General features: G+C 39.6%; 8 protein-coding genes across 12 annotated transcripts; 1 reads left to right on the plus strand and 7 right to left on the minus strand.

Moving 5' to 3' along the window:
• Positions 1-1,031: 1,031 nt before the first annotated feature.
• fhl5 (four and a half LIM domains 5) lies at positions 1,032-3,655 on the minus strand. Its single transcript, XM_062440054.1, has 5 exons — positions 3,494-3,655; positions 3,132-3,306; positions 1,728-1,897; positions 1,365-1,551; positions 1,032-1,183 (listed from the first exon to the last, which is right to left on the minus strand). The coding sequence occupies exons 1-5, from the start codon at positions 3,653-3,655 to the stop codon at positions 1,032-1,034; spliced, it is 846 nt and encodes a 281-aa protein (XP_062296038.1).
• An 8,273-nt stretch (positions 3,656-11,928) lies between these two features.
• On the minus strand, positions 11,929-16,463 carry fut9a (fucosyltransferase 9a). 3 transcript variants are annotated; one of them, XM_062440064.1, is made up of 3 exons: positions 16,268-16,463; positions 14,166-14,279; positions 11,929-13,727 (listed from the first exon to the last, which is right to left on the minus strand). In XM_062440064.1, the coding sequence occupies exons 1-3, from the start codon at positions 16,423-16,425 to the stop codon at positions 12,752-12,754; spliced, it is 1,248 nt and encodes a 415-aa protein (XP_062296048.1). In that variant the 5' UTR covers positions 16,426-16,463; the 3' UTR covers positions 11,929-12,751. The 3 variants fall into 3 exon arrangements, with proteins under 3 accessions (XP_062296048.1, XP_062296050.1, XP_062296049.1); XM_062440066.1 differs by lacking the exon at positions 14,166-14,279 and having other exon boundaries at positions 11,929-13,842; positions 16,268-16,277; XM_062440065.1 differs by lacking the exon at positions 16,268-16,463 and having other exon boundaries at positions 11,929-13,842; positions 14,166-14,314.
• A 1,891-nt stretch (positions 16,464-18,354) lies between these two features.
• manea (mannosidase, endo-alpha) lies at positions 18,355-22,947 on the minus strand. The gene is made up of 5 exons (XM_062440063.1): positions 22,670-22,947; positions 21,856-22,490; positions 20,322-20,431; positions 19,453-19,529; positions 18,355-19,361 (listed from the first exon to the last, which is right to left on the minus strand). Exons 2-5 carry the CDS (start codon positions 22,373-22,375, stop codon positions 18,728-18,730), a joined length of 1,341 nt encoding a protein of 446 aa, XP_062296047.1. The 5' UTR covers positions 22,376-22,490; positions 22,670-22,947; the 3' UTR covers positions 18,355-18,727.
• Positions 22,948-26,046: 3,099 nt separating this feature from the next.
• Positions 26,047-41,861, minus strand: LOC134000612 (serine/threonine-protein phosphatase PP1-beta catalytic subunit-like). The gene is made up of 8 exons (XM_062440003.1): positions 41,804-41,861; positions 36,229-36,360; positions 30,256-30,486; positions 30,048-30,152; positions 29,823-29,894; positions 29,016-29,167; positions 28,282-28,416; positions 26,047-28,156 (listed from the first exon to the last, which is right to left on the minus strand). The coding sequence occupies exons 1-8, from the start codon at positions 41,853-41,855 to the stop codon at positions 28,052-28,054; spliced, it is 984 nt and encodes a 327-aa protein (XP_062295987.1). The 5' UTR covers positions 41,856-41,861; the 3' UTR covers positions 26,047-28,051.
• A 1,669-nt stretch (positions 41,862-43,530) lies between these two features.
• On the minus strand, positions 43,531-56,318 carry LOC134001190 (phospholipase B1, membrane-associated-like). Its single transcript, XM_062440758.1, has 41 exons — positions 56,258-56,318; positions 55,094-55,157; positions 54,925-54,959; positions 54,082-54,148; positions 53,891-53,939; positions 52,968-53,033; positions 52,789-52,854; positions 52,642-52,697; positions 52,380-52,452; positions 52,168-52,275; positions 52,033-52,086; positions 51,547-51,615; positions 51,264-51,350; positions 51,127-51,187; positions 50,982-51,040; positions 50,577-50,650; positions 50,443-50,486; positions 49,772-49,880; positions 49,560-49,611; positions 49,364-49,444; positions 49,092-49,157; positions 48,862-48,962; positions 48,693-48,774; positions 48,405-48,509; positions 48,200-48,295; positions 48,022-48,093; positions 47,835-47,912; positions 47,646-47,706; positions 47,502-47,560; positions 47,177-47,244; positions 47,043-47,086; positions 46,804-46,903; positions 46,649-46,700; positions 46,414-46,494; positions 45,460-45,525; positions 45,222-45,316; positions 44,876-44,957; positions 44,648-44,752; positions 44,155-44,250; positions 43,935-44,009; positions 43,531-43,812 (listed from the first exon to the last, which is right to left on the minus strand). The coding sequence occupies exons 1-41, from the start codon at positions 56,316-56,318 to the stop codon at positions 43,531-43,533; spliced, it is 3,201 nt and encodes a 1,066-aa protein (XP_062296742.1).
• Positions 56,319-59,009: 2,691 nt separating this feature from the next.
• On the plus strand, positions 59,010-62,533 carry LOC134000816 (protein yippee-like 5). The gene is made up of 3 exons (XM_062440303.1): positions 59,010-59,228; positions 60,043-60,194; positions 60,314-62,533. The coding sequence occupies exons 2-3, from the start codon at positions 60,054-60,056 to the stop codon at positions 60,536-60,538; spliced, it is 366 nt and encodes a 121-aa protein (XP_062296287.1). The 5' UTR covers positions 59,010-59,228; positions 60,043-60,053; the 3' UTR covers positions 60,539-62,533.
• On the minus strand, positions 60,457-99,801 carry lbh (LBH regulator of WNT signaling pathway). 2 transcript variants are annotated; one of them, XR_009927445.1, is made up of 4 exons: positions 99,600-99,801; positions 94,164-94,266; positions 88,365-89,708; positions 60,457-60,472 (listed from the first exon to the last, which is right to left on the minus strand). XR_009927445.1 is itself a non-coding variant. In XM_062440304.1 (3 exons), the coding sequence occupies exons 1-3, from the start codon at positions 99,626-99,628 to the stop codon at positions 89,481-89,483; spliced, it is 360 nt and encodes a 119-aa protein (XP_062296288.1). In that variant the 5' UTR covers positions 99,629-99,801; the 3' UTR covers positions 87,755-89,480. The 2 variants fall into 2 exon arrangements, 1 of the variants encoding a protein (XP_062296288.1); XM_062440304.1 differs by lacking the exon at positions 60,457-60,472 and having other exon boundaries at positions 87,755-89,708.
• lclat1 (lysocardiolipin acyltransferase 1) lies at positions 65,021-81,419 on the minus strand. 2 transcript variants are annotated; one of them, XM_062440517.1, is made up of 6 exons: positions 81,365-81,419; positions 71,667-71,834; positions 71,035-71,233; positions 70,512-70,658; positions 68,533-68,649; positions 65,021-67,489 (listed from the first exon to the last, which is right to left on the minus strand). In XM_062440517.1, exons 2-6 carry the CDS (start codon positions 71,832-71,834, stop codon positions 66,963-66,965), a joined length of 1,158 nt encoding a protein of 385 aa, XP_062296501.1. In that variant the 5' UTR covers positions 81,365-81,419; the 3' UTR covers positions 65,021-66,962. The 2 variants fall into 2 exon arrangements, with proteins under 2 accessions (XP_062296501.1, XP_062296500.1); XM_062440516.1 differs by having other exon boundaries at positions 81,094-81,414.
• Positions 99,802-109,481: the final 9,680 nt, after the last annotated feature.

Below are 109,481 nucleotides of genomic sequence, written 5' to 3' on the forward strand. Positions count from 1 at the left end.
GTACAGTCATAAAAATGAACTGCTTTTCAAACCTACCATCACAGCTATATTTGTCACACTGAACTTTGTGTCTGCTCTCCTCATCAGGGAATTTTATATGAAATTACTTATGCAGACTCTTCTTCTGGATGGAGCAGAATAATAAGGATGAGCAACAGCAGGCCTAGAATGAGGTAATATGCACTTCCATTTTAGCAACTTCTTTATTGGAGCAACCTTAAGCGTGTAAAGTATTTCACATGTGAAAATAATAATAATAATAATATATAAATCATGCACCATCTCTTGTTTCCTCAGTAGGAACACATTTTTCATTTAGGTAATCATAACCAACATAGATGCATTCAGGAGAAATATATTTAAAGTCAAACCTGTATTTGAGGGAAATGTGTTTAGGGCTGATTAGTTTCATAATTTATTACTCTCATGGTTATTCTTATATAGCATGTCAGAAAATAGACAAAAAGAAAAGTATACACTCCTAAGAATCTGGAGCTAGTGAATGTTTAGGATTTTGATGACTGAAATGATAATTCAATCATCAAAATAGTTTTAGATTAATTTCCTGTCGACTGACTGATTGATTCATTTACTATAACTCTAATATGTTTACTACTTAAGTTTAGCATTGTCAAAAGTGAAAAGTGTTTGTGATGAGAAAATTACATTATGCATAAAGCTTTAAAGAAAAGAAAACATCTTTATAGAAACATCACAGGTTTTGTGTGTGTGTGTGTGTGTGAGAGAGAGAGAGAGAGAGAGAGAGAGAGAGAGACAGAGAGAGAGAGAGAGAGAGAGAGAGAGAGAGAGAGAGAGAGAGAGAGAGAGAGAGAGAGAGAGAGAGAGAGAGAGAGAGAGAGAGATATCATTTATAACCCCAAAATAAGCATTTGACATTCAAAATGTAAATGTAAAATTTGTTTATGCATCAGCCATGCTGGGAAAAAAAGATTCATGAATCCTCAATATCTGTATCAGAATATGATGTCTTGATGTTATGAGGATGAAGCTGTGACTGCTTGGTGGAAAGGTCACTTCTCCCTCCCACAGTCGGTGCACAAGATGTTGTCGCGCTGGGTGAGGAAGCCGCGTCCCACCAGTGACATAGCGCAATGCATGCAGGTGAAACACTCGCTGTGCCACTGGCGCTCCTCAAAGGAGATGTACTTGGCCCCTGCCAGACCTGAACACATCAAACAAAGATCCATGTGTTTACATAATATGCAGGCTAATGTGAGATCTTCACCTTTCTGTTTGTCTGACAGTTCCTACACAAGTGCAAAGAATGGCCTTAAAAATTAGCTGCATGAGCTGCATAGGCGGTGCCAGAATGAATGAAAGCGTGAGTGCAGCCAGTGACTCACTGGTGATGGGCTTTGTGCAACCCACGCACTTCTTTGCATACAGGTTGCTGAAGCATTCGAGGCAGTAGGGGTAGTTCTCCTTGGAGGTGAAACGCTGACCCGACAGCTGCTTTCTGCAGCCGATGCATAGGAAACACTCACGGTGCCAGGGCTTCTCTTGGTAGGTCACTCCACCTGTTGTGATGGCCTAGAGGTAACAGATACCCAGGCAAGGGTGAAAGAACATACAAACACAAACAAACATTAATCTTTCTAAGCATCCCTTTTTTACACAGCCACGGTGTAAGTAATATTAACTATACCAGAGTCAGGGGGATTTACTGCAGCAGTCAATAAATATACAACAGTCAGCTGTTACCCTACCTTCTTACAAGCACAGCACTGGTAGGCAAACTGCTTCTCAAAGCAGGGCACACAGAAGTAGCCGGAGTCTTTTGGGATGAAGGACTTGGTTCCTATTGGCTGCTGGCAGCGGTGGCACAGGAAGCAGGTCTCATGCCAGCTGTTCCCCTTGTATTCCATTTTGCGGGAACCTGGCACGAGGGACAAGAGCAGCTTAGTCAGCATATGGTACCTTTATGACAGAAACACTGCAGCCCAAAATAGTCTTTTTTTAACTGTTGGGATAGGACAATATTGATAATACTAGAAAGAATTTAGGGAAAGGGAGATATTGCATTATTGCACTAGTGTAATGTTTTATATTGTAAATGTATTTTGTTATGTATGAATGTTAGTCTTCTTCTCTGCATAAATAATAATTAATGACATAATTATTATATTATTTTGAAAATAATTGTTTTTGATGAAAGAATTTATTAGCTGTACTGAAGCTTTTTATCATATAATTGAAATCTCAGTTTTTAAGTTAACATTGAGACAACTGGGCAACTCCATGTGCTGAGGAAGATCATAGGATATGATCGACAGCTCCAGAAGGAATAGACTATGTGGTGAGGGTGCTTTGTCAATCCCGGCTTGTAAAATGTTTTTCCCCCTGCAAAACTCATAATTTATCAATTTGGGCCTAACAATATACCAAATGTATTGAATTACCAGCATTATGAATCTCTTACCAACCTAAATGTACTTATCTATAATAATTATATATAATAATTTTGGGAGATATGTATTCTTACTTTCTTTGCCTAAAAACACATTTCATTGATTCTACCATTTAGATATTTTTAACAAGAGAGATGTAACATGTCAGTGAATGTTAGTGAGTTATAGAAATGCTGGAAGTCAGATTTTGTTTCCACTGGATGGAGCCAGGCTTGCTGTGTCTGCCTGTTTCTAGTCCTTATGCTAAGCCAAGTTAAATGTCTGCTCTTTTATTATACAGATATGAGAGTGGTATTAATCTTTTAATTTAACCCTTAGAAAGAAATACATTTATTAGGACAAACAAATACAAAAAAATAGTTTGTTTAGTAGCTATTGTGGCCTGATGTTTGTATCACTTGATCCTCATAATCAATGAAGTTTGGCCATTTATCTTGGGTTTGTTAATGGTTAAACATCCATTTCTTTCTTTGAACTTTAAAGACTTCAGATCCATGTTGACTAGAAAGTTAATTCGTAACCCTGGTAACCGTAACAGAATGAATGACAGAAAGCTCCAGAACAGCTAAATGGACCTTGTGGTGAGATTGTTTTGTCAACTAATGTTTCCAAAGTAAATAAGACAACGTATCAGCAAATAGATATTAGGTGATATTGTCAAGCCCTATTCATCATCATTACCATCATCCTCACAGCATATACCTGGCATGATGGTTTTCTTGCAGGTGGTACACTTGGCGGAGTAATCAAGGGCGTAGCACTCCGTGCAGAGCAACAGATCATCCTTGGCTGCGAAGGCCTTTTCCACAAGAGAGCGGCTGCACTTGGCACACTCGAAGCACTGCTCATGCCAGTGGTGATCCTTATAGGACAGGTCCTGTCAACATTTAGGATAGTATTTACTGCACTGATATGCACAACTTGGATTGATAGAAGCATGCAAGTTAAACTAGAAATAAAGAGTTCATGTCCATAACACACATAAACATACACAAACACAATTTTCATTCAAACATTACTGACTTCAAAACATTATTCACGGGCCATCATTGTTATCTCCTTACCTTGCAGTTACAGCCAATTGGTGAAGAGCAGCCCTTACAGCAGTTAGCAAACAGGTTCTCATAGCACTTAGTGCAGTACTGCGTGTCCTCTTTCATTATGTACTTCTTTCCCAGCAGGGAGTCTTTGCAGTAATGGCAGTCGAAATGCTCGCTGCTGGACATTGCTGTTTGCTTTTCTTAGCTGCAGGTCAAAGAGAGCAGGAGGAGGAAAATTGGACTATAAAGAAGAATAGGAAAGATGAAAAATGCCCTCTAATAGTCCAGGCAATCTCTACCCCCTCTCAACAACCAAGTTAAGAGGCCACAGAATTGTTTCCCCTTCTTTCAAAAGAATCTGGAAAAAGCAGTGTTGTGTAAAGAAGCAAAAAGTCTCTGTACCTCAGTTGATATGGGACGAAGATGAGGCTGAGCTGGGGCTGCACAAAGCGAGCAGTCCAGGCACAATGATGGGGCCGGGATGAAAAGGGGTAAGGCATGGATTAGGGGTATCCACTTGGGGGGCTCTTCTATAAATACTGGCCTTCTTATTAACAGTAATCTCTGGGGAGAATGGACATGCTCCACTGCATCATCCTGTACCTTTTAAGGGAGCTGATGGTGCGCAGATCACTAAGCCTTTGAACTGACTTAATCAGTGTTGCTTTATCCCAGAAAAGCAAAAAAGCAATATGAAATGCACTTTAGAGAAAGACGATAGACATGATAAACTACTGTGCACTTCATATCAATGCCATGTCATCAAGCCAAAATGAATGATGACCATCAATTTCACATGAATATACATCAAAAAGTGAAAGCCTTTGAGCCTAAAGATGCAAAACCTTTTCTTTATCATGCACTACTATCACTTTGGACATTGCTTCTACAGTAAAGATAGTTTGCCATTTGAATGCTGTGACATTTCTGGACACACTTGTGGCCTTTGTCAGTGCCTGCTACACACACAAGCAGTTGCAGATGGCATATGAGAGGTAGGGGCCAGCAGCTTTGTGGTTGCCAGGTACTGAACTATATTGCCAGGACCTCTCAGTGGCTATTGAGAGCGCCTTGGCAGCACTTCAGAAGGGGGAGGCTGCAGGCCTGTCGATGTTCAATCCATCCATGGCTAAATAAAGGAGGAGCAGCAGAAACAACAGTTTGATGGGGACCATCTTGCTGATAGTGATACTGTTATAAGATCATTAGAAACCCAAGTATGTTTCAGTGGGACAAAAGCTCACAAGATATGGTGTCTCTTGTTTGTATGTGTTGTATTCTTGCCTCAGTCAACTACACCAAGTGAATGCACAGTGGTAGCACGTGAGAAAAACAGCAAAAATGTCTTCAGCATCTGTGATTGACAGTTGACTAATTACATTTCAATCTTGGAACATGTGCTTCATATCATTTTTCAAAAAGGATCAGGGGGCGGACATCTTCATAAAAATAGCCTGGGAAGACCACCAGCCCAGCCCACAGGCCTAATCCTTCGTACACACACACACAGGAAGGTCATTAACGGGGATGAGGCTGAAAAGAATGTCGAGATGAACTCTCTTCCCCTCTGTCTTCTCTCAACATTCGCTTGACTTCTTTTTTGTAAAGAAATGCATCTAGAATTAAACTCTGGTGATAGATAAATGAGATCCATTTGGCCCATAGTGTTGGAACACAAGTCTGTGGTGTACGTTGGTGTTATCTACAGCACACATCTCTGACGAATAATGTAAGGCTATGTTATTTTTGACCTTACAAGATGTATGTTATGTAAGGCTTTCAGCACAAACTAACCATACCATCTAAAGAATTCAGGTGTACGAACTGTTTCTGATTTGAAGTCATGCCAGCCTTCAGGTTCTGCTTATTTCTAAGTAGGTGGATCCACTGGATTACACTAAATTATCTGCCGCTCTGGATTAAATTATTACTGTATTGTGTCCTCTCCCCCTGCTGGTGTCCAGATCAGCGGCTGCGAATTACAAAGCCATGCAGACCTTAAATAAACCCAGAACCAACTGTAGGACAAATATAGTCAATGCCTCTCAAAAGCTTCTAATCTTTGTTACATTGGTGGCTGCTGCACAGTATGTCTGTCATCATGTGACATCAAACCAGGGTGGAGGTGACCTATATTCCACAGCAAACAAAAACTCTCATCTCTTGAGTGTGTTGGCATAATACAAAAGTCACGATAAACACATTGCATGTCAACAGACAGCATGATTCACTGGATGTTAAAGCACAGATTATTGTTCTGTATGTTGTTTTTATATTGCCAGCTTTAATCTGAATTAGTGCATGCAATTTTAACATAAGGGCTTTGATTTGTGTCATATCTGATAGATAACAGGTGCTGGTCTTTGTCTCTTGGATTATTAACTTTTACACCAGACTGTGCCAACACTGTGGAGCAAAAAGCTTGCTGATCTTGCATACTCCTTTGCCTGCTTAATCCTCTGAATTCAACTAGTGAGCAGCTGCCAACAGATTTTGTATGCGGCCAGTCTAGCCCCAATAAATAGGCCTTTATTTGACCTGGCCTTGGGTGTCCTCTTATCTTAATGTATTCAGTCTTTACAATCAGGTGTCAGTGGCTGTTTTTCCCCCTTAATCAAATGATCTCAGAGAAGAAGAGAAGCGTTTACTTTGTTGGCTCCTTTGAGGTGGTGGCTTGTTGTAGACTGAGACAGATCAACGCGACACAGTTGCATTTCTCTGAAGCACAAAAGGCTCACCGCACCAGAGTTGACAGCTGGTTGGCATGGTGATGACAGCATAAGTGGCATCCATTAGGTTGAGATGAGGGGTGGTTCTAGTCGTTAGTGAGAGGACTCACACAAATCTGGCCCTTTGAGCAGGCCTCTGCGCTCTTCGCAAGATTGCTTTCAACGCAGCATTTTGGACTGAACAGGATAGCCACATGGGGGGGGGGGTACAATCTACTAAGTCTACAATCTCACAAAACCTTACACCCCTTCAGGGAGGCCCTGTGAGCATCTGGGTAATGCCTCAACTAACACTGCCCCCCTCCCCTCCCCAGTTCTCACCAAAATGAGTCATGGTATGAGTGGGTGACAAGACCTGTCGCAGAGCTAGACATATGATCTCCAGTGCTAAAGAGGAGAGAAAGTTGTCTCCTCCGAGGAATGTACAGCCCATTAAAATACTCTCCTATCCCTCGTGTGCTCCTAACCCACAGATTTTGTGGCATTTGGATTAACTGTATAGACAAAGCTGCTGATTACCTTTTGGTGACAGTGGCAAGTCAGAGTACAGGTTTGCTATTGAGAACATCATCTAAATAAGGACTTTACAGATAGAATTTTGATCAACTATTCACAGCCTGCATCTGAATTCTAACATGCCTGTTACAGAGAGAAAAAAAAACAGTGTTTAGTATACTTCAGGCAGTTTCAGAACCAACACTTCAGCTTTAAGCCTCAGCTTTGACAAGAACACTTTGCCACTGTTTTCTCAGTGCCTTGTGCTGAAATCTTTGATCTTAAACTTGCGATTACTGTTTTGGTTAACTCTCACTGCTCTCGTAGCACCACTTGCAGCATCAGCTCACTACATGCCCAGCACCAAATGGCAGACAAAGTTAGTGATTATCAGAGCAGCATTGAGAGGCTAAAGGGCCAGATATTTGGTGGAGACCCAAAAAGAGCTAAAAGAAGAGTGAATACTGGACTTATTCACAAAGACACAATTCTGAATTAATGCAAATGCTGTTTATAGGGCTTACACATTCACCATATGAATTGAGTTTCAGTTTGTTTCTGCTGCCCCAAAGTGGCCAAATTATCAGTACAGTTGTCAATTGAAAAACCAAAACAATTTGCTTTAGAAAGCGTCACCATGAGAGACGCATTTCACATTCCACGCATAGTTTGATCCATTGTTATTACTATTGTAGCTGCTTTGAGATACAATAGTTGCAAACTATAGTCATATTTTGTAGTGTTTTTTAACCAAGTATGAAATCCTTCGCTGAGGACAATGCCCTTCTTAGTTGCACTTTCTGGAGTTCTGTAAACTGGAGGCACAATCCCCTCCATGCCACCTGAACTTTCACATTAATCCCCAACTGGCATCGATGGATTATTCACACCACTGATCCTGGCAACACACACTTTTCACACACTTTGACCTGTGGCGTTAATCGCAGGCAGTTGACAAAGATGTGTCATGTCTGTGTGGTGGAGAAGAAGACTGAAAATACCAGAGTGCTAGCGAGGATATGGGGTAACTAACAACAGCTGGAGGATCATGGCGTAACCACCACAACACAGTCTTCTTGCTCTCATCAATCACTTATCAAGGCTTTTGGATTGCTATTTATACATCCTCCTGCATTGCACGGCACTGTATGACAGTGTGGGCAACAACTGTGGAAATTGCATTGGATATAGATGCAAGAAACACTATATTATGTGGCATGATGTAAAATGTGTCCCAAACAACTAACTTTGTCCAACCTGAAACCTCAAACTTTCAAATAGGCTTTATACATGAAGTAAAACAATGGAAATAATTAAATGTATAGGAATAGTTTGACATTTTGGGAGATGCACTTGATTTAGATGAAAAGATTTCTACTACTGTCATATCTGTACGGTACAGCCAGCAGGCAGTTAGCTTTGCTTAGCATAGAGACTGGAAACACATGTGAACCTCATCTGTATTCATTCATTAGCCTGCCAGATGCGACCGTTAGCAAGGTTATTGTGGAATGTAGAAGTTGCTGAAAAAGTAAAGTTGCTTGTTAAAAATTATTTTACAGAAAAAAGAAAGGTTACCATTGAAAACAGGCGTTTAACAATGAGTGGCGTTCATTTTGTCCAAGGGGAAGCACAAGACCTGTATACGTTTGATTTGCAATGAAACAGGGACTATAAAATGTGGAGCATTACATTGTGGGATTGTTAACACTATTTGTTAGATTGTTTTTTCATTACATAGTGGAATATTGATGGGCATAGCAGTTCTTTTCAGTTTACTGACTCATTAAAATCAGTTAATTAAAAAGATTTGTTCACTGAATCGTTCAGTGCTTGATCAAATCTCCGACTGCGTAGTCCCGCTCACTGAACTGAAACGCGGCTGAATGTTCAGGTCAGCTTGCTAACTAGTCAACTGAGAATGGTCCTTCATGAAGGATAAGCCAGTGAGCTGAGAATATAGTTGGATAAGGCACCTTTTGCAAACTGAAAACTGCTATAATAACTCCTGCCCTGTTATGTACAGCACATATATTTTTAAAAATTATTAAATAAATTATTTGGTACTACTTCTTAATTTAAGACTAAGACATGAGAGGAAGGGAGAGGGAGAGGGGCGGGCTTGAGCAACTCAGCAACTGTCTATCATTCGGGGCTCATGTCATGTTCAGTGAACTAATCACTAAACATGCACCATTCCCTCACAGTGAAAGGATCTAAGACAGTTTCAACCATGTGTTTTTTCATATTGCAGGTTTTGCCATGCATTGTAAATGACGAAAGGTGTTTTTTTAATTTCAGGGATTATCAAATGTAATGCCTGACCGATTTATCGGCTGACCGATATTATTGGCTGATATGTGCCTTTCACAGATATATCGGTATCGGCGTCCATGTTTTCCGATATGCGCCGATATAAAAACTTTTTTACAGAACATATAATGCAGAAAATGCTTGGGGTGATTTAAACATGGAGTCATTATGTAGTTTGTCCAGCAGAGCCTGCTTCAACTTAATTTACAATACTGTCAGCTCTGCATGTGGGGCAGAGATAGTATCAGAGCTCAAGGTAGTAAAGACTTGGAGCAAAACGTGTCTCCACAGTAAGTTGCCAACGAGTTTGTGAAAAACATACTATGAAGTTAATAAATAATGACCCCATCATTTTCCCTTTTCGATATAACTAATATAACATTAAGTCCATCCATGACAACATGTCACTCATGCTTTTCACATCTGTTTGCTATGTTAGCCAGCTAGTCTGTCAGTACAGTCAGTAATATTAGCAGGCTGAATGTTAGCAATCAGAGTAGCTTTTCTGCAGCTCAGCAGACGGTGCGGTGGTGGACTGAGTCTGTTTCGTGTTGATTTCCCACAAAGTTGTGGCCTAGTTTATGAGACACAATGCTTGAAAATAAACCTCTTTCCGTTTAACTCTGTGTGACGACTAGCTCATCATACTCGTTGACCACAATAGCTAGCGAGCTAACCACATAGGTAGGCTATAAGTCAGGCTCTAATCAAATGTAATGTAGTTCATTTAAAATTTATTCGAAATCTAATGAGTACAGACACAGTCATTTTGTTTATGCACTCTATGATACTATCTCTACGAACGAATCACGTTAGCTTTCAGCTGAGCTCAGCTGAACTGACTGAAAAATGAAGGGATCGTTTTCAGGAAGTGATTTAGTTCAGTTCATGATTTAAATATAACATTATTTAAAAAAGTAACCAGTCAAATGCTTCATGAAATGTTGCTGTATAATAAAGTGCTGTATGCGTCACTCATGTTTGCTCATTTGTCCATATCTTTATTTTCTTTGACACTATCAGACATCTAGAATTAAAACAACATTTGGCAAAATACAATGATTTGGCAAAAAACTTGTATTGATTGACTCACTGGTAATTTCAGTGAAATAGCTGGCAGAAAATTACCATTTCGGGAGAAATCTTCATGTTCAACCACACTTGAAGATTTCATCCCACTTGTATAGTGTTTTTAAGGGTTTGAGCAATATCAGTGCCAAGTCAGACAGTATCCAGAGACATCCTGATTCACTCTCTGGTGCTGTGACACACTCATAGAATCAGATTAGGGACAGAGAAGCCTCAGCTTCTCATGTTTGTTTTTGTGCAAGAAAAAGAAAAAAAAGAGAGAGAAAGGATGAAAGAGACAGACAACACACAAAAAAAATATCTTTTGTTCCTTCAAGTCACCAACCACATTGGACAAGAAACCTTTGTTTTCATACATGAAATTGGACTGTACAATATGAAACCATGAATGGCAGTTTCATAGTTAATTTGTGGGACAGCCGGGGTCTTGGATGACTGAACTCACAATAGCTCCATCTAAGACAGCCACCAGCACAGTGAGTCACACAACTCCACATGAATAAAAGTGCTATATCTCTGCTGTATTTTGGCACACCGTTTTTCAGTTGGGTCATGCCAAAGGGATTACTGCCTAGTCAAAAAAAATGGAATCTTCTTGGGTGTTAAATTACCCCAGTTGATGAAAACATCCACCTCACAACAGTAAAACCATTGTCTTTGACACCGGTTATCCTTTTCAAGTGTTTGTCCTTTTGCCATGATTCACAGTCTCTTGAAGCACCAACATTACTTACAAAGGTAGCCTGACAACACTTGCATGTTATAAAGAGATTTGAACATTACAAACATATACAGCACATTGTTTCATTGCCCCATAAATGTGAACACTGTTGAACACACTTACAGGAATGATCTGTGTTAGTGGGCTGGTTTGATCCACATGATGATTAATTCCACTACAATGTTTATATACAGGTCTCACTATGGCAATTGGAACCATAATCCATAAGAAAAATAATAATTCAATTCATCCTAATTTACATCAATGGTCCCTTTGACAGTGGAGCAATATCAAAATGATGGTAACCTGAAACATGTTTGTGTACTTTGACCAAGAAGCCGCCGGCTCATCTTGCATAAAATGTTGACATGGTTTTGCACAGTATTATCTGTAACAATGAAACCATCATGTCCATAGCTGCTGAGTGCTGTTGAGATGCATTGCTCAGTGGATTAGCTGTTCTGACAACATTTAAAATTAATGTGATATCTACAGATGAAGAACTGTCTTTTTGTGGTGTGATCTTAAGTGGTGTAGGTTGGCTAGCAAGCCACACAACTGTAAACAGGAGTGTAAACAAAAATCCAGAAAAAAAACATTTTTCACATGCAACGTCTAACTCTCCAAACACAATGTGATGAGTCAAAGACAGAAAAATGAATTATCCTGCAGCGATCCTTTAACTTTTTTTCTAAACAAGTCCCAAACGTGGGCAGATCTCATTTGATCTGATTTCATCCTAATTTACACTCACTTCACCTAGTTGATGTCATGCACTTGAAATAGTTGAAAATATCAGTTTAAGTATTTACGGTCAATTTGTGGGATGAGAATACAGTATACACAGACAACAGCGAAAAGAAACAATCCAGTAATATGTTAATGTTGTGCTCTTTACCATCACTGGATTCAATTATATATTAACAACTTTTGTAGATCAAATTAGAATGCAACATAATGAGGTGTGGGGGAGTATTCATATTGCAGTACAATGGCTCTGTACTGTACTATCATCATCCACACAGGATCCAACTGCACTCTGACACATCACATGTGACAATGAACAATTCACAATATGATTAAAATAGTAACCTCCCTCTCACGGAGCAGAGTCACATCTGCTGTCAGAGACTGCTGGGGCAATGATCACCATATGCCATCTACAACCACATAATACGATGACCGTCTGTCTTACTGTACATTATGTTAAGATAGGTAACGTGTGGATTAGCAGTGCTAATGCAGATTTACAAAAATATGGAAAAAATGACAGCTACATAATCCCAAAATACACAGTATGTACATGACACAATTGAACTACTTTCACATTAGAGTTCAGTAAACACTGCATAGGTGACTGCATCACTAGCACAGATGAGATTGTTTTTATCATATAATGCCTCACTTGAATAAATATTACATAAATATTTTTTCTGTCAGTCTCCCTTTCACAGCGAAACACTACTTCAATGTCCTCTTTGTGCCACTTCAAAAAAATTAACATAAATGTGTGATATTTCAAAGAAAAAAACAACACTCTTGCATTGTAAATGTTGTCCATTGTAGAGGTTCATCCATACAATCAAGCATTCATACTAAAAATACAACAAAATTAGCAGCAAAATAGGTCATGATAAGCAAAACATGGGCTGAAAGAGCAATAAAAAATCTAGTGCATTTGTAATTCTTAAAAAAATTAATTAAAAATTGTAAATGAATAACATAAAAGTAAAGTAAGGCTTAGCAAAATTGGCTTGCAAAAAAAGACATAATAAAAACAAGATGGATGTGTCACTGGACCACTGAACCAATAAAAAAAACATCATTCGGGAGCTCTGGACAGAACAGTAACGAACTTTCATGTTAACCGAAGGACAAAAATCTTAAAGCACTGCCTTCAACAACAAAACAAGCACTGCATAGCCCTTAAAAGCACTATCCACCCCAGTACCACTTGTCAAGGTTATTGAATGCCTTGTACTCCTTGTGCCTACGCAAGTAATCACAAGCCAGGCATGTGTGCTCTGCCCAGAAATAGGCCTTCTTTACTTTAAAGTGCCGCCGCCAGTCAAAGTACCTGAGGTACATTTCCTCATTCTTGTCCAGGAGCAGCAGGTAATCGGCCAGCTCCTTGGGCGAGGTGAAATCATCCACGTGGATGAAGGCGTCTCCCTCAATAAAGTTCTCGTAGTTCTGCCTGGCTGGGCCGAGAACCACTGGCACTGTCCCCACAGAGAGTGGGTTGTACAGTTTTTCAGTAATGTAGTCCTTGTGGATGGAGTTCTCAAATGCCAGGTAAAACTTACAGCTGGCGATGGTGGGGAAGTAGTCTTGATCAGATATATACTCCCCAAAGGCTTGTCCATATGCATGAACCTCAATGTGTTTGTACAGCTCATTGTAGTATTTCACCCGCACATGGTCCTGGTTCCAGTTGCTCACAATCCAGCAGATCAGTTTGTCTTTGCTGGGTGGGACAAAGTCCTCCTCGCCGTCCGCTGCTACAATGGACCCATAAGGCACTTCAATGTCAGCATCCTGACGGTAATTGAGAGTCAGATTGAACAGATTCTCGATCCCAGGCAGCTGGGAGGAGTGCGACGGGGACTCCAAGTTCATCCATATCCACTTCTGGAAGGATGGTCGCTGGAGCGGCGGCAGGTTGGACAGGTCAGTGCAGATGTCTCTGTGATGGATGACAACCCCATCTGACTTGTTATAGAGGTTCCTGTCTGCTGTGATGAAGCAGCCTTCGATGTTGAAGAGAGAGCTGCAGACGCTTAGGTCATAGGTTTGTCCAAAGGGCCAGAGCCAGATCAGCACGGTGGTCACGTTTTTATCACTCTTGGTGGAAAAGAGGCTCTTGACCCGGTCTGGGGATACTGTTGACTCTACAGGACCTGATAACCAGCTGGTGGATGGTTTAAAATACATCAAAAACAGAGTCACAAAGCATCCCAGTATGAAAGTGCCGAGCAGAAGGGGTCGTAGGATTCTGTGAAAAGGTGCAGATGGCATACTCTGTCCTGAAAAAGGCAAACCAAAGAAGAAGCCATGAAAGTCATGATTCAGTTCCACTCAACAGGATGCAGACACATCAGGAAATTGTGTCAATGTCCTGCACGCTAATAACATGTATTTATAATGTCTGTTACATTGGATCAGCGACTCTAAACATCATTTGCGCCTCATTTAAATACAGTTGGCCTGTGAACATCTGCATCTGCACACCATGTTCCTGTTCTTGTTATAATATGAATATACATCCTGCTATTATTGAGGCGGCCAGCGCTTTGGATCACTGATAAAGAAAAATGTGTTACCTCCATGGGAAAATTGTAATACAAACCTTGTGGATTTGACTGAATGCTGAAATCCAAGCAAGAGTAGAGGTTGTGGGAATGGGAGTGAGCAGTTCCTACATTGGGTCGACAGTGGGATCAATCTTCTTTGTGATTCAGTGCTCATAGAAAAAAAACAACTGCAGGTCACAGCTGAGAGATGCTTCTTTGCTCTTACACAGAATAATAATGATCCCTAATGATTTAATGAAGTGTGTTTGATCTTGAATGTACAGGTCTTCTTAATGATGCCTCCTTTACATGAGCAGGGAAAGAGAATCAGAGAGAATCAATTAGGGTAGGGGGCAAGAAACATAACATCACCACAGAAAAACAAATTGCAGCAGCATTTTTGAAGGTTATATGCAATTAAATTGCAGTTTTATATCCACAAACAATTTTTTTAAATGAAGTTGGGACATAAACCGAAAACACTTACATTAATCATAATCAAAATGGCCAGTTAATCATGCATGTTATTTCAAAATTGCCAGTTAAGCACAGACTAAGCTCCCAGCTGTTATTAGTTTTTGTCAAACACTATCTATTGTAAGAGAATGCTGCCATCTTAAGGCTGAGTAGAGTAGAAAGACCCCTGACTCTCCAGCTCATGGGGCTCAACACACCTGTATGTTGCATAAAGAGGCCATACAAGCATAGAACAGATTTAAATCAATAAGAGCAGCTTGTGAACTCATATTGTCCTTACATCATCTGTTCAGTACGCCATATAGAGAATGGTATTTGGCCTTAAGTACGACAGTGCCCCTTCATCGCTTTCATCCATACCATCATCTGTGACTTACGTCCCCAGATCTGCACCTAAAGGCCACATGAACCAGGGTCGGATGAGTGTAACTCCTTTTAAAAGCTTGCGGTATCAATACATTTTCATGTAGGCAAATCCTCTTACACTGCTGAAACACGCTTTATGTCAGCGGCAGCGATAAGCTCTTTGGTTTACAGAGGATGCAGCCCATGCATACCCTCACATGCAGTTTGTGTCAGGGATGTACCTATAGATTCTGAAAGGCTGAACTGTAGTATAGGTATAAAATCAAGCTTATAGGCAGTGTGCAGGTAAAGTTATAGTGTCTCCATGGTGATGGTGCTGAGGTCAGAGTATTTAATATGAGGGGGTAATACAGCATGGCTCACACAATTATTTTCCTCTTCTGTTTCCATTTCTACACCAACAAAGAGAGACCAGAGTGAGACATGCGTGCATCTCAATCATTCATTCAGATTTTAAATAAGATAGCTGGGGTTTTGTCAAATGCATTGTGATGTATTTGGGACCTGAGCACCGCATGGGTGAGTAGTCTGCAGCGGGGCTACCTTTGAAATGAGTAGAGAGAGGCTACAAAAAAACCCTACAAGCACAGATTTTGGTAGCATCACTCACAGAGATGCATTAAATCCCTAATGTGGTTTTAGTAACAGGTAGGCTAAAGGGCAGGAGGACAGCGCTCATATCCCACATTTGTATTATCTTCTTTTTAATGTCCACTTTGATTTATGTGTGTTCTGTCAGGAAGGCCATTGCACTGATTGTAAAAAGGACACTCCATCCCAGGTGAGAATTAATTTCCAGCCACCGAGCACTGAAGGTCATTTTTTAAAACGTGATGCCACAGCCGAGCCGCTGATTTTTAATGGTTGTCTTTCGGCGTGACACTGCATTGAAGTTGACGAGAATATTGGAGAAGCGTTTGGATATTTCATGTGTTGCCAAACACAACACCCCTTTGCGCACCAAAAAAGGGGGGGAAAAACCGCGCATAATATGAATAATAGCGTGGTGTACGGTGCTGAAAATGGACAGTAGACTATTTATCCTGCAAACACATCCAAGAGCGCAATCTAAGGCTTGAAATACAAGTCACATGTGTCGATTGGAGAAAAAGCCTTGATGGTCACATTCAGTGTAAACTATAGTGCGTTAAAAATGTAATGATGCTACGATGGAAAGCACCAGTCAGTGATTTTTGCTGTGACATCTTTCTGTGGGGATCATTTCTAATTAGCTGGCAAGCATTTGCTGTCTAAAGCAGGTACTGCTGCTCAGCAATGGGTGCAGGGGGAAAAAACAGCAATGCATTTCACTCACCATCTCGACAGGCGTGAGTCAAAATAGACCTTTCTTCTCATTTCCCCCAGAGGTCCATTTTCAAAGACACCTTGCAACATATGGAGGATGAGGATGCGGCGCTGGAATAAAAAAAACGTCCGCCGTATTTGCAGGAGTGGATCCGGATGATCCCACATCCATCGTTTTTGATCTGGAAAATGATACCTACTGTAGCAATGTGCGCTGCAATCTTCCCCGCTGATGCACACCGACGCAAAGGATGATGGCTGCGAATAAAAAATGAATAAAATAAAAATAATTTAAATTATAAAAGAAATTGGTGGCTACTCGCTCAGCTTGCACACTAACATCATGGCTCGGTGTGTTGGGACGCCATATATGCTCAGGGATGTGATGCGATGTGGAATAATTCCCTGCTGGCTGCCCATGCGCTACCTTGCTCTGTTTACCGTCACTGCAGCTGCGGACCGTGGCAGAGTCAGAGTGAATGGGATGCTGAGAAATCATCAGCACGTATTGCGGCGTTATAACGTGATAAGTGTCACGTTATAATTCTAAGTATCAGACAGAAAAAGACTTGCCACTTCGTTATAACGTGGGAAGTGTCAGACAGTAAAAGACTTATCACGCCACAATACGTGCTGATTTCTCAGCAACCCGCAGGTAAACAGGGGCGGATTTAGTTATTTTGGGGCCCAAGGCAAACACAGTCATGGGGCCCTCCACATCCTTTGTTCTCCCCCTTTTTTTAACCCTTACCTGATGTAAGTGTCCATAACGTGAAACTTAAAACGTTATAACGTGAGTATCATCTAGAGTAGCTACGACCGATATGGGATTTTTGAAACCGATACCGATTTTAGGGTGGAAAAGTTTACAGATAGCCTAACCGATATGGTGGCCGATAATTCATTTTTGAACTGGAATGAAAATAGATGTTCTATGCAGATGGTTCACTATATGAGGCTGTTTTATTAAACAAGTAGGCTAAATAATGAAGTCTTAACATAAACATTTCTACAAATTAACACTAACAAAATAAAGAAAAAATAACTGTTCCGTATCAGTCATTATTTCAATTGATTGAACTCCAGTCAGAAATGCTTTGTTCCCCTTGTTTATCAATAAATGTCGTGATTTCAAAAATTATGCTGGTAGGCCTGCCCCTTAAAATCAGATTTTAGTGAGCACAGAAAAAAATTCATTAGATTAGTGTGAAAACAGCCTTTCAGTGTCAAGCTCTGTACATACGTCATTCTGCACAGTCAAGAAAAACATGTGTTTGTGTGGAGGGGGACTTTAAAGGTGCACTCTAAGAAAAAGGAAGGTTGAAATCAAAGCTAAAGAAACCAAAAATATCCTGACTTTCACTCTCTTTAGGTCAAGCTAAAAAGAGCTACATCATACAATTCCCATAGTGCAACTCAGTGGTGTCTTTAATTAGACTCTGACTTCCTCATGAATGCACACATCTTTCAAAATCCATGTCTCCCTATTGCAGGCTATTTGTTCAAAATGTAAAAAAAAGAAGAAAGAAATAGCCTACTGAGTATTCACCATGACAGGAATAGTAATACTTGTGTAAAATTTCTGGAATGCCCCTTTAAATAAATGTCTTTTTTTGCAGATTAAAGTAACAAACTCTGCACCTTAATCTCATAACAGAGAAAAGAAATTCAACTTTTCATCTTCAGCATGTTAACTTTCGAAGCAAAGGAGCTCCGAAAACTGTAATCAGAGGGGTGTTATCTTTGTGTAAGTGACAAATACAGACAGACACATGCCACTTTGACACGCACGTATCAGACATGCACAACAGTGACAGACCATTAACCATAAGAACTATTCCACGGATAAAAGTAACATTGATTTTACTTTCCACTCTGTCCCTGGGCTGCACATCAGTTTTAATTACTGAACTGCTGTCTGGTCATCTCTCTGCTGTTTGCATTACTATGATCCTTTTCAAGATTTTAGTCTGACATGCCTTTCAAATATCAAGATCTATGGTGGCGCTTTGTCTTGCTGGAAGAGAAAGTGAGGCAACAGCTTTTGTACCATCAGACTGCTTTGTTTACTTGTGTCTTTCCATTCTTGTCAGGGTGTACATTATTTATATCTATTGAGGTTTAATATAGTCACAGATTACAGAAAGGCAAAGGCAAAAACATGCCTACACATAGCTTCAGCTGTAAATAAACTGAAATCTATAACAGTGATAAAACATGCTCATTATGTCATTAATCCAGGCTGTGTAAACATGAAGTAATAAGACATCAGTTAAATTAACAATAAAGCACCCAAGTGTAAAAGGTAACATAGATCACTGCAGCCAAAATTAAGATACAGTAATGAAGTAGTTGACTTGCCTGTGGCTTTTCTCAATCAATTATTCATCCTTTGTACTTGGTTGTGTATTCTCCATTAAGTTATTATAACATCAAATACAGTATCAACATTAAATGGCTCTTAGTCAGATCATTCCTGCCATTTTCTGCGCTCACCGCCAAATATTGCAGCCCATTTGCGAGTAATCTCCAGGTAGATGGCAGGTTTATTAGGCAGGTAGTCCAAGTACACAGTCTGGCTCGCTTTGGGAATTGCCATTTCAATTTGAGTCCCCTCGTGCCATTCATTAAAAGATGTTATGGAGATGAAATCAGGCCTGGCTTCTAATGCAGCACTCAGCGAGGTCTCATAGTATTTCCCATTGATACGGTTTCGAGTGTTTTGGAAGTTCCAGGGTCGAACGCTTGTGTCAATATAACCTGGACCCACACTTGGAATGAATATCAGGTTGTTATCTTCGCAGAAAGCCTTAATGGAGTCCCAGTTCCGCTGAGTGGACCCATAAGAAAATCCACTAGTAGCGAAATAGGTATAGATGCCATCAAAACCCGCAGTCAGGATATCCCGCTTATGTTTCTCCTCAACCAGCAGGGCGATGAAGATGGCGTCATACGGGGTATCCCTGATGCTGTTACTCTCTGTGTGTTTTAGCAGTTTGGCCCACTGCTCCGAGTTCATCAGATAGGAGTCATACACGTAGAAGAGTGGAAGGAGCTTTCCATTGTTTGTCCTGTACTTGAAAAAGGCAGGGTGCTCTCCGTATCTGAGGAGAGGAGATATTAATCATGAAAAAATTATTCCCGGAGAGATTATAAAATCATGGGATGTCTCTGAAGAAACACAATACTACTCACTTTTCAATGATGTATTTGACATTAGTGTACATATTGACTTCATCTCTTCCTTTGTATGGTTCAATGTGGAAACAAACCTGTTAACAAACAAATCATGACAACATAAAATCATTGTTTCAGTTTCAGCACTGATATGAGGCTGCTTTATTAAACAAGTAACTAATGAGGTATATTTAACATTGTTAAGAATTTCTAGAAATGAGCACCAACAAAATAAAGAATAAATAAAAAATAAAATAGCAAAATAAACATCAGTACTGTATCTTATCAGTCATTATTTCAATTGATTGAACTCCAACCAGAAATTATTTTTTTTCGTGTTTATCAATAAATGTCATTATCAATATTTCACCGTTCATGTATAACTATAACTCACAAACAGCAGAGTGAAGTGATGAAGACTGGCAGCAGTGTTACACCGTAACGTTATTCTGTTAAATATGTTCAGGGTAAACTTTCAATGGTGGAAAACAAGATGTGGAAATTTTAATTATTGTAAATGTAACGACTGTCATTGTTCAGTTGGAAACAAACTGAACTGTGAGTCCTGAACAAAACTGGTTGTGGGTTTTCATGTTCACACATCCGCTTAGCTTTGAAAGTAGTAATAGTTAACTGGCTAGCTAGTGTGGTTAACGAACATGATGAGCTGGTCATCACACAGTAAAAAATGGGAAGGTGGTTTGTTTTTCAGCATTGTGTCTCAAATTTTTTTTAATATCTGCGTATATCGGAAAACACACCGATACTGGTATATCTGTGAAAGGCCAACCGATATTATCGGCCGGGCACTGGACTATGTACATCAAATGCGTATTCAACTATTGCAAACAGATGGTTATTAAGCTCAATGCTGTGTTCATACAGACCTTAATGTAGTATTTATGTGCCACTTCCAGCAGCAAAGGCACAATGTCATCTGTTGGCTCACCATTGTCATCCTTCGTACTAGGAGGGTACCAGGAAACAGAAAGGACACCTGCAAATAAATAACAGTTCAAACATGAACCTCAAACCTGAATGAGAAAACACTTTAATGAACATAATATATATATTACAATTATTATAACAATATATTAACTGTAAATATACTGAGGTGATAGGCTACTATGGGAAGGGATAGAGGGCTGACAATGTGGTGGAAATGAGAATGCTGATAATCAGTGCGGCTTTTATCAGATATAAATACTTGTCAAAATATGTATTGTATGTAATGTATGTTACATCCTATTTTGTTACCTCAATGATAATCAGTTACAGCAATGAAAAGGTAATTTACCGTAAATATAACACTATTATAAAGTGTGAACACTATAAATACATCTGTGGAACTTTAAGTTTTATAATTCATTTACCGATTACAATCACTGAACTACTGTATGTATCAAAACAGACGGCTACACAATTAATCAATATTATTTTTGTGCTATTGTTGTTTTGCGATAATAAATAAATTCTGTTGTCCAAATAAATGACTCCATGTGAATTGTAATGAAAAACTGACTAAGTTAGGTAAGATTTCTTTTGTTTTATACTGTATGTAGAGTTTTGTCTGATGTACAGCAGTGAATGAACACAGGTCACAGCACTGAAAACCAGTCTGATTATTCTAAGTTAGATTTTGCATATATCTTCTACATTGTAAAATACTGTTACTAGTACTTTAAATCCTGATCATTTCACTAAAGATGCACCGATCCTACTTTTTCTCTAATTCCTAAACTAATTTAAATTTGTCAGCCCCACTGCATAGTACTCAGTGGGCTCATTTGATGTAACATTTTCAGCTGCGATGATTAGTCTGTTAATTAGCTGTCTACTACTAAATTAATTCCCAGCTATTTTAATAATAGATTAATCACTTTGAGTATTTTTTTAAGAGGAAAATGTCCAAATTCTCTGAACAACAGCTTCTCAAATATGAATATTTTCTGGTTTCTTTAGTCTTCTATGATTGTAAACTAAATATCTTTGTGTTGTGCACAGTTGGTTGGGGCAAAACAAGACATTTGAGGCTTGGGTTTATGAAATGCTGCATGCCATCTTTTACCGTTTCATGGACCAAACAACTAATTGATTAATAATGAACAGATTACCTGATAATGAAAACAATAGTAAGTTACAGTCCTAGTAACATTTGATGAAGGATTGCTGTGGCAAAAGCTGGCAGCCTACTATGAGAGGATGAATGTAACTCAGAGAAGAAACAATGAATTTTTAAAGATCTTGATAAAGAAACTATATTTAATCTGGATCAGTCACATCTGGCTGACACCCAACTGGCTTAATGAGGTAAATTTCCTAGGTTCCCCCATGCATATCATAATATATCATCAGAAAATGGCGATAATGTTGAATTATTGTTCAGCCCCGGTGTGAAGTTCAGGTTAATTTTCGTCTTACCAATGGCTGCCGTGCGTAGCTGCTGCATATGAGCCTCTAAAATGGAGGGGTTTCTGGAACTGTAAGCCCCTAAAGCCGGGTAGAAATTGGACCCAACGTCATCAGGTGGGACGTGTCTCCCTTGTGGATACCCCTGAGCCACCTTGAAGTCCCAGTGTGGCATCTGTGGATGGTCCCAGTGGACGTATTTGCCATCAAACTTGGGGTTTCCATACCATGTGTAGTAGAAAGCATGGAGATAGTAGTTGGGAGGAGGAAACTTCCTCAGTGTAGCCTCCAGCTCTCTGTCTTTGTCTGACTGAGCGGAGTCATTCATTTTAGTCTGGTCTGATTTACTGTCAGCTTTATTATCTCTCTGGATCTGATTGTCATTCTTTTTGTCCGCAAACAGCTCAATGCCAACAGGGCCGCTGAACTCCGAGTCCTCTGGTGTGAGCGATTTTAGTACTACACTTAAGATGAGTACAAGCAACACTAAAGCAATTAATGTGATGCAAGATTTACGCCTAAACCTGGCCATTGTTCAGTCAGAGCTTGAGGCTTTCCACAGTTCATTGTTGAGACAGCAGTGAGACTTTGATGATGTTGTTGGATAGGCTGCCATTGAAACTCAGCCACTGAGATGTTGTTCAGCCCTGGAGGTTTGAAGAAATAGAGATGTCACGTCATGTTAAAAGAGAACCAGAAAGACAGAGAGAAGACATGTCAGACACACAGTAACAGTCAGGTGCTGTGTTTTACTAAAAATATCACATTTTAGCCATGTAAAAAGACACGAATAATAAGCTAACGACGTTAGCTACTTCAACCTTACCTGCGTGGATGAACTTTGGTCCTGTCAACAGCAGCCACGACTGACAGCGGCTAAACAAATATTAGTTGCATCCTCTGACAGACACTTTGCTTGCTTCTACAGTAAAACTGCAACAATGGAAATAGCATGTCTAACATTTAAAAACACTGCTCCTCTTTTAGCTTCTACGACTCTTCATGAATTATTGCAAAAGATGCAGAGGACAAGACCCAACCCGCACTTCTGGTTCAGCAGCTTTTTCGTTGGAAAATGTGACAAATCTGCAAAAGCTCAAAACAGGAAGTGAGCAGTGAGTTTGACCCATCCATGTGATATAGGAAGCATGCGCCCTGTGAAGTCAACAACAGGCACGGGATCAGAGTCAGAGATACTGCCCCCTATTGTTGTGGAAGATTTATTACATACAAATAACCCCTCAAAAATATAGCAGAGCAATAAACGATATTCAGGATTGGAAAGGTTACTTTGGTTACAGATTACTAGTTACCCTATTTAAAATGTAATATGTAGTGCAACTATTTCAATAACTTAATCAAAATAATGTACTTAATACACTTGATGGATACTGACATGATTTATAAAGGAGATCATTCCTTATAAAGCAAGATGTATCTCTCATTTGAACATGTATTCATTAGTTCTTTTTATTCATTTTTGGAATATAAAAATAAAGATATTTTATGAAAAAAAGTCAAAAGTCTGGCATGGGCTTAATTGGTACTGTGACACAATTTATGCCCATGTGTGCTACAAATAAACCCATATCATGATTTATTTATAAAATGTAAAAAAAAATTGATTTCAAAAAAATTTATTCAGTAACATATTAAGCAAAATCTTAAAGGTCTGACTTCAGATGTAACCCCCTTTGTAATCATCAACATTTTAGTAAGTAACTGTAATTTAATTACACATTTTATCTCAGTAACCGTAACGGATTACAGTTACATTTAGTTTGCAATTAAATTACGTTATTAAACCGTTACAAATCATTTCTCCCCAAAACTGACAATATTCTACATATATCAATGTTATATTATTGGGGTGAACAAATGATTCTTTCCTCGATCAAGCAATTGATTTTTGTGGTCCGTAAGAGGCCAGAAAATAGTGAAAAATGTGCATCACAATTTTCTTAAGGGCAAAGTTGATGTGTGGTGAGGTGAGAAAACCCAAACATGTCTTACTTACAATTTTACAGAACAGAGAAAAGTAGCAACTTCTCACATTGTAAGATGGAACTGAATAATGTTTGGTATTTTTGCTTCGTAAGTTACTTTTCACTCTAGCTTTTTTTTTTTTTTTTTTTAAACACAGCGTATTTATACAGTATGTTTGTATGTATGTGATTTTATTTATTATTGCTGTTTCTTTTTTCTGCATTTTAGTTTTTTATGTAAAGCACTTTGAAATGCTTTAGTATGAGATGGTACAATATAAATACATTTGAATTGGATTAAAACACTTGGTTGTCAAAATACACTCACCATCATCTATGGGGTGTTCCTAGTGAATATTAAGGAACACTTTTTAATATAATGTAGTCCAGTACAACCACACCACCACCTGCTATGAACTTAATAATAAACATAAAGTAGCACTTTCTGAACATATCAGCAACAACTAGAAATGTATAAGCTTCATTAAAGTAGAATTTATAGCAGAGCTGTTTCATTACATTGAACAGGTGTTCCTAATAAAGTGCTTGTTAAGTGTAAGGTCATTATCATTAATTAACCAACTGTTTCAGCTCTGAATATTATTATCTAAAATTTCCATTTTAAACACAAACATTCCAGGTTTATTTGTCTGTGCTTGGTAACATTAAAAGTTGACAAGAAGTAAACCTGCTTGTCTCATCAGCAGCTGGTGTGTAAGGTGAGTGAAGAAAGACTGCAGACGCAACACTACATACAAACAGATTTAAATTTTAGATTTATAATATTGCATAGCTGTTTGAAAAACAACCACAACCTCATCTTCATCGACAGACTCACAGTGGCAATGGAAGAACCACAGCTACGAAAGCCTTCTGGGCGCAGAAAGGAGATGAGACCCTACAGCCTGAGGTCTTTTGACAGACCTGATTTGATGATGGCTGAAACAGCTGATGTACAAAATGCACAGGTTCGACTAACCATACTATGAATTCACATACTGTGTGATATTCTTAAAATTACCAGACATAATAAGTTTTATTGTGGGAATCATACATTCATGTTTCAGGTATTAACTTCCTTGCAGATAAGTTCAAATTGTGACTCTTTAATTCTTTCCCAGGAGAACTCCACAATCAGCTCACAGACCATCATCTACTATACTCTATTCTTTGTGAAAGTGGTACTGTGGCTCACCTTTGCCTGGATTTTGTCTTACCTCCACCTGGGCACTCAGTGTTTTGTCCTGGTACTGACCTTCGGCTTGCCAAAAGCTGTGAACTGGGCAAGGAGGCGTCTGAAGGGACCAGTAACACAAACTGTCACACTGGAGCACATGAGCACATGAGCAGAAAAAATAAAAGAATGAATGAGGTCCTCTGATTTTCATTGATTTCTATTAGTAAGAGAATTTTCATGACACATTTCACTGCACCTTATCTTGCTTGAATATGACTGACTGTATTTAACCTGATGATTTTTGCCTTGTGTGGGTCTTTTCTACTTCATGCAACAGAAAAATGCTATTGAATAGTCAGACAATAAAGTGTATAGTGAATAGTGAGTTGGTCTTAAACATTTATAGAAATACATTTAATGCAGCAAAAGTGAAAAAGCAAAAGAAACAACAGTTTTAGTTTCCATCCATTTTATTGAATTTATACTTTCAAACAAACTTGTACAAATTGCAAAACTGCTTTTGGTAATACCTCATTGTTTTATTATCATATTAGGAAATTAATTAAGTGAATAAAAAGTAAACAATGTGAAAAGAGAACATAGAAATACAACAGAAAGAAGAATGCCACAGAGAGCAAAGAAAGAAAGACAGAAAAGAGGCAACTGATTTCCATAGTCAACTGTTTGTAGCATATTTGCAGTAGACTGAAGCTGAATTGCCAACCAGTGTAATTGCTGGTCAGGAGAATAGAAGTACCTATTTGTGGTAAATGACACAAGATTTTGTACTGGCAATGTAATGAAAAGCCCATCCTTAACTGTCTGGTTTGAAATTTACAATGTCAGATTTGTATTATTTTGTATTGCACTACTGTATTTATACACCAGGTGGCATCAAAATCACACACAGCAATGCCAAAACCCCCCGGTCCTGCCACCCACTCCTATCGCTGCCAGTTTTCATATTCTGTACCAACAGACACAGGTGACATGAAAGGCAGATGGCTGACAAATGCAAACTTTCTTCATTTAGTTATTTTGCTATGTGCTCACACACACACACACGCACACACACACTGCAGTAAGCATTTAAAATATTGTGGAGCATTTTGTGAAGCTTACTTTGTATTCCTGGTTTCTAATACTGTAAGGGCTTACTTAGATAAGTCAGACACTTGCAAAACCATAGCCACTACTATCACACACTTCCATATCCCTACCTGCTTTTTAACACAAAGGCCCAATTACCAAAGCACAGTTTTTGTTAGCACTTACATACCATTTATCCAGTATGTCTGCATTTATAATACTGATCATTAGTAACTGTCTAATGTAAATTAGTGAAATGCCTGTGCATGGATTTAACTTTCCACGGGCACAAATTCATACAAATCTCTCGGCTTCTTCTACTGTCTTTATGAATATCGAGGGTATATGCAGGAATCCTGAACTTAAATTAAATACCATTTAAGACCTTTTTTTAAGACCCTTCACAAAGATTTTAAGCCCTCATCGCAAGTTCTAAGCTCAGCATCTTCTAGTACTAACCGATTACATCGGCGACACACTTGAACTTACATTTACTATTGTTTTATGTACTTTAAGATAACTAAACAGTCTTAGTTTATGATAACTCCTTATCAACGAAACATAATTCAGATACACGGGGTGGGAACAAAGCACAAGAGAATGCACGAGAGTGCCTAACCCAATGCAAGGTTTATTAGACAGAGAAACCATTAGCGGTGGTGTGTAGAGACGGCTGCGTTGCACAGAAATGTTGTGTCCTATAGTGGCTTTGTGTCTAGCACTTAGCACGCCTCACAGTTATTCCCAAAGATGGGCCTCAGCCATGGTTCCAACCGTTCTAATAGTTGTCTTTTTCAGATGACGTCAAATCTAGCAGAATTCCATTAATGAACTACACAGCATCCCAATACGCGCCTACGAAATGATTAAATTCAGGTAAACGTTAGCATACAACCTCTTTGGACATTGCATTGAAACTTGTATTGAAAAAATGATATGCATTGAAACCAAGTTATAAAATCTAATACTTTGGAAAATGGCATTTAATACTTTTTAAAGGGCCTTAAACTTTGCTAAATTTATTTATCAACTTTTAATACATTTTAAGACCCCATGGACACCCTGCAAAAGGATTATATGGGGGAAATTATCTTGATGAAAACACATGATAAATAGACCTGGGAAAATGTCAATATCAGCTCTGTGTGAGAAGTGGCATATTTTTGTGCGGGGTGTGGAGTCGAGGCACAGGGAGGCATAACTGAGTGGGGCAATCAATGTCCAGAGGGCGTTGTGTTCAGGTAGAGCGTGTCCACTGCCAGCAGCATATGATAAAGCCTCTATATATCATTCAAGCCGGTCTGTTCACATTCTTTGCTACTCACAGGGAGGTGCACTTTTTCAAAGGTTAAATATATATAAAATATGTATATGCACAACAACTGCAAGTGCACCACAGATGCTTTAATCTGTTTATACTGTTAAATTGGAATGTAAGAAATGTTATTTGCGTCTACGGATTTAGCGTTGCACGGAAATCTCATCCCATTGAAATACACTGGAAGGATTCTCTCTGCTTTTTGAGAGATCAAGGCAAAACAATGTTAAATATCCATTTTGTTTTGGTTGAGGAACTGAAAAGGAATTCCTCTAACTCAGTCGCTTTGCCTCTCTACACATTAGAGAGGCCATTTTCCTCACACAACTCAAGAAAACCTCGAATGGCATTGGAAGTATATTCACAAAAAAAAGTGTTAATAATATCAAAAATACCAACAAACAGGCAAAAAAATTAAACAGATTGGTCACAGCAAATTTATGTACACATACACATTAAGAAAAGAGCTGTCAGTGGAGTTGGGAAGAGGGTTGGGTCAGTGGGAGAGAACGAGGAGAAAGATTTGGGCAATTAGATAAGCCCTGTATCTTCGCCATACAGGGGAGTTACAGAGGTTGCCTTGAGGGCAGACCAGGGACGGACAGGGTGAGGAGGAGGGGGAAAGCCAAGGCTGCATGTTCACCTCTTCTTGGGGGCTTGAGCGGTGCGGGGTGGGGTGACGGGCCGACCAGAATTTACACCACCATACTGGTACTTGGCCTTCTTCTCTGAGGGCTTTAAGATCTTTAAATGATGAAACACAAACAGAAACAGTGAGATGATGCAATGTTTTAGCAATGCAGCACGTTTCCAACTATTAAAACCCAAAGGAAGGTAGCAAAAAAACAAAAAACAAGTCCACCATCTACCTGGAAGGAGCACATGAGGGATTCATCGACACTCATCATGCCGCCTGCGTTATCAAACTCCCCGCAATAGTTTGGAGCAGAGAAAAGTGTGACCAGTTGGCGTTTGGCAAAGAACTCATATCCATCCTCCACAACCTGTTGGAAGACGTGACATTATTCGAACGCCTACAGCAATCAATATCAAGAAACAGATCTTCAGCAATCGTTATTTTCAGAGTCCAAATTTTCTGTTGAGGTTGAGTGTACAAAACCACCTACACCTGAATCAATATGAAACACCCTAACACAGAGCTGAAATAGCTGTGACTAATTTAAACAGTAACAACAGCTGTGTTGAAATGATTAGTCCTTTAATCGATGAATAGAAAAGTTAAAAATTGGAATAGTGATCAATAGTTTTTGGTCATTTATCAGGTAAACATACCTGATGTCAGTGTCACAAATACAAACAGTGGCTTTGCATTCTCTGTTTCATACCATTTTAATAAAGCAAAAAAAATCTAGTGCTGAATAAAGTCATGATGAATGTCAATTTCAAATGCATGAGAAAAATCAGGATGGAACAGGAAATTAGGGGCTACACTGCTACACTAGCTAATTTTTTCATACCAAAACTAGTTTGAGTTCCAACAAAAGAAAATAAACCAAAAAAACAAGATAAATGTGCTTGTCATGTTCTTCCTGTATGTGTACATCATATCCAGGCCTTCCACCTTAATCCCCTTCCTAATCACCTGGTGGGCTCTGCAGATGAGGTCCAGGTCATGACGGTTTAGGAACTTGCTGACCACGTCGGCCCCAAAGGTGAAGGACACCCCGCGGTCATTCTCTCCCCAGCCTTGTACATCCTTATCTGGGTCAGACCACAACAGGTCACACAGCAGGCCTATGAGACACACAAGGAGAGGAGAGATGTACAGGGCAGATAGAGACAAGGGACACATAAATCAGGAAAAGAGCTGAAAGGAGAGAACAGACAGGTAACGGTGGAAACAATGTGCCGAAGATCCAGCTCACTTTGCTGATGTAACGCAGAAGATTCTGACATAACAGTCTTTTACTCAGGAAGAGAGAGGCGGCATGTTTTGGTTTAAAGGTAAACTTAAATTCCAGGGAGAAATCCAGAGGAAGTGAACATGTTCAGTATCATGTGCCAGCGCGCACACACACACACACACACACACACACACACTAGTGCTGGGCGGTATACCAGTTCACACCGAATACCGGTGTATATTTTCGTTATGATATGAATTTTGAATGTACCGCCATACCGGTGTATTTCATTAAACAACGTTTAGAAAGCTGCGCCGCGCGACACTGTTTCAGACGGGATCCTTTTCAGTGTTGCGCTTCCTGCCTCTCGACAAACAGCAGAAGATGTGTGCCTACCGAGCGGGTTAAGATGATAGTTCACGCAACACATCCTGGTTTTTAATAATTAGTCAGTAAACTCGGCATTGTCTGACGCAGGCTGGAAAATGTGCACTTTTATTTACAGTTAAAAACATTCCACACACACACACAAGCATGCACTGTACCTGTATCAGGTACATCTGTTGGCCTCATGATCCTGCGGATCTGCTCCATTGACTGCAAATCAGGCGATAGCCCTGTAATGGAAAATAAAAAAGTTCATCTTTGATTTAATAATGGCTGATCTTTTGATAATGAGCTGCCTTGTTTTTTTGTAATTATTTTGAACAAGGACATCACATTGGGGACAAGGAGAAGAGGAGATGAGTTACTAACTGTAGCCGTCTCACCTCCGTGGCAGCAGAAGATCTTCTCATCAATAATAGCAGCAATGGGGAGGCAGTTAAAGCAGTCAGTGAAGGTCTTCCACAACTTAATGTTGAATCTGCGCTTGCCTGGTGGAGCACATAAACACACATTATTATACGTGGAATATATGTGTCCTTCAGGTGGGTTTATGTATGTATATATGTGTAAGAAGAGTTGATATCTACTCACACTCATCGTAGAATCCATAGATACGGTTGATGGAAGCACACTCGTGGTTGCCCCTGAGCAGGAAAAAGTTCTCTGGGTATTTGATCTTGTAGGCCAACAGCAGGCAGATGGTTTCCAGGGACTGTTTACCTCTGTCCACGTAGTCACCCAGGAAAAGGTAGTTCGCCTCTGGAGGAAAGCCACCATACTCAAACAGCCTCAGTAGATCTGTGTACTGTCCATGGATATCACCTGAGGACACAATGTGAGAGGGAAGGGGAGACAAGGTGTTAATATGACTATTTTCTTTAAGTGCAGTCACAAGGATAGGATGAGAGGAACATCATTGAGTGAAAGGGGAAAAAAACAGTGGGGACGCAGACAGAAATCATGAAAAGACATTAAAATATAAAGTAACTGCAGGACTTCACAAAAAAGCAAATACTTTTAGTTTTTCAATCTCCAATCAACAGACTCACCCACACGTACATATGCATCCACGCTTCCTACTATCTCTCAGAATCCATTTGGATTTTTCAGACCGCTGCCACATATGTAGGTTGATGAGGATATATGACTGTGCGGCTGTTTTACCGGGGCTGCAGCAGCAAAGCTCAAAGATACACACATACACACAAAATGACAATTGCCACCGGATCAATGCTGTGGCCCCTGGGAGATGAGCTACCGAGGGAAAGAATACTGACAATCCAGGCTAATCGTAAAAATAAAGGACGCACATACACACGTCCGCACAAACTAACATTAATTTGAACAACTCTCGCAGGAACTCGGGTCACCGCCTTATCTCTTTTGGCATCAGTCAGGCAGCGTTGAGCCGGAGGCGCTCTTACCAAAGCACAGGATCTCTGCAGGGGAGACTCACTCCATCACCTAGCGAAGACCTGCTTCCTTTTTATATCCTCTTGCACCAACTTGAGAGCTGCTCTACTTTAGGCTAAGTGCTCCAGACACAGAGGACTGCATAGAGCCTCATGAGAAAGGCTTAGACAATAATAACAGGTTTCATCATGTCCAAAACGGAAAGGAGATTCATGCGCCACACTCTTTTTATGGCAATGCTTCATTACAAGATGGTACCAAAGACAAATTAAAATTAAATAATATGCCTTGTTAAGCCATGCAGCTGTCTGGCCCTGAGATTAAAATGACCAACACAAATTGCCATGTTTTACTGCAGTCATGACGGTGGCTGGTATGATCTTTCCTATTTCGTGGTGACCGTCAGTGATCTAGGCACCAAAACAGAAACGACTGGCACCAAAACCATATGGCTACAGGCCTTTACTTATTTTTCCTTGAATCTTAGGGTTGGCATTCAAATACACACTTTTCCGTGCAAATGAATAATTAAAGGAATAGCCTTGAATGTTCTTTTTTAAATTCGCATTTGTGTTGTGCTAGCTAGTCGGTTTGTATTCCACCATCAATCACTTTACTCCAGACAAGCAGCCTTAGTTTGCCATCTACAGTTTGATGTAGGTACTGGTACTGGTAACCACACCACAGTCCTTCAAATCAATTAAACATGATCAGAACTTCAATGAAAAGGTGTTTCAGTTAGTGCACTACTTTTGCAACATTAATCCAGGTTGCAAGCTGTCACTATGAAATCTGAAAATTGTGTAAATTTTACAAACTATTGCTTAAGTTGCTGCGTGGAGTTTGAAAGTTGAGTGGGATCTCTCCGGGAGTACCCTTCCTCCCACAGACCAAAAAAACATGCAGATTAGTTTAATTGGTCACTCTAAATTGCCCGTAGGTATGAATGTGAGTCTTTTTCTATATATGACTGGCGACCTGTCCAGGGTGTACCCCGCCTATCGCCCAATGTCAGCTGAGACTGGCTCCAGCTCCCCCATGACCCACTAGAGGATAAGCGGTAAAATAAAAAAAAGAATGAATAAGTGCTTTAGTTGCTGTTTTCAATCCTATTTTAAATGTTAACGTGTCATAGCAGAGTGAAAGTGACGGTGGATTAAAAGTAGGCATCCATGTGTCATAAATATTTCATCAAAACGAGAACTATTTTTGCTTTTCAGTATTCCAGTTTTATATTGAAAGATTATTGCCTTTCTTTTTGGGTTCTAATTATGTGAATGTTAGTTTGCCACAAAAGAATAATCAGACATCTTAATTACTTTGTCAATGATCATACATTACATGAGTATGAGTCTACATTGTTCTAAGATAGCTAAAACAAGGAACAGACTTGAAGACTGTTGAAACCTATGTTAAAAACATGAAACTTTGTATAAACATTTATACAAGATTTTGTTTTTAGTCTTGGCAGTCAGACTGCCAAGATTAAAAAAAAAGACTAATTTACTCTGTTGTTCAGTATGTGCTGCTACATACTGAACAACAGAGTAAATACAGAGGACAACACAGAACACAAATTCCGGTATTTGTCTGTACCAAAACAGAAATGGACATGCAATAAAAGACTAGTGATGCTTATTTATGCTGCCTTTGGCACAGAAAAGGGAAAAAGATGGGGACAAAAAAAAAGAAGCTAAATCCGGATGAAATGGTGGATACAGAAACATGGCAACACAAACTGTAATCTCTGTAGAGACAGTTAGAGGTGAGTGAACTTTGTAAGAGCAGGGCCAATTTCAGCTGAGCTGTGGCTCAGTAGCAAAACCTGGATGAAATGGATTATAAAATAATACTCTTTTGCTCAGTGCACACCACGCGATTTCTCTGCTTTGTTGGCACTGTGAATACACTCTTTTTATTGTTATTCCCCCCCGCTCCAACCAGCGACGCTGACCGACTGTCCATGTTTATATCGATATAAATGGAAAGGCCACAATTTATTGTCTGTTTGTTTGAAAGTGCCTCACTCTAGAAGAGGTACTTCATGTGGGTTTTCACTCTAATTACCTTCAACATCACTGTAAGAGACGACGCATGAATGAGTTACTATCAAACATATGAACTTGTGGGCTTTGGACCGGATTTCTATGGGGTAGCCCCTGCCTGCCTGCTGACAAGGAATTTACTCAGCCTGTCTCTGCAGTGTCAAAACAGTCCCAGAATAGCAGCAGAGAGATTTAGGGTTTAAAAAGCAGAGCAAAAGGCCGAAAGGTAGCGCTGAACCTGAGGTCATTGTTATAAATTAGCAAAATTTGTCTCAGAAGACAACGCAATATAAAATCAATGGCCTTGACATAAACTTTATAATAATAAAAAATAAACAGTGTATATATAATGACATGTGTCCCACCCACATGTAGCACAGGCATTTATATTTATGTCACGCTATTATGCCGTGACAGAACAGGAAACTAGATCATCTGAATAAGTAATAATCCAACAAACATTAAAAAAACAAAAAACAAAACAGTGCCAGCATAATGTAATCTGCATTAGGACGCTGGTACTGTAAATAAATATGCTGCTGCATGACACTGTGTAGTCAGATAATCAACTGGTTCAAAAGCACCCACTTTAAAAATCAGTCTGAGGAACACAGAAGAATAGTGCTCAGGGCACATTTCAAAATGGAAACAACAAATAAATACAAAAGTCCAAACAGGCCGAATTTGTACATAACTGTAATATAGTTTATATTTGCTGAAAACAATTTAATTCAAATTATTCTCAAATATAGGCTCCACTTTACACAAAAAAAGCAAATGCTAAGAAAAAAGAAAAATACCTCACTGAGAAACTTGTTATTCGTGCAGTTAGTCGACAGGGAGCATAAACAGAGCACAGTTTAATGTATGGTGAAAGAATATCACCTTGTAGGCACATATAACTCCTCATGATGCTCACATCATTAACTGAGCCGAGTTAGACAGTGATATAAATAAATGTGCAGCTGCACTTGGGGAGCTGGTATAACAAGTATAACAATGTGAAATGTAAACAATAAATAAAATGTACTTGAGGGCAGGAGATTAATACCAGCTGCCAGTGTGTTTGACAAGCTCACATATCAACCTATTCTAGGTTCCTTAGTCAAGACACTTTAATTAACTTTTGCATTATAAAATGTTTTATTACACCCTCTCCTTGTCTGTGACCTGTTTGTGCTACTAGTGAGTCAGTGCTTGCAATGAGAAAAGTTTGACAAATTGTTTCAGTCTGGTTTGTTTTGGATATATCTCCCCATTAATCTCTTAGCACTATTGAAGTTTTGAAAATGAATTTATAAATGCTACCACAGAATACCAAACCAACACATATCTAGGATAAAAATATTGCTCAATTATTTCAACAGGTTAACGAATCAATTACAGTTTGCATAGTTTTCTCCCACTCTACTATTGTGGTTAAAATGCAACCCTTTGTAATTTCATAAAGGATTGTGATTGCACGGTGCTGTTAATCATTATCATCTTTTATGTGTATTATTTTAGTAATAAAAATAACTAGCACATCTTGACGCTGAGGATTTCATTATTTTATTAGTCTGGCTGCAAAAACGTTGTTAAAACCACTGTATTCAGAGGAAAGTTTATATTACTCTGTTTAAATAAATCATAAAGCCAAATGGTGGCAAAGCTGCAAGTCTGAGCAAAATTGTGCTAGTAGTATAAAGTTTAGCACGTGAGAGCGAGTGAGACCAGAACTTGATCCTTATTGCCTTAGTAAATAATTAAAGGCGTTCACTGGTTGGTCTTTATGGTCAGCTTACCATCACAGCAATGGGTTAAAGCCAAGTAATCAGTTTGAGGTTAGAAGTTCAGCACAAAACAAAGAGAGTTAAGGGGAGACAAAGAAACCTCACACAGCGACAGATAACACCACCTGAAACTCATGCATATTTTAGAGTAACGTATCAGGGTTAGGACTACATAGAGGAAGGCCTTTCAAAAATGAGAAGCAATGAAAGACAATGTGTGTGGGAGGAAAGTGGTATGAGAAGAGTCATGGATGAACCGTGTGTAGGCCTGAGTCTATAAGTGAGCTTGTGTACTGTATTTTCAAGGACTGACACATACTGTATATTAGACGGTTCAGAGTTGCGCTCAGTTGCGCTGCTACCCTGGAGGGAAGAGATAACACTTGTGGGAGTGTGCAGGAGCCAGCTAGAGATAGTTGATAGTGATAGTTGAGGCTATTTCAACTGCTGAGGGGGAGCTGACTTGCCGTAGTGGGGTAAATATGCTCCCTCAGGTAGCCAAGTGATACACAGTCTGTGTATATGTGTGCAATTCCCCTTCATGTATCCCTCTGTAGTGTACACAGAGAAGTCGGGTCGAGAGAGAAAGGCCGTGGCAGTGTTATCCAGTCTGGTTACATAAGTAAACTCTGAGCTGCATCAAAGAAATAGATTGCTGCTCTGGGGTGTGCAGACCGGGCTTTGTGGCCTGTGCTCTGCAGAGTGGGAGTTTGTCATTGGCCCTCAAAAGTCAGACCGGAGCTTTCTGCTTGAGCTGCACTTTAAGAAATTAAAATTATGTTGTTGTTGTTGTTGTTTGACATTTGTGAACGGCTATACCAGGCAAATACTCGAGCCGTACACAGTCATAAAAAATCAATAACTGGACCACAGAACTAGCAGACATAAAGTGACAACCTTTTGTTTTGCTTATCACAAGTCAACAGGCTTTTGCTGGCATGGCCTTTTTATCTATACTAGCCTGTCATTAAATTTCATTTAATTACTTATTTGCAGTGCTGTATGCGATATCAAATAAACCTTTGAGCTGGGGAACACACAGGAGCACTGCACTCATTTTAAGGTCTCAGGTATTTGGCTGGCAGTTACTGCTGGTATAAATCAGGGAATGTTTGATATTTGGGTCAGTATGCTGTTTTTATACAATTATTTTCAGATTATAACTTTCCCTCCTGTGGTTGTAAGCGTTTAAACTCAGAAGTGCTTTAATGGAAATGTGACAGTGGGGCACAGGAGAGTAAGATGAACACAATACAGAAAGGTAAGCACAGAGTAGAAGATGAGATGGTGAGAAAAATGACAGAAAAAAAGGAGCAGAAAGGGAAAACACTGACCACAGATCTTAAGGGGCGCCTCAAGCTCCAGGAGGATGGGCTGGCTGAGGAAGATCTCCCTTGATTTGATGCAGAGGCCCCGCACTTCTGCCTCGGACATCTGGACTATCTTCCCGGGGCGGCATCCCCGCACTGGAGAGGAGAGAAAAGACAAGATGCTGTCATTGCTATCAACAGTAATTATCATCACTGTCAGTGCTAACGCAGCAGTGGCAGCACCGGCAACCGCGAAAAACACCACAGAGCTCTCTAATGCACGTGAGGCTGCTTTTAACATCTTTCATAGAGAGGATACTTACCATTTCAAAAAAACAACTAAATTTAATAACCCACCTTCGAACACTGGACACAAATTATGGAGTTAATTGTACTGTACTATATAGTGCAATTTAAACTGTTGGAGCTTTTTAACAGAACAAACCATAAAATGTAAAGATGCTGATCCGGCGGCGGCCATGATTGCAGGAGCTGTCCAGGGTACTTCATATTTGAGTTTTTCCCCATCGCTCATTGTCGCAGAGTGCAGGATTTCATTATCAAAGCTGTTGTAAAAAGACCACCTGACTACTCAGATCAGATCATTACTCAGATTGTCACCTGACACTGAAGCTGTCGGAGCGCACAGCGGACCCTCTCTCATCTGATGCTAACACTATGTGACCAACTGTGCCATCTCCCTCATCTCTCCTCACCTCCATCCTCATCTTCCTGGCTGGCTCTGTGTGACTATAAGATTTCAGAAAAAAGTTGTTATCATGCTGGTTAACATATAATTTTTATTGTAGCCTGCTTTTTTATTCTTAACATGTTCTATATCTATATCTTTCTGTAGTATCCTATTTTCTGTTTATTTTAAGTAGCCTATTTTGCACCATATTACCAAGATAGGTTATGTGAAAAACCAATAAAGTAAATATTTATATAAATAACTAATATAACTAACTTAACTTATACAAAATGGTATATAACTAAAGCACAAATAAAATAACTTAAAGCTAGCCTCGGTAGCTGCCTTGTGTACCAGTTAACTGTGACAGAGAGCATCCTTTACAGTATGTCAGGATTTACTGTTCCAAACTTTTTCAGCAGTAAATTCGGCACATTTTGGTTTATTGTGTTGTTTTTGGGCAATGCTTTGGTATCTCCACTTAATTTTCTACATGGCTGTTTTAAGACTGTGGTCACTGAGTTGTACTGATTCGACTTTGTCACCAAATAATATCACATATATATATATATAAGAGAAGACTATGGACCAGTATTTCTTTTATTTTTTTGTCATATCAAAATGTGTGTCCTATGTAACTTCATTTTTTTTAAAAATAAATACAAACTTTTTAAAAGTTCTCATGATAGTTGTGAACAGGCAGGGGCGGGGCACTTCAGGATTGCAGGCCCACCCAGCTTGTGGGGGCTGCGGATGTATACTTTATGGCCCAGAACGCTGTTATGATAGTATAATTTTTCACCAAAGGAGGGAAAAAAAAACCCCATCGAACTGCAGAACCACAAAGCGATCTTTAAATCTGATGAGCTGTCAGCGTAATGATTCTGTAGCTTAACGCTGCTTAGTCTCAGCCATACTTAAGAAACCCACTGCTTAGACTATGAGAACAGCTTGCATCTTCGGCAGCGGTGTGGGTTTATTGGCTGTGTAGTTGCACTGTACACACGCTTTAAGCCTACTTCCTGGCGTTCTGCCACAGCTCGGGGTGCAGATTTATCTTATAGCGATGAAAAGAGGAGTGAGAAATGCAAACCTTTGCTGCACTCAGCAGTTGAAATAGACAGAGATATGAAAAGTGAGATTATACATGAAAACTGCTTCCTAGTGACAATACTTTGTGGCTGGAAGTTAAGTTCCATCTAGTTTCTAAAATCTGCATATGATGTATTTGATATTTGCTTTATTTCATATTTAGACAGCCTGCAAAGTGAATGTAATGTCTCACAAAGACGGCATCATTAAAAAAAAAAACCAAAATCAGTCACATGACATTACTTCTACGCAAAATCTACATAAATGAATAGTCTGAAGTATGGTCATATGATTATAATAAAACAGTGACCACTTGTGTCTTGTCACCACATTAATACACAGACAGTAAATGATAATTAGACTGCAGCCTGCTCCCTTTAATAGTGCTAACAGAGAATAATTAGACTGCATTACTTTCAAATGACGTATCCGTTTGACGTCACAAAAATCACATCATTGTACCGCATAAAGATGAGCCACTGAGGGAACAACAGTGATGAACAAATCCATGACTGAGGACTTATGTAATAACCAACCTTTTTTTTATATTGGCTTAAAGCTTGACGCCCACTAAAGACTCCAATAAAGGATGGTGAAACAAACGCCTATTAGTCAGAGGAAGTTTCCTTAAACCCCTTTTCCCCATTGCCTTTTTGTTTCCTTTTTTTTTTTAAAGATGAAAAACTGTTGAATAGTTTCAAATGGATTAACTCATGTACTGTAGTGGTGAGGAATTCCCATGGCTTAGTGTGCATTTTATTGTGTATAACTATACACAAGTGTACACGCATGCTACTTACACACTGTACTCCCTCACTGTCAATGTCTCATGTCATGTAATCCAGCCAAATCTGAGTAAAAAGTGACTAACACAGTGGGAATCTGGATGGTCAAAGACGGTGCTTCTGTGGGGCCAAAAATAACTATTCTTAGGCTCCTAGTGTTGCTTTACACCATCAATGTCACACAATCACTTTTCTTTATCATCCATCCATCTATCTGCGCTGCTTCATGTGCTGTGTATGGCGTGAAGCGTGAAATTGCAAAAGTAGGGCTCTTCACTCAACGGCCAGTCCTCATCAGAGCTGAGCAAGCTAAGCTTGGATGCTTAGTCCGCTCAGCTTTAACACTGAACCTTTCACTGTTAGTACTTCTGCAGGCTGGCACTTTTACAAGGGATTACGTTATTAAGAACATTGAGGGGCAAAGGCTAAAATCAAGCAATGACAAGGATTTGCAACCATCATAAACCAGATCACTGTTTGTGTGTGTGTGTATGTAATTAACTGATTGTACACGTCTCGAGAAAGTGACAGACTGTTCTAAAAGTTTTAATCCCAATGAATAAGCAGTCTCAGGGATACTCTGCTTTTCCTCAAGGCTGTATTTTCTCAAACAGAAAATCAAACAGTAAACTATTATGTGATGGGATGCAGCATAAAAGCTTGAGGCCCTTCTAAATTGTCTGGGTAAAAAAACTTAGCGCTGGATAATTAGTAGTCTTTTGATAGCATACATCTGTGTGGAACTTGAGAAAATAGCAGCAGAAAATAGTGCATGTGATTAAGAGCAGAACTGTTTTTGTTACATCAAAAAATACGCTATCCATGAAAACACAGAGTGGGTGTAAGTGGGTTTCTGCTAAGTTGCAGGATGTATTTTGTTGGTAAGTTTCACTGAACCCTTTCGAATAAGGTTTCTTAAATGTTTTCAGACCAGGCCTCGCCTCTTCTCCCTTTGGATCCAGACACATGTAATTAACAAGTACCACCCATGTAAACAACCAAAAAAAGAAACCGATTTAAAACAGACATTAATCCTATTCCTAAATTATTTGCACATGTGCTTGATTCTAACCCTCGTGTGAGTTCACGCCACAAACAGTAAAGCTTAACAATTATGTAAGAAGCAAATGAGCCAATAACGTCCAAATCAATTAGTCACATGTAGTTATTTGTTTTATGGGCATGTTTTATGAGCATGGAAATAGAAAACAGACACCGTCGCCAACTCGCACCAACAAAATCCTGACATAAATGAACACTTGTGAAACATGCAGATGCCAAGAGTCCAATTTTGTATTCACGCTGTAAGCAACAGTGTAAGTGCTGTAAGCAACTTGTTGATTGTGTTGAACACAATCAACAAGTAAACTGAGAGCCTGAGCCGATCACCGAGGCTGCAGCATGTGGAGGGCCAACAAGGTTTCCAGCTTTAAAAAACGGCCCGCCACTAGTCACAATCACAACTAGATGTCAAATACCAATTACTGTAAACCATCAATTATGATTATGCTAAGGATGCAATGCTGCTTCAAAGTAAGCTGAAAATAAACAATAATTGTTTGCAGACAGTATGGTATCATTTATTTTTCTCTTCATTTTCCAATTGATATGACCATTTGGTGGCTATGATAACTCATCAGAGCAATGAAAGCAATTGCAGCAAAGATTATGAATAACACATTTTATATGCCGGCATAGTGTCTCATCCCTCCAACAGAGTCACAGATACGGGTGGAAAGTATGCCAAGGACAGCTGAATTTGCCTTGGTGGTCTGGTGTGACTCAAGGGATATCTCACAGGGGAGAAGAAATCTCTCCGCCTTCTCTTGATCAGGTGGACTGCCAACGCAAAAAAGCATTTTTGTTCACTCCTCATACTGCCACGTTAAAAACCTAGTCCTTACATATCCACAAAAACTCTCTTTTATTTAACAAGCATATAAGCAATTAATAGATGACCTCCTTTAACCTGTGATAATCATATAAACACCCCCCACACACACACACACACACACACACACACACACAACAAACAAAACTAAACTAAATACAAGTGGAGTTAAGATTTCTCAAACACAAATTTTGTCATTCAACCAGACCAGTACTCACCCTTGTGAGTGCATTGTGGGCCCTGTCTGTATGAGAGCACTGAATCATAGCAACCTGCCCACTACAGCACACCTACAAACCTACTGTTGAGTGAGTTACAGAAATCGAACTATCCAATGACTCAAATTTGTTCAGGAGGGGGTAATGAGGAAATCCAATATCAGATAAAAGGATTAGCTACATGTTTATGTTTTAATCTTTAATTCAGGCATATTTCTAATGCTGTTTAACTTGAGTTTCCCTATACCAATCAATAATAAGCCATATGAACCAGGTCATAAACACAAAATGAGCAGTAACCCATAGCAGCGACAACTTACTGCACAGTGGAGCAAAAATGAATAGTGTCAAGGGCAGAGGCGCTGCTGAAAAAGGGTGTTCATGCTTTTAGTAAACGAGTATTAACGTAACCTACATGGTTAGGTTAACAGCTTCAGCTCTTTAGCGCCATTAAATTGTAATCCAAGCATCTTATTTTACTGTCACACCGCACAGGATAATACATTTAAAAAACTGTCCTTGCCACTCCTTCTCGGTACATTTCAGCCCTCTGTAATTCGCCAAAAATAAATGAGCAGAACTGAATACAGCAAAAAATATCAGACAGAAAGTTGAATGACATGCAAAAGTAAAGCAAACGATGGATCAAAATTGGGTGCCAAGAGTAACTTAGCAAGCGATTACAGTGAAAACAGAGATGTAGGCGTTCACTGCTGGCTGTGTTTATAAACACGGCCAGCTAACGGGGCTAGCACCGGGGATACACCGTTACGATTGGCTGTCGGTAGCCCCACCAGCTAACACTTTCCCTGCGCTTTTTCTGAAGCAACCCCGGTAGTTACAGAATAATAATAAGAGTCGGCACAGTGACGGTAGACAGCTCACTCTGTTTAACACAAGATACTTCATTTAAATTGTTCACCTTCCAGGAGCCGAGAGATGAGGCTGTCCACGTTCAATTCACCCTCCGCCATCTTCACACTGATGGTGTACAGTGCTGGGTAAATTCAATGATGCCAACATACAGTAGGGGGCGCTGTTGTCAATAAAACAGGACCAATGAAAAGTGAGCCGATATTAATTCACTTTAACCATCTTTATATTAATTATAAGAGTTTGTTTGTGGTTCTAGGCTGAGAAATATATATATACTAATGCATATCCTATATATCCTACTTATTGCATCTAGTTGTAAAACACTATGGTTTGTAAACTGCTCCTTTATATGTACATAACCCATACAACAATGTCAAATAGTGCAAATTCAAGTCATGCATGTAAAATCTTACTTAAGTTAAAGTACACGGTATGTTATCTGCAAAATGTACTTAAAATATGAAAAGCGAAGCAGCAGAGTCTGGACAGTATATTCTGTACCAGTGCATATTTTTATGGTTTGTCTGTAAATGTACACATATTTATCTCTAAAGTTTAGAGATACTTAAGTAAAATATAATCAAGCAAAGTACAAATACCTCAAAAATGCACTCCAGTGCTCACATATGCTTAATTACTTACTGTTGCTGTATGCTTGCGACATGATTAACAGAAGCAGTCGGTGGCTTTCATCACTATTGGAAGGTCATAAATTCACCATTTTCTGTTTTATCAGTAGGCTGCATCACTAATTGTGCTGATAAAGTTAGTACATGCAAGCTGATGTGTGTCTTTACTTCAAGCAGAATAATGCGTGCATCAGTGGTTTGTGCCATTTATGATATGGTGATATACTGCAGTTCCTGTGTACTGAAAAATAGGTACTATGAAGCTATGATGGTGATGACTTCCAAGACAGGCAGGCTACATGTCAGGATCTCAGTTTTAATTCGAAAATCATTTATTTCAAATAACCAAAATAGTTTTGTCACAATTAAAGGCATTGGCATTCTTTAAAACATACACAAAAATAATAACACGGTTATTACGAAGTAATTATCAGAATGGCTATGCAATGTTATTTATATTTACACCTACCAAGAGTATACTGTTCATCCAGAAAGAGTAACCAAGTACATGTATTCAGATAATTCAGTTTTAAGGCAACTATTGTATATTTTACTGCAGTTCAAAATGTGACAGTCCTGATTTCTAATAGTTTTTCATTTCAATAAAATACAACAGTAATAAGTTAATATGCAGTCACTTTTGTGATTGATAACTAGTGATTGTTACATGTAGTTATGGGGAATATGGGGCAGTTCAAGTTTGTTAGACCAGCTACAAAATTTAAATACATATAAACCTGTCAGATGTATTCAAATTTTAAATGTAAAGGGAGTAATTCTTCACAAGGAGTGCTCAATACTTTGAATTTGAATTTGAGTTTGAATGCAGGATTTGTAACGAAATATAATTTAATTGTCTTATTTATTGCTTCACTTAAGGAATAAATAGGAACTTTTTCGACCACTGCAATCCATAAATATTCTTTATGGTTCAAAGACAAGACAAAAGTTGTCTAGACGAAGCAGACATGCCTATCTTATCATGACTTGATTTGAAAAATGTGTCTGAGAGTGCAACTGCCATTACCACAAACAATACGCTTTGTATCCTACAGTCAATATAAATGTTGGAATGTTGTTTTGTAGTTGTGGTTTGCAAATTCTTCCTTAAATAGTCCAGTGCAGAAGAGCAGTAAGTGGCACTTTAAAACACAGTGCCCTTCATCTCCACTTCAGCCGTCATCCCCTTCTTGCTTCTCTTGGCTCTGTAGGAGAGAAGGAGCCAGGTGACACCCCAACCAATCAAAAGACCCGTGACAGCCAGCACGGCAGCAAGCCATACTGGCACACCGTCTGAGCAATCAGGGGTGAGCGGCTGGGCTGTGTTCTGCAGTGTGGTGGTTGTGGTTGTGGTGGTGGGTGCTTTGGTGGTGGTGGTGGTCAGACTGGGCAAGCTGTTCATCCTTGTGAAGATGTAAGGATGCTCCTGGAACGCACAAGTAGGGAGGCTTTGAACAATTTTATTGAAACGTTTATGTAGTTGCGCAGATAATTCACATCTGGATCAGCAATAGTATGCGAGAAGTGCTTGTCAGAAAGCTTTCTTACCTCAGTGGGACACTTGATGTTATGTCTGACATTTGTGAAATGGTTGTAAGTCTGCTTTTTGCCCACTGGCTCCAACTAGAGATAAAAACAGAAACACATCTTTGCTCAGCCAGTTCATGACCAAACTGCAGTGAGATGTAGTCATTAAATCAGACTTGTTCTGAAACCCTTCCTCTGTCAAACAAGCTTAGCTTTTTTCTTTTCGCCTTGTCAAACTCACCATGTTATTCCATATAGCTACAGCCATTTCAGCATGTCCCCGTTCACTGAAGTGGAAACAGTCCCTAGAGAAGTAGGTGTCATCAGGTGTGCCATCCTAGAGAAGAAATAATATCACATCAGTGAAGAAAAATAGTAGGTATTGCAAAGGTCCAATAATGTTGGTACTGTTGAAGTAAAAATCAGGTGGTCAGGTCAATCAAATAAGATTAAAAAGCAATGACTATTCAGCTTAATTATCGTGAAGGTCTATGGTATTAGTTGGTATTTGAAAAAACTTCCAAGGCACTCTGATTATAAGTTTTAAAAAAATAAAATATTTTAATGAATCATAGATAAACCAATCTGTTTCAGCTGACAGAATCTTCATCGGGGTATAGACATCAGTGTTTGTGGGAATTGTGTGCTCTAATGGGAAGGGCTTGTTTCTCTCATCAAGCTAAATGTTTGTATATGGAGTACATCGGAGGGTGGGGAGTTCATGGAAGGCTTACAGCATTCACAGGAACAACGGTGTTTTGAAAAAAGGGCTGCACGACCACAGCAAAGTCCTCTCTGTCATCATACCGGCCTCCGTACACCAATTTTTCCGTCTCAATCTGAAAGAAATACCACAAATGATCATGTTATCAGAGGTTATCTAACAATCCTGGCTTATCAGCATGGTTGACTATTCTTTGAAATAGTAACACTTAGGAAGCATATATTTTGGTCTTCCTAACCTGTATTTCCCGATTGATCCTTTTAACTTCAGCCAACTCTTGAGAATTTTCTCCTGATAACAAGAAGCATGGGCAGACGAACCTGAGGACAAAATGTAACAACTTGTTTGCTTTACATGCTTATTTGCATTGCATATTACAGAATGAGAGGATTAGTTATTAATTCAGAGATAATGTGGTCCTTTAGTAAATACCAAATTATAATGTATATCTTTGCTGGATTGACTAGATATAGGATCAATATAAAGAGAAGTGCTATTGACAAAAAATGCTTGAAAAATGCTCTTTCTAAGGACTCAGTGGTTTATGTGGAATTGATTTGCCACAAGTGGATCAATGTACATACTTTTGTAAGACACTGCACCCAAGACTATCCCTTTTGATCCTGCGGAGGCCTTCAATTTCCAGGATTTCCAAGACACTGACAATTGTCCTGGGAACCTAGAAAGCAAGTACAACTGTTAGTCAGGAAAGGGAAGAAATGAACAAAATTAATCTGGGAGAGAAAACTGCACATCTTTAGTGAAGCATCTCTTGAGTGTGTATTCTGTATGGTATTTACTGCTTACTCTACATGATCTCACCTCTTTGTGCAATATATCCAAGCTTGTCATTAAATGATGGCTGTAGTTCTGAGGTGACAAAGACGCCTGTAGATTTGACACCAAAAGAACATTAAAATTACAAACAATGTTCAAGGCTTTTTATTATTTCATAGGGAACACATGTACATGGTGACTCATATCTTTTTTCATTAACTGACCAATAAATTAATAATTATAATTTTGACCAATAAAAAGTAGGATGATTATGGTACATTTGAGGGAAACTGGCCAAAATTGTATCTAAAAAGCACATATCAACCGAAGGAGCCAAGATTATGCAACATGTATGAGCATATGAGCAACAACTAACCCAAAGCTGTAACTAACACAGTCTCAGAGCTCATCTTATATTGATGCTATGCTTTGATATTCTGATTCAAAGCACAAATATTAAAAGACAGACTACCCTGTCGGTGGAGTGCAAGAAGAGTAATGGAGAGGGAGAGAAAAAACGGAATGAAACAGGAGAAAGAAAAACTAAAGGAGGGAACGAGACAGAGACAGGATGAAGAGAGTCTGGGTTGACTTCTGTGTTGTTTATGCCTCTTAGAGAACAATGCCTGTCACTGTGCTCCCATGTGCTTGTTTAATGCAGACAGAGGCTGGAATAGTAGAGGGAGGGGGCTGTTTTGTGTTGGAGGGGTAAAGTGACAGAATGTGCTCATTCAAAAGAAACCATGTCTGCTCTCATCTCACTCTGACACAATAAAACAATTAGGGGAGGGCTGTCCACAAAGCTTGATTATTCTGCTCCAGTGCTTAGTCCCATTTGGAGAGTGATATCATGAGACAGCTTTACACAGGGCATCATGTAACACCAGGGGATGTTTAACTGCTGTGCTATCAGAGGAAACTGTCTTTTAGGAGGGAAAGACATTAAAATGCCCTTCATCCTGGGGAGATTTCTTATGACGACTTCTTAAATCAACTCACCCGGTCATTACAGTACTGACACAGGTCATTGCCTCCAATGAAGAGGGTCACCAGCTTCCAGTCCTTCTCAAAATCTACTGCCTATTTTCATTATAGGGATAAAGAAAGAATCAGTGCGATAGATGGAACACACATCTAATTTTTCTTGCACATTACATAAAATATTATCATCTGTAGTAACAAAATCATATCAGTGTATGGTTTTGATTCACTTAGTACCAAATATTTAACTCACAGAGTCTTTTTTCATCTTATCAATCAGGTTTCTGACTTGCCCTGGGATTCCTCTGTATAAAATGAGAGATTTTTATTAGTGCATAAAGTATTTAAAACATGGCTCCTTAACACAGAACCAACATGACAACAAATCAAACAAATATTAGAACTCACGAGATTTTAGCTCCTGACACAGCCACGTTGAAGCCAGTCTGACGATTTCCTTGTCCCTTTGACATTCCTCTGATTGTAGGATTAAACTTCCTAAGGATATCTGATGTAAAAAAGTAAAAAGCAAAGGAAAAAGGGTCAAAGTTCTGGTTTTATTACAGTCAAACTCTGTCATCTAGTGGTGCCAATGTGCATTACAAATCAAGAAAGCTGAAAAATAGAAACTGGCATGAGTGACTTACTGGGTAGTGTTGTGGCAGTCTCGAGAGTTTTATCTCCTCCGATGCTGTTAATGAGAAACAAACAAATAAACAACCAATAAATAAAATGCAATGTATATGCATTTTTTGTATGTATAGTTTGTGTAGTTTCTCACCACCATGACACTCCTGTGTACTCAGTTCTTAGTTGCAGCAAATTCTTCGCCTTAGCACCAAAGCCAGTCTACGTGCAGAAAAAAGATGGTTATACTATTTAGTAAGCTTCTGACTGACTCTTGATCAATCACAACAGTTTGAATCATTATTAAACAGTGTTATCAAATAATTACAAATGTCCAAATCCTCAGGACTTAATTACTTGTTCTAGTGGGGGGGGGGGGGGGGGGGGGGGCTGTTGTATCATCTATCTACACACTGGTGATGATGCATAGACACACATCGAAACTATAAACACACAAATATTCTTTTGTACAAACTTACGGTTAGAGAGTCTCCCAGAGCAGCCACCACTTTGATGTCGGCTGGTCGTAACCTGTGAGCTAAAAAAAACATGAGCATGTTTGACATTGACCCCTTCTATGTTTACTCATAATAAATACCTGAAAAAACACCTTGAATGTTTACCTGAAGTGGGTACTGAGTTGGATGGAGCTGTGTTAACGCAGGAGAAGTCACTGCCCCAGTTCTAAAGAATAAAGACATACATGTTTAAGCATTTATAGTTATAATCTATGACTGGGCATCATTTACAAATACCAATCACTGGCCATTCTTAAGTTGTGCTGTATATGAAAGACAGAAACTATAACCTACAGTAACAGGGGCAGGGGTGGGGGGAGGGCCTGGAAAGGTGTAGTTGCTGTTGATAGCAGTTCTGAAGAATGGGATAGTCTGATAAAGAAATTATAAAAACATATTTAATACACAAAAATTATAAAAACAACAACATACAATGTATAGTAGTTGGTAAAGTGTTTAACTGTGAAGCAAATGTTGTTACCTCTGAGGGGCATTTCAAATCAATTCCAGCCATGAAGTCTTGAGTAAAAGTCTTGTTGCCCACTGGCTCTAACTACAAGAATAAAAGTTAAAGTTAAAGGTCAGTGAAATATTTTGGATTATTAGAACAGATATAGAAATATATGACCACATGTTCCAAAATACATAATAAAACCTACCATGTTGTTCCAAAGAGCACGGGCCATGAGAGTGTGAGCTTTCTGGCTGAGATGAAAACAGTCAGGTGAAAAAAAAGAGCGATCAGGCTTTCCATCCTTTAAGAAAAATAGAAAAGAGGCAGAAACGTAAAAAACACGGATTGTCAGGGATTAAAAGAAATGAATGAAAGCACCATTAGGAATCTGTCATTGTTTCAGGTCTTACTTCTACAATGGGAAGGACAATTTCTCTGAAGAGGGGCTGCAGCACCACAGTGAAGTTGTTGTGTGTGTCATACCGGCCGGAGTCAATTAGCTCTCTCATTGCATGCTGGAAGAAAACAAACAAAAAGCATGTGTAAGAGAAGTGTTGTAGCTCTATCTAGCCTATCTAAAGGTATTAGATGTACTTTTAAGTCCTCAAAGTCAAATTAAGACAAACCCAGAAATCCAGAAAGCACATGGAAATAAGGAAAAATCAAGATTCTTTTCTTAGCATTTCTCAGTCTTGTACCTGATAAGCTCTATTGAAGTTATTAACCGTCTGGAGTTCAGAGGATCCATCTTTAGGCTTCAGTATGCAGGGGCAAATTAAACTGAAACATAAACGTCCAAACTGTTAAATAATGACTCAATCAGTTGTTTGGTCAACTCTTTGTATTATAGAACCAAACATCACCAACCTTACAAACCAGGTGGGACAGCCCAGAGTTTTATCTTGGTGCAGCTTACGCAATGGTACAATATTTAACATTTCAACGAGATTGACAATGGCTCGAGGCACCTGGATGGGAACAAAACAGAATTATTTTTTGCAATTTAAACACAACTATGAAAAGGTGAACATACACTTATGTTGCATGTATATGTACTTTAAGTGGAACAAGGTGCAAGACATTTTTTTAAAACATACTTCATGATGGAGTATGTCCAGAGCTTGGCGGATACGCCCGACCACATTCTTGGGCGAGAAAAAAATCTGTGGAATACATGGATATCACCAGTGAACATGACACAAAGCAAACCTGGACAAATGTATGTATGGAATAATCATTTAGACAAAAAAAATGATGATATCAGATCTTATACTATCAAAATGTAAGGCTGTTTCATACAAAAAGGTGCAAGCATGATGAAGATAACAAAAATATGAAAAATCTTAATAAAGTAGATAAGAATACTCACACTGTCTGTGCAGAAGTCACATATGTCATTGCCCCCAATAAACATGGTGATCACTTTCCAGTCATTATGGAAATCTATGCGCTGTAAACAGATAAGAAGGAAATGTGGTTTTAATTTGTGAATATAAAACCGAGACAAAGGTTGCTTTGTGGAGGCTTACAGCATCTGCCTGCTTTTTCAATTACCGCTGCCTTACCGAATCATTTTTCATTTTGTCCACCAGGATGCGCACCTGTTGCACCATATCACTGAAAACACAAAAACATTTTTGATTAGTAGGGTCCAAGAAGTGAAAATGCATTGTTCCGGTGATCTGTAAGTTTTGCTGGGGTTTTATTGACTATTTGATTGAAAAGATAAATAAGAATAAAAAGTAATGAATGATAATAAATAGACAACATGACTGACCCACTCTTAGCTCCTGCTACAGCCTGGTTGAGGAAGGCCTGAGGAGTTGCCTCATTACCTATTCCCTTTGAGAAGCCAGTCACAGAGGGGTTAAACTCCCTCAGGATGTCTGCATACCACAAACACAACGAAGCTTAGAAAATCTAAAATGGAGCTTAAACAGATCCGGAAAAAAATTTGTGCATTCTGCTTTCAGTATTAGATTAAGTGATTCATTATGATCTCAGAAAAATCATATAAACATTTTTAAATTCTATTTTAACATACAGAAAAAATAGTATCATCATACATCATACATTGTCCCAAAAATCCTCTTGTCATATTCTTACACATTTCTGTTGTAAAATTTAAAGCTCTTGACGCATTTTGTGAATTTAATTTAAACATGTTTTAAATATTAAGCATCTTATTATTTACGATAAAAGACATCCTACAGGCATTTATTTGAGTCAGGTTGTTAGTTAACTTTAAAAGATGTCTGCAGGGCAGTGAAGTCTATTATGATCATGATAAGATAGCATAATCATAGATGTTATCAAACATACTGCTACAATTGGAAAATTATGAACATCTTAGATTTGATAAGATAAACCTCCATTACACATTTTATGGGATTGGTTTAATTGGCAGCATTATTATACTTTTTGTTAAAATAAGACAGATACACCTACTTGGCAAAGTGGTCACAGTGGTAATGTTTTCATCACCGCCAATGCTGAAAATTGCAGACGTAGCCTGTTAGGTTTATAGTAAATGCAGCTCACAGAATTACCATGACCTCTTGAAGTATTTTCCCCACACTTACCTCCATGACAGTCCTCGGTACTCATTAATCACTAATAGAAGGTTGTCTGTCTTTGCACCCACACCATTGGCTGCCTATCAAAAACATCAGATGGGGAGAGACCACTCAGAAACAAATTACTGTTTACTTACTAGAGCCAGAGTTAATGTACGTACCAGTCAAAAGTTTAGACATACAGTACCTCCCCATTCAATTGCATGAGAAAGTATGTCCAAACTTTTGATTGGTACTCTACATTGAAAAAAAAATGTAGTAGCCACATTTGTATTGAAATTAAAATGTGGTTTACCATTTGAATTAAATGTGTATGAATGATATGTATTAGAATTATAAGAGTACAGTTTTTTAAAGTGATTGATATACTGTTTGAATTTGACTGGAAATCAAAAAGTACAAGAAACTCACTGTCAGAGAGTCGCCTACTGCTGCAACCACCTTGATATCTGCAGGTCTGAGTTCATGAACTACACAGGAGAGAAAATAATGTGCTCAAGTGTGGTATATAAACATTTTCCCAACATGTGTGAGCAGAATTAGTTTTGTAGACTACCTGAAGTGGGTCTCGTAGGGGATGGACTACGGTCTGTGCAGAGAATGTCGGTACCCATGACCTGAAAAACATTCTTTAATGAATTAAACTGTATACTCTACTCTTCAATATGGTTTTGAAACTGTCAAAGATCTTACCGGGTCTGTCAGTGAAGAGGCTTCGCTGTAAACCTTCTCCTCTCTGCTGGTGGGGGAATTTATCTGTGTCCGCAGGAAAGGTCGTTCCTGGAATTCATGTCATAGTTTTAACTGCAGCATCGGATTTAAAATCTTGAATAGGTTAAATGATTTTTTTTTTGGGGGGGGGGGGTCCTCAATTGCTGCTAGCATTTCTAAACATTTTTCAAGGCTGTAAAACATGGCGCTATGACATTTAGGGATGACTTGATAAAATCTTGTGTTATGTGATGTCATGCCTCACCTGAGTAGGGCAAGGAATACTGATGATACTGGTGTCCTTGACCTCTATCTGATCTGTTGATGGCTGAAGCTGTGGAAGGAAAACGTCACAATTGATTAGGATTTTTGGCAATGTGGTGCCATCCTGTGCAGTCAAGGACCATACAGTGTCAAACAGCACTGATTACACTATTTATTTCATATACTTGTGGCGTGAACAAAGCTGGAAGAAGTCATCCTGTAGATAATCTCATCAAGTTAATCTTTACATCTCTTATCTAATCTCTCTTCAGAGCAATACAAGTTTACAATTATCAGCTTTCTTTTACTTTAAGGGATCATTGAGACTGTCCCTTGTTTGCTCATTTTATAGCTGTCACACAAGGTCCATTTCAGTGTCAGAACAATTTACAGATCAATATGGAGAGTTTGAAACGTGCTGCTTTGTCGCACAGCGTAACATACAGTATATTTACAGATTTGACTGTCAGTCATGGTATGAACTTACCAGGTTTGTCCATAGCTGAATAGCTAGTTGGTCTATCTCAGACAATGTGTTCTCCTACAAAGATGAGATTTTCTGGTTACACATTATATACACTATTGTTTATTATAACTGGCATCCAGGTGTAGTTTTACTTACAGAATCTAAAATGGGGTCAGTGATTACTGGCACAGCCTGCAGCAGGGCAGTGAAGTCCACACTGTTACTTTGCCACTTTGGATTTTCCAAGATGTGATTTAGAGAATCCTAAAAACAAGACCAATGAATAACTGTCAAGCAACTGGCTAAATATGGTTCAGAAGAGCATGAACCAAAAGCATGCACATACCAGTAATTTATATATAAATTACCTGCAGTTGTTTTAGAAGAGTTGCTTTATGTAGTCGCTGGTTTATGCGTTCATCTCTCATACACTCACACCAGCTACAAAATAAAAAAGCAAGCACATCACTGCGACATGCCCTTTACAAATAACAGGATTAGAACACTACAGGCTACATACATCAATGTAAAATGCATAAAAAGAAAGCTTAACTATAAAAAGTCAGTTTTTATAGTGTATAATACTAGCTACTTTGCTTGCTTTTTACTTGCTAAATATGAAACACTCACTTGTCCTGTTGATGAATTGTGCTCCAGACCACAACGTGAACTAAGGTGTGATGTAACTGTAAAGTATACCCAACATATAAGATTTTTTCCCATTTTTTTGTTCATTGCAAACTTATTAAAAAACATATTTAAAAAAGGGGACTGTACCCATTTCTGCAATATTTGCAGAGCTGCTTCTACTTCCTGCACAACAACGTTAACATCTGCAGCAACCTGAAGCACAAAGAAACGGTTACACTCTTATCATCCTTTATAGATCCTAACACATGCAACATCAAACATGATCAAACAATATTTAGATGTAGTTATGGAACAAGGAATCTTACATGTGGTGAACAGGTGCATGTGAAATCTGTTGGTACAAACAGCAGCACAAATTTCCAGTCTGAGACCTGCAAAGATACAACAAAAAGCAAACTGAGCAAACTCCATCCACTGTGTGGGAAAATGCTTGAGAATAAAACTAGTAAGTAGACCTTGAATATTTTGTTTTTACCAGATTTCTGTCCTGTGGCCTAAAATGGGTTGATTGACTGTAAATACTCCTATTTATGTAGTTTTAGTTTTATCTTTTGATCTGAGCATTTTAAAAACAATAAACTGTGACTGTTTTTTGTAGGAAATATATTTTTGGCAAAAATACCCAAACACTTCAGGTTTAATTATATCAAACTATTTGTATGTAGCCTGTTGAAGATCTTGGGGAATTGAAGCACCACCATCTGTTTGATTAAACTCTCACTAACACCTAAAGTGAGAGGGAAATGTGAGTTTTAGTTGCACCTAATTCAACTTTTATGTCTTTGGACAGTGTCATAAAAGCAGTGCACCCAGAGAAACCCCACATGAACGTGAAGGAGAACATCACACAGAAAAGTCCACAATGACCATAACTGTGTTGTCGTGAGTTGATCATACTAATCTCTGAAACACCCTGCTTCAGTTTCAGATAAGCATAAATGAAAGAGAACTCTTTGTTCTTCCTGACATTCGTTGGAGGATTTCACTGTCAGTCTAACACTCATTGAGGGGTGAAAATGAACAGGTTACGAGCATGAACAGTTAAGAGTATGTGCTGTGACAATAACTCTTCTTGCTCTTTTTTCTGTTTTTTTGATTGTCAATAATGTGCTTTCAGTAAAAGTGTTATTGCAACACTTTTGTTTATTTCTTTATAATCATATTATACTGGACCAACCAAATGTGTTTAAAAGACATAAAACGTTGTTATGAGAAGGTTAATGTGTACCTGATGTGAAAGGGATAGAGACAGCTCCTCTGCTTCCTCCAACAAGCTCCTGGAACACAAATAATAAATCACATACAGTATCTTCAGCAATCATAATCAAGTTAATGCTGTGTGTGTGTGTGTGTGTGTGTGTGTGTGCGTGCGTGCGTGCGTGCGTTCGTGCGTGCGTGCGTGTGTGTGTGTGTGGTTACCTGGGCTGCAATGAGGGCTTATTCACATGTTCATTGATCACTTCAGGGTTAAACATAGACAGCAACTCTGTTCAAGACACATTATAGAGACTCCTGTTAATCTTAATAAATCTCAGTAATAGTGCTGAATCATGTTGTGATTGATGTTGTGAAAAGACTGATGGGCTGATGTGAGCGTCAACTCATGATGCCAGTTATACTTAGTTTTATGTGAAATGAAGGTCAACGACCTGTGTTTACAGCCAACTGTCTTATCCTGAGAGATAATCTCAACTTCTCTTCAGTGTATGCACTGTATCTTACATTTTCTCTGAAATGGTCTTGACTCTGACCTTGAAGTACTGAACTCACTGCAAATTGTAAATACTTTTAACCACATTGTCAGATGATTCCTTGATTGTGAGAAAAGTGTCTGTTTTTGTCTTTATTTAACTCAGAGTTAATAAGTGACAGAAAAAGTGTATACCATGGTTCACTAGTTAAAAACGAATCATATCGTGAAAATTTTACATACTGAAAGTGATAATAATTAGCTGGAAACGTATCACTGTATTCTAATATTTAACTTGAACAATATGAGACTGTTGTTTTCAAATGTATGTAATGTATGATAACATGGTGGAAAATCATGATTTCCTTAATTACCTTGTCATACAAAATAATGCCTGCAAAAGTGAGAAATAAATGTAATATCTACAAGACTAGAAGTATTGTGAGAATTATGTTCAAAACCAACACTACCATCTAGAGCATTTTAAACTGACTATGTTTTTAGAGTAATATAAACATATTTGTTTCTTCTTGATGTTGGTAACACTCAATGATGAAAAAGTTTAGACTTACCAGCTACTCGACTGACCACTCTGGATGCTTCATCCCTGAAAATAAACACAGACACATTGTTATAGAGACAGTGAGGGTTTCATTATATTAGCTGCATATAGTATGTGATTTCTATATTACTGAATTTGTGCACTGAACTATTATTATGCTTTTCATCTGAACTCTCTACCTGTGTGAGTGAGGCATCCCCAAGGCATAAACAGCTGAGATATCAGCCGGTCTGAGAGCATGAACTGATGAAGAGGAAAAAGTGGTCAAAAACATCATGATGCAACATCTGACACATATTTTAAATACTCTTTACATGTAATATGACTATTGAAGAGACGGATGCTTATGCCTATAGTCATTTTAAACTAGCAAATAGATTAATATGATTATTGATATGACTGGATAGTGCACTAGAAAATGCCTACCTGCGGAGGATGGGGAGAATGAGTCAGATACTGGTGAGCAGAGTATTGACATGTAGCTTTCTGTCTGTAACATTGAAAAACAATTCCTCAGACTGTCATTGCATTTATACAGAGCAAATTATTGATTGATCATTTGACTGATGAGCACCCAAGTGTAAGAACAGATGTATAATACCTCATCTGCTTTCTCTGTTGATGGTTCATTTTGTACATTAATGTTGGCAGCGTCTACATGTGACATAAGAAAACACCCAAATTAACTTAGAGGCAACATGAGATTTAAAGGTTTTTCTTAATAGCTTAAAAAAATAAATTTTGAAAAGTTAACATGTTAACAAGTAAGAATAACATTTTGTCCATTCCCATTCCCCTAGACATTTTCTGTTTACCATGGGTTTATGTTTCCTGTAATAATTGTGCTGCTGTGTTGTGTTTACTTTACCATACATACTGATTCATGAAGAAGTAACTGAATTTACTTCTACTTATTGCTCGTGGCATCAGAAACTGTTATGGCTGTGTTATAAACTGCACTGCAATAAACTGTTTTTCCCCCATAGGCAACCAAACATCCTCTGTGTAAGGTGGATATTTTATACTAAACTAATGGAGACAATATGCACTTTTCTTACATTCAACTCTATTATACATAACTAAAGAAAAAGGTACTGGGTAAATGAGATTGTAACCTGCTTTCATCCAGTTTTGCAAATGGACTATAAGCGCTGAATTAGTTGTAAACATCAGCCAGTTCTGTGAACATGACCAAAAAACCATGACCTTCATCTAAACAGACTGGCTTTTTATTTACCAACTCACCTTACCTTGCATATAAGTGTTTCTAACTGCAATAAGTTATTCACTGTATTCATTTTGTCCAAACAATGTTGTGAATTCATCCATGGGCTGTACTTTACCTGTAAACTGAGCGCAGGATCCAACAAGAGCTGCCAGAATCAAGAATGCAGATGTAGTCATGATGTGCTGAGATACTGAATGTCCTCCACACTGAGGGGGTTTGTGTAATGTCCTCCTCTTTTCCCCCCCTTAGCCTCAGAGAAAGAATGAGTGTATTCTTTCAGTGACTGTAAAAGTACACTGTATCTGTAATGGGTGTGGAGAAGGTAAATAGTTCACAGGAAGGGACAGGAAAAGAAGAAGAAACCCTGTTTCTGATGCAAAACGAAGTGCTGTCAGTTCTGCTGTCTTTTTCACTCCCTCTCTTTTATTCTCACTCATATCTTTCTCTTATCACTTGATGTGGATAACAATCAACAATATTACTATTCACGACTCTTCCTTATCTGTTTGTCAGTGCATGACTGTCTCACCTGCATTTTCCCCCCTGTAAATTGGAGAAATATCATTATATCTTGCAACAGACCAAACTGATACACAATGGAAGGTCAGTGAGATGTTAAGTGGCTTTCACACTTGAATGGCATGAATTGCCACCTAATCTGTCTGCATGGTTTCTGTATTTTTACAATACTAAGCCAGACAGTAACATTTTTTTAACTGAATATCAAAAATAAACCACATTGTTTATCAATATTAATGGTACATTGATATAGACATTGATTGAACAGAAATATTTAATAGTTTAGAAAAAGGTGTTTTGACCACATAAATGTCTCCTAAGCATTTTAAAAGGATAAGACCAAAATATGACATTATCCAGGAGGTACACTTTGTTCTGCTCCATCAGTTCAAGGAAGTAGGAAAGACTTTGTGGACACAATGATAGTAACCAAAGAGATTTACTGTGGAAATGAACTACATCTCTGGTTCATAATAAAACTCATTAGTGTGTAAAAGCTCAAACAGTTCGTTTATGATACCCTGAACGGTCTAGTTAGTTTAAAGTCTTATTTCTTGAGCTTTTAGAGAGGTGTTTTCATGCTGGATTAGATCATTGATAATATTGACAGAACTATGCAAATCATAAGGATAACAGACTACTTTGTACTAGTGCTTTACTGGATGCACATTCATAAGACAGCGTGTCACTTGGGATGATAACTTCCTGGTCTTTAATGTACATCACCAGGGTTATATAATTTTAAGTTAACAGCTAGCAATTAAGCAAAACTGGTTCTGTTTTGGAGATGTGAAAAGATATGACTTGATTGCTAAATACTTTATGAGTTTGTCCTTAGATTGGCTTTGCAGATAGCGTGACCCTTGGAATCAGGATGGCATGAAACAATAAGATATCTTGATGGCGTGATACCCATCAAGCAGAAAAAAATGTAACATTTTATTATGTGGAGATATGTTGCATCGAAATAGTATAAAATAAACACGGACACACACACACACACACACACACACACACAAACACACACACACACATATTATTTTATTTGTCACATACGATTAGATGTAAATAAATACTGAAGAATTTAATGAATATGAGTATATTTGCAGTCACCAGATGTTACTAAATAAATCTCACTCAATTCTGTGTCATAACATCGTCAGGCTCCTTCCTTAATGCGTCATTCAAAAGTCAAACCGAACTTCATGTGCTATTTCAGGCCATGCCGCCAAGCACTAATTGAATGGCACCTTGATCCACACTTGGCTTTTTGTCTGGAGGACTGGGAGGACTTTGTCTGGGCTGGAAGTACAATTGTTGTACTTCATTGTCCGCGTGACGTCATATTTGTAGTGCTATTGTTGCATTTTTGTGGGCTCAAATCTAAAATCTCACCTAGGGCACTAACGTAGTCAGAGCTGGCCTTGAAAGTAGGCCTATAGTTTTAGCCCATGATTCTCAAAGTGGGGTGCGGGGACCCCCAGGGCTCCTTTAGGGAGTTCCAAGGGGTCCCCAGCAAAAAAGGGTAATACACTATTTTCCAATAATTCCATCCATAAGCAACACAATGACAGAATGTATGAGTATTTTGGAAATGGTTTTCATACACACTCTGTAACATATGGAAGTCCATTTCTGGTAAATGGACTGTAATTATATAGTGCATTTCTAGTCGTTATGAACGCTCAAAGCACTTTTACACTACATGTTTCATTCACCCATTCACACACTGATGGCAGGAGCTACCACACAGGGTGCCAACCTGCTCATCAGGAGGAAGCTAACCATTCATACATTGCACAGCAACGAGGACACATCGACATGTGGACTGAAGGACCCGGGAATCGAACCACCAATCTTCCAATTGGTGGACGACCGCTCTACCTCCCGAGCCACAGCCACTTCCAATGTGATGAAAAAAAATATATAATGAGAATCTTTCTCAAAATAATAACTTAGTAACTCAAAATAATCATCAAAATAATGAGAAAATATCTCAAAATAATGAGGAACCTTCTCAAAATAATGACTTAGTAACTCAAAATAATTTGAAAATATCTCAAAATTATGACTTATCTTATGACTTACTAGTATCTGATTATGTAAGATACTAAGTCATTATTTTGAGATAGTATCTGATTATTTTGAGATATTAAGTCATTATTTTGAGAAAGTTCCTCATTATTTTGACTTACAGGATCTTTTTTTTCACATTGGTGGAAATGGGCTTCGACAGTAAGAAAACATCTTAAAGCAAAACTCTTATTAAATGGGGGTCTGAGGTCTAATTTGTTTCATTTTAGGTCACATACATGACCACTGTCCCGCTCTCTGCTGCCACCTGGTGGAGCAGCAGGCCGCCGCAGCACGGGTCGTTGCGTCAGGACCGGATGTTGACACTGGTCTGGAGCTCAGCAGCAGACAGGAACAGCTGAAAAAGAACAACAAAGCCACGAAGACGACGACGACGGTCCAAACAACAGATGTGCGCCTAAAATATACCAAATATATCGGTGACATCATCGGCGGTGGAGACATTTTGTGCCAATAAAGCCAAACTTGACGAGGTGGGAAGCCGTCATTGAGAGATAAGCAGAAAATCCGTGTTGTTGGTGTGTCTCTGAGCTTGTTGTCGACATCGCTGTTAGCTGAGCTGCTAATGTTAGCATCTTTTGACGCGTTCATTTAACTCAATCTGTGCGACAAAGCTCTCACAAAATGTCCCTACTCGCAGCGAAAATCCCCAAATGTTGGGGAACCCAGGCAAACCCATTCATATTTTTTATGCTGTGTTTTTCAGTATTCTTCATGCTGACTTTTGTTTTCAGCCCCATTCAAAGCTCAGCTGCCATCTACAGTCAACAGCACTCATGACAAGTCAGCCAGGAACAAAAGTACTTGTTGAAATGAGGGAAATGTTAAATAGCAGCTACAAAAGGGATACATCAAGAACACCATAAAATACAGTTAAACCAAATACCTGTTTTTAAGTTTATAATGCTTGATTTTTAGTAAGAATGTTAAATATGAATATATGATATTTCTGTATCTTCAGTTCCCAGTTTCTTGTGAAAATAATGTTTGGTTATCAAAGCCAGTAAATCCTGGTGACTGATATTTAGCTTGCTTTTACTGTGCAGCAGTACAGACCTATTGTAAAAAAAAAAAAGAAGAAGAAGAAAAGTTTCATGTCCAAGCTGCGATAACCCAGATTACATTATTAGAGACTATCTTATCAAACTTCATCTTGATAAGCTATATAACTGTTAGTCACAGGCATAATAGTAATCCTCATGATCAGTAATGTGAACCTAATGTGTTAACCTGCCCAATATAAATAGATATACATTTCTTATGTAAGCCTCACTTCTTCAATCCTAGAAAATTGAACAATGGGACGTATCTTCTTGGACCACATTGGAGGAACACGCCTCTTTTCCTGTGCCAACTGCGACACCATTTTGACTAACCGCTCTGAGCTTATCTCCACACGCTTCACAGGAGCCACTGGCAGAGCTTTCCTCTTCAACAAGGTACACAGACATTAACCAAGCAGGTCTTACCTATTATTATATTCTCTCCTCAATCATAAAACATATTATTATATTATAAGATCAATTATATATTATATTCTGTATATATTCTTCCACAGGTAGTGAACCTGCAGTACAGCGAGGTGCAGGACAGAGTGATGCTTACTGGCAGGCACATGGTGAGGGATGTCAGCTGCAAGAACTGCAACAGCAAGCTCGGATGGATCTACGAGTTTGCTACTGAGGACAGTCAGAGGTACAAGGAGGGACGTGTAATCCTGGAGAGGGCGCTAGTCAGGGAGAGTGAGGGCTTTGAAGAGCATGTCCCCTCAGACAACTCATGATCCCCTAACCTTGGATTAACTTGTGTGGGGAAAACTTACTCCCGAGTCCTCCTTTCCCTCTCCTTTATCCCCCTGCCTCTGTGCTGCACCATTTGCAGATTAAGTGGTCTGTGAAGTTTTGGCTTCACCCTCTTACCCCACCCCAGTCTCTGGCCTATGACCTTAGACCTCTGCTGATTTGAAGATTGAATTTGCTGGATCTATTCTTGCTGAATAGGTTCCCCCAAAATACGTCCTGATTTATGTGTCACAGGGCGCCCTCCCCAAAAACAGCTGGGGACTCAGATAGGGGAAACTTCACTTGTTTACATGTTCATGCACGGTCACACAGAATTTTCACCACCACTGCACAAGGCATGCTCCACCCTTTCTCATATGGTAATTCAACATATGCATGATAACAGTCATGATTAGTCACATAACAAAATGCATTACTTGGTCACTGAAGGCTGTAGAGCTCAGTATATTCATCCCCCAGACTCAGGCAAAGCAACCTGCCCACTCCACTCAACAACATAAAACAAACCAATGGAGGATTCACTCTACATATGGCTTTCTTGGCTCTTGTGCTTCTGTGTTGTGAACTTTGTCTCACTGTACTTGTCACTGGTGAGCACTGAATGCATTTAAGACCATGATAGTTGTTATTTCTGTATCAGTTACCTCTTTTTAGCCGGTAGTGTTATTAATGTAATAGTGTTTAAAATCTACATTTTCAATAATGCAACGCACAGATTGATGTCATATTTAAGAATTCATTGTAGTGTTTGATGGTGGTAGGGATTTTTATTTAGATCTGCCTCACATGATGTGCAATTATTTTGAGTGATGTGACATTCTTGAAATGTACACAGTGTCCCTCTGATACAGTTCACATTGTGGAAGTGATCTCCTGTACAGTAGACAATCCTACAATTGATCCTGCAATTTAATTGGGTTGTACCACTCTCCATCTGTTACCATGGATTCTGTGCCTGTGTGGTGTGCTGTGTGAAGAGCAATATGTCACTGCAGTGACTTATCAGGAGCTTGTACCTTCCAGCCACTTCTCTTCAATATGCCGGAGGAGGAATGTGTCTGAGACGTGATGGAGATATTCTCCATCTGTCTGCTGGCCTAAGGATAGGATTATGAGAGGATGGGTCATGCAAGTGTTTTAAATTAGCAGGATGGAAAAGGTAACGGAGCCTCTGAAAGAATAAGTACAACCACAACACAACTAGCATTCAGTTCTTTTCTATAAAACAGCAGTATTGGAAGTGACACACCAACAATCAATCCTGCTTGAGTCTACTTTTAAGGCCTGTATTCGATTGAACAGTTGCAGAGTGCTAGTGACCCATCCTCTTTTTATAATCCTAGGCTAAGGGCACATTTGGTCATTACATGGCCTTTTCCTTGTAAGACAAAGCCAAACAAGCTTGGTGTCATCCTCTGATTAGGCCACAGACGTTTCCGAAGTGTCCTGTGAAGATTTCAATCAAAATCTCAAATTGTTAAAAAAAAACAAAAAAAAAACAATACAAAAAAATCTTAATTTTTATGACATTTGAGGTTATTTTTGGACTGATTTCTAGCAGGCATTACCAGAATGGTCCAGCCTTCACTTTGTGACACTGTAAATGTTTTTGCTTGCATTTACAAGGTCATGCAAGACAGCACTAGTTGTCATTTCTACAGAAAAATCTAAAGTTAAATTAAATGAATATGGCTTTTTCAGGACACTGACACCATCAATATCCCCAGGTCTGTGCAGTGAACAGTCAATAGCCATGACAGAATATTATCATTTGTTGCTAACTTTTAGCATTTTATTGATTGGCCAGTTGTTTTTATTTGCTTTACTCAATATGATTATTGTTTTATTAATGGGTACATTTATCTTATTGTGCATTTTCTTGATTGGAGGTTTGGAGAAAAAAAAAGGTTTTCTTGTATGGCTATAGCAAGATTTTCTCTGCTGTTATTTCTAAATAAAGATGTGGTCTTGCTGGGTTACATTCTTTTGTGTGTTTTGTAGACCAAAATATGTTTTTGTTATGAAGGCAGAGCAGAATCAGGTAATTGTTGATTGCTAATGTTTTAATCAGTGTGAGTATTCTTGAAATCTGCAGTCAGGATGTTTCCAAACACGGTGGCATTGCAATAATCACAACTTTTTTTGTTTTGTTCTTCTTCTCTAACAAAACCCTTTTCGCAAACAAGACATTGAGATTTCCAAATGTGGCTTAAGCCTGGTGCTCAATACAAATTTTGAAATAAGCACACATGGATTTACAGGCTTATGGTTTGTTATGTTCATGTCTGTGAAGATATCTGGGTTAGCTCATGAGTAAATCCAAAACCCTGGACCCCTAGGTGGCAGCAGAATACTGAGAGACAGGATGATGTCTGAAGATGTTTTTCTCTGGGAAGCATGATGCTCAGTCCCTTGCCTGCCTTTGACGTCAAGCGGCTTGGCACAGTCTGTGGAGCCTCACTGCAGTCTGGAAATACAAGCCAATGATGTTACTCCCCGGAGCAAAGAAAATGAATAAATTCTTGTGAATTATTTGCCTTCAAATGAATACCGAACACAGGCTGATGTTTGAGCGATTATTTGGAGAAAATGTGACAGAAAAAGCTAATATTTGTAACAAAAATATACCCCATCTAGACTACATATCCCATTTTAATCCTACCTACTCAGTGCTTACTGCAAATCAGCCACGGCGATGAGGTTTGATTGCATTTCGTTTATAAATAAGCAGTAATGATTCATTCCTAATCCGCCCACTAATGTTGCAGTGCTGCCGTAGAGATATTTATAGCACGGATCCTGGTGGAAGGAGTCTTTGTTGTCTGTGAGGGTCTGTGTCACAGTGGTGGAATCAACAACAGGTCTACTTTTCAGCTGTCACTCCTGGATGAGCACGGCCAAACAAACTTGGCCCTTACAAATATTAATTAAGGCTGTCGAACACAACAAACTGTCCTGGTCTATTCTTGAGTCCACTGCGGTCGCTTGATTTGGTGTTTGCGGGATCTTAAGCATTAATAGATCAAGAAGACTGACGTTTTTATGACCGTATGTAGTACCATTTAAATGCCTGACATGACTAGTGGCAAAAAGGAGGCTCCATCTCCAGAGCTTGCTGTCCTGCTTTAGAAGTCTTTGACTTTGTCCCGGTGTAACCTCAGGATTGTCTGCTGTCTCTTTTGAATAGCCATCTGGCCAGATAAGGATAATTACACTTGATCCTATTAGTCTGCGGGCAATTGGATTGACATGGCACAAATGTAGATGTGACATAGTCTTTATACGTGTGTTCACAGTAAGAGCTATTTTTCCACTGCTCTTCAGACACTTCCACAGTGCTCTTGAGCATGACTTGAAACGTCTAGATTCCCTGAAGAAAACTAACCACAGGCTTCCATGAGTGCCAGAGGGATCCTATGCAGCCATCCAACTAGTCTATTACTGAGAGAGGCAGTCTTTTAGGAGCAAATCTAATAATAGGGAAGAAAAGACGCAGTAATGAAGTGATGCTCTCATGTGTCTCATATAGGATGATGGAGTCTGTGTGCATCATCCATCTTTCTTCCACCCCCTGCCAAATCTATCAAAGCAAATTTGATGTTCACAAGCAGAGGATGATTTTAGTAGGGAGGGGATAAGAGACCATAAAAAGAACCTGGAGCATAATTGCACGCTTAATTGGCCCATGATTCATCATCTCTGGTCAGCTATTTTAGTTTATCCTCACCTTTGTCTTTCTTTGATTCCAGTGTATCAGCATCACCCCCCCCCCCCCCCCCCTCCCCCCCCCCCCCTCCCCCCTTCTCAGTCCCCCTCAGGAGAGCAGATATATAGATTATAGAAATTAACTTCTCTTTCCACCACTCTATCACACACACACAAAGGAGTGACATCATTCTGTCAGCGGGAGAAAATAGCATGCTTTCCATTGACATCACTCCACATCCCGTTGCTAGGAGACAGGGGAGTCAACATTAGTTACTATGGTGACCGCACTTCACCTTCAAAGCTCCTGACCTTTTTGGTTGTGTGTGATAGACTAGAATGCATGTGTGCAAAACACACAAGGAAAACTGCGGCCCCACTGTTGTGTAACATGAGCAGTCGAGGTCTTGTTGACTCATTCACTGCAGTAGTGATTTTTTAATCGTACATTATAGATGAAAAGACTGTTGAGACAATACACAACATGCCCTGCAACAACCGATAATGAAAGTGTTGTTTTACATTAGTGGAATAATGAATGAAAGAAATAAAACCTGTAGAAAATCCTGTTACATAATGTAACATCACACTGCACTTTAATGTCATGTCTTTGTGTGATGGCTCTAACATTTCTGATGTGAGCTGTTAGATCCTGTAGCAAAAGATGAAATTAGTTTATATGCAGCATCAAAAGTAAAGTCAATTAACAACATTTGCTAAAGGACAAAACTAGAAAGAACCACAACTGGAGACTAGAATGAACTGATATAGTTTATTTATAGATATACGTATTTCATCCTTTAATAGACTGACTTGTTACAGTGTCTACTGTGTTTACCTGAGGACAGTGACTTTAAAGAGGTCCAGCATCGGCAAGTGGTAATAATAATGAGCAACAAAAAACAGCACAAGAGAGACTGATACATGTAGATTCAAGCTGGTTCAGGAGATTTAAATGGGTTGAAAACACAAATATGTACCAGGTTCGGTAAACTATTACATGCTGATGATAAAATTGGTAACACAGCTAGATCACAGTGACTGGAAAACAGCTCCTTTACACTTTAACTACAGGAGCTTCAGATTCATATAAACAAGAAAGACGTTTGACACAACTTTCTATCGTGTGGCTTCACTGCGCCGTAAGACATTTTTTCACAAAATAAGATTGGCTGGTCGGCACCAGTTGAAGCGGTCAGCTAAATCACACATTGCACAGTGTTACAGAAACTACTATAGACTACCCAACAGACGATTTTGTCCTAAAACCCAGAATTTGACATGGTTTAAAATTGTATTGAGAGCAACAGCAAGGAGAGTCAATGGCTTAAAGTGTGGTTGAAGCGCCGCTCCAATCTTTTGGAGTTTCAATTTCTGTCCTTTTTTGGCACAATTGGAGAAGCTTTCTCAGCTGTCATTTGCTAATTGAGTTTAGCAGGCGCATCAATGCCAGTCCTCTAGAGAGGGACACAGGCAGAGGTGGGCATTACAGGGCTTTTTTGGATTAGGTTGAGTTCAGGGCCAGTTTTCCACTCCAAGTCTGGTCCTCTGTGCCACCCTGCACATGGAGGGGTAATGTTGTCCCAACAGGACATTCTTCCACCCCAGCACCACCCACATCCTGCCTCTACAAGGCATCCCTTCATTCCCAGAAAGGGCACAAAGCTCATCTGCTTCTACAGTTATCCAGACATAAGATCTTTGATCTTGATGAGTTGATGATTACAAGTGTTGCCCCAGTGTAGTTAAGGGCAACTTTCCCACTGATGGATGAAGCTACCCTTTCCTGACAAGACAGACTACATTCTGTTTGGTTACTTTTTACATCAGCTATGTTTCTCACCTTTGGCTTTTATGTGCAAAAGCTACTTGAGCAAACAATCAGGATAACAATTTTTCTTTCAAGAACTAAAAGCTATTTCTACGGACTAACTGGGAAAAGTGTATTCCCCAATTTGTATAAAAGGGTAATTATACCCTGTAAAAGGTAAACAGTGGTACACATATATACCTGTATACTCATTAATAATTCTCTGGGAATTATATTTGTCCTTTTCTTTCCATACACTATAAATGGAAACTGATTCATTTAAGTAGTGTCTAATCCAGGTAACTAGAGTGCTGATTTGTATATTGGTTAAAGATGTCAAGTCCTCATATGTACAGGTAGTCTGTACTATGGCTCTGCTCCATAATTTATGACACTGATATAAAACCAAGGGCAATACATAAAAAAAACTAGTCTCAATGACATGGCAACAGTAAAACAGATACTAACAGCATTGTTTCATGACACATGTCCACATTGAGGTTCTGAACAAACATCATATTTAACACAGAAAACAAACGGATAAAATGCTCTGACAGCAAGCTAAACAACAGTGGTTATACAAGGAGACACACACAGTGGGAAAACAACACCACGTGTGATGATGATGATTCTTTGAACCCATCACCGATAAATGTACATAACATTCCCCTTTTTTCTCCTACTCTCTTCAACAGAAAAGGTAAGCAATCTCCACTGAAGCCATGCATACAGTCAGGAGATGCATTTACTACTCCCTTTCTAAAAGGCATGGAGCGCTGGGTCCCAAAAAGGGATCTTCCAGCTCTCTGGACTGAACAGGCCAAGACAACTGAGTCTTCAGTGTCTGCACATGGACACATCATTGTCCAGTCAACCCTGTCTTCCATCCCTCACTGCATCTTCTCATCCAGCGCCTTATTCTTCTCACCCTCATTGGCAGCCGTGGACTTCCAGTAACGATGGCAGGCCAACTCCAGCAGCTCCAGCCCTCCAAACAGCTTATGTTGGGCCAAATACACTCCAACCATGATCAGAAGGTAGATCCTGAATGGAGACCAAAGCCACAGACCCGTGAAGCACAGAGCAATAAAACTGCTCCAGTAAAGAAGTGAGGCAGCTTTGATCAGAGCCACTCGCAGCTCTGATTTACAAGGTGGCACACGTGCAACACCGTCCCTGTCGAAGCCTCGGGGTTGGTCGGAGTAGAAGTCCCGCAGACGAACCTCCTTCTCAGCCCAGCGATCTCGACACCAAGACTCCAAGGCAGAGGAAGAGGTAGGCAGTGATGCTACTGAATAGCGGCGGACATGGAAGTGAATCTCACGGGGGAAAAGCCCCAACATGAGATGGCGTTCTGTCTGAGGGATGTTCTTGGGGTACGCCACTGTAATGTCATGGACGGCATCCAGGTTGTCTCCTAAGAAAAGGGACACATTTTTAATGATCAAAAGGTAAAATACTGGTTGATGTAAGAGTGTGATAAAACCAAAACAAGACAGTAAATTAGACTCAAAAATCATCACTTTAAACAATATAAAATGCAAAACTTTCAGTATTCTTAACAGTTTAAACCTACTATGCAGTTTCAGACATAAAGACATGAGAGTACAGGGAGGCTTGATATCTTCTTCATATCCATACTGGTTATTGTAACTGTGTTATGCATGCATCAAAATCCCAGCTCTTGACTCCACTATGTATGTACACCTAATTTTCCAGGGGCTCAGTGCTTCATCCCTTCTTCTGCCTTTAAACCTACCATGAACTCTACACAATCATCACTGAACTGCAGTGCCCTTACAACACAGAGGGCGAGCTGAATGAAATATCAAATGGACAGGATGACACCTGCCAGCACCTGGTCCTGTACAGCTCAGCTCTACCACGGTAAAAATAGAGCTGAGAGAGGCACGGTGGACTTGGACAAAGCAAACACGCGCAGCATGTCAGTCAGCGGTGCGGAGAGAGGGAGAAGAGAATTTGCTAAGTCTGATGACATCACACTGATTCACAACACCTGCTTGGAGAGTTGGTGCAATGCTCAGCATCCAGGATGCGTGGGGACTGAGACAGCAGGGCCAGAGGTGGTATTAAGAACTTTGGAGGACTGCCAGAATTAGCTCATAGGGAAACATTAGAATCTCATGGGTGTTGTAATGCCTGGCAGTGGGATGAGGCATAGGTCTGAGACTTTGAAGAATAACAGGTATGATCCCTCTTTTACAAACAGCGTCAGTGGAATAACTACAGTCATCGTGGTAGCGTGCCATTTTCCTTTGCTTTTGCTGATAAAATATTTCCATGAGGACACATTTTGCAGCCCCAAAACAAATATTATAATCTAAATTGAATTGACAAATAGCCACATCAGTACAATACTTTTCTTACTAATGGACCAGTGTCATGTTTAATGTAGAGATTTCATAATGTCACCAACTGCTGATGTGGATCACACCTGACCTTTTCGTAGTCTGTCCACAATGAAGGTGAATCCGGTGGAGCGAGGATGCAGCACATACTCAAATTTCGGCAGGTTGTTCTGGACGGCAAACACGTCACTCTTTGCTCTCGTGTTTTCTGCAGGAGACACACATAAAGAATAAACCTTTGACAGATACAAACTCAAACTCCATCAATAGAATTTCATATTAACTAGGCTATTTATCTAGTCAACCAGTAATCGTTGGCTGAGAAGTAAAGAATTGTAAGTGACATTGTCTCACACTGTGGTACTATACAAAGAAATAAAAAAATATAATAATGAGCCTTTAAAATGTAAAGTGAGCTGCATTATCGATTAATCTGTTGATTATTTTCTCCATTCATAAATTAGTTGTTTGGTCCAAAAAAGGTGAAAAGTTACAGTTATGGTTTCCCAAAACCTAAACTGACATCCTCAAATGTCTTGTTTTGTCCACAACCCCAAATATACAGTTTTGCTATCACAAAAGACTAAAGAAGACTCAAAACAATTGATAATGAAAATGGTTGACAATTAATTTAATAGGCTGCAAATAATTGATTAATCGATTAATCATTGCAGTTCTCGTATTTATTTATAAATCATGTACATGCTACATGTGGTAGATGGTAACATTGGGACACAATAAATATTTGTATACACTGAACTTATGACTGTTTTTAGATTTGTTTTTGTCCTATTTTGAAAGCTCAACTGAAAATGACCTTTTCACCCATGCACTGTAGATATTTTTTTCCTATTTTTGTAATGAGAGTACAATTAATATAAAATATATTTAATGATATTTAATTTCATTTAACTATGCATCAATCTTATTCTTGTCTTCAGGCTAATTTAGTAATTGGACTTTGTACATGACAGCTGCTTACCTACTGAGGAGCTTTATAACGACTCTGTCTTTACCCCCTTTTAAACAAAAGTAGAATTTAATGGACAAGAGCCATAGAGAATAACATAATAAAAATATCAGCATTCCATTATAAAAACAACAGTAGCAATAATAGTAATGCTGGTTATGGGATGTGAAAACATTAATGAAATACATCCACCAGTGACGAAGGCTTACACATTTGTAAAAAGCAGAGGATATAAACACAGGAAATATGAGTGTTTATTAACCAAACATTCCTCAGGAACTTGTTGCAGGAACATGTAAACTATATCATGACTCATTAGTCATATTATGTAACAAGTAGCTCCTTCAGGCTGACTTGTAGGACAAAAGGACTATGGACAGCTTTCTCTTGATCAGGAGCTCTGACTTGTGATACTTATACAATCTTTTATTCAATTTATATAAGCTCTACAAGCTTAAAAAGGGATCATGGTAAATTTTAGAGGGGCTTAGGTGCACCCTGAGCCTGATCCTGTATATTAAGGTCCTTATGTATATTTCTGGAATATGTATTAAGAGTAAAGAACAGGACAACTTCTGCATGAGACGTCCAAACATGCTGTATACATCCCCTTGTTTCTTGCGTCAAATGAAGTCTTGAGGTTATAGAGGCTTAAATGTGGAAATGTGTACATACAGACACACATGCTCAGAAGCACACGCAGCACCAAAAGTGTAACAATCTTTAAAGCCCTAAAGCTGCTGGCCAAGTGTGATGTTACTCCATTGGACCATTCATGACATCATGATATGTAAGGGAGGTTAAGCTTCCCCTAGTAAAGCTACTCGGGACTTTGATTGGCTTAATTTTGATCTAAGAGGGCTTTAGACACTGGTGTCACTTGTTGCTTGGACAGAAAGATCAGAGCATTCTTGCAGAAATTACTGTGTGCTGTGTGTATCAAGGGATTTGGTTATGCCTTATCACTTGGAAATTGTGTTTGCATAACAGTCTCAGTGCAAAGGCGCAAGACAGGTGTAGGGCCACACTCAGCTCTGGAAACAGAAATGTGGGCAAATTGTCACAAAAATGGATGAAGTGTTGCACTCTTTACATCTCACCAGTGAGATCTGTGCCCTCGGGGAACAGTAGCAGCTGCAGAGGTTCTCTGATGTCACAGAAGTAGTCCAGCATGTTCTCCAAGTGTTTCTTGTCAGCCTCCCAACGACGCTGAATGAAGACAAAGCAGGCCACCTGCATTGCCCAGCCTGGAATGTACATGCAAAGTATTTATGTGAAACTGATAACTTCTTATGCTCAACTGATTCTGTAAGACTTTCCTCAGTAAAAGACATTGTTGATTCAGCCTCTGCCAGCAGAGCAATCATGATCTGTAACTATCTACCCGTGAAATCAGACTTGTCAAACCACCATCTCCTTGCAGGACAAAAAAAACACTAATTTTCTTCATCCACTGCTCTGAATTTGCAATACACTATTCCTCTTTTATATTTAGATTAAGCAGTCTCCATTTGAATGATTTTACCTGCTCTATTAAATATTAAGACGTCCTATCCAAAGCATTTATTAAGAGTTCTGTGTTTTTGTGCTTGGAAAAGGACAGGGCACCTACTGTATACCCACCAAAGCCAGGCACAGCCTTGAGGGCAGCCTTGAGGCAGATCTTCTCCAGACGAAGGTAGCTGTACCTGAGCAGACAGCACCAGAGGAACATCCAGTCTAGACGGGTACGGTGGTTCATGATGATCACACTGCGCTCCCCCGGAATGAAGCCATCCCCTGTTATTACCACCTTTACCCCAAATACCAGCTCCAGCAGGGACTATGGAGAGAAGAGTAGCAGGGATAGAGAGAGGATGAAAGAGAAAGCACAAGAGACGTGAGGTAAGGGTGGGAGAACCGGGTGATCAAGAAGGATAATAAAAAAAGGATGTAGAGGGAGAGAGGAATGGGGTGGTAAGATTGATTCAAGATAGAGACAAGAGTGAGAAGCAAATAAATTATGCCATCAAAACATGCGGTAACTGTAAACAGGATTTGCATAACTGAGCTCAAGGGGAATCTGAATAAAAGAAGTGCACTTCTGACAGAAGTGTAGTGTACTACTTCTGACAAAAATATAAAATCTGATTATAGGGAGGCATAAACAAGGATGAGATGAAGCAGAGCATCGTGACTGTGTCAAGCACAGGTAACTCAAGACCATCTGGCACACACACAAGTAGGCCAAGTCAAGGCTAAACTGGTGTACACACCACAGGCAGGGTGAGCCAGGTAGCAACGATACGATCAGTGATCCAGCGGTACCACGCGGGGGACAGCAGCATTAGCGGCAAAAATGGACCCAGCATGAAGACACTTCCAAAGAAACTGCCCAAAAACAGGGTTACCACAAAGTACAGGCCCCGCACCGACACAGCCATCTGTGAAGAGATGAAGGAGACGAGATTAGCTTGAATACAAGTCAAAAATAAATAATTAAACACAGTCTTGAGAAATCAAAGTGAGTTGTTGCATCAAGAAAAATGAATTTTGGAATTTTTTACTTGGATTTCTGCTATCGAATGGAGCAACTCTGTAACATGAAACAAATTAGTTTATCAACGCTCTCATCAATAGCAAAGCCAGCTGTTCTGTTGTTCTTCCTATATATTTTCCCACAAACAGTGGAAAATCCAAGGCAGACATTCCTGGTGTGGAATGTAAATAAGGGAACCTTTCTGACTGTGGGTAACAAATTGTGGGTGCACGGTCACTGAATCAAGTGCGAGTGTGTCTTCAAAATAAATCACTGAACAGCATAAGCTTTGGGCCACATTTTTGTGGCCCAAATGTCTTAACATTAAAAAACAACAACACTGTGGTAAAATATCACACCAGTATTAACCCTGTACTTTCAACTCTTATACTGAGTTGTGCATATTAGAAAATTCAACAATGGCTGCTTTGTCAGTTTATTAGATTTTAACAGCAGACAGTCGAGATAGACAAGAAACACGAGGCGAGAAAGAAAATGTAAGATCCTTAGCCGGAGTCAAACCAGAGATGTTGAAATATGGTCTGTGTCGTAACCACTGGGCTACCAAGATGCCCCTGCTCTGCCATGTTTACTCAACACAACATGAAACACAACTCAACAGCTACCAGCAACCTCTTCCATCTGATAGGGGTGTCGCTCATGTCGCCCCCTAGTGGAAACAGGAAGTGGCATTTTTTTGCATCAACATTGTCCGATTTCCACGAAACTTCACATGTGTGATGAGGGACTAACCCTAAACACACCTGCATGCATCCCATTACTGGCCCCTGGTGGATGAACCATCAACTGCTCATAACTCCCTCATGCTTTGTCCCATTTCCACGAAACTTCACATGTGTGATGAGGGACTGACCCTGAACACACCTGCACGCATCCCATTACTGCCCCCTGGTGGATGAACCATCAAATGCTCGTAACTCCCTCTTGCTTTGTCCGATTCACTCCAAACTTCACATGAGTGATGAGGGGCCGCCCCTGAACGCACCACACCACATGTGCTGACTGCCCCCTGGTTGATGAACCATTAACTGCTCATAACTCCCTCATGCTTTGTCCAATTCACTCCAAACTTCACATGAGTGATGAGGGGCCGCCCCTGAACGCACCACACCACACCACATTTGGTGACTGCCCCCTGGTGGATGAACCATTAACTGCTCATAACTCCTTCATGCTTTGTCCAATTCACTCCAAACTTCACATGACTGATGAGTGGCCACCCTGAACACACCAGACCATATGTGTAACTACCTGTGACTGCCCCCTACTGTATGAACGAAACATTGCATTTTTGGCCTCCTTCCAGGTTTTTTCTCACTTTCTGCTTCACGCAACAGCCCCGCCATGCCTCAGGCCCCGCGGTGGCATGGGTGAGCGAGGGCCCGCCATCGCTGCTTGCGGCTTTAATTAAATATGAAACATTCATAAAGAAAACCTGTCTCCTAGCAATTTGATTTGAACTCATCAGCACCTGAAAGACTATCAGTTATCTGTGTGTACAAGCAACCCAGATATCATTTCCACAGACTAATGAAGGTACAACTGAACTGATACATTTTATTGTGCTTTGATAAAGACATGACTGATAATACATTGGTTTCTGACTGTTATCGTTATTCATTACGTCTGTGTGCCGTTTATCATCCACACTGATGTAAGCATGACTTGTCAACTTCCAGCTGGTGACCAGTTTGAAATAAAAAAGCAAGCATACAAACTCCATACACACCGTGGCTCTAGATGAACATGAATAGAAACAATTGAAGCGGACTGAATACTGTTCGTAACAGTAGCTGCAACATTGCAGAAATACCACAGGGTCATTAGATCCCTAAAGGAAATGCACTGAGCCTGTAATCTTTCTGAAATTCAAAACCATGTAACGAGACCTTCAATTTGTCCGTGACATATCTGATAGTTTAAAGGGGGCTCATCCGGGCGTTGCTCGTCATTTCAATGACATCACTGGTGACCACTTCAGCTTAAAATGGGAACGTTACACTTGTGCCACATGTCCCTCTTGAAAATCCCTCACTGCGGTACATCTAACACAGATGTTTCGCCTGATTATACATCTTCTCAGAACTGTATGCTTGACTGACATCTCTCACTCTGCTCTCATTTTGTTGCACCTTGTTAGTACAGGACCTCATGCGGAGGTCTAATTACCCGGAATAATTTAAAACACCTGCCCAGAACCAAATATCCACCGAGAAAAAAGTGCCAAACAGACTTATTTCGACAGATCTAAAGACACATGATTAAACCAAAGCATTAAACTCTGAGGACAAAAGAGGGGTAACACTTACATCTCTTTTAAGAGCAACAAAATCAAATTGCCCTTGAATATGGCACGTAAATGTAATACTCTGAATGCTCTCTCAAGAAGTACTTGACAATAAAAACTGGAGCTATTTGAGTAGAAAGCAGGACAGAAAAACTTTGCTATTTTCCCATCTTTTTGTGTCTAAGTGACCAAAGAGGACACCAACTATTTAAATTAGTTTGAGCGACAGTGCTGCAGTGTGGTCTGCCCGTCAATATATGTCCACTAAAAGTGCTTGTTTCTGCCATTAACAGGCTCAGATTTTTATTTGAGGTACCTGACAACATGATGGAGAGGACCAAACAGAGAGACAAAAATGATTTTCTTTACCTTTCGCTCGATCCAGTCCGTTTATTATTGTGTCTGACCCAAGTCTCGCTCAAGGAGAAATCTCATTCTGAAATCTCCTGTACTCGAGTTGTCTGACAAATATTCAGCCATGTCTTTAAAAATCCTTTAAATAACACTACGCTACTCTTTCTGTACTGCAGCACAACAAACTCCTCCCAGCAGTCCTGTCTCCAACTCTGTCATGGCTGAATATTTAGCTGATTTTAACAACCACAACCCAACTCTCAGGGCGAGACTTGGTTAGACACACTAACAAACAGACCAAGGTAAAGAAAAAACTTTTATTACTCTGTATGCTTCTTTCCATAATGTTGTGAGATATTTAAACTAACAATCTGAGCCTGTTGGTTGGAAAACAACAAACACTTTTACTGGATACACAATGACAGACCGCTATTATCTTGGCGGATTACATTGCGGCCTGTTTTGCTCTTGCTCAATACTGTACCAATTACAAAAAAGATGGAAAAATAGGTTCCAGGTTGAAAAATACAAAAGTTTCTCTTTAACCCTTAAACAGGCAGGCATTTGCACCTAACATTTCCACAAATAATTCAAAAATTATTTTGTATATTTTGGATCTTATGAGTCTCCACAAGGATACGTTGCCCCTATTAAGGTATAAAAAATGTATATATGTATGTATCTCCTGGTGCATGTCACCTGTTTAAGGGTCAATGCTGGACCCATTATAAAAAATGTCCCTGTTATTCACTGAGACACAAAAAGATAGGGTCCAGGTTGAAAAATACCGAAGTGTTCCTTTAAGCTAGCACTGGAGCCAGTCAATTAACAGACAAGTCCCCAGACATAAAGGTTAAAAAGAGGGAATACAGTGAGTCTTAATTTAAAATCGGGCCATGGCCTGGCTGACGCAGTGAGTCTGAGCTGACTCTACAGGGAGCTATTTCAACCTGCAGGTGTTTTTCTTCTCTTACATCAAGTGCGGTTCACACCTTTCCACCTCAATTACTGTTATGATTGCAGAAGCCTTCGTTTCAGACTACCTCAACACGCCCTATCATCTTGCCCTTGTTGACACCATCTGCAGCAGTACCATGACGCAGCAAGTCTCACAGTGGCACCCAAAGTTGTTGAAGGTGCATTTTTTTTTTTTTTTTTGAAATGCACGTGTGTTTGTGTGCATGATTATGCTGGCAATAAGGGTTTAAGGGTTACTAGTTTTAACAATGGAAAATGTGAGGCCTGACAGAGGTGAGAAACAGGCTTGCTCAGCAAAATTGCCGCAATTACAGTGTGTCACCCGTACACACACACACATAACACACACCCTTAGGTGGCTGCTTTAACAATCAGACGAGCCTATTCATCCAGCAAAAAAAAGAAAAAGAAGGAATAACACACCTGGAGCCAGAGATGTGAGAAGTGAATGGAATATATGAACGTTAAAGTGTTTTAAATAAACATGTTTTTCTTCCGACTGGCATGGACACCAGGGGACGCAACGCTATTTATATAACGCATCCACAGAAACCCTTTTGTTTTCATACCCGGAGGCTAGCATCAAAGTCGGATTTAGTCCCATCCATTTGGGTTGGTTTAACATTTATTTGATCACCATAGTAATGATCTTGAAAGCTCTTCCCCCAAAACACAACAAGCACATGCACTGTACAGCACACTCCTCATAGTCCAAGTCTGAATTCTCTGGCAATCATTTTGCATTCCTCGCTTTAAGCCGAGACCAGACATCCCTACAGAGCAAAGCAGAGTGGAGAGGTCAAGCATGTCTAGGCTTAACAATGAGCTTTAGTGGTGTGTATGTATGTGTGTGTAAGATAGATAATGCTGTAAAATTAATATATTCAAGTGCAGGTATATTTTATGTTCTTGGGGCACTTGGGACACAACAAACCTGCACCAAAAAAACTCTCTAACTTACTATTTCACCCAAAAACATTATTCCTATCACTATTTTTTAAAAAGGGAATACAAATTTAGATATGCACAGTTGGATACAAGGTCTGGAGACCAGGTCAATATTTTGCAAATTTCACAAAAACCCTTACATAACTTTGGGATGTCTTTTTTGGAAAGGAAGAGAGAAAGAAAATTAAATATTAGCTGTTCTGAGTTCGCCAGTCATAATTATAACTTGGAGGTTGACATGAACAAGTCGGAAACTTGTAACTCCGATTTGACATGACATTATGCCAAGAGCAGCCAGTCTCTCTCACTGTTTGAGTGGAGCAGAGAACATAACAAAAGTTGGAATTAAACACAGTAACACTGTATGAGACAACCTTTTTTTAAAAAGTGTACAACTGTACTGTACATTAAAGGCTGGAAAAGCTACACAACTACTGTGGATGAACTGGATGAGCATTTCCCATTAATTGTATAGAGTGTGGCGGCCCGTCATGGTTTAATTTGTGACGATAATTTGTAGTTTAGTTATTTGAAGAAACACAACGCAAACTTGTAGAAAAAGATATTTACTGAAAAACAGTATTTTATATGTTCCAAAGTAATGAAGTAGTTGAACTTGGATAATCACTTCTGCTTTCTTTGTTTAAGAGCTGAAATACGGCCATCTGTCCTTTTTGGTGGTTTCGTTGGAACATTTATGAACTGGTAAAAATTTCTTTCCCATGCTTTAAGGGTGTGATCTTTTTGCTGTATCATCACCATCCACACTTATACAACCACTGTTTTTTTTTGTTTTTTTTCCAACTACTGGTTGCACAATTTTTCTATAACCTTTGAATTTTACTCTCACAGTGCACCATAATGATGCATTTGACTTAAAAATGTGCAAAAGTTTCTTTCAAGGGACCCCTTTATCATTTTTATTTTATTCAAACAGGGAGAGTGCGCAATAAAACATTAACCTTGTATAACACAAGGAGAGATGCATTGCACCGGGTTTCAGCAAGTTGCTATTTTCCGCCCGTAGTCCCTGCAGGCAGGTAGATGGACCATACAATAAATTAAAATCAATAACAGAATTCATAAAGTTGTGCAAAATTGCAATGACAAAATTGTCAATACACACATTCCCACATCCTAAAAGCAATTCCCTCCCCCACCACCATCCCCCAAAACGACCTAACAAGGAGAGCAATGTCTAACCACTTTCAAACAGACCCAACTGGAGGTAATTGGAGTAATATACATGGTGCATGCATACTAACTGCACAAAAGTGAGGAAACAAATAAAATACACCTTCTGCCACAGAAACCTCTGACAATAATCTTGATTTAGTATCGGATTATGAAATTGTGATAATTTCAGACTTATGTGACTGTGTCTGAACTGGCGGGTTATAATTAACAGCTGCAGTTTGTCCCTGAAGCCTTACAGATAAGTTTGAGAGCAAGGTGCAGTCCAGCGGCTGCTTAAAGGACACGTAGCGATTAATTCAATAATGCTGCTGATTAAATAACAGCATTAATGTGAAACTAAACCATACCTTGTTGATGCAGTTAAATTAAGATAAATCAGTAGCTGATGTACCACTATCTATCACACACACATTTTCCATAATTTAAGGGTGGGGCAAATAAAGAGGACTTTAACCCACAAAGCCAAGAGTTAGCCAACATTTAACCCGGAGCGGTTACACAAACAGGCCTGTGGAAAAGTGTACTAAGTTCTGTCTGTAAATAATCATCCCTTCTGTTAGTATGCGGATTGTGAATTATTACTTAGTTTTTACATGTGAATAAGACAAAACTACAGAAAAAAAGCGTGCAGTGAGGTGATATAATGGATGAGAAGCTGAATTTTTCTCAAGATTCAAGAGCAACACTGTGCATGTATTTTTATTATGTGTATCTGTATGTATATTGTTGTTATGTTCTGTGTGGCCCCCAGGAAGATATATATATAAATAACCATTTGTAAAAGCTAATGGGGATCCTATCTAATTAAACTAAAAGAAGCACTGCACTGCTTATTTTTAACTACAAATTTAATGACTTTTAAGACCTTTCTAAAACCTCTTTTAGGAAAAAATAATACCATTGCTGCCACAAAAGAATACAACAAGTATTAAAACTACTCGGCAAACAGTGGTGGAGGAAATATTTAGATCCTTTTGTACTACCTACTTGTACCACAGCATAAAAATACTAATGTCATTTTTTACTTTTATTGATATGTTCAGGGCTCTAAAGTGCGACCAATTTGGTCGCACATGCGACCTAATTTCTCAATGGTGCGACTAAAAAAAATCTGAGGTCGCACTGGTGCGACCAGCTGTTCGGGAAAAAAAATCTCTGCGACTCTGAAAGTCTCCCTGTGGTTCAACCTTCAACAACAGACACACATCAGGTCAGAGATAGTGAAGGGTGGGACCCCCCTCTGATTGGCCGTGGTCCAGATATTCCTGTGTGTAATGCGTGTGCTGCAGTCAGACAGAGAGAGTGGATGTAGAGTGCATGTAGCCGCGGATGACAAGATGCAGTGTTTCCCCCTGTACATTCAACAGCGGCGCACCGCTGCAAAAATGACTGTGCTTGAAGTAACGTGACGTGCAGGGCTTGAATTTCAGCGTGGGATTGCAGGTGTTGCCCACAATTTAATTGATTCTCGCAAATCCAACACTTATAATACGGGAAATTCCCGTACACATTTACAGCGATGTATATTAATGTTCAACAAACGTCTGCAGTGGTGCTTACTGAACGACGACTGGCCAGAACCGCTATGTCCGCCTGTCTGACTTCGACCCTGAACACACCTGTAGCTCTCTCTGTACCTCTCGCTAGCATAACACAGACAAGCTAACAGTGATATTAAGTATAAGGAAACAAACACAGACCGCTGGTTGAAACATCTGAGGCAGAACCTGCTCAGAAAAAAACAGCGGAGCCCGAAAAACTAATGCAAACAGCGCCATGTGATGTCAACATTTACAACGTTAATCCTCAAACAGGTAACTGTGATGTTACTATAGTAACACGTTTCAGGCTAACCGGCTCAGAGTATATGAACGGCTCCAACCCAGAACTGTGTGTGTGTGTTTGTGTGACTATGAATGCAGCGTGTGTGAAGACTGACCTGCGCAAAAAACTGCAAGGGGAGCATTTAGCTACCTGTATGCGTGTCAGCATAAACGCCCCCCCCCCCCCTTCTCGCAGTTCAACTATCAGCGAGCCATGGAGCTTTTCTTTGAACACCCAAGAAAAATCAAGTGCTCAAACGCAGGATGTGGCCTATGCCAATAAGGTGGCTTTAATACATTTCTGTGTTAAGCCAATCCATTTTTCCTAGTGTCATGCTTTATAAGGAGTATCTGGTGTCAGCAGACAACTTGAATCTGTTCATTGTTTGGTAAGTTGCAATTTGCCAATTTCTTTCCACAATAACTATTTCATTTATCTTGAGATGTTTTAAGTTTAAATTTCAGCTCAGTGAAGCACTTTAAGCACCAACACTTTTCAGTGAAGTGACCTTTCTTGTGGAATTGTTCAAATAAAGAATTTTATGTTGACCAGATTGTTAGTTAATCATTTACAAGTCAATATTGCCTATATGGACAGCTATTTAAAAAACGTGAACCTGCAAAACTGCGGTGTTGAATGTGATATGGTCGAAAATTTGGGTGCACCTAACTTTTGTGCTGGTGTACCTAAGAAAAAAAGTTAGGCGCACCAGTGCAACCAGTGAAAAAAGTTAGTTTAGAGCCCTGATGTTGATTGGTTGCTTGTGTAAAATAATCAGAAAATAATGATAAGTAATAAACTGAACAAATATAGTTATGCTCAAATCAAATGTAATGCCTTAACTCCTACAGCTCCAGACATTTTAAGACTTATTTAAACTTTGAATATCAAAAAAGAAATGTAAGTATCTGTGGGGATCCTTGCTGAAACTGCCCAGTGAAATCTGGCTTTTTTCTAGCTCTATTTCCAATTAAAGTATATAAGCGAGAGAAACATACAAATATATGGGTCGATACCAGCATAGAGTGCTTTTCAACCCTTACACATGGTCTTCAATTACATGTCCCTTTACTTTATGTCTTATCATATGTAGTTTACATTCATTATACTGCACAATGATGCAAAAGAGCGGTGTTGGATATGTAAGTTTTGATATCTTAGTAAACTAATGTGTCGATTTGGCTTAACAATATCAAACTTGATCAGCTGGTAGCAAATAACTCCACAATATGAATTACTGGCGTTACCACTCTAACTCTAATTATATTAAATTGCACAGTCTGTAATTTATTAAAGAGTAGCTAAATTTAAGATAACCTAAACTTTTTTTTAGGGGGGGTACAGACATGGCCATCTACAGTGTGTACCTGCAGTAGTTATCTTTGGGTTAATGTGCCACTGACAACCGCCAGGCTGACACAAACAGCGTGAATGCTAACTTAGCAACGCAAGTTTCACCATGTTAGCTGCTGTTATGTTGCTAAGCTAACCAAGTGCATTAACTACTATCGAAGCGCTACTACAGTGCTGTCAGATGGTAACATACTGTACCCACCTTTCGTGTTTTCCTCCAGAATCAAAGTTTGGCACTGATGTGAGCTCACTAGCTAGCTCCAAGAAGTCCAACCACTTGGTTGCGACATAGCAACTTAGCAACCCAGCTAGCAGCTTGCTAACGTTAGCAAAGCTTAGCAAACCACTGCTTTACCACTCCTCAAAGCTACCACCTGTCGAAACTGCGGCAAGCGACTTCTTTTTTTTTTTGCAAGATATTAGCTGAGCCAAAGAGTGACACAAGTCAACTTGTACTTCTCATGTTGCCTTACTGTGACTGCAGCAAAAGTGTAGCCGCCTTTACCGTCCCTGCTAACACGACCTCTCAACTTGTCACCTCTCACCTGTCCTTGCAGCCAGACATCAACAGGCGGTGCTGTTTGTGCAAAGCTACAGACTAGTCAGACAGTGAGGAGGTGACAACCGCAGGCACAGCATGTAGACCAAATGTGTGCCTTCATAATGACTGCATCGAATATTTCACATGTTGATAGTGACTATGGTTGGCACATTTGTTATATTTTAATTCGTAGCTTATGTATGTTCTTGCAGGGGGTGCAAAGGGATGGAGTTGGTCTATTTGGGGGGGGGGGGGGGGGGGTCATGCATGTACTTTTTCCAAATCACAGCACTGCACCAAGTGAGCTTTTAACCAATTCCTACAAGATAGAGTCAGTAATTCCCACATAGCTAACATTAAAGTACATAACTAACATCAAGGCATCATTATTTAAAACAATACTGATGAAGTACCTAAAACTACCTACTGAGAGGAAGTGCATCATACATGTGGTCAGAATATATGCAGACATCAGGTCTTTTGTAAGGGGAGGTGCAAATGGACAGCTGTAGATAATAGAAAAATGTGACTCATACATTTCCTGTATTGATATTCACACTAGACAAGGTGTCATTGTGAGAACAAAAGTGTTTATGAGTCCAGTTAACAAATTTCAATTTGCCAAACTCACTGATGATAGAAAGTAATTCATTCAATTAACTATTCAAAACATCCTCCTTCTAATCATGTATATGGGCTTATAATGTACAAGATGAATCTACATTATTTACTCAGCCAGGGATATTATTCTTGCCCCTGGTTGAAGTGTGTCAAGGGTATATCAATCAGACTTCACTGTTTGTTAATCAACTCTATGTAATGACGTAGTTATGGAGATGTCACATTTGAAATGGCATAAATATCATGAAATCCTGTTTGAAATCACTGAATTGATCTGTAACTGGATTAGTATGTCCCTTTATGTAACTACATTCATGCTCACTAATCCTCTTTCCAGAGTTTGAGAGGTTTTACTCATGTTTACTCATGTTCCCGTGTTAATATTATGTCTGAACTCATTCAAATCTCAAGCATGGTATTGATGATATATTCTTGACTGAGTCCCCCAACATAGCCTTTTAAAGTAGTGTAAATCCTTGCATGTGTCATTTGTTTCTTTTACCCACAGTTATGCTGTTCTACTGTTACAAATTACCTCAGCATTCAGTGATGCGTGTGTGCGTAGATTGGTCAATGTGTCTGAGTGTATTCGAGCATGCACACGTACTCTTGTGTGTATGTATGTGCTTGCTTGCTTGCTTGCTTGTGTGTGTGTGTGTGTGTGTGTGTGTGTGTGTGCGTGCGTGCGTGCGTGCGTGCGTGTGTGTGTTGAATGAGGCAGAGACGGACTGACAGACAGGGTAAAAGAGAGAGTGCACTTAGTCAAACTCAAGACTTTTCCATGACCTGCTCCCTATGGCATGCACTCTATCTGAGAGACTGAGAGAACTGTATAGCTTTATCAGTATAAACTTCTCAAAGGTCAACGCATCACTTCAGAGGGGAATGGAAAACTTTGCTTTGAAATGAGCCCTCATTTTTTGAGTTTGGTGCCAACTCACCTCCAAAAGAGAAGCACATCCACTTGATTAATGACTCTTGTCCAAAATAGTTTAGTTTAGCAATTTGATCAGGTACTCCAATCATATTCCCTTGGAGAATTCCAAATATCCAAGCCCTGTGCATGTACGTTTTGTTATGTTTATGGATAAAAACGACATGGGAGGTAAGCCAAATTTGTATGCAACTTTTTTTTTAAGTGAAAGTCAGGACCAAATTAACAGAACAGATGTAGAGGCCAAAAACATTAATTCATGTTAGACATACCGTTCCTCTTACATAAACCCACGCAGGAGAGGCAGAGTGACTTTTTTCGGGCATTGTACACTGTGTTTTGGTTTATTTTCAATGGAGTCTATTGATAGCACTTTAACGAGGCTTTATTGAAAAAAAAACTCATCTACTTTGTTTTTTTTAAACATTCTTGCCTTTAATGACCTCTTGTGCTTTTTTGGTAGTTCAAAGAGGGGACATGGTTGATTTAGCATGAGTCTTCTTCCCTTTCACTCCACTTCCTCTTCACATTGACAGCATGTCTCGGCCTTGCACCTGTAAGAGCACATGTCATGTCCTTTTTTACTGTATCTCATGTGTTGCATCATGTTTTTAATCTCTGTCTATGTCCATGATCCCCTCTGCTCCCTCTTTTTTCCCTTTTTCCATCCTGGCCTCTAGCAATAAGGATTAGAGTGGCGGGGCCATAAGCTGTCTATTTATATCAACAACAGCCTATGGAAGAGCAAGTAGCCTGTGGCTTAGCACATTAACACACAAAACTACAGTACATACGCAAGTGCATGCCAGCAGACTCGTATTGATCAAAGCTTTAAAAGCTTGAGGATGAGATTGAGATGTACCTTACATTACCCTGTTAAATAGAGAATGAGTCCCAGGGTGCTTAGACTCATTCGTCCAAAATATGTGTTGTGGTTGTGAGTCCAGCAGTCATATTATGTCTTCAAAGGCTCATCTCGTGATGTGCACCCACAGAGAACAGTTTGGAAAGGTATGGAGTTGACTGATTAATTGTGAAGTTGTTAAGGCTTTGTTTTGAATAAGCAATCACTAGATTGTGGTCTTCTGCCCTCAATGAATGTGTCACATGGCACTCTGGGATTTTTAAAAAGTCAAATACATTCATGGAGAGGACAGATAACAATAAAAATGAATTATCTCTCTTACTTCATGGACATCTCAGTGTTGGGTCTAACATAATTTTCAAAGTACGAGTTACATTTTATGAGGGCAAGGTGACACTAAGCAAGTGTCATTTTTGCTACAGTTGCAATTTACCTTATCTCGCCAAGTCTTATCTAAGCTGGCCACCAAGAGACTCAGTCAGTCTTTAACCTGTTCTTTACGCTCTGCCTCCTCAACATGCTTCTTTTTCGTCCCCTGACTCTTTCACCTTTTAATCCTCCCTCCTTGTTGTATGCCTCTCAGCGTATCTTATTCTAACTTTTCCCTTGTTGACAGTGCCAGATATGTGTCTATGCTTGGTGGGCCGGCTCCAGACAGGTTATAAATAACTAGCAGAGTTTTTGCTTCATGTCCTGAGAGCTCTACTTTCTTCTCACACTTGAGGAACCATGGGAAAAGAATCTTTCCCTTACGCACATGGCACTCATAATAACAGACACGGTTAGACATAAAACCTCTAAGCACATGTGCCTGTTTGCAAGCTTTGCACAAACACACAGACACAGTTATATATGCAGAGACAGAGTAAACCATGCTGGCTTACAGTAAGGTTGCAGTACTGAAATAGCAAGGTTATAAGAACAGGGGCACTGTTTATAATGAAATGTTAACTTACATTACATAACCTGAACTGTGGGAATGCAGAGTACATTTCTACTGTCATGTAAGTATGGGAAACTTGCTGAAACAACAGAATGGGAAGTCTGGGAGAGCGAAAAATAGAAAGAACAAGAAAACAACTACAGTGAAAGAAAGCTGAGGAGAGGGAATGGAAAAAGAGTTCACTTGGATAAGCATTATTTTTCTCCTCATGACATATCAGATTTAAGAGGGAGGGGTTATGTTGTGGGCATGAAGGGGTTGGTGCAGGTGTGAGTTCATGTGTAGAGGAGTGACAGAGAAAAAGTGTTAATGTGGACTATAGTTGGGAGTCAGGGAGAATTCAGGGGTTGGCAGGTCAGACTCTGCTGACACACTGGGATCAGCAATGGGATTGTTTCCATTGGAAAGAATTCCAAGAATGAGCTAGAAGAGCTATCAGTGACTTCACTCAGAGGACTCTGACAACAGTTTTAATACACGGCCAGGCACACACACGCTCTCACACACATTTAAAAATACTGCATCATACGCCAACATTGGTGTGCGAGACACACTCCGTTCCTTCGTGTCATTGAGTACGCAGTGACTCTCGTTGAATACTCATCTTACCATCTGTTAAATGAAAGGTGTCACCTCTCACCTTTCTCACCAGCAGGGTGGTTAATGAACAGATTGACAGTTTAAACAACTGACTTTTAAAGTTTGGATACACTTTTTCATTCAAGGGGAGGGGAGGATGTGTCCAAACTTTTGACTGGTACTGTACAAAAGAAAAAGTTGAAACCTGCAGTGAAGTGAACTAAAACGTCAGGGGTTCAGAGTGCAAGTCCCTGAAAACTTGATTTCAAACTAGTATTTTTCTATAACATAATTGGGCATGAATAAATAAGCAACAAAGTTAGAAGTTAGAATAAAACATTCATGTGTTAATAAGAGTTTAAATGAAAAACTCAGATGGTGTGTGTGTGGTTTGATGAGATTTGATTAACAATGGTGAGGCAACAACCACACAACTGTTATCAGAATCCAATTCCAATATTGCTAAAGTCTCATGTGAAATAACCAAAACTCTGGCAGAAATGTGTGCGGTCATGTTGAATCCCCTCATTCATTGTGAGAAGCTGGTTGCAACACATTTTTTTTCAAGTTTATATTAATACAATAGTCAAATGCTCATATGTACATTGAAGCATTACTGGTCACTGAAATAGTTCCTCCGGTCCATATTGACTACAAAAATATCCCTTCTTAAAGCAATCTCAGTGTAAGTGATGGGGTACAAAAACCACAGTCTTTTAGCCTGAACCTATCCTTTAAACATTTCCAGATGCTAGAGGGAAATACAATCTAAATCAAAATGATTTTGAGTGTTAAACATGCTTAAAGAGTGTAGCTCCTGTTGAATTTCACACAGTTCCCAGTCTCATTTTTCAATGCTTTCTCAATCAGGTTTGAAGGGGCAAAGCACCTTTTAATTACTGGTTGCAGTCAAAAAGGTCTGTAATTGTAATGGTTCTATAATGAGTTAATCAGCTACGAAGTCGCAGCCATAAGAGCTGAAAATAAGCACTGCTCAAAATGTCAAAAAGCTATGGAAAGATGCTGCAGGGCTTCCTTTCATCTTTCCTTTAGCCTCCTTTAGCCTCAGCCTCAGCACAAGACCTTTCTTTATTAAAAGTGAAGAATATTGCTTTCTCACAGCTCCTCTCTCCAGCAATATTTGAAAGTCGATGCAAGGTTCAGAGGTTTCTGGCTGACGTCACATGATTACGTAGCTTGATTCATATTGAATCAGTCTCTCTGAGGACCGTGGCTGTCTTTTCTCTACCTTCTTATGATTTCTTCTTTCCATGATCTCATGACATTTTCCACTGAGATCAAGCAACAGTCATTAGAAAGGGGACATTATTTTTATTATCCTATTCAGAAGTAGCCAGCGACTCCCCAAGCCAGACGCACACATTGCTGCTGACCACCATTATCAGCTGGGGGTATTAATAACTCTTTATGCTCCATTTTTTCCAGGAAGAGAGAAGCAGAATAGAATGTCAGTTCATTGTTCCCCTTCCAGGAAGTGACCGCAAGGCCCTGAGAGTACCACCTTGGCCAATGTATCAGGCCCTTGGCCCCCAAAGGCCCTACCGCAGCAACTCTGATGGACTATTCCTGGTACTAGGCAATCAAACTTGACCTAGTGGGTCACTAATACAGTACACAGCAGCAAATCACCTGAGAAGTTTCCACTGTAACAATGATCAGAAAGCTTTCTGTTTATTCCTGTAAATCCCCCCCAGTTCCCCATTAGTGCTTTTCCACTCAACCACATTTTATTAGTCTTGTATCATTGTGGTGAGTGTTTATGGGTAAAGCGTGAGGAGTTGCTTCCACAGGCTTTTATACCCTGCATTATCCTCGATATTTAAGAAAATTGTAAAATTTAATTGTTCCAAAGATTGGTGAGTCAAACCAATGTGCTCCATATCCTTGGATGAAACCACTTTAATATTTTAAATGTAAAAACATTTAAGAATGTGGAAATTAAAGCTGTTAGTGCACAGGAATACGATTTTGTAGTAAGTAGGAGTTATGTTGTGCATTTTTGTCTGCAAAATGAAGACAGGAAGTAGCATGTGGCCTGTTCTCGCTTCTATATATACACGTATTTGATACCTGCATCTGTATTCGTAGAGAGAATCTGTATGTGAGAGATGCCGAGCAGGAAGTAATACTGCTTTTCTCTAACCACTGCAGGTGAAGTGAGTGGAGAAAAGAGGAGGGGGGGTTGGGGTTCACATAGAGGAAAATGAAAGTAAACACAGTAGTCGTCTCTTGGAAACAATACTGAGACTGGCTGTGGGTAAATCCCTGTAAAAAGTTATTTTTCCTTCATCTTCTACCAGAAAAACAGTAGTAACTCTTGATAGTCAATTATTTTCACAGCGGAGTCACACAGTTGGGTAGCAAATTCAAATGTTTATTTACAGCCTCTGTAACTGTCACAGAGAAAAAGTGGTCTAAATACAAAAAAAACAACAAAAAACCAAGAGAAAGATGGCGGCTTATCTCCCTGAGCTTTACAAAAACAATGTGGGACCTGTAGGTGACTGACAGGAGGAAGAGAGAGATGTTATGTACACAGCCCTAATGCCACTCAAATGAGAAATTACAAAAACAGTAGAGACATATCTCAGTCATGCTTGTACAACAGTATTTCAGATTGTGTACACAAAGAGAAATCTCCACAAATTGACAGACTTCACAGACAATAAGTGGTGATTTAAAGAGTAAGAAGAGAACACCTACTTTTGAAATTACAATATAGGCAAATAAAAAAAATGACATTACCTTTGAAACATTTACAATCTACCAGATAAACTAAATCTGATTTCCTATGAACAACTTCTGATGGATTTAATTTTTTGTGAATAAATTCTTTAATACTGTCAGATATTGCCTATAACCTCATTTGTGAACCCTGTCCTACATTGTGACTTCTCCATGACCTGAAATCAGGTTTCAAATGTATGGCTGTTTTCACAAAGGAAAGGAAAACTAGGAGGACAGTCAACTTTCAGTTTAGGTGTTTATAGCTTAGAGCAATTCTCAGTATTTTGTCTTTCTAAATTAAACTGAACAAGACGCGCTACAAGGCCTCAGGGGTTGGCTCACTGGGAATGAGTATTTACACATCCTTCATTGGGTCTGTCCATTGCTTTATCCGGACAAATGTTTTCCAAAAATTACAATTTTCCATCCTCACTCAGCTTTCCTCTTTTGAACAATAATCTTGCATCACATTTAGTCCTCAGTGTCGTAAATTTTGCTTCATCACCCAACTACTGCTTTTCATAAGGCTTCCAGGAGACCTCACTGCACAACAAACCTTTGTACATTTATCTCGTGAGTACTTAGCATAGAAGGGCATGCTGGTTTATTTTCTGTCACTCTCTGCTCACTTCTCTAAAATTATGCCTTTTTACGCCATGAATACCTGACTCAAGGTCAAAAAAAAAAAAAAAAATCCCAGTAACATTTCGCACAAAACGCCCACTTCTCAAAAAACAGACAAATCACAAATATTCACTTCTCAGAAATAGACAAATCTATGGACAGCAGTGGTGATCACAATAATTAACATATCAATCCAGAAAGTGAACACAGGTTTGGACAGTGTATTGTAGACAATAATTCCCTTGGGTACCACAATAGTTCTGTAAGCAAGGATGAAGTCTCTGGGGTCATGATGCCAGCCATTTTGGAGTTAAGTACAGAGCAGTAGTAGCCCCCTGCAGTGTAAGAGCTGTCCATGGAGCACTGAGCTGCCACCGTCCAACAGGACATCCGTTCTGGGCCGAGACACACACGGTGGTAGGCATGGTGGGAAGTTAAGTGTAGGTTAGACTTGTGCATGTCGGTTCTTCTCAAGTTTGTTTAGTTGGGTCTGCAGTCCAAGAGGATAATTTACTGTGTATTTGTGAGAAAGTGTGTCCTGTGTGTGTGTATTGCTTCTTTTGTGGGAGTGATGCTTTGGTGTCAAGGGAAATGAGATGACACCACTAGACACACCGAATGCCTGCCAGTTGAGTCTTCTGAAGTGCTAAGGTGCAGTGTGACCAGTGTGTGAAAGGGAGAGTCATTCAGAAAGGAAGAGAGGACAGGAGTGTGTTGGTGCTGCAACACAGATTCTAGTGCTGGGAATTCTGTGTCGGCAGTCCGTTTTGGATGCTGCCATTATTCTGCTCCTCTTCCTCCTCCTCCTCCTCTTCTTCCTCTTCTTCACTGACCAGGAACTCCTCTGGAGGCCAGCGGAGCTCCCCGCTCTCAACTTCACCCTCTGTTGGCTCAACCACGATGGATGGCAAACGATCTTTGAGCTTACAGCAACGGTCAAAGTCTGAGGGGTCGGGGAATATCTAAAAAGAAAAGAAAGAAAATAGACAGACAAGGGTAAAAATACGTGTTATGAATATTTCATTAACCTAAGCAAGTTCACACAATTCAGTCTCTGAAATGTAGACCAAGATATTTCAAGCTAGCAGAGTCAGCGGTCTCCAATTGTAAGGCAAAAAATAAGTTTTGAGTATAATAAGTGAGCATATTTCTGACTAGTGTTAAATGCAAGTGTGGCTTTTGGGATACCAGAACCTAAGTCTTGAGCCTCATAGAAGTGTTGCAGGCACCACTACAAGGCTAAACAAATGTGAAGGAAGTGATGTGAAGACTAAACATTCGTGATTGGAAGTGGTTTCTTAAAATCCCAGTGGCATACCTGTTCTTGCCCGTCCCACATTCCTCTAACAGCTAAAATAGCTCTCTAAATAGTTGCTCACCAAAAAAACCTAATTGTGTAAGGAACAGTTGTATCAGTGGCTGTGTATGTGTGAATCAGGCATGTGTAGCGAGACTTGCAGTAAATGCTGCATCATGTATAATCTAAATGCGTTGGAAGGCATTGTGCCAAGTGCCTAAGAGCGGCTTAGGAACCCAACCAGTACCACATCATCCACTACTCAGAAGATTATACAAGAGCATAATCACAGCATTTCAAACTAAGAGTAGAAAGAGAGTTGAAAATATTATAATATATATATAAAATAAAAAAAAATAAAAAAAGGTGAAAGGTTTACTAGGACATGACGATTTGTGTATAAATAAAGCACCTATCCCTAGAACAGTCAGCAGTGTTCGTGGTATGTGGAAAACTACATACTGTACTGTAGAGATTGAGTCCGAAAAAAAGCTTTAGGTAAGAACATGAAATAGACTACAGTTATCTCCAAATCCAGACTGATACATCTGTTTATAAATGCAGCATGCCACAGTCAATGTTTGGATCTAAACTGAAGGGCATGAGAGACAATCTGACAAAAGATTACATGCATTCGGTGTCCTGGCAAGATTGGACATCAACCTCCGACTTTCTGTTCTCAGGAACCAGAGAAATGGCCCAGGGGAAAAAGCCTGCCACTCCTGGTCCAAGAACAGCATTTCTTGCTGTTGTTTGGATAAAGTGGATGAATATTTTTAGACCTGCATATTTCACTCCAAGACATTTGGAGAAGGGAGCGGGGGGTGCATGTCGCTATCTGGGCAAAGAGCCGAGTGGAAAGAAAGCATTAGATGAGGCAGGAGAGACTGAGACAAGAAAAGAGAGGAAGAGATAGAGGGGATCCAGCTGTGTCCAAGTCTCTATGAATTCCATAGGAGACAGATGTGAAGTTAGGAAAAAGACAAAAAGCTATAAATATGTCATGTGAATGTGAGAATTTGTCAAGTTATGAAAGCATGTGCAGTGGAGTCCAAAAGTCTGAGACCACTAGTCAAGATACTTCTATTTTGCATTTGTTTCCAATTTTTTCATCACAAATGATATCAGCTCAACAATTGGAGTGAAAAGGCTGAATCTTATGACCCCCTTGTGCTTTAATGACAGCATGCACTCAAGCTGGCATGTGCTCAACAACTTTGTACAAAACCCGATGACCCAGGTTAACCTAGTGTGATTTGACAATGTTCCAAAGAGCTTCTTGTGATGTCAAAGGATGCTTGCCTTTTTCAGTCTTAAGTCAAGCACTCACATAAATGTTCAATGGGCTTGAGGTCAGGTGACTGGAAGGAAGTCCATGACAGTCAGGACTCCTTGGTCTTCAAGTAGTTCTTGCAAAGCTTTGAGGTGTGTTTAGGGTCATTTTCTTGCTGCAGTATGAATCATTCTTCATGAACATACAAATTAGAGGTACACACTATGTCTCTGAAGAATGGAGCAGTACTTCTCCTTGGTCATGGTGTAGTCAATTTGGTGCAGGTATTCAACTCCAGAGTAGGCCAAAAAAAAAACCCAGACTTGAATATTCCTGTTGCCATTTTTCACTATGGGCTTGATACACTGCGGTATCGTCTCTCTCCTGTTCGTCTCCTTATGTACAACCCTTCTGTTACTGCCATAAATCTCAAGCCCGGATTCATCAGTGAATAGGACTTTTTCCAGTCATCCACTGTGAAATGCTGGTATTTCTTAGCCCACACAAAGTGTTTGGCTTTGTTTCTCCTCCTGAGAAGTGGTTTAGAGACTGCTACTTGTCCTCTGAGACCACTACAAGACAGCCTGCTTTCGACAGTTCTTTTGCTGACTGGTGGTTTAGCATTCTTTATTTAGCAAATGATATACCTGTGATGAAGTTGCTTTATTATCTCTTGGGGAACTAAGTTTGATATACTGATCTTCTGATGGTGTGGTCCCTTTTCGTATGCCTGATCATGCTTTGTTTACAACTGATCCACTTTCCACAAAGCGTCTTAGAGTTCCATGCACCCCATTAAAAAAAACTTTAGTCCAGCCATGATTTGAAGCTGAGAAAGCCCCTCTTTGATTTCCTTCTATCACAGTGCTTAATCCATGTGAGTGTCATCTGAACGCATGAGATACAACTCAAGGAAATCAGACCTTTTGTACAAAAGGAGCCTAGAAACGGTGCAGAATCTTAATTTCTACTTCAGTTTACAAGTATTAATTTCTTGTGGTTTAAATGTTTCTGGATCTGCAAACTTTGATTATTACCAGGTTTAAGTGAAAATATTAGATAATTTCAATGTGTTCTCAGACTTTTGGGCCCCACATATGTGTGTATAATCAGCTTTTATATTCTCTGAAGACAGCTGGGAATACAACCATGCCAAGATGTGTGCAAGCATGTCTATGTTAATGTTTAATGCCTCTGTGTATCTGCATTTCCTGGCCAGCATTGCCAATCCTTGCTGTGCGTCACCACCAAAGGGAGTTAGGCAGTGAGTGACCTTGCCTTTGGACCCCTAGCTAACACATGTCATAACTTGTTTCACTTCCAGTAGCAGGAAGCGACGACACATCATCAGCCAGGCACAATGCTGGCTATTTTAGGATCATCTGGGGTGTGCGGTTTGTTTGGGGGGAGCACAAGCCAGAAGCGTGAATCATGACCCTGCCTTTTGAGATGATAATTCAGCAAATAGCTATTTACTCATTTTCCTCCACTGGTATGGCTAACATTCATTTTAATACTTTTTATAGGTGCAGCTGGAATTTAATGGCCAATGTGTGTCAAAGCCCCCAGCGCCCATAATGGAGGAAGTGACTGGTGTAGCATCATTGGCTTCATACAGTGTTTCTCTAAGGAATGACTGGGACCCTGGGCAAAAGGCCGAGGTGAGGAAATACAGAGTGGGGATGGAAAGAGTGGAGAAGTGGCACATTAGCACCCTCCTTTTCTCCAGTTTCCCCCGTTATCCGCTCTTTTCATCCTCTCAGACAGACCCACAGCTGGGGTGTGAACTGTTGGGAAAGGAAGAAAGGAAGCAAGCCTTTTCCTCTGGGTCAGTCTACATCCTCTTCGAGTCAATGTCTGTACACAGTATGGCTTCAGCAGGCATTTGTCTTGCATTTATAAATGTACTGAATGTGCATCTTTCAATTCAATTATATCTTATGTCTTGTATGACATTATGTCTTTCAACAGAAATAGCCATTTTCCCCCCCGTGGGTTGAGAAAGCATCAGCAGGTGACTGACTTTCTCATGAATAATTTTGTAGTCATGACCTTAAGGCACAAGTGAAAACTACTTAAGATGCAGCTTCACTAACCATTCACCACTAACATCTTCTTGTCCAAAAATCATAAATGGTCTTGACTTAATATATGTAATCATCTTTTACAGTAAAATGGTTTAAATCCCTTTTATTTCTATTCTCCGTAGGTATAAATGTGAAACTAAAACAAGCAAGCAGCTGTGTGTTTAAGTAGTTTTGTTTCCAAGATGGCCCTGTTGAGCTGACAGTAAAACAAAGCTGCTGGAAAAACAGCTTGTCAAGACCACCTGATGGCTGCCTCTCTCATCTCTCTGAATCGGCAAGGTTTATTTTTGTGACACAGTACACTAGTTTCCCAGAACTGCATTTTCTCTGTATGCAAACAGTTGTGACCAATGGAAACTTCCAATGACCTATTTGCCATTTTTTGCGATAAATAAAGGATACTTTATTTTACTAGAATGTCGTTTTCAAAACAACAGGTGGGTGTTTTCATTTAATAACCACTCTAAATTTCCAGATAAGTAGACCATGTTTATGAGATGATATTTCGAAAATGTCAAAATTAAAACAAAACAATATTAAATGTCTCTTCTATACAGTATACTGTACAGAGTATACTGAATTTCCAAAACCCAGCACAAAATGTAGCCATGTTTTCACAAATCATGAAATGCTGTCCATCCACGTCCTGATAATTAACAAATTCATATGAGGTGACTATGTCACATAAAAACGTACCGGTAGGGAATTGGGACAGAAGCAGTGTTTCACTGTCATGCATGTGTGTGTGTGTGTGTCCTACCTGAAAGGAGAGTCTGTCCTTGCTGGGGCTGAGCCTCATGTCCTCCATGGGGGTGCTGTTGATCATCACCTCAGTCATGTCTCGGCTGGGCACAAACACTGGGCTGCAGGGTGAAAAGAAAAAAGAAAGACATGCAGTTAGATGCAATGATGATCATGCTCCATAGGGAGAGAAAAAGAAAATTGAATTAGCAGAAATTATTTGTGCTTTAGCCTGATACCTCGAGAAAACGTACACTAGGCACAAAACCCCCCACTACAAAACAATTTTTTTTTTAAAGTTAAAAAGTGATGATTCACAAGTGAATTATTATTGTCAAAAACGTTTACTATGTCTAAATGTGTTTATATAAACTGTTAACATAAATGTACTAAATACAAACAAAAAGGGAAAATACAACACAGACCACATCTTTCAAACCCTTGATACGCATACACAGTCGAAGTCTACAAGTCATGGTTGCTTTACCTTCCTGCGCATGTTCAACTGTTTTGTTTATGCTCGGCATATCTTGACCACAACACACCGAGCATCCAGTCTGTGCTCTGTTTTAATGCACTGCAAAGCTGCACAGCTCATGATGTGGCTTGCATAAAGTGGCCCTTTCTAAATACAGGATGATGTGCTCTTGCACTAGCAAGAGTCATTGTGAGAGTGTGCTGGGGGCGTGCTGTGGTATTTGACTGGGGTGGAACTCGATGTTCTCTGTTCCATCAAAGCCTGGCCAAACTTTCCATTTTAGAGAAAAGTAACAAGAGGTTGCTAATTCATGTTCAGTGCATTGACTAGCCAGCATTGTTGTAGTGAAGTTTTGAAAAATGACTTGAAGCAGGTCCCACGACTGACAGAGATGCAGTCTTGAGATGAGATGCTGAGCGACCTTCTCACGATCTCTATTTAAAGCCTGGTGCCTTGTGGTCAGTGGCCAAAGGCTTGTGGTTTGTGTGGTCACGGGTTTTATAGGGCAAAGAAAACAGACCTCGATAAAAAGCTCACTCACATCCTCACATTATCTGATTCAATGATATATGGGCTTCGCTTGACATGCTTCAAGTCTTAAATTAAACTGTTTATTTTGGGATATAGCAGAATGATGAAATATTATACCATGGTAGTAATTAACATTTTTTTGGAATAAGGAGTGATTATGTAACCATGGGTTTCACTAAATTAATTTGACCATTCACCACAATCTTATTCATCACTTGCTTCATTTCAATTAGATAACATTTTAAAGACTGACAACACTGAATACTTACAATACTTTAACTTCATCTGCAATTACAACATGAATCATTCTCCACTGGAAGTAAAGAACAGTGCTGTCTTTTTGTCTCCATTCATGACTCATACTAAGATTCGTCTTCATGAATATATTTAAATATCTCTGCATTTACTGTCACCTCACTTACATCTTAAAATGACACTATCCACATGGAAGTTCAATTTAGGGTCCAGCAAACCGATAACCTTCATAAAATTAGACACCAATCCTGTCTTAAAGCCGGACTATGTAACTTTTGAATAAATACAAATTCTCAGAGAAAACTTTAATTCATGCAAAATGCACTAAAGATATTACTGCTACAGCCTTACTGGTCTGGTGTTACCAGTAGCTAACGGTGACTAATTTTAGCAAAGTTTAGATAGGTATTGCGGTGTAATTGACAGTCGCTGACTTTAAGAGTCCTCTCTACTTGTGCTACTGTTAAGATATATTTTAGCATTTAACATCCTGTTAAAAAAAAAGTTGTGTGGCCAAAGTGACAACACTGACAAAATGATGCCCCTATTGCTGTGGTGCTTAAAAGGGCTCAGATGCCAATCATTTCTGCTAACGCGCCCACGATTTCTAGGCAACAACATTGTTTTGCATCCACAATCTTTTGAAGTATTGTTAATCACATTCAAGTTCTTTTCAGAAATACAAACATACAACAAAATATATATTACAGTCGTACTGTAGTCTCAATAAGCAGAGGCACACAAATTCATCATGTGACATGAGTCACTCAGAGCCAGGAGACCATTAAACCCTAAAGCAATGGCAACTGTCATTTATCAATCAGTTTTTCCATCCCTAGATTTTACACACACCCATTGTCACTTTCACTAGGAAACACTGACACAGCTGGGTGTAGGGTGGCTCTAAACATGTGAAAATTGAAAAGCTTCTGGTTGAATCACCATAAAATACCCTTTGCTGCACCAGTCAGACGACACAGCATACTTGGCCGAAACAATAGCCGGATATCCAAAAATAAAAAAAGGAGGCTTGAAGGATATGCAAGGTTTAACATGGAAAAAAATAATGTCAGCTGGGGCTGCTCTTGAGCTTATTTCATCCTTGAGTGGGGTGCAGAGGAGGATGAGGCAGGCATGCAAAAAGTAGCGGAGGAGGGGACGGAGGGATGAATACGGAACAGTGACAGTGAAGACCTGAGCAGAGGGGAAGAGAGGGAGAGAAGGGAAAAAAAGATAAACACTCAGGCCTTGCCAGTCATATTTCTGCTCGGGGATCGTATAAACATCCTGCTCAGCTAAGAATAACAGAACATCGGCCTAATAAAACATAAAGGGGCACAATGAGGAGGAAATGGGGTGCACAAGTAACAAGTCAACCTGGTAGGAAACAAACATACACGCGCACCAGTCACATCTATTATTGCTTCAAGTGTCAAGTGAGGCTGAACAGTGTGTCCCATTCTCAAAGTGGAATACTTTCCTCCCAGAGAGGGGTAGTTAAGTGTTCTATAAGTGACCAGTCTGTAAATGTATTACATAAAAAACAGCTTGGACCCCGGCGAAGGCAATACTGTCTATGGCCAAAAAACACATTTGGCAGCCATGTTTGAATGGAAAATGCCTCAGCTGGACAACAATATACAAAAAAAAAAAAAAGACTAACGGCTAGATTGCCTGTTTCCAATGGCGAGTGACAAGACACAGATCTTAAATGGCTCACTGTTTAATGTGCGACACTGCAGTGGCATATTTTCTATGTCAGTAAACTTCTTAACCGCTTTACCCAGACAAGATAATGTAGACCTGGTCCTGCTAGCTTGCCAATATCACATGCAGGGCACATGGACAACTGCTACCGGCACAAGACAGTTTGTCTTGTATCTAAAACACTTGCCAGAAGAATTTGTTTAGAGCTGAGAAAATTGCTAAGTTGCTGATAGTTGGTCAATAAAATAATAATGCAAGTCATTTTTTATTGGCACAATTGCCAAAAAATGACTGGTTGCACCTTCACAAATTTGAATATTTGGTGGTTTTCTCCATCCTGATCCATGATATAAAATGTTATATTGTTGGGTTTTTCCCCCAACACAAGCAATTGACACCTTCTTGGACAATTTTTTTTGACATTTTAAGACCAAAGGACTGGAAGATATCTGCAGATTAATCTATAGTAATAAAAGTTTGTTTTCATGTCTACTACAGTTAGAGCAATATTTTTGAAAAAGCTCATTGTGAGAAGGATGCACATGGTAATCAGCAATGCCCTTTTTAGTGCCTTTTTCACCTTACCTTATTGTATTCTTTTCTCATATAGGATAGTTGTGAAAACTACCCTATATGAGAAAAGAATACAATGTGACATTTGTGTTTCTTAACCTTGTGGATTACAACATCTGTAGTTGCAGCATCTGTGTTATCGGAAAAGAGGACAAAGGCACTGATGCAGTGACCAATGGAGGGGCAGATAAGCAGTGGAAAATAGACATGCTGTGTTTATCTGTCACCTACCTCACCTCATTATATAGTGACCATATTCCTGATAGGTCTGTAAAGCCATCAGCCACACCAGCCTTACATCTTCATCTATGATGGACAAAATTATTCTTTTAACCCTAAGCCTGAGAGTCTTCATCAATCTTTCTATAAAAAGGCCAAGGCCATGCTAGCTCCTTGTGTGTCCGTCCTGTAGTGGCGTTGACAGGAGCTCAAGTTGTCTCTGTGACAATCTCACGTGATGCACAAGATGGGACTCGTGTTATAAACATCGTTTCCCCTCTGCCACCCCTCAGTTCTTACTACTAGTATCATAAATCTCAGCCTGTGCGGTGACAGGGCAAAGCTGCTGACGTCCCATGCCAGCGCTGAGAGCTTACCACCAGCCGAGTCACACAGCTTCTGCAGGTATGTGGGTGGTGGTGGTGGGGGGGCTGAGTAAGACCCCCAAAGAGTGCACTGGAATGAATGGGTTGTATCCAGATTCTTGTGAGTTGATCCTGTCACTGAAAACACGTTATGGATCAGTTGCCACTCCAGTGCCTGACTGTAATCTTAAGTGATAAGTTTAGAAGTGAAAATGTATTGACCCTATAGATTTTCTGCTGTTGTGTATATGCTGAGTGTCTTCCTGTTCACACGGGTAGAAAGCCACAGTGCAGACAATGAAAGGTTTGGTGTGACTTCTAACATGCACAATTTGTCTTAACTTTAAATTATAACTAGCCCCGAAGAAAAAGTCAAAATGCCTGTTTATGGGTTTTACATAGAAGCTTTTTTTACAGAACAGAAAAGCGCAGGCTTACTGTAAGCATAGGTGCAGGAGAAAAGTGTGGTTACAGTAAAGGAGGTCGATTCTGAACTTCCTGGTAAAAAGCCTGCTGAGGTTTGAGCAGTGCTCGCAAAACAATATTTCAAAGCGACTTGCATATCCTCTCTACAGACAGGAAAGACATTCAACAGATAAGAGTACAGAGAGACTCAAATAAATAAAAGTGCATCCCCTATCTCTGTGTTAAAATACATGAAGGAGGTGCTGATCGTCAGACATGGCATGCCTTGGGTTATTAAAAATGATAGAAACAGAGTGCATCCTTCTCCTATTGCACTGCACCTGCAGCACATAAGACCAGAGGATAAAAACTGTCTTAATTCACACCACACTGTATGCTAAAGAAAGCCTGTGTGCTTCCATGTTCAAAAGAGGTACTGAAAATGGGATTAAAGAGCATTTACCCCTAAATAGAAATAAGATTAAAATGAAGCAGACCACACTAAGTGACCACTGACCTTTTAGGATTAGCAGTTGCAACAGATCAAAACACAAAAAACTAAAAAGTAAATTATATACATGATGTTGGTAATAATATGCATCAGGGGAGACCTAGAATTTCTTTTTTTTCCAGTCACTCAGTGCTGTGACATTTCCAAATTCAGGGGCAACACCCCACAGAAAATCTCAAAGGAAACAAGAGTGGGTGCAGCAACAAAGGTGGCTGATTCAGAGGGAAATCACAAGGCAGATATAAACCACAACTATAGAATTCATTGTTCTTACCTGTCTGGTGAGAAAAAACAAACAAACAAACAACATATAGTTTGATACTTGATTTAGTAATCTCTATCCAGCGAGAACAACTGAAAAGACTGAAAGCGGGTGAACAGTTGAAAGTCAAAAAAGATGCGAGTACTCACCAGTATATCTGCGGGGAAAATACAGACATGAATTCACACCTGCTGTTAATTCTGCTGATTAGGGAATTTAATTAAGGCCACTGACTTCTCTCTGTCTCGTTGTAGTTTTTCTTTTTCTCTCTCTCTCCCCAAAGGCAGCACAGGACGCACACGCAAACCGAAAGCAACTATGCGACAAGTTTTAACAGCCTGAGTGCAAAACGCGGCTCTTTAATTTGGTTTGTCTGATCGGCACCCCAGTTGTGCTGAGTATTTATCCGAGAGGCGTGTACTTTTGCAACCGGAGACACACCTCCTTATTGCACGGGCCTGAAATCCTCAATGGCAGCTCATTATCAACAGGAGCCAATCAGAGCGCAGGTGAGTCGTGCCCCTCCGCCCCAGCCCTGATGACGATAGCAGCCACTGCACCTTCTCATTGGGAATGGACAAGATGATACTGCATGATGCTATTGATTTGTAGTCTCCAAGGCAACAAAAATGACAGTCTTACCTCCTCTTGAATGAAAAAAAAAACCCCACTGATTCGCCTGTTAGGTAATCCGTGACATTCATCCAAATGAGGAGGGAGAGGCAGAGAGCTCATCTGCCTGACTCATTCACAAATATATTCCAAGGGCAAGTCAATGTCTGCATATTTCAGTCGAAATAGATGCTCCTTCTGCAGTGTTTTGATTTTAAACTCAGTGCAAATGACACGTGTGTGTTCACTACAGATTGTTTAACTTGTTTGATGAATTTAAGGATTATACATAAGTTTATAATGCAGATTTTTCCAGGACCTGATTATGTTATAGTCAACTGCTGGAACATACTTGACCTTCACGCCGTATAAAATGCCAATTTGTATTTTCCTTGCACGCAGTGTCATTGTACATTTGGCTCAGAGGAAGCAGGTGCATAAAACGCTCTCCAGTTTTAGGGGGCAAATGGTAAAAATCCAGTATGGCTTTACTGCCACCTTGTGACCAACTAAGGAGCTGATTTGAATGTTTCAGCTTCGTCTCAGCTTTGTCTCATTCATAATAATACACCTTAATTGCATGTGCTGTAACATTTTGGAAGAAAGTCCTTTATTGATTGTTAATCTCTTTATTGCCTCTTTGATGACATACACATCACATTATAATGCAATGTGCGGCTTCTGCAAGTCTGCCAGTTTACAATTTCCCTTTATCAAAACCTCTTGGCTGTCAGCAGATGGCACACATGCTTGGCAGAGTAGCAAACAGAGCAAAAATAAGCACTTTGTTTATCCAAAATTAAAGTGCTGCAAAACTTTTCTTTAAAAAGACACAATCAATATTTTTTGCCATCAGGGATGCCTCTAAACTATATTGGTCAAAAGTTGAGCTGTCCAAGATACATTTACTTCGTCCTACATGTTACATGTTACAATACTGTTCAACATGGTGCCGCCATACATTCAATGAACAAGAAGCAAATCAAATATTAAACTGTATAGTCATATTGTATAGCATTGTTTGCTGTGTGGAAAATCTAAATCCAAACTGAGGCAAATATTTGAGAAATATTGTGGTCACAAGTCTTCCTTTTGGCTTCTTAAGGCACCTCCTGCCTAGGGGACTTTAGTCTGTTCCCTCTGCTGTTTAACATTGTGGATTGGATGGGACATAAAACCGCAGCATTGTTTTTTATTTTTATCAGCCTCGATGGGATAAAACTAAGCAATAGTCTAATATCCTAAGCAATAAGTGGTCAAATGTTCTATAATCACTTATCACTTAATCACTTTTGACCATGTAAATAACAGATTTGTGTCCACATACTTTATGTAACTGAAGTTTCACTTAAAGATGAAAATAAATGTTTGTGGGCTTGTTCAACTGTTGTAACCGATAATGAGTATTTTCCATATTATGTGAAATGGAAATGTAACTCCCTTCTCTTAACTAGAGGTTTGTCCTTGTTGGTGCTGTTCAGGATTCAGAAATACTGGATTGAAAATACTACACTGATATAATTTATGTTTGTGTTGTGTGCCACTGATGCTTATTGTGGCACCACCACAATAGACATACCTCCACATAAGAAGCAAAAGACGTTTTTCTTGAAAGATTCAATGACACAAATTTTCCACAGGATGTCACTGGTGTCTATGGAATAGTCAGGAGATACTGTACAATGTGTAAGGCCCTTTACTGTCTACAGGAGGGCCCTAAACTGAACTTTCTCTTCATATTTGAAGAAAGCTTGTGTGTCAGCATATTTAATTGTGCATTGCATACTTAATTTTGTTCTTACTTTCTGCAGTAATTTTAATCACTGTTAATTCTAGTTGTGGTGTATGTGGCAGCATAGAAATTTAAACAGTGATATTTACAGGAAGGCTTAAACTAAATCATTATTTATTTATTCTTCAATTACTTTCTATTTTATTTTTGTTATTATTTATTATTGCAATTTAAGTGTTTTGATGTTTGTGTTAATAGGTTATGAGACCAATCACTAATCTTACTTTTTTTCTGATTATTTCATTTAAATACTTACTCAGAATCAAAGGTAAGATATCTGGCTAAATCAATTAATTTGGCTTCAATATTAATTAGCCAGACTTCCTGTTTGTTGCTGATAATTAGATCTTCCTGGCTTTTAGACTTTGTGTCTATATATCTAAAACATTTTGCATGTGGCTCGTTTATTATTAAAATTATGCGAAATGTCATCAGTTTGATGACACCATGATAATGATAATCACACTACAGGTGGTGTAATTTTGTTTTAACTACTTACAGTATAATGGCTGATCTGTAAAGGATGAGGTTGATAAAGTGACCCTGAACCAGTTTCCTCATGAGCAGTATGTCTTGAGAATGGTGACCCCCTCTGTTCATTCTGGGGACCTGCAAGCCAGCTGCTTTTATCACTGCTCTACATAAACAGCTGCACATCTGGGCAAGCAGTGATGCCTCAGGGGAGCAGAGGGGAGGCTGAGGACTGACTGCACGACGTGTAAATGAACGAGGCCCTGAAGGGGACGGCAGTTGACAAGCACCCGTTGTCCTCTTGGCTGCTTTTCCAAAGGAGGCTTAGGCTGCATTTCTTTTTGGAATCTGTGCACTTCTTTTTTTTCCTTTTCTTGTTTCTTTTTTGTTCACTGGTGATCATTGGACCTTTGTGGTTAACTAATTCTTTCATTTTTGAACAGAAACCTATCAGAGAAGCATCACACATAAAAATAGGAATGACATTATTTCTAATTCTTTGTAGCAATTCTCTCTATAACAGCCAGCAAATAAATTTTTTTTTGTTTTGTTTTTTGCAGAGGATCTTCCTCCCACATGAGTTTTGAGTGTTTCCATGTTCACAGTGTTTTTGTTGTTGTATGTGTTTATGTCCATTGGTGTAAGCATGTGCAGGCCTTCAGGTTTATACTGTGTGGAGACATTGAGTATTGTTTTTTTCTCATGCATACATGTGTATGTTTGTGCATGTGTGTTTCTGAGGGATATCTGATCTCTGGGCTCGCCGCATGCCACGCTTGCTTGCAGGTGGTCTGTCCGCACTTGGGGGCCGACCAGATTTAATATTTCATAGGAGCACAGCACACCCCTGACGCCATCATTGAGTCCACATGGCCGGCCGGAAAGCTGCTCTGTGAACACTCAGCTGAAATATGCGGCCTGCCAGCCCCCTCTCCACCATGCTGCTCGCTCACTTGCTGGGCCTCACAATTAAAAGCTAACCACAGCTACAGATGTTGGCAGCTGTCTTTAACCCATTAGATGCCACTTTGTAATTCCAGTCTGCTACTCACTGTGTGAACTGCAAAAACATGCAGATGAAAATTGGATGATTACCCAATCTTTACTTGTACTAGCTTAGCGAAATAATAGGTCATGTGTAGATAGAAAAGAGAGAAAAGCAAGAAAGAGCTGCAGAGAAGAGGAAACAGTATGAGAGGTTTGCTGGCTAAATCCTCAGTCCCTCCAGTTTTAATATAAATTATATTTATACACCACATAAACAGAAAACCGAAGGTGTTTATGGTCACTTTAGAAAATACAAAGTTAGGAATTAAAGCTTAGGTCAGGATTTTGTTCATCATTCATCAGATTCCAGCGAGGCGGATCCTCGTTCTATGTTTGCCATAAGAGGCCGAACACATCATGTATGGTGTAGAGTTGGACTTTAGCCAAAGAGAACAGAGGGAACTTCACCAGCACCATTATTCAACAAGGTCAAACCCGATTTAGATTTGAAACCAAAGCCAAAACAGGGCATCTTGAAGCTGTTAGGAAACTATTCCAGATCTTAAACAGACCAGGGGGACTGTGTACATCTCCCTAATTGCACATGTCAATTTATGTACAAGCGCTTGGTTTAGTCAAGCTCCATTACCCCCCCTTTCTTTCTCTCATACCGTTTGACTGTCACTGTCTCCCTCTCTCTCTCTTCTCTGTCTATCTTGCACATATACACACAACTTCCGGCACACAGATTTAAGTGTGCGTGTTGCAACTGGTGTGCTTACACTGAGGCACAGAAACACACAAGCAGCTATACATCCACATATACAGACCAAACAAACACTTATCTACCCTATTATATACACACACACACACACACACACACACACACACACACACACACACACACACACACACACACACACACACACACACATGCGCAAAAAACCAAACCAACAACAAGTCACTGAGACAAACCATGTCAGTTCACAGCTTGACAGCTTGCTAATGTTGTGTGACTTCTCTGGGAACAAAGGATGCATTGCAGAAACTCAAGACTGCATGTAATTAATCCAATCCCAGCAATAACTCTCTCAAATATTTATTGTATTCCACTATCAGTGGTGAGGGAGACAAATGAATAGCCTGACAAAGACCTCACACATCCATAGGAATCTGTAGATTCCAGAGACTGTGGTGAGAAGAGCAGGTGAAAAGAGTTATTTACTTCTTGACCATCAGGGCCTATATAACTTTTTAACACACTGACCGTAACCCCTCAGGGACCTAACTTCAATAATGCTGTCATCACCTGGTTTGAGAGTTAAGACTTGATGGTGTGATACAAGTGTCCAGTATCCATGGGAGAGTGACCAAAGCAAACACAAGGCAGACTTTTCCCTGTGAAGTTTGCTCTTACATACTGTATATTCCCCATATATATGTTAGTGATATTTATTAATTTGTATGGAATGCTGCAGAAATACATTTGAACTATCCCACTTAACATGGCAGCTGTTTGCTATTCAAGACTTCAAATGCACAACACATCCTTAAAGTGGTGGAAAAACGCATCAAATCACCCAAATAAGAAAAAACAAGACCTTCCTTTTCTTTTTTTCCCACTTGTGGTATCTTGCTTGCAGATATTTGCTCATGCTTTAAGATATCTGTCTGCTCCTTATTACAATTTAAGTGAATGGAATTTTGTTTGAGTGCTCAGAGCACTGAAAAAATACAGTTCAAGCTGCATTATCTTATTTTTTTTGTTTCACTATTTTTGGCCACTTGGGGGCGGCGGAACAAATGGAAAACACAACATCTGGAATTCTATCACTTTATTACGTTGTTATGGGGAACATGTTAGCAAACAGTTGCGTATTTACACATCCAGTCTCTGGCCACCTGACAAATGTAAGAGATAATCATTCTTCTTTCAGTTCTGTTTTAGTTTCCATCAGTTCATGAGAAATATACAGTATCTGGCTTTTTAGCTTGTTAGATTCTCCACTTTCTTTCTTTCATCAGCTAGTCACTAACTCTGCTGCTGGGCAGGTAGCATACAGTCAGTTTATCAAAGCTTTTTTTATTGGCAAAAGCTTCCAGATGTGGCTGGAGTCGAGGTTGTTGAAAGTGGAGTCTGAGGCTGGGAAACCAAAACAATGAGCTAAAAGAAACTAAAAAAGCTCAGTAGGGCCGTGGGGAACTGCAGATTCTGCCTCTGATTGTCACGTGTGAAACCTCTCACATTACACATGTTGTTTGATTCATTGTTAATAAAAACATAAATAAATAAACAGCATTCCATGTGCCTTTTGTATGTATCAAAAGACAAAATTCATACAAATAACACCAAAACCACAGTGTCTACATGGCTAGAGACCTCACAATACCTCATTCTCTCTAATATATCCCTCTGAATTCTCTCTCAGTACGATTCTCACTAATATTTCTTTTCTCTTTTTGGCCCACTCCTCAGTGGCTGGGGTCAGTGCCCGAGAGAGATATGTGCCACTTAGCTCACTGGAGTGTATGATGTACATATGATATTAATGTTCTGTTTGACCTTTACTCCCTCAACCTATTGACTACATCATACAGACCCCAAACTGCACTGAAGCAAGAAAGTCAGTGAGTGACGCCCTCTCACAATACCTTCTCAGTCCCTACAAGCTGGCTATTTTGGATATGAGTAAATAGTCGTGTTTGGAAAGCAATCATCTGGCAAACATTTTTGCATCTCGTCAGAGGATGAAAGAGAGAGGAGCACAATTGATTGAGCTCAGGCAAAAGTGACCCTCCCTAACTATGTATAGGTGGTAGTACATCTTGCCCAATCTGTTTCTCTACATCTGTATCTAGAGGGCACTGGCAGGAATTATTTAGATGCTTCTTTGAATAATTTGTGGTTTCAGCCAGCAGCAGATTAAGACATTCTGACAGTAATTTCCAAGATGCAGCTTTGGTGTGAAAACATGGCACTAATTGAGCTATGATTAATCTTAGTTAGTGTGGAAGGAGACGCTCAAAGCCTTGTTGTGAGCCATAATGATTTTAAACACTAGAGGGTAGCCTATTCAAGCGGGATTAGCTGTTTTCCACTTCACAGAGATAATATTACCCTGCCCCACCAAATATTTCAATAGTGGGGAGATAGGGCCATTAAAATACCTTTTAAAAGGTCACAGAAAGCCAACTTCAAGGTTTGTTGTCTCACCAGTTCTATGTTACACTGAGAGACGGTTTGGGATGTCTTATGGGCTTTGCAAAGAGGTGGGTCCTGCCATTCTACAGGTTCATAGGAAAGATGGCCAAACATGTTTGCTCATGCCATGGGACACAATGTTTTCAGAGGAACAGCAGGAGCAGCGGAGGGGGTGAGGATGAGGGAAGTGGGGGAAAGGAGGGTGAAGGGAGAAAAAGGTCTGAAGGAGTCTGGTGGCCACATGTCGCCTTTGGTGCTCAGAGCTTGGATATTGCAGGGTAGGCTTTCGTGCTAAACATTGATGCTGAGGCTGAAAATAAACCCTGTCCAAATACTGGGGCCTGGTGGTGTACTGGAGAAGAAAAGCCCCAGATGAGACTTCCACCAACAACCTCTTTCTCCTCCCGATCCAGCCTTGGTCCCTCAAGGACCAAAGCTCGACTCTGACCTCCAACCTGACTCCAAACAGCCAAGGCTGTGTACATTTTTCATTCTTTCTCTCTTTCTTGTTGTCTTTCTGTTTCAAATATAAATGATTTCCTCCAAAATGGTTTGAAACACCATGATCAATTACATTTTATTCGGATAATTTCCTGTTTGCCAACTGCACTAGCAACAATAGCAGTCCTCTGTTGCCATATTAGGAGCAGACATGTCTATATTAGTGTCAGAGACACCCAGAGGTATGTCACATTACCACACAGTAAAACAGGTTAAAGAGGACTTTAATTGCTCAGTTGCTGTCCTTTGAAAAGCTCTGTTTTCCTTGGTAGAAAACTTTCCAAAAGCAGAGGAGCTGAGGTCAAAGCAGAAGGAGAGAGCCACATCAAACGAGGAGTGTGCATGAATCTGTCAGCAATGAAGGGCTATTACTACAGTAGCAGCGCCCTGCCTTAGGGAATATGCTGTCAGCTTCCTCATTAAAGGACTGACCTGGGCAGGAGAGAGCCTAGGGTTAGCACACATTTTCAGGTCTGTTGCTGTTTTTTTGTCATTTTCCACAATCTAGTGAATATAATGATGAAAATAAGATTGTGATTTTATGTTTGGTTCTTTGATATTTAGCAAAAATGTGTGTGTATGTGTGCATGTGGGCGCAAGAGAGAGAGAGAGGGGGCAAGAGTGAGATAAACAACGTACGTGTGTTTGCATCCTGGCAGTAAAATTAGAAACACAAACACATCAAATCTTAAACAAGCTTACCACATCCAACTTCTGCGAGCAATTAGAAAAGCATCAACACCATTACACACTGAGTCTGACACGCTATGCCTAAACCCTTCACCTTTCCCAATGAGTAAACACACACATTGGTGATAAAGCTAATGGGGCTCCTGCCAAACGGGCCACATGAGGAGTGAGAGAGAGCAATGCATCTCTGTCGTGGGTAACCTTGACCAGAGTCCGGCCTGGGGACAGAGGAACCACCATGGAGGTTGAGCAGTAGTTAGTGAACCTGTCTGTCTCCTGTCAGACTGCTGTCACACACACGTCGAGCCAAGCATCAATACATGCCCCCTCCCCATAGTCCCCTCCAACCCCTTTTCCAGGTCTATATGCACTGAACGCACATGTTTTGATTGCTGACGGCCATGTCAGGAGTCAAGTAGAGCCTCTTAAAATGTGGCCTAGGGGCAAGGGTCATCCGCTAATGAGTAAAAGCTTTTTTCCCCCCTTTGTTGGCAAGAAGGGAGTAAGGAAATGTGCTCACTAGGTGGTAGGGAGGTGAGGAGGGGGAAGGAGTAGGGGAGAGAATGTGTGAAGGGATGGGTAGTGGCAGGGGAGAGGAAGGGTGAAAGGGCCGGGAGGGTGGAGAGGATGGAGGGGTGGTTGGGGGTGTCAGGAAGTAGAGCGAGAGGGGAGGCAAGAGGTGAGGTCTCAGGTGAGAGGGGGTGATAATGATAAACTGTGTTTTTCTGCCTTGTCTGACAGAGAAACTGAGAGATGGAGAAAGAGGAAAGAAGAACAGAAAGGCAGGATTTGAAACTATTTTGTTCAAACACATCTCTGACCATATGTGTTTTTTAATCAAATACTACAATATTTGAAACAGGGAATGGCACAAAGGAAGAGCAAATGCGTTCGTCTGGCTCTTTAATTTAGAATACAAGTGTACATGAGTGTACAGTTTGCCTTCCTTTGTTGACTATAGTTTCATGACAGTGCTGTTGGATCGGTTGACCCTTTTGACAAACACCACACTGCATGTAGAGTGGGAGTTTATTTAATATTTATTTAGAATATTAAAACAAATCAGTGGAAGAACATTTTAAAAAGCATAATTTCAACTAAGAATCTGAGTCTGATCATAAAAATACCATTTGTGTTGCAACATTGTTGTGGTTTAACAATTTACTGTTAAAGGATAAGATCACAATTTTTCAAGTCTGTCTTAAAACAACACTCCGGTACCCATATGAACACTGAAATTTTTCTACTCACTGTAATCATTCGTCATACTAAATTCCCTCTTTATGTTTCCTTGGACAGTGTTTCCCTGTTGAGCCTCAGTGGAAGGATTGTTCCAAAAAAAGGAAATTTGTCACAAAAAAAAACTATGAACTTATCCTTTAAGCATGTATAGTTGACAAATCAAATTTCTATTTCATAGTTGTGTAATCATCTGAAAACAGAGGGGGAAAATGGAGTACTACTTGTTCTTCTGTCTGGTAGGCAGATGTTTTTTGCAACATCTATGAAATTATAATCATAAGTGAACAATTTCAAAAAGCTTATTTTCCCTTTAGTTTGGACAGCTCTTTGGATGAAATGCTGCTGCTCAAATAATATGCCTGCTTAGTGAGAATCAAAGTCAAAAAAAGAAAAGAATTGCCTTTTCAGATTTATTTCCATTACCGTGGACATTTTCTACATCTGAAGCTGTAACTTTGTCTCTACTTCTTCAGACATTTGTCCTGTACTTCTCCAACTCGTGCCCTTTATAACACTGTTTACCACATATGCACT

This window comes from Scomber scombrus, chromosome 19 (genome assembly GCF_963691925.1).
Source record: "Scomber scombrus chromosome 19, fScoSco1.1, whole genome shotgun sequence".
In the NCBI taxonomy this organism is placed as follows: domain Eukaryota; kingdom Metazoa; phylum Chordata; class Actinopteri; order Scombriformes; family Scombridae; genus Scomber; species Scomber scombrus.

Excerpts from the sequence above, each read along its gene's own strand:
- LOC134000816 (XM_062440303.1), top strand. The coding sequence starts at position 60,054 with ATGGGACGTATCTTCTTGGACCACATTGGAGGAACACGCCTCTTTTCC. Across the intron at positions 60,195-60,313 it reads GAGCTTTCCTCTTCAACAAG|GTAGTGAACCTGCAGTACAG; the intron begins GTACACAGACAT and ends ATTCTTCCACAG.
- manea (XM_062440063.1), bottom strand. The coding sequence starts at position 22,375 with ATGGCCAGGTTTAGGCGTAAATCTTGCATCACATTAATTGCTTTAGTG. Across the intron at positions 20,432-21,855 it reads GCTACGCACGGCAGCCATTG|GTGTCCTTTCTGTTTCCTGG; the intron begins GTAAGACGAAAA and ends ATTTATTTGCAG. Across the intron at positions 19,530-20,321 it reads CACATAAATACTACATTAAG|GTTTGTTTCCACATTGAACC; the intron begins GTCTGTATGAAC and ends GTTTGTTAACAG.
- lbh (XM_062440304.1), bottom strand. The coding sequence starts at position 99,628 with ATGTCTGTATTTTCCCCGCAGATATACTG. Across the intron at positions 94,267-99,599 it reads TTTTCCCCGCAGATATACTG|CCCAGTGTTTGTGCCCAGCC; the intron begins GTGAGTACTCGC and ends TTCACCCTGCAG. Across the intron at positions 89,709-94,163 it reads AGGACAGACTCTCCTTTCAG|ATATTCCCCGACCCCTCAGA; the intron begins GTAGGACACACA and ends TTTTCTTTTTAG.
- fhl5 (XM_062440054.1), bottom strand. The coding sequence starts at position 3,655 with ATGTCCAGCAGCGAGCATTTCGACTGCCATTACTGCAAAGACTCCCTG. Across the intron at positions 1,552-1,727 it reads AGTGCTGTGCTTGTAAGAAG|GCCATCACAACAGGTGGAGT; the intron begins GTAGGGTAACAG and ends TGTTACCTCTAG. Across the intron at positions 1,184-1,364 it reads TTGCACAAAGCCCATCACCA|GTCTGGCAGGGGCCAAGTAC; the intron begins GTGAGTCACTGG and ends TGATGTGTTCAG.
- fut9a (XM_062440064.1), bottom strand. The coding sequence starts at position 16,425 with ATGTGGGATCATCCGGATCCACTCCTGCAAATACGGCGGACGTTTTTT. Across the intron at positions 14,280-16,267 it reads GACTCACGCCTGTCGAGATG|CACTGAATCACAAAGAAGAT; the intron begins GTGAGTGAAATG and ends TTTTTCTATGAG. Across the intron at positions 13,728-14,165 it reads CATTCAGTCAAATCCACAAG|CTGGTTATCAGGTCCTGTAG; the intron begins GTTTGTATTACA and ends ACCATCCACCAG.
- LOC134000612 (XM_062440003.1), bottom strand. The coding sequence starts at position 41,855 with ATGGCGGAGGGTGAATTGAACGTGGACAGCCTCATCTCTCGGCTCCTG. Across the intron at positions 30,487-36,228 it reads GGCGCCCCTTAAGATCTGTG|GTGATATCCATGGACAGTAC; the intron begins GTCAGTGTTTTC and ends TTGTGTCCTCAG. Across the intron at positions 28,417-29,015 it reads TCATCTGCAGAGCCCACCAG|GTTGTGGAGGATGGATATGA; the intron begins GTGATTAGGAAG and ends GTCTTCCAACAG.
- LOC134001190 (XM_062440758.1), bottom strand. The coding sequence starts at position 56,318 with ATGACTACATCTGCATTCTTGATTCTGGCAGCTCTTGTTGGATCCTGC. Across the intron at positions 49,445-49,559 it reads ACAAAATGAAAAATGATTCG|CGCATAGATTTCCATAATGA; the intron begins GTAAGGCAGCGG and ends ATCTGTTTACAG. Across the intron at positions 48,094-48,199 it reads GTGCTCTTTGGAACAACATG|TTAGAGCCAGTGGGCAACAA; the intron begins GTAGGTTTTATT and ends TTATTCTTGTAG.
- lclat1 (XM_062440517.1), bottom strand. The coding sequence starts at position 71,834 with ATGGCTGTGTCGGTGCGGGGCCTGTACTTTGTGGTAACCCTGTTTTTG. Across the intron at positions 71,234-71,666 it reads CCTGGCTCACCCTGCCTGTG|TCCCTGCTGGAGCTGGTATT; the intron begins GTGTGTACACCA and ends TTCTCTCCATAG. Across the intron at positions 68,650-70,511 it reads CGAGGGCACAGATCTCACTG|AAAACACGAGAGCAAAGAGT; the intron begins GTGAGATGTAAA and ends TGTCTCCTGCAG.